We start from the raw sequence: 133,557 nt of genomic DNA, 5'->3' as shown, positions 1-133,557 counted from the left end.
TGGCTCTGAATCATTATAAATCTCAGAAGAGCCCACTAAATGACTCACTGGGTCTTCGCTGACTTAGTGGAAGAATATTTCTCTTCTTCACAATATAAAGTGCCCAAAATGATGGTGCTTCTACCACAAAAGCAGGCCAGAAGATGTGTGATGCACATGCTCAGTATTTACATTGAATGTTGTTATTGAGGACTACACAGCTCCCATAAAATCAGGTTGGGTCATTCTGATCTACTCACTGGGCAACAGATTTCTTTTTGGTAATTTTTGACTTGGCCCACCCTGCCATCAGTACTGCCAGAGAGGATTAAACAGGTACTGAGGGCTCAGAGTTATTAGCCAAAAGACTTTCAATCAATGTTGTCTGTGTCCTTTTTCAACACTGGCAGGATCCTCAGGTGAAGTAACACTGGCTGCTCCTGCAAGAGGAGACCACGAGAAGCATGCGTTTGATTGCAGCCAGAGTCCAAAGGCGGAAATTTTACAGAACTGATATATAACACCAATATGAAGATAAAACATGATTAACAGGTTCCAAGATGAACAGATAAACAAAGAAAGGAGGGAAGAAGTCAAGCTGGGCATGGTGACCTTGCAGATTTCAAGGAGGCCAGATGAATAAAACAGAAAGCTGTGTACAGATGTGTCATAATGAAAGTGAAAAACAGGAAAAAAACAAAACAAAAAGACAAGTACAGCCTGTCCACCTGAGACAGGAGGACCTCAAGTTTGTATCCAAACTTGGCAATTTAGTAAGACCCTGTCTCAAAACTAATTAAGATGAAGAGGGCTAGGGATGTAACTCAGTGCAAAAGCCCTCGGTTCACTCTCCAGTGCTGGCAAAAACAAAAAGAAAGAAATAAAAACAAAGTTAAATACAAGCTTCCAGGAGGTAATCAGCAGCCCTGGAACTTTTCCTTGGAGTGAGAGGCACTTACTCTGACAGTGGTAAAGAAATCCAAGAGACAGAATAACATCCTCAAGGACTAATGAAAGACCTGCCAACTCAAAATTCTATTATTCAGTGAAAACATCTTTTTAGAAATAAAAAAATCAAGACATTTTCACACAAGTAAAAGCACTGTTTGAAACCAGGGAACATGTTCCTCTACATGGACAGAAAACAGATGATCTCACATCAGAGACAGAACACACAAGAGGGAGGCAGAACAAATATGATGTGGATCATTAATGCAAACAAATGCAAATATAAATAAGCACCGTTTGCATACACTAGTGATTACAGCCTCTAGCAAACCTTTAAAAAACTATGAAAGTAAAATACAAGACAAAAGTCACATAGAGGTCAGGTGAAGGTAAAGATCTCTATACACTACCAGGTTTTATTAAATTCAAATATACAGTTTTCAATTTCTAAGGCAAACTCTTAGAACAAAAACAGATTATAATTCATCTGAAGTATAAGATAGAAACGTTGAGTTATTCTAAAAGAAAAGCAAGCAAAAAAAGAAATATAGATCATTGGGCTTGGCAGCACGTTGCTGTTATTCCAGCTGGTGGGAGGTAAAAGGATTAAAGCCCTTCGAGAATTTAGTGAGCTACACTTGCTCTAAGTAGGACATCAGAAAGGAGGGGCTCTAAGTAGGATGTCTCACAGGAGGGGTGAGGGGTATTGTGTAAGGCCCTTCCATGTCTCTCAGTTGGATGTTCTGTAAGTCACCTGGACCTCTTTATCAGATGCCCATCAAAGCAAAGCCTTTTTTAAGTATGAGGATTTAGCTCTGTCAAAACTGCAACTGTAAAAAGCATTTTAAATTATGCTGAAAGACTGGATCTACAAGGTGGCATGGCTGGGGAGCCGCCTGCCCCTTATTCCATTTCTTCAAACCTCCAGTGTCTAAACCCCAACTGTACCGCTCCTTTCTTGGAAACTTACCCCTTGTTCCAGGATTTCCTGGTCTAAATCAACTTTGCCTTTTCTGCATCCCTCATCTAGTGGTAAAATTCTTTTTACCAACTGTGTCACTGATGGCCCAGGAGGCTAAGGTGGGAGGAGTGCAAATTCAAGTCAGCCTGGGCAATTTAGCAAGACTTGGCCTCAAAATAAAATAAAAGGGGCTAGAGATGTACCTCAGTGGCAGAACATGGGGGAACAAGTGGTGAGAGAAAAAGCAAGAAAGACAGGCCAGGGATTTAGCTCAGTGGCATAAGCACCTGCCTGGCAAGTGCAAGGCCACAAGTTTGATCCCCGGCACCAAAAAGGAGGGAGAGAGAGAAAGAGAGAGAAAGGAAATAGGAGAAAGGCCCTGAATGTTCAGTAACACCCAGCCTCAGCATGGGCAGCTGGCCCCAGGGAGCTGGGAGGCTGCAGACGTGGAGGGAGAGGGAGCCGGGGATCACACAAAGCTTAGTTTATTGGGGATTTCCTAACAGGGATCTGAACCCAGAAGTGCCTCTGGATGAGTGGAGATCTGTAATTTAGGTCAGTAAGAAGGAGTTCAGAACACAGAACAAGCCAGACCCAGTGTCGTACACCTGGAATCTCAGCACACTGAAAGGCTGAGGCAGGAGGAGAGCAAGTTCAAGACCTGCTTGGGCAACTTAGTGGGATTCTGTCTCAAAATTAAAAAATGAAAAATGATTGGGAAGTAGTTTGGTGTGAAGGCTCTGGATTCAATCCATAGTTCTAAACAAAACTGTGGGCCAAGACAACTGTGGCTTTATCCAAGACAAAGTATCCCTGGTTTGTCTAATGCTGATTTGTAAGATAGAAGCACATTGCTGCCACAGGAAGCTCCAGGACACTGTTATAAAGGTTCACATAGTGTTCCATATACCACTTGAACTGCTTTGCTGGAGCATGGGTAGGAATCTGGACAGAGCTCCCAAGAGCAGTCCCTGTGTGAGGACTCCAGCTGGCTGAAGTCATGTCACCTGGCTCAGTTTGAGGTCCCACAGGGACCTGGAATGGAGTAATTTCAAGGAGTTTGGAACTCAGAAGGAGGAGACTCCACCTACAGCTAAAATGCTAGAGCCGGGCATGGTGGCACACTTCTCTAGTCCCAGCACTCGGAAGGTTGAGACAGGAGGATCATTGTGAGTTTGAGGCCAGCCTGGGCTACACAATGAGGGTAAGCCCAAACTGAACTATATATCAAGACTCTTTCTCAAATACATAAATAAATAAAAGCTTTTTTTTAAAAAAAAAAAAGCTAGATTGAGCCAGGCATGGTAGTACGTGCCTATAATCCCAGCCCTTGGGAGGCTAAAGCAGGAGGATCAGTGCAAATTTGAGACTTTGTAACCTGGGCTACAAAGTGAGGTCAAGGCCAGTTTTAACTACAGAGCAAGACCGTATCTCAAAAAAGAAAAAAAAAATAGTAGAGAAATAGCTCAGTATGAAAGCCTTGAATTCAATCCCCAGTAATACACATATAGACACACACAGAGGCTTTTAATATGCTCAGCCTGGTGTAGTCATAATATTGGCACATGTAGGCAGTGAGCATGCCCAGCAGGAGAGCCTGAGTAGGCTGCCCCATGCTTCCTAAAGGGCTCCCAACTGCAATTGGCAGGGTTGAGGTTGTACCTGTGTTCATCAAGAACAGTGATGCTTCTCAGGGTTTTGGATTTTTTGTTTTTGTTTTTGAATCATCATCTGATTTGGTATTAGGACAAACTTGTTTTTTGGAATGAGTTGGAAGCATTTCTTCCTTTTCAACTGGGTGGAAGGTTTGAAGCGTATTGGCCTTAGTTTGTATCTAAATTCTCATGAAATCTATAGCCATTCCATTGGATCCAGAGCCTTTTTGTTGTTAGCATTTTTATTTCTGCATTAGTTTCATTGACTGTCTTTGATCTGTTCAGGGTTTTTATACCATTTTGGTTCAATTTTATGAAGTCATATGTGTAGCAATTTATCCCTTTTTTTTTGGATCTTAGGCTTACAAGAATTTAGGTTTTCATAATAAATGCCAAGAATCATCTGGATTTTTGTGGTGTCTGTTATTTTTCACCTTTTGCTTCTGGTTTTATGATATAAATCTTCTCTTCCTTTTAATAAGGTTAGTAAGGGTGTATTAAGCTTATTTGTCATTTAAAAGAACCAACTATTTGATTCTTAGATTCTTTATATTTTCAATTTTGTTCATTTCCGCTCTGATCTTTATCATTTCTTTTCTTCTGCTACATTTGGGTTTGGACTGCTCTTATTTTTCTAGGACCTTGTGATGCATACTAGGTTGCTTATTTAGGATCACTGTTTTCTAATGCAGGCACTCATGTCAATAAGTGTCCTTTTAGAACTGCCTTCTTTGTATCTCACAGATTCTGGCAGGTTGTATTTCCATTATTTGAGTCTAGACATGTTCAAATTTCTTCCCTGATTCTTCTATGACCCAATGATTGTTCAAGAGTATATCATTTATTCTCTACATGTTTGTCTGCTTTCTGTAGTTTCCTGTTTTGAGATGGGAGTTCACAATGCGGTTCAGGTTGGCCTTGAACTCACTATGTAGTCCAGGCTGACCTCAAACTTGCAGTGATCCTCTTGCCTCAACTTGAGTGCTGGGATTATAGGCATGTGCCACTACTTTGGATTCTGTGATTTCTTTTTTTCTTCTTTTTGAAAATCAAAACAAAACAAACAAAAAAAGGCACAGCAATGATACAGAATTTTAAAAATAGTAGGAAATTAACACGAGTTAATATATTGCATATTATTATCTTGGAAGTAGTTGCTCAGGTTACAAGATTTAGGCATGAAAAAATGATCAAACAATCAAACAATGAAAGCACAAACTTTCCTTTTTAAGAGATTAGTAGTATACTCATCTATTGTGTGTGTGTGTGTATATATATATACCGGTATACATATATACTTATATACATACAATTTTTCTCTTCTTTTTCTCCTTTCCCCTATCCCAGTTGTTCTTTCCTTTTGAGCACTTTCTTTCCTTTTCACTTTCGTAATATCCATTGTACATTTTGGATCTTATTACTCATTCAGGTTTTTTTTTATTCCAGAGAGATTATACAATGTTTACAAATGTGAGTTTGATTTATTTCACTTATGAGTGTGGTCTCAAATTGCTTTCATTTACCTATAAAACCTCAAGTTTTATCCTTTTTATAGCTGAGTAGTACTCCATTGTATAAAAATACCACATCTTTTTTATCCATTCCCCCATTGATAGGCAATTGAGTTGTTTCCAAGATTTAGCTATTACAAATCATGCTACTGTAAACATGGGTGTACATATATCACTGCAGCATGACATTTTTAATTTTTCTGGGAAAATACCCAAAAGAGGGATAGCTAGATTGAATGGGACCTCCAATCCTAGTTTTTTGAGGAATTTCCACACTAATTTCCACAGTGGTTGTACCAGTGTACCAGTGTACACTCCCACCAATAATGTAGAATTCCTTTTCCCCTACAGTCCTGCCAGCATTTGTTACTGATTGATATTTGCCATTAATTTCCAAGTTCAGTGCACTGTGGTCAGATAATAAGCATGAGATAATTTCAATTCCTTTGTATTTACTTAAACATTTTCTATGGGCTAATATATGTTCTATTTTAGAGAAGGTCCCATATGCAGCTGAGAAGAATGTGTAGTCTTATGTTGTTGGGTGGAATATCCTGTAAACATCTAACAAGTCATTTGCTCATGGGTTTGATTTAGTTCTGTTATTTCATTGCTGACTTTTTGTCTAGTTCATCTATCTCTTTGTAACAATGGGGTTATTAATGTTCCCCATTACAACTGTGTTATTGCATATTTAATTTTTATTGTCTATTAGTATTTATCTTGTATAAATACAGGAGTTGGGTCCTCTTGTATTTCAGTGCTTATTTATGATTGTTATCTCTTTCTCTTGAAATTTTCCCCTAACAAGTATGTAATAACTAACTTTATCTCTTTTGATCATTTTTGCTTTGAGTTCACATTGTGTGCAAACAGAATAGCTTCCCATGTATTTTTCTGGGATCCAGTTGCATGGAATATTGTTTTTCATCCTTTGACTTTCAGTTTACGAGTTTTCTTTTGAGTCAGATGTGTTTCCTGTATACAACATATTGTTGGATTCTGTTTCTTGATCCACTATACCTACCTATTTCTTTTAATTGGTTAACTGAGGCCATTTACATTAATAGTTATAACCGATATGTACTGGCTTAACTTTGTCATGTTATTTTCCTGTTGTTGGTTCCCTGCTTTTTTCTATTGCTTAATTTCTTGCCCTGCCTAGTGGTTTCCTTCTGTTGTCATTTTAGGAATTGTGGTCATTTTTATCTCTATCTAGTTTGTCTTTCAGTACTCTTTCTAGAGTTGGTTTGGGGGACATCAATTTCTTTAGTTGTTCTTTGTCATGGAAGTATCTTATTTCTCCATTAATTTTGGGAGATAGTTTTTCAAGGTACATCAATCTGGGTTGAAAGTTGTTTTTTCTTTTAGAGCTTCAAATAATTCACTCCAAGCTCATCTTGACTTGAGGGTTTGTGTTGGGAAATCAGCCATGCTTCTAAGGGGCTTTCCTTGATAGATGAATTGTGTCTTTTTTCCTAAGACCTTTTTTTTTTTGGGGGGGGGGGACCGGGGATCAAACTCACAACTGTGCACTTGCAAGGCAGGAACTTATGCCGCTGGCTAAATCCCCAGCCCCCTAAGAGCATTTAGTGTTCTATTTTTATGCTAAATTTCTGCAAACTTGATTATTATGTGTTTGGGTATAGATCTATTTTGGTTATGATTGTTTGGAGTTCTATATGATTCATTTATCTGTATATCAGATTATTTTCCCATTCTTGGGAAATTTTCTGCTATTACTTCTGTGAATAGTTTTTTGTGTCATTTATGTTAACTTCTGCATTTTCATCAATGCCTATCAGTATTATATTGCTTCTCTTTGCATCATCATGAAGTTATTGAATTATTATTTCATGCTCCCTTGTTATTTTTAGAAGTTCTTTGCTTTCATGATTGCTAGCTGTGATCCTGTCTTTAAGGTCTAAAAGTCTATAGTCAGCTTTATTCAAACAGTTTTGCCAGATCTCAGTAGAAGTTTTTACTTCCTGAATATCTCTTTGAATTGTTTCATGCATTCTATTTCTTTCTATATTGTTCGTTGAAGGTTTCCATCATTTTCCTATGCTCCTGTATTTTTAAAAAATCTGTATCTTTTCTAGCTATGCTGAGAAATTCATTTATTAATGTTTCATTTCTTTTTTTACCGAAGAGATTATTTCTTAATCTGATTTCCTCTATAGCTTCATGGATTTGTTTCTTTATTTCACTTGCTATATTTTCAGAAATTTCACATACAACTTCTGTTGTAGATAGGGGTTGTAAGGAGAACAATTAGAATCATGACACGGAATTTATAATATTATTTTATGATGGTCACACAAAGTTTGACACAAGAAAGTGCAGGAAATCTATCCACAACACTAAAGACACAGAATATTCAGCCAAGGGCCTAAATCCCATAGCAATGTCCCACATGAGTCCCAGTGAAATCCTAGAGCCCTTGACAATGCCTCCCATGAGTCCACCTGAAGGTCTAGAGCCCATGAGAAGGATTCCCACCAGTCTGTTTTATAGATCCATGCTGGGAATGCCCAAAGGTCACTGGTGGAAGGTGGAAGTCTATACCCAGAGGGGTGAAGGAGCTGTGCTGGTAGCTTGAGCGTTCTACACTGGAGCCAAGAAGTCACACTCAGAATAAGAACCAGGGCTGCCCTGAAAAGCACCACAGCCATCCTCAGCAACAGGAAGGTCCTGAGCTCCTCTGATAAGTACAGTTGAATACATGCCAGGAATTCAGTGTGGTGAGTTTCTCCTGGAGATTAAATGGCACATGTCTTCCCCTCTGGAGTCAGGAAGCAATACTCAATATAAGGACCAGAGCTCCCCAAGTGAACCATAGCCACTCTCACCAACATGGTCCCAAGCTCCTCTGATGACAATAGTCAAACTCACACTGGAGAAGCTGGTCATGACAAGCTCCTCCAGAACTAATTGCTAAAACAGTAACACTTAGAGAAATCCACAATGCCTAGCTTCTCCTTCTCCACGTCTCTATTTACACCGGCAACTTTCCTCAGGTGAAACATCTATGCTCAGCACTGTGCTGATTTAACTCAGCTGGTGTTAAGTTGACCAACAGTTTTTAATCCATAACAACTTCTAATGTCCTTTACTTCAATGTCTCTTTTACTTGTTCCTGATTGACTGAGCATTTGAAATTCCATTTTGCTTTTTTGCTTTGTCATTTTCACCTCTTGGGTTAATATTTTGGTCTTTTCTTTTTTTTTTTTTTTCTTCTACCATTACACTACATTCTATATTTTAGCCTTTTCAATCCAGCTACTCTCACTCGTCCATCATGTGTGTCTTAGGGTCCTCCTGTGTGGCTGATGTTCACCAAGTTGCAGAGTCCTACAATGTAGGAGGAGGGCCAGTCACCTAAATCCTTCTGTGGGGCCTGTTGGGTAACTCATATTTTTTCTAGGTTGATTAGCCTAGAGATATTGATGTAAGTCAACCTTTAGCTCCTGTTGTTACTGCAACTTCAGGCAGTTCTTGGCTGCCAGATTCACCTGTCTAGAGTGTGTGCCCCACTGGCACCCTACTGTGTCACTGGGGTTCTTTAGGCCTTTGTGGGTTCCTCTAGGTTGGGGGAGGTCTTGCCAGAGCTCTCAGAAACCCACCCTGCACTCTCTGTATGAAAGAAGAACTCAAGCATGCTCTTGCCAGCTTGTTAAGGTCCTCCAGATAGGGGTAGGGTTTGCTGCAGCTCACGTTGATCCACTGAAGTCCTCCACTTGAGAGGAGAACTCACCACACTGCCACATGCCCAGTGAGATCCTCTGTGTGGGTGGATGGGTTGCCGAGGCTTGCACCAGGCCACCAAGGTACTCCAAGTGATGAAAGGGGTTGCTGATGGTCTGCTGAGGCCTTTTGGGTGTTGGGGAAGAACAGCCAAGGCTTCCCTCAACTGCTGAGGTCATCTGGATGCAGAGGAAAGGTGGCCAACAATCCCTGCTGAGGTGTTCCAGGTGCAGGGGAAGGGCAGCTGAGGCTCTCCTTAGCTGCTGAAGCCATCCAGGTGTGGAAGAAGAGCCTCTGTGATTTCTTTTATTGTTTATTATTAGTTTCATTTCATTGGGATTTGATAGGATTCTTGAGACTATTTTAATTGTTTTGCTTTAAAGTTTCTTTTGTACTTCAATTTGTTTGTCCATGCATTATGACTTAAAATGTGGTATATTTTGAAGAGTTCCATGGACTGCTGAAAACAATACATATTCTGCTGTTTGGGGACAGAACATCAATATATATGAAATCCATTTTTTCTATGATGCAGTTTAACCTGTTGTTTCTTTGTTGATTTTTTTTTTGCCAGATTGACCTGTTCATGAGAATGGATTGAAGTCCCTCATAATGACTGTATTAGTCTCTCTTTTTTTTTCAAATCCATTTTATACAAAGATAAAAAGAAAGAAAAGAGTCAGAGATTTAGCTCAGCGGGACAATCACCTGCCTGAAAAATACAAGGTCATGAGTTTGATCCTGATACCAAAAAGAAATAAAAACTTTAAAAAAGAAGAGGAAAACAAACTACAACAAAATTTCAAAGCATGTCAATCAGGGGCAACAATGGTACATACATTGCACATCGTGCAATCCTCAAATCATTTACCCAGAGCACAAGACGTCTATATTCAGTTGTCCAGACAATACCAGTACAAATCTTTCCCTCCAGTGATTTCAGAGAAGTCAGTAGTATAACTATCTTAACTATTTTTATATACATATACATACACATATATGTATGTTTTTTCTTTTGGCTTATCATACTAATGAAACAATATGATGTTTACACATGTGTGTCTTATTTCACAAATGAATATGTTCTTAAGGTGCACCCATCTATTTATAAAAGTCTCCAGTTTATCATCCTTTATGGCTGAGTAGTACTCCATTTATAAACATACCACCTCTTTTTTATCCATTCCTCAGTTGATGGGCATTTAGGTTGTTTATAAACTGCTGCTATATATATGGTTGAACATGTATCACTGATATGATGTTCTTAATTCTTTTGGAAAGATACTCAAAAAGGAAATAGCTGGGTTGAATGGGACGTCCAATCCTAGTTTTTTGAGGAATCTCTATACTGATTTTCACAATGATTGCATCAGTCTGCATTCCCACCAACAGTGGAGAAAGGTTCTTTTTTCCTCACAGCACCTCCAACATTTGTTATTGGTTGATTTCTTGAAACTAGCCATTCTTTCTGGGGTGAGGTGAAATCTAAGGGTTATTTTAATTTGCATCTCTGAAATGACCAGTCATATTGAGCATTTTTTCATGTACTTATTTGTGTTTGTATTTTTTCATCTGAGAAATGTATATTCATCTCAAATGTCTATTTTTCAATTGGGTCTTTAAATCTAGGAGGACTAAATTTTTTGAGTTCTTTATATGTTCTTGATAGTAATCCTTTATCTGAGGAACAGATGGAAAACGTTTTCTCCCACATTGTAGGTTGCTTTTTTCACTCTGTTGGTTTCTCTTGCTGTGCAAAGCTTTTCAGTATAGTGAGATCCCAGTTGTTGATTCTTTGTAATAGTTCCTGTGCAACCTGGGTTTTTTCCATAAAGTCTTGCCTATACCAGTGTCTTCAAGAGTTTTACCTACTCTGTCTTCCAACATATTCAATGTTTCTGTTTTAATATTAATATCTTTGATCCATTCTAATTTTAGCTTAGCTATGGTGAAAGATATGGGTCCAGTTTTAATCCTTGGCAGGTGTAGAACCAGTTTTTCTGGCACCATTTATTAAAGAGGCTATCTTTCTTCCAGTGAATATGTTTGGAACTTTTGTCAAAGATAAGGTGACTTAGTGTGTCTGCAGATGTTTCTGAATCTTCTAATCTGTTCCATTTATCTTTGGGTTTGTTTTTTGTCAATATCACATTGTTTTTATTACAATTGCATAAATACAGTTTAATCCTAGAGTATATATTTTATTTGAATCTTTTAGTGTCCTTCACATAAAAAGTTAAATGTTAAAAATTTAGATACCTGGGGGGCTGGGGATTTAGCTCAGCGGCATAATTGCCTGCCTTGTAAGCAGGCAGTCGTGAGTTTGATCCCTGGTACTGATAAAAAAGAAAAGAGACAAAAAAAATTTAGATACCTGGACCTGGTCTTTAGTACTCCACACCTTTTCTTTCATAAGTTTTGATAACACAGAGGAAAAGATAGGTTCCTAGAAACATGTGAATTACCAAAGCTGGATCAAGAAGATGTAAAACTGTTGAATAACCCAATTTCAGTTAATGAAACTGCAAATGTAATTAGAACCTTACCAACAAAGAAAAGCACAGGTCCTGATGAGTTCACTGGGGAATCCTACAAGAAATTTATAGAGGACTGAATGACAACACTCCTCAAACTGTTCAATGGACTTGAAAGGGAAGTAAGTCTCCCTAACTCAATTCTGGAAGCAAGTATTACCCTAATACCAAGACCAGAGAGAGACCCAACCAAAAAAAGAGAATTACAGGGCAATCTCCATAATGAACATAAATACAAAAATCCTCAATAAAATACTGGCAACCAGAATGCAACAGATCATCAAGAGTATACACCATGATCAAGTGGTGCCTGAGTTTGTCCAATCTGAGGTTTCCAGTGTGGTGGACTGGTGCAGTTGGCCACTCATCATCATTCTTCCAATGATGGCAGAACCCCAGAATGTGGCATCCTCTCCTCTGGTCTATGTTGGTAAGCTCACCAAAGGATGTGGCCTTTTATACTCCAGGCCTGTGGCCTTGGGATCACAGAGAATGTGCATTCATCTTCTTCGGGCCTGAGGCAGGGAGTGAGTTATTTTTTTTCTAATGCATTTACCATTACATTTCCATGATCATATTACAAAATTATAGCTTTAAAACAACCTCCACCAACATATGATCAACTTTTTCACAAAAATATAAAACAGTCTCCACAGATAACCTCCCAGGATCTGGGAACTCCAGTCAGAGGCACACATGGGGCCAGGCTAGACCCAGGCCCCTCCTGTGACTCCCACCATATCTCAGATGATTGTGCGGGACCTGGGAACTCAGCCAGTGGTGTACACAAGGCCAGGCCAGAACTTGATGTTTCCTGTGTCCTGCAGTCCTGGCCACACACATCAGGACCTAAGACCTCCAACCTGTGAGCATGTGCTCCCATAGTCCCACCGCTGCCAACGGGACCCCCACCCCAACCTACTGGACATAGTATTGCTGTTGCTTTTTGACTCCCACAGCTCCCCCCAGAACCTTGGACTGCAGTGAATTAACTATGCAGTATAGAGGGGAGACTCAGTAAGAAGAACTCAGCAGGCTTCCATCAGTGAGGTGAGCTTGCTCCTAAAATAGGAATAGAGTTTGTCACCATCAGTGGGTAAATAGGAGCAATAGAAAATTGCCTTCCAGAAGTAGGACATAGGCGAACTTGGCAAGTGGATGGGTAAGTCCCTCCTCAATACAGAGAAAGTCAGGTAGGTTGACGAGGGTGCCAACAAAACTTTCCCCAACCTGGAGAAAATTAAGAGGGCCTGTGGGACACCTAGAGACACAGTAGGGTCCCAGATGAGACAAATACCATAAACAGGGAGATCTGGTGACTCTGAACAACCTGAAGACATAATAACAGCAGGAACTAGGGGTTGATTTCCAGCAGTACTCCTAGGTTGTAAGCCTAGGAAGAACATAGGACTCATCCAACAGATCCTGCAGGGGAAATTCAAGTGATTGGCCAACCTCTTCAGTGTAGGACCCAGCAATTGGACAAACATCAACCTTACAGTAGGATCCCCAGATACACACTATCAAAAGTTGGCACTAGTGGGAGTTAAGGACCAAATATTAACCTGAAAGGGGAAACTGGCAAAACAAAACAGCAAAATGCAATCTCAAACATCTAGTGCATCAGAATAAAGTACAGGAGACAGTGAGACAGAGGACTTCAAAAGTAACACACTGGAAATCTCTGTAAAGATAGCAAGTGAAATAAAAAAACAACTCCAAGAGATTATAGAGGAAATCAAATTAGAAGTAATCTCTTATGTAAAAAAACAAACAAAAAAAAGAAATAACAGCCTTAGTAAAGGAATTGCTTAGCACAGCTAAAGAAGAAATAGATTTTTAAAAAAATCTATAGGAGCATGGGAAACTGATTGAAACCTTGACGAACAATAGAAAAAACAAGCAGAATTCATGAAACAAACTCAAAGAGACATTGAAGAAACAAAAAATTCTATTGAAAGTGGGCAAAACCATTTAAATGAAGCTGAGGATAGAATTTCGTACCTTGAGGACAGGATTGCAAATAGCAATTATGAAAAGATAGAACTTTTGGGGGCTGGGGATTTAGCTCAGCAGCATAAGCACCTGCCTTGCAAGCAGGCAGTCATGAGTTAGATCCCTGGTACTGATAAAAAGGAAAAAGACAAAAAAAAAAAAAAGATAGAACTTTAAAAAATAACAAAGCGTCATGAAATGACAATCCAGCAGCTTCAACATGATGCCAAGAGAAATAATATAAGACTAATAGGCACCAATGAAGATGAAGGAGTCAATGTGAATGACATAACTAAAATATTCACAGAAGTAAAAGCACAAAATTTCCCAAACATGGAGAAAAATTCTGATATGCACATAAGTGAAGTATATAGAACACCAAGCAATCACAACCAACATAAATCTACACCCAGACATATAAAAATTAAGATCCTAGACATGCAGCATAAAAACAGAATACTACAAGCTGTTAGAGAAAAGACACAACTCACCTATCAAGGAAAGCCCTTTAGAATCACAGCAGACTTTTCAGCACAAACCCTCAAGTCAAGATGAGCTTGGAGTGAGGTATTTCAAGTCCTAAAAGAAAACAACTTTCAACCCAGACTTATGTACCCAGAAAAACTTTCATTCAAATTTAATGAATAAACAAGATACTTCCATGACAAAGAACAACTGAAGAAATTCACATCCACCAAACCAACACTATAAAGAGCATTGAAGGACATACTAGATAGAGATAAAAATAACCACAATCCCAGAACAAAAACACAAAGAAACCACCAGGTAGGACAAGCAATTAAACAAAGGGGAAAAGCAGAAAGCAAACAACTGGAACATAACATGGCAAAGTCAAACCAGTACATATCAGTGATTTCTATAAATGTAAATGGCCTCATTTCACCTATAAAATGAAATAGGTTGACAGAATGGATCAAGAAACATAATTTCACGATATGCTGTGATATACAAGAAACACATCTGATCCAAAAAGAAACTCATAAAATAAATGTCAAAGGATGGAAAACAATATTCCATGCAACAGGAACCCAGAAAAAACCAGGGGTAATTATTCTAATTGCAGACAGTGTGAACTTCAAATCTATAATGATTAAAAGAGATAAAGAAGGTCACTACATACTGGTTGGTGGAAAAATTCAAGAGGAAGAACTAACAATTATAAATATGTATGCACCAAGTACAAGAGCACCCAACTATATAAGACAAATACTAAGAGACATGAAAAACCAAATATACAACACAGTTATAACAGGGGACCTTAACAGCTCATTGTCACAAAGAGATAGATCAATTAGACAAACAGTCAGCAAGGAAATAATAGAACTGAATCATACCTGCGAACAATTGGACTTAGTAGATGTTTACAGAGTGTTCTACTCAATCATATCAGAATACACATTCTTCTTAGCAGCACATGGGTCATTCTTCAAATTAGACCATATATTATCCCATACAACATTCTTAAGTAAATACAAAGGTATTGAAATTATCCCATGCATAGTATCTGACCACAGTACACTGAAATTGGAAATTAATGGCAAAAGAAATTGTAAAACCTGCATGAATACATGGAAAATTAAATACCAATCTTCTGAACAAACAGTGGGCTATAGATGAAATTAAAGAAGAAATAAAGCAACACCTACAATTCAATGAAAATACAGAAACAACATACTGCAATCTGTAGGATGCAATGAAAGCAGTCTTAAGAGGGAAATACATAGCAATAAATTGTCATATCAAAAAACAGAATGAGCACAAATAAACAACCTAATGCTTCATCTCAAGCATCTAGAAAAAGAAGAGCAAGTTAAACCCAAAGCTCATGGAAGAGAGGAAATTGTGAAGATTAGAGTAGAAATCAATGCAATTGAAACTTAAAAAACAATACAAAGAATTAATGAATCAAAAAGCTGGTTTTTTGAGAGAGAATAAACAAAATTGATAAACCTCTAGCTAACCTTATAAAGAAATAGAGAAAAAAAACAAAATTCATGCATTTGGGGAAAATGGGGAAATTAATACAGATACCACAGAAATTCAAAAGATCATGAATACCTACATTGAAAATCTTTACTTATATAGAGTGGAAAACACAGAGAAAATGGACAGATTTCTAGAAACATAGGAACTACCAAAGCTCAACCAAGAAGATATAGCAATTTTGAATAACCCAATATCAGCTATTGAAATTGAAAATGTAATTAAAACTTACCAACAAAGAAAAGCCCAGGTCCTGATAGATTCACGGCTGAATTCTACAAGATATTTAGAGATCTGGTGCCAATATTCCTTAAACTCTTCAATGAAATTGCAAAGGAAGCAATCCTCCCTAAATCATTCCTGGAAGCAAGTATTACTCTGATACCAAAACCAGAGAAAAACCCAACCAGTAAAATGAACTATAGGGAAGTCTCACTAATGAATATTGATGCAAAGATTCTCAATAAAGTACTGGCAAATAGAATGCAGCAAACCATAAGGAAGATTATACATCACAACCAAGTAGGATTCATCCCAGGAATGCAGGGATGGTTTAACATATGCAAATCAATAAATATAATAGAGCAAATCTACAGAGCAAAAAAAACAAAAACACATGATCATCTCAATAGATGCAGGAAAAGCTTTCAATAAAATCCAACACCTGTGCATGATAAAAACCCTTCAGAAACTCAGAATACACGATGTCTACCTCAATCTCATAAAGGCCATCTATGACAAAAACCAGCCAGCATTATACTAAATGGACAAAACCTGAAAGCTTTCACATGAAAATCAGGAACAAGACAAAGATATCCACTATCACCATTCCTATCAATATAGTTCTGCAAATACTAGCCAGGGCAATCAGACGAGAGAGAGAAATAAAAGGAATAAAGATAGGAAAGGAAGAAGTTAAACTATCACTATTTGCAGATGACATGGTACTCTATATTGAAGACCCCAAAAAACTCCATTAAAAGACTACTAGAGGTAATAAACAAATTCAGCAGTGTAGCTGGATACAAAGTCAGTGATCAAAAATCAATAGTGTTCCCATACACACAAAAAAACCTCACTGAGCAAGAAATTATGGAAATATCAACTTTCACAATAGCATCTAAAAAATGAAATATTTAGGAATCAATCTAACTAAGAATGTAAAAGATCTATATGCTGAAAATTATGCTACGCTAAAAAAGGAGATTGAAGAGGATATTAGAAAATGCAAGGTATTCCTTGCTCTTGGCTAGGAAAAACCAACATTGTGAAAGTGGCCATACTCCCAAAACTGCTATACAGATTTATTGCAATCCCAATCAAAATATCATTGACATATTCATAGATCTAGAGAAAACACTCCTAAAATTCATTTGGAAATATAAGAAACCTAGAATAGCTAAGGCAATTCTGGACAACAAAGGCAAGACAGGAGGACTCTCAATTCCTTACTTGAAACTCTACTACGAAGCCACAGTGATAAAATCAGCATGGTACTGGCAAAGAAATAGACCTGAGGACCAATGGAACAGATTAGAAGATGCAAACACAACTACAAAGACACTCAGCCACCTGACATTTGACAAAGGTGCTAAACATGTTCACTGGAAGGAGGATAGCCTCTTTAATCAATGGTGTTGGAAACATTGGCTTTCCACATGCCAAAGACTGAAACTAGACCCATGCATATCACCATGCACAAAATTAAAGTCTAAATAGATCAAAGATCTAAATATTGAGACAGAAACACTAAATCTACTGGAAGACAAGGTAGGTAGAAGTCTTTGGAGACCTAGGGTTAGGCATAGATTTCATGAACAAAATGCAAACTGCACAGGAAACACTTCAAAGAATCAACTGGGATCTCATATTATTGAAAAATTTCTGCACTTCAAAAGAAGTCACCAACAGAGTGAAAAAAAACCCACAGAATGGGAAAGAATTATAGCCATCAACCTGTCAGACAAAGGACTTGTATCCAGAATATCAAGCACCCCAAATTCAAAGACTCTCTCCAAAAATGGGCATCTGAGATGAACACACGTTTCTCAGATGAAGATATATAAATAGCAAATAAATACATGAAGAAATGTTCATCATCACTGTTCATTTGAGAAATGCAAATTAAAATAGCATTGAGATTTCATGTCACTCCAGAAAGAATAGCTGCCATGAAGAAAACAACTGATAACAACTGTTGATGAGGCTGCAGGGAAAAAGGAACACTGCTCCATTGTTGATGGGAGTGTAGACTGGTGCAGCCACTATGGAAATCAGTACAGAGAATTCTCAGAAGACTAGGATTGGAAGTTCCATTCAACCCAGCTATTCCCCTCCTGGGTATTTTCCCAGAAAACCTGAAAAGGTCATATCACAATGATATATGTGCACCTATGTTCATAGCAGCACAATTTGTAATAGCTAAATCTTGGAAACAACCAAAGTGCCCATCAACTACAGAATGGATGAAAAAGATGTGGTACTTTTATACAATGGAATATTACTCAGCTATAAAAAAGATGATCTTGAAGCCTTTATAGGTAAATGGAGGCAACTTGAGACTATCCTCATAAGTGAAATAGATAAGAATCATATTTATAAATGTCACATTATGTCTCTAGTGTAGGAATGTAGTAAAAACTGTAGGAGTAATAAAACCCAAAATGTGTAATTGCTATTGTAACAAAGAGAAGGAAATGAAGTGCTCTAAGGGATATAACTACATGCAGTTTAAGTGTGTAATATAGATGAACATATTACTAAGTTTTAGTTGGACCACTCAGCAGAACTGTTGTAGTCTCACTGTTTGAATGTCCACTTTGTATGCTTTAATTTTGTAACTTGAACAACTATATCTAAGAAGACAGTACGTAATTTATCAGCTAGTGATTTCTTTGTTTTTTTTTTAATTCAGTACTATTACTACCCTTTTTTCTGTTTAAATAAAAGTAAAAAAGAAAACACAATTCTGAAGTGTACAACAGAAGATCTAAGCCTTTCCAACCCAGCCCTAAGCAGAACCTGATTGTACATGCTAACCAGAACACTAACCCTAACCCAAACCCCAGCCCTATTGTGAAACATACCCCAAATATAACCTTAAATTGAAACCAAAACATAACCCTAATAAAACTAAACTGAACCCTAACAATAATGCTAAAGGGAACCCTAACACTAAGCTTAAACCTAATCTTAGGCTTAATTATAACCCAACAGTAAACTTAAAGCAAGCCCTAAAACTAACCATAAACCCAAAGCTAACCCTATGCTTAACTCTAGCCTTGACTCTAACTCCAACCCTAATGCTAAACCTAAATGTAAACCTAAATCTAGGGCGAATCCAAACCCAAAATATAACTCTAACCGTGACATGAAATCAAATGCTAACACAAACCCTAAACCTAACTCTGAAATGAAACCTAACACCTGAACCTAATCCTAATCTTAACACTTAGTATAAACCTAAAATCAACCATAATAATGAATCTAACCCTCAAACATTTTCTAATCCAAACTGCTTAATTAACCAAAATCAAAAACTACACTGAACACCAATCTGATTCCTAAAACTAATCACAAGCAATAACAAGCCCTAACATGAAACCTAAAGCTAAAACTAACCCTAATCCTAACTCAAAACCTGATTGTAAACCAAACAGGAACCTTAAACTTAATACCAACACTAACACTAACACTAACACTAAACCTAACCATGAACCTAAAAACCTAAAGCTTAACCTAACCATGAACCTAAAAACCTAAAGCTTAACCTAACTCTAATCATAACACTTACTCTAACCCTATTATGATTCATTTCTAGATGCCCAAAGCCTCATACCATCATGGAGGGCAGGATTTTCAGAGCTGGTTGAATCAGAGAAGGCAGGATTATCGATGATGTGATTGATTCATAATGCAATGCTGGGGTTAAGTGCCCTGGGATTAAGGGCACTTAGACTAAGTAGCCTGTAAAAATATAAAGAACACAAAGAGCTAGTTCTCTCTCTCTCTCTCTCTCTCTCTCTCTCTCTCTCTCTCTCTCTCTCTCTCTCTCTCTCTCTCTCTCTCTCCCTCTCCCTGCTTTTGCTGTCTTCTGCAGCCATGAACTTCTTCTCCACTGAGATGCCCCTCTACCAAGCCACTCTATTGTGACACAACCAATTATGGGCTAAAACCTCCACAAACTGTGAGCTAAATAAAGCTTTCCATTTTAACTTTGGATATCAAGTATTTTGTATAAGCAATGAAAGAAGGGTAATGAAACAAATATTAATCCTAAATTTCAACTTAATCCTAAACTGAACCCAAACCCTAACCCTAACCTTAACCAGAATACTAACACTAATCCTAATCTGAACCATAAACCAAATCCAAACAAGCAAGCTAAACATAAATCTATACTTATCTAAACCTTAGCCATGACCTTAACCTTCACTCTAACCAAACTCTAACCTAACCCCAACCCCTAAACCTAACATTAACTCTAACCTGAAATCTAACCCTAACCTGAATGGGAAAAACTAATCCTAACCCTAACCTAACCCTAACCTGAACGCAAGCCCTAATTCTAACCCTAACTTAAAGGTGAAACCAAACCCCAAACCCAATCTACACTGCAACCGTTTTCTGAAAACTAATCTTAACCTAACACCAACAGTAACTCTAACCTGATACAAACTTTAACCACAACTTATAACTGAATCTGATCTGAGTCCAAAGACTAACATTAGCAAAATGAGAACCTCACGATCAAACTAAGTCTTAATATAAATTTAAGTCTAACACTAATTCACACACTAATTCAAAATGAAACCCTAACCATAACAGTAATGCTAACTCTAATACTATTCCATAATCACTTTAATACTTACACTAACACTAAATATTTCATTAACCCTAACCCTAAACCTAAAGCTAGTTGAAACTGGAACTCAAAGATAAACTCTAATACTGAAAGTAACCCCAACTCAAACCATAACCCTAACCTTAACCCTAAACCAAAGTCTAGTGCTAATATAACCCTAATCCTAACCAAAAACCTAATCCTAACACTAATCTACATTTTAATCCTGATCTTATCCCTAAAATAATCTAAACCCAAAACCTAATCACAACTCTGTATCTGAACCTAACCTAAAACTGAATGCTTACAGTAACCAGAACCCAAACTTAACATAACCCTAATTTTAAACCTAAACTCTAACCCTAACATGAAACCTAATGCACGAGCCTTGTCTGTAAAACTAACCTTAACCCTAAAAATAACCCAAGCCTTAACAAAAAACTTGACCTTTACTATAAAATTGATTTAAACCCTAACCCTAAACCTCATCATCACTTGAACTCTAATGCTAATACTAACACAAAACCTAATGCTAACACTAAACATAGCCCTGACCTGAAAGCCTAACCTGAAACCTAAAACCTACTCTAACCATAACCCTAACCCCAACCCTCACCCTAAACCTAAAAATAATCCTAACCCTAAGTGTAAACATTACCCTACCCCCTAATCCACCCTAACACTAATAATAAAGTTAACTCTAACTCTAACCTTGACCCAAACCAAACAAGAATCTGTTACCTATTTTCAGGTGGTCACACAACTAGTGTATTTATAGAAAACCGAGAGGATGCACCCTTCACTGTTTTAAAAAAGATTATTCGAAGTTTCTGGTAATGAGAAATGGTGTTGTATCTCCCAAGAGCTGTTTACTGGATTTCCAGAGCTGACCAACCATTAGTTGCAATCCACACATTTTGCTCTTAGAAAACAGGATAGAATGCTGACTTATAGTTTGGTGGTTTATTATTATTTTTTGCCTGTTGCAGCAGTAGCAGTTTCCAGCTATACTAAAATGTAATTCAACTTTTCTTTTGAGCACCAAAAAAAGAATTAGAAGGAAAGGTGCATTTTCTTACCCTAATGATGGCTGATAGTAATGTCAGGTGATCTCCAGCAGCTAATTTTTGTGACTGGGATAAATTACATTTTTGGGTACTGGTTCTATGCCAGTAAGTCTCAGGAAAACTAAGAACATGCTTATGAATTATTCCTGCAGTTAGAGTGCATTCTACTTACTGAGGAGCAATTGCTTGTTATCCCTTTATCCAGGGATTCCTCAACTCTCTAGTGGCCAAATATCATTTTTAATTATTAGAATTTTCCAACTTAAGACTTTGAAGCACACTTCTTTTACATGTATTCAGTTATTAATACAGCTTTGCTCTTGGCTGCCTCAATTAAATTCTATTCATTGTTTTGTATAAAATGTCACTAGGTACTTTGTGTATGTGGGAACCTACTTCCCTAGAAGTGTTGAAGAAAAGGGAATGATAGTTTACATTTTCTTTTGAAATACTCTTTTTAAGTCCCAGATCCACACTATTACCTGTAGCTAGTCCCCCAGTGCCGTCTCTGTGTCTTTAAAGGGAATTAGCACTTCCAGATTCCCAGGGTCTAGAAAGATGGTCTCATGCAACCTGACTGAACAGATCTCCACAGACTATCATAGTCCAGTGTACCGCTTTCACGTTGAGTCAAAGACAGACACCTAAAAGAAGATGCCTAGCTGTTTCACTACATGTCTTCTATGCATAGCAGTTCCTTATCTACCTCTGCCTACAAAGGCTGAGGTCACGAAACAATAAAGCTGAATCGTAATTCAAGTTCAGAAAAAAGGTCTTTTTTGGTCAAAACTTTGTCTGCAGGACACCAGCCCTCCCTGTAAGACAAAGGAAGGAAGGGAATGCAGCTCTGCTCTGGCAATTTGCAACTCTGAACGGAGCTCATTCTTGCTCCCAGAAAGCCACCAAAGCCACACTAACCAGTTTGTTTCCATGCTGGCACCCAGGAGGAGGTAAAGTGTTAGTGGGCCAGGAACAAGGCTCTGGTCACTTATGTACCGCCTGCCCTTGGTCACTTAAATATGCCATGGAATGCACACTCGAACATGTAGTAACATTAAATGAAGGTGAGGGTTGGAATTGACCAATTTCTGATATTGTGTTGTGTAAGTTCTGGGTTTGCTAAGATACAGACGTTACCCTCACCTTCTTTTTTTTTTTTTTTTTATTTTATTTTATTTAAGGAGAAAAAAGAAAAAAAAACAGAAAAAGGGTACAAGTTATACAGAATTTCAGAAAAAATAAACAGTAGGAAATCACCAGTTAATTACATATTGTCATCTTAGAAATAGTTGTTCAAGTGACAAAATTAAAGCATATAGAGGGGACTTTCAAACAGTGAGACTGCAAACAGTTTTGTTCAATGCTCCAACAAAACTCAGTAATATGGTTATCTATCTTATACACTTCAATATATATGCAGTTATATCTTTTAGAGGACTTTTTTTTCCTTTCTTTTGTACAATGACAATTACACATTTTGGGTTTTATTACTCCCACAGTTCTTATTGAAGGAAGTTCTTTTGAAGAAAGTAAAACCAAATGTGACAACAGGACAGAGTCAGTCAAATCAAAAGGATGGACATAATACATAATGTAAAAACAAAATACAAGGTGATCAACAATGGTTACCATAATGCCTCTTGTTATCTTAAAAAGAATTGCCTATATCATCAATTATAATAAAATTGAACAAAACAGTAAAGAATAAGACCAATAAAACCAAAACACTGGAGACATTAGAGGACTTCAAAAGAAGATAATAGTCAAGCAGAATGGGCATCATAATGAATCTTATTGTCTTAGTTGTTGCCTATACTTTCAAACTTGGTACTATCAAGCATGACAGAATAGAGGAAAATCAGTCAAAACAAGATGGTGAGAGCAATACAGGGTTTCAAATCAAGTGAATAGAAAATCAAAGTGGGTTACTATAATATATCCTGCTATTTTTTATTTATTTTTCCCTTAATTAAAAGGATAAAAATGAAAAAGTAGATAATAAAAAGGAAATTGAGATAAAAAAGAGGGCATAACAACAAAACAGCGCAGGTCAAAACATAGCCATTTAAGCAAAATAGTGTTTCCAGTCAATTATGCATTGTAAAATCAAACCAAAAATAGAACATTGTAAAATCAATTGAGAATACTGAATAGAGCAAAAGAAATATAACAAAAAGTGAAAAAAACCTATGCCTTCAAACAGAAGATAGAAGGAAATCCCCCATATTTGCTACACTGCATATGGTCATCCTCCCAAGAGATGTTGAAATATCTATCCCAAGTAGATAAGGGGGGAGGGGGCACGTGGGAGAAGGGTGCTTGATTTTCAGCTCACGTACAGGTTGGCTCACAGGTAATGGTTCTCCTCCAGGCCCAAGCTGCAGGTGCTTATCAAGAGGGCAGGTGAATATGCTGCCTGAATCCCACCATGGCTGGAATTCTGGAACTCTGGAACTCTGTTCTCCTCCTGGCCCACTTTGCAGAAGCTTACCAAGAGGGTGGGTGAATAAGCTGCCTGAATCCCTCCATGGCTGGAACTCTGGAGCTCTGTTCTCTTCCTGGCCGGCGTTGCAGATGCTTCACCCTCACCTTCTTCACGCAGCACTTAATCATAAAATTTTTCAGACATTCAGGAAAGTTTAAAACTTAGTGGATATCCACCACCTAGAATTTACAATAACATTTTGCTGTGTTTGCTGTCTAGTAGATGCTAGTTTTAATTAGACTTCAAACTTTAGTTTCTCTTCTTTGGGGTAACTTGTTATTTGTAAATGGAATTGTAGTCCTCACTTTAATTTTAAACTTTTGTGTAAATGTTAGGCTGAATTTTTATACTATTTATTTTGCCGGAGGTGATATTTTTATAATGCATTTATTTGAAAGTTCTTGATTGGTTGTGCAGAATATTCTGATATTATTTTCACACTTGATAAGTTATCCAATTAAATTTCTTTGGTGAGAATGTAATATTGGGCCTGATAGGATTATTTCCAAAAGATGAAAAATATTTCCAAGAGATGAGAAGTATAAAACAAAAGAGGCCTTTATTCTGAAAACACACAGAGAGATGACTGGCACGCCGGTCGCTGAAGTCTGGCGATCTCTCTCACGGACATGTGGTGTGGGGGAATATAAGTAGCCCAAGCTTAGGGCAGTGCCCTAAGGCCATTAGAGATGCACAGGTATTTCATTGGCACACGTTTGGCACCAGGGGCAGATTCTGAAGGGTGGGGGATATAGAATTACAGGTAAATCTCTAGGGGCGGGGGAGACAGGAGCTCTCTGATTCTTGCTGAAGTCTTTTCTGGCTACAGTGTCTGGTCTCGGCCAATAACCCTTTCATATCCTGTCTTATGATTATTATGAAAAGGAGCAAAGATTTTTCTCTTTAACTACTTCCTGCTGGCAGGGGGCGCTGTACTGGAGCCTAGGGCAGTCCACGGGATGAAGGTTGATGCCTAGGTAGACGCTGACGCCAGGTGTTTTAGCCAGGACAACTTCACTGGTGAATGCACGTATGTCAGACTGGAAAAACAAAGAGACATGATGTTATGAGGAGACATGGCACTGTCACCCATGGACTTGGGATTTAGCTCAGTGGCATAAGCGCCTGCCTTGCAAGCAGACAGTCGTGAGTTCGATCCCTGGTATCGATAAAAAGGAAAAAGACATATTTAAGGACCCAGGTGAGGTAGAAGGAAAGGTGCCTTTGATTTAGACATGTTATTCTATCAGGACGACGTTGAGGTAGGATTATTATCATGGTGAGGTAAAATTCTGAAAAATAAGTGTGCGGTTAGAAGGAGTGAAATTATGAGAGGTGATTACTCCCCCATCTGAAAGCATAAAAGTTAGGAGGGTAGGTGTGTAAAACTTGCCTCCAGTCCAGGATTTGAGCTGGAAAAAATAGGGGGAGTAGGGGAGACGGTGGCTGTACCAGTATAAGGAAGGTAAGGGCTTAGGCTTTCAGGGCTGTCACATTTAACCAGAAAGCTGAGGGTAGAAAGAACCACAACAGTTATCACACAGAATATTATGAAGATGATCTTATGCATGATGTGGGAGTCTCTCGGAAAGACTCTCAAGAGTCCTGCTGTAAAAATGATCATTAATAGAACGTAAGAGATTAGGAACCAAATTGGATAACAAAACATGACTTAGCCTGTTAACTGTGGCTGTGCAGCCTTCGTGAAACAGAGATGGGTGGGTGACAGAAGATGAGATGACCACTCAGAATGATCAGATTTAGGGCTGGGAGGGCACCTCTTAGCCTGAGTGATGTGAAACCAGGATGGGAGTCCAGCAACTTTGACCACTGTTAGAGTAGCCAAGTAGACCAGGAAGGGCCACTCCACCTTGTTGTAGTCCTGTGGATTTAGAACATTTGAGATAAATTAGATTTCCTGGGGATATGGGAGGATCTGGTTTGGCCTCTCCAGAGGGTTGTGGAAGGCAGAGATCAGCATGTTGCTGCAACAGGTGTCAGAGAAAGGAGAGGACTAGGACATAGTCATCTAGGGGAGGGAGATTTTAGGGAGTAGGAAGATTGTGGAGTAAGAATGGCCTGCCATACATAAGTTCAAAAGGACTTAAGAAAGTAGGAGCCCAGGGAAGTGCCCTGAAATTGGCTAAGGCTAAGGGCAAAAGTTGAGGCCAAGGTTGGTGTAGTTCCAAAGTGAGTTTTGTAAGGTGTGTCTTTATGAGGCCATTTGCCTTTTGTACTTTTCCTGAGGACTACAGATGGTATGGGATGTGTAGGTGCCAGGTGATATGTAAGCTCGAGGATACCTGTTGAGTAATCTGAGAAATAAAGTTGGGACCATTATCTGACTGAATACTCTGAGGTAGACCAAACCTTGGAATGCTTTCTTGTAATATGATTTTGGTAACTACATCAGCAATTTCCCTGGTTGTGGGAAAGGCTTCTATCCATCCTGAAAAGGTGCAAACAAAAGTGAGAAAATATATGAGAGTCTTGTGGCAGGGCATGTGTGTAAAATCTATCTGCCAGTCCTGACCAGGAGTGTGCTCTTGAAACTGATGGGTAGGAAAGGAAGGGGGGGGGGTGCCATGTGTCCCTGGGGAGAGGTCCTGGCACAGAGATCACAGGTGTGAGTAATCTTAAGAATGATAGCTTTTAGAGAAGGGTGTGTGACTATTGGGGCTAAGAGTTTATATGGGGCCTGTGATCCTACATGAAAACAGTTGTGTAAGTCAGTGATGATGTCTGAGGCCTGTTGATGTGGGAGAACAAGTTTAGATCTCTGAAAAACTATCCCTGAGTGTTTTGTGTGAAACCTGGTTTTTGAAGTAGCTGTAACTGCTCTGGTGAATAATCGGGCTGAGGTAGACTGTTTGGGACTAACGGGAGAAGATGAGAAGGGCAGGGCCCTTGTGCAGCTATCTTGGCTTGTGAATCTGCAAAGGCATTGCCTTGAGCAATAGGATCTGTAGAGTTTTGGTGTCCTCTGCAATGAATAACTGCTGCCTGCTTTGGAAGTTGGGCTGCCTCTAGAAGTTTAAGGATAAGGGGAGCATTAGTAATGGGGGTTCCCTGAGTGGAAATAAAACCCCGTTCTTGCCAGATAGAGGCATGAGAGTGTAAAATGCTAAATGTTTACTTTGAGTCAATATATTTATAATCTTGTCTTTTGCTAGTGTAAGAGCCCTTGTAAAGGCAATAAGTTCTGCCCTCTGGGAAGAGGTCCCAGGTGGCAGTGGATTTGCCTCTATAACTTTTGACTGATTAACTATTGCATATCCTGCCTTCTTTTGGTTGTCTGTGTTTGTCGAACTGCCATCTATGAACCACATGTCAAAGGCCAAGGAGAGGGGTGTGCTACTGATGTGAGGGAAAGGGGTGGGTGTCATCTGTAAAAACTCTATACAGTCATGGTGAGGAGGGCCTTCTGAGGTGGGAAGTAAGGTCGCTATATTAAGAGGTCCACTAGTTGCAATAGAAATGCAATGGTCTTGTGAAAGAGCTAAGTGTACCTGTTGAAGGTGAGAAGGGGTCATTAGGGCAGGGAGCACCTTCTGTGAGATAAGGTCACATGGGTGATGAGGTGAGTGTACTGTAATAGATTGTCCTAATGTAAACTTTTTAGCTTCCTGTGTCAGGAGGGTTGCAGCTGCAAGAGCTTGGAAACAAGGAGCCCATCCTTTTACTGTGTGATCTAACTGTTTTGACAAGTAAGCTACTGCTTGAAAAAAAGGTCCCTTTTTGTGTCCTAGTACACCTATAGTATTGTGGCCCTGACAAGTAGTATATAGGATGAAAGGTTGGGTGGGTTCAGGAAGGGTAAGAGCTGGAGCTTTTAGGAGAGCCTCTTTAAATTTTTGAAAGGAGGCATGTATGGGCCTAGTAGGGTCCAGGGGTTCTGATAAGGAACCCTTAGCGGCCTTGTAGAGGGGTTGAGCTAGGGCTGCAAAGTTAGGAATCCAGAGATGAAAGAAATTAGCTAAACCTAGGAAAGATGTAACTTGCTGTTTAGTTGTGGGCACCTGGAGATCACAAAGAATTGCCTTACAATCTGAGGTGATGGAGCGAGTGGTGGGGGTGAGAGTGAGACCTAGGTATTTGACTTTTGGGGAGGCTATCAGGGTTTTGGCAGAAGACAGCCTGTATCCACGACTAGCAAGGGAATTAAGAAGACTGGCTGAGTGGTGTACACCTAACATATGGGATGGAGAACATAATAGGAGGTCGTTTATGTATTGAAGAAGAACACTAGGTTTGAGATCAAGTTCTGTGAGGTCAGTAGCAAGAGCCTGACTAAAGAAGTGGGGACTATCCCTGAACCCCTGGAGGAGCACTGTCCAAGTAAATTGTTGAGACCTGAGAGTGTCTGGGTCAGTCCATGTAAGTGCAAAGAGGTTCTGGCAATCAGGGTGTAGGGGGATAGTGAAGAAGGCATCTTTAAGATCTATAACTGTAAAGTGAGTAGTGGAGGGAGGGATATGAGAGAGCATGGTATAAGGATTTGGCACCACTGGGTAAGTTGGGGTAACAGCACTGTTAATTACCCTAAGGTCCTATACCAGGTGATAGGACCCATCAGGCTTGAGTACTGGGAGAATGGGAGTATTGTGGGGTGAATGGGTAGGTTTAAGAAAACCATTGTCTAAAAGCTGCTTAATTATGTGTTTAAGTCCCCTTAAATGTTGGGGAGATATGGGGTATTGGGGAATGCAGGGAAAAATTGAGGGATCCTTGAGACGGATTAAAACAGGCATGGCATGTGTAGCCAGAGTGGGATTGGATGTGTCCCAGACCGTGGGGTCAACCAGAGAAGGAGGAAGAGGGGGAATGGCTTTGCGACACATTGTGAGGCTGTTTGGAGGATTTGGGCTGTGGGGAGAGAGAAAGTGAAGGAAAAATTAAGCTTTTGAAGAAGGTCTCTACCTAAAAGGGGTTTGGGACATGTTGGGATTACTAGGAATCTATGGGTAAAGAAAAGAGTCTGGAATCTACATGGGATAGGCCCAGTTTGCAAAGGTTGATTTGGCTGGCCGTCAATGCCCACAACAGAAATCAGAGACTTACTACAGGGTCCTGAAAATTCAGGAAGTACACTATAAGTCGCCCCCATATCCACAAGCAGAGATATTATTTTGCCTGAGACTTCCAGTGAGACTCGGGGCTCCGACAAGATGACCAGAGTGGAGGCTGTGAGCCCCAAGCCCCATCAATCTTCCGCAGCAAGTCCGAGCATGTCAGTCAGCAATGAATCTGGCATTGACGAAGTCTCCTGTGAGGGCGAGGGATTAGAGGATGGCCTAGTTCCTCGCTGGCGTTTACGACAATTGCTCTTCCAGTGCCCTTTAATGTTGCAGTATGGGCAGGGCCCAGGAGAAATGCCAGCGTTAGGGGAGTCTCTTGCCCAATGTCCTTGTTTGCTGCATTTGAAGCATGGTCCGGGCGGGACTCGGACAGCCACACCTTGTTGTGGATTTTTTGACTTGGGAGCTCCGAGAGCCACTGCTAAGAGGTCAGACTGATATTTAGCAAACTAATTTTTGAGCTTGCTTTTCCTCTTTTTGAAGCTTATCTCTATTGTTGAAGATACGGAAGGCTAATTTAAGTAGATCTCCTTGTGGAGTTTGAGGGCCATGTTCAACCTTTTGTAATTTTGCACGAATATCAAAAGCAGACTGTGAAATAAAATAAGAGTTAACAACAATCATCCCTTCATGAGAGTCTGGGTTTACATTAGTATATTTAATTAAGATTTCCCAAAGCCAATTAAGAAACACAGCCAGGTTTTCGTTAGCCTCCTGGACCTGTTCTAAAAGCTTGTTATAATTAGTGTGTTTGTGAGCAATCTTATTAAGGTCCACAATTGGACACTCAATCATCTTATGTAATTTTGTTGAACCTTGCCCATTTTGATAGTTCCAGTTAGGATCTTGGTCTGGCACAGCTACAGGTCCAGGGTCGTTGTCAGTGGTATTTCCCCTATGCCTGAGATCAGCTTCTTTTCAAGCTGCCTGCCACAGCTGATTTCCCTCTTGCGAGCTAAGTTTTTACTTTAATCATGTCACAGTCATTGCAAAGATATGATCACAACAGTGTTTCTGGAATGACACTTTTGAATGTAAATTTAGAAGAAAATATGCCAGACCAATGTACCTTCCCCCTTCTGTGTGTTATTCCCTCATCAGACAATACGTTGCAAGTGTATCTTTACGAAAAGAGTACTTACTCTTGATTAAAGTGAAATAGCAGCTAAAATATAAGCAATATTTCAAGTGGTGCTTAATAAAATAAACACACTGCTTGAAAAAAAAACTAACCAAAACCAAGCACTAGCCTAGTCCTAATCTGAACCATGCAATTAATTCTAACCAAAGCATAAATGTAACCCTAACACTAACGCTAATGCTAGAGCAAAACTGAAATCTAACCTTCATTCAGTTCCATCTCCCCTTCCCATTTATCAAAGCTTAGTTTCTGTGTTTTCCTCTTTTTCTCATTTTTTAAATTTTTTCTTTAAAAAATTGCTTTTCTTCCTTTTCTGTCTCTTTTTTCCTCCTCATTTGAATATTTTTTAATATTTCACAATACCTTTTATATATTTTGGTCCTTATTTACACTTTTGGCTCTCACATCATAGGAAAAATGCAGTATTTACATGTGTCCAATTTATTTCACTTAAGAGTATGGACCCAATTTCCTAGAAATGTCTCAAGCATATCCTTTTTAATGGCAAAATAGTACTCCAGTGCATTAAAAAATCACATTTCTTTATCCATTCACCAGTTGATGGGTGTTTGGATTGTTTCCAAGACTTGGCTATTATGAACTGTGCTGCTATAAACATAGATGTGCTATATAACTGTGGTATGATTTTTGGGGTGGGGGAGATACCCAGGAGGGGAATGGCTAGGTCACATGGAACCGCTAGTTCTAGTTTTTTGAGGAATCTCCATACTGATTTCCAGAGTGATTGCACCAGTCTGCATTCCCACCAACAGTGGAAAAGGGTTCCTTTTTCCCTATATCCCCTCTAGAGTTTGTCATTGGTTGATTTCTTGCTAATAGCCAGTCTTTCCAGGGTGAGGTGGAATCTCAGGGTTGTTGTAATTTGCATCTTTAGAATGACTAGTGATACTGAACATTTTTTCATGTATTTATTTGCTATCTGAATTTGTTCATCTGAGAAGTGTGTATTTATCTCAGATACCCATTTTTGGATTAGGTCTTTAAATCTGGGAGGACTGACTTTTTTGAGTTCTTTATATGTTCTCAATAGTAATCCTTTGAGGAACAGCAAACATTTCTCCCCCATTGTGGGTTGTCTTTTCACTCTGTTGGTGGTTTCTCTTACTATGCAAAAGTTTATCAGTAGTGGGAGATTCCAGTTGTTGATTCTTTGTGATCATCCCTTTGTGATTATCTATGTTTTGTTCATAAGCTCTTTATCTACACTAGTATCTTCAAGAGCTTTACCTACTGTATCTTCCAGCAGAATGTTTCTGTTTTGATTTGATTAATATCTGTAATCCATTCTGATTTTAGCTTAGTGCGTGGTGAAAGATATGGGTCCATTTTTAATGTTTGGCTTGTGTAGAGCCAGTTTTTCCAACACTGTTTATTAAAGAGGCTGTCTTTCTTCCAGTGAATGTGTTTGGCACCTTCATCAAAGATAAGGTGGCTTAGTGTGTCTCCAGTTGTTTCTGCATCTTCTAACATATTCAGTTGGTCTCTGAGTCTCTATTTTTGCCAGTACCACCTTGTTTTTGTCACAGTAACTTTATAGTATAATTCAAGTCAGAAATTGTGATGCCCCCTTCTTGTCTTTGTTGCCCAGGAAAGCCTTTGCTATTCTAGGTCTCTTCTGGTTCCAGATGAATATTTGGATTGTTTTCTCTAATTCTGTGAGATGACTCTTGGAATTTTGATTGGGATTGCATTGAATCTGTATAACAGTTTTGGAAGTATGGCCATTTTCACTATATTGGTTCTTCCTACCCAAGAGCATGAGATATCTCTCCACTTTGTAATATCCTCTTCAATATCCTTTTCGAGAACTGCAGTTTTCAATGTAAAGGTTTTTTACTTCCTGTATTAGATTGATTCCTAGGTATTTCATTTTTTGGGATGCTATTGTAAACGGTATTGTTTTCCTAATTTCTCTCTTAGTGAGTTTTTATTCATGTTCACTAGGGCTACTGCTTTTTGAGTATTGACTCTGTAACCAGCTAAGTTACTGAATTTGCTAATTAAATCTAGAAGTCTTTTGGTGGAGTTTTTTGAGTCTTCTAAGTAGAGTATCATGTCATGTGCAAATAATGATAGTTTAACTTCTTAGTTTCCTATATTTATTCTTTTTATTTCTTTCTCTTATGTAATTGCTGCAGCTAAAGGACTATGCTGAATAAGAGTAGAGATAGTGGATATCCTTGTCTTGTTTCTGATTCTAGAGTAAAAACTTTCAAGCTTTGCCCATTTAATATGATGTTAGGTGTTGATTTGTCATAGATGGCCTTTATCAGACTGAGGTAAAAACCATGTATCCCAATTTTCTGTAGAGTTTTTATCATGAATGGATACTGGACTTTGTTGAAAGCTTTTTCTGCATCTATTGAGATGATCATGTGATTTTTGTCCTCAGATTTGTTAATATGGTATATTATATTTATAGATTTACATATGTTGAACCATCCCTGTATCCCTGGGATGAATTCCACATGATCATAGTGCACAATCTTTTTGATTTGCTGCAGTCTGTTTGTCAGAATCTTATTGAGAATTTTTGCATCCATGTACATTAAGGCAATTGTCCTGTAATTCTCTTTCTTAGTTGGATTTTTCTCTGGCTTTGGTATCAAGGTAATGCTTGTTTCCAGGAATGAATTTGGGAATATTGCTTCCCTTTCAATTTCATTAAATAGTTTGAGAAGTAGTGGTGTTAGTTCTTCATTAAATCTCTTGTAGAAATCAGCAGTGACTTCATCATAGCCTTTGTTTGTACTGGTATCTTGCAATCCTTTCATGTCAAATAGTTTTTGTTTTATGAAATTATACATACCATTGTGCACTTCATATATAATTGTTATACTTTCTTGGTGAATTTTTTTTGTCTCTCCCAAGTAGTTATTCTTTACCATGCCTTGTAAATATTGCTGTTCTCTTCATCTCTGTTTAGGATTCCCTTAAGTGCAGTACTAGCTTGGTGGTCATGGATGTCTAGTTTAACCTTATTGTGGAGGTCTTGATTTGTGCTTTGATTTTGTAGAAAATCTTTGCAGGATATAGTAATTCGAGTTGGCAATTCTCTTCTTTTAGAGCTTGAAAAGCTTCACCAATTTCTCTCAGTCTTTAACATTTGTATTGAGAAATTGTCTGTAATATTTGATTCTGCTCTCTAACAGTTTGAATTTTATCTTGAATATTATCTCTTTATCCTGAATTTCTGACATTTTGATTATAAGGTGTCATGGAAAGTTGGGTTTTGTTTTGTTTTGTTTTGTTTGTTTGTTTGTTTGTTTGTTTTGTCATGCCCTTTGAGCATGACAAAAGTGTCTCCTTCACCAAAGTAGCCATTTCATTCCCAGGTCTTAGGGAATTTTCAGCATTAATTTCATGAACTTTTTTCTATCATTAGCTTATGCCTCAGCCCCTTCCTCAACAACAAGAATTCTTCAGTTTGTTCTTCTAGAGACTGACAGTGTTTTGGCCCAGACCGGACACTGTAGCCAGAAAAAGCCTCAGCTGGAACCAGGGAGCTCCTACCTCCCCTGCCCCTAGAGATTTACCTGTAACTCTATCTCCCCCCACCCTTAGGGACCTACTCCAGGCGCCAAACATGTGTCAATGAAATGCCTGTGCATCCCTAATGGCCCTAGGGCACTACCCTAAGCTTAGGCTACTTATATACCCCCATGCCATGTGTCCCCCGGAGAGATCCCTGGACTGGGGGGGGGTCCTGTCATCTCTCTCTGTGTTCTCAGAATAAAGGCCTCTTTTGTTTTATACTTTACATCTTTTGGAAATAATCCTATCATTTGGAAACCTATCAGAGACATCTAGCAGCTCTTGGATAATCTTTTGATTGTCTCTTGTTTTTTCATTATTATCAACTAGATATTCTAGTCACCTTGTGTTCAGATCCTGATATTCTTTCTTCTGACTGATCTTGCCTTCTGCCAAGTCTTTCAACTGAGTTTCTCATTTCCAATATTTCTGCTTGATTCCTTTTCATAATTTCTAACTCTTTACTGAAGCAATGTTTTATATCCTGCATTGTCTTCTTTAATTCATTGACTAAGATGCTTATTTGTATCTTCTTTACAGTCATTGACTGAAGTCTTGATTGTCTTGATTCATCAGTTATTTGTCTCTTCTTTGATCTCTTTAATTATTTTAACTATTACTTGTTTTAATTCTTTGGAATTTGATCCGCTTCAGTGTCTGTGGGATTGACTTTTGAAAGCTATGAATTTTTGGATGCCTCTTTTTTTATTTTGTCATGATTCTTGTGTTTTTGTGTCAAAGGCTGTAGATCAGTTGGGACAGAAAGTTTTGCCTCTAGATACAGAGCTCTATAGTAAGCCGATTTAGCCCTGTGATGTGCCCTTGAGTTAAGAAATGAGTCATTATGCAGGCACCCACACAACTTGCTCAAGTACTAGGTTCACTCTCTTGCATTTCATTACAAAGGGAGAACAATATTGATAACATCAAAGAGTCAGCTGTATAGTAACATATAGTTCAAACCTTGCTTTAAAAGTTGTTATTTCTTTCAGTAACTCAGGAAGGCAAAGAAATAATAATAACAAAATATACATTGGAAAACAGGAGAAGAAAAAAGAAAATAGACAAAAAAAGGAAAACAACACATTTTTGTTATAACTTGGGCCCCAGTATAAAATCCAAGGAGGCAAGAGACCAAAAATTTAGGTGGCAAAGGCTTTATTTCCAGGCCTGGCGACCAGTCTCCGGGAGTCAATTTGAAGACTGTATCCCAGAGACTGAAGGGAGGACTTTAAAAAGAGGCTGGAGGAAAAGGCGGGGGGGGGGGGCGGGACAAAGAAACCTGCAGAGCCATCAAACTTGTTGACCCGAGTCTGGAAACTGTATTGCTGTCCACTTAGCTCTGACAATCTTGGGAGTTCCTGGTGTTTCTCAAATTACTCCCATCCTACAGACTGACATTATCTCGGAGTGGTACATCTGCAGCAATATTTGGGGAAGAAAGTGGACAGTTAATTATCCCAGGACAGCTCATTTTCGCCAGCAGGTGCGAGGGGGTCGAGAGTTACAAGAAGCTGAAACTTAAGTTTTACAAAGATCTGATGTCTAACTCATTTGATGCATACAGAACAAAAGGAAAGCACCGATTGGAGTTTGGGCCATAGTATTTCCCGGTAATTTCTTTGAAGCTAAACAGTTCTTAAAATTGGGGCAGGCTCATTTTATGACAGATCATCACTGGGTCGGGAAGAGGTCACCAGAAACCCAAATTCTTTATGGCCTAGATAGATAGGTGAGGGGAGAGGGAGGCAATAAGGTGCGATACAGAACAGAAAACGGCGGTTATGTGTCAAGGTCAGGGTAAAGGGTTAAACTCATATGCAAATCTCTCTGCACACAAGCAGGTTACTTTAAACAAGTATAAATTAATGAGCCATTCTAGTTTTCTTTAGCTCTTTAGCAGAGAATAGAGGCGCCTAACAGTGATTAACAACCCTTGTTAGCTTGTTTTAGCACAACTTCTGTAGTTTGTAGAGGGCAACAATGGTTAACATTTCAATTAGGTGAGATTCTTGCAATTCTTTACAGAGGAGAGTATTGCTCAACATATCAATTAGGTCACTTAACATATCAGTTAGGGAAAAAGGATAAAAAAACCACATTTAGTAAGCCACTTTACAGGTTTGCTATAATACACATATAACGGAGCTATTTTCTTAGAGTACAACAATTTTGATGAGATTTTTACATCTGGCAAGAAAAGGTATGGGAAGAGATTTTCAAGGCTCTGTGAGGGGACAGAATGAAACATGAAAAAGAATGAAGATACAAGGAGAAAGTGAGAGGAGATACCAATTATTAAACTAGCAGAAAAGCTATGCTGGAAGACCTAAGAAATAATCCTTATCAAGAACCTGACAAGTGAAGATACAATACCTGGGAACAAAAGCAGTGACCAGCAGCATACACAGTTGCATACATGTGCCCCACACACATACACTGTGAAGGAGAAGGAAAGAGAAACAAGTATGAATGATAGAACTTATACACCAGAAAAGGAAGAGGAGGTAGAAAAGACTTGAATGATAAGAGAGGAGGGAAAGAAAGTGGACATGAGCCACTCGGTTCTCGATGTTGCCAGAATGAGGATGATGAGAGGATGGAGACACGAGGGTGGGAGTCTGGATGCAGAAAGCTGAGGCCACATGGAGCCCTCTTTCCTAATGGGAAGGAAGAAGAGGAAAGGAAGGAGAGTGATCCAAAGGCTGCAATATTTTTATTTATAGACTTGGGAGGTTAAATCCTTCTGCCTAATAGTTTATCTACATGACTTGCCTCAAGCATTCTGTGTTCTTGAAACTGGAGCAATTGTGTGACTTGCCTCCAGGGCTCCGGATTCTTGAGGCCACCTTTGCTCCACCCCGAATGTGATCAATCTCCAGCTTCAGCCGCATGCAGAGAGATTTGCGTATGAGTTTAACCCTTTAACTGACCTTGACACATAACCGCCGTTTTCTGTTCTGTATCGCACCTTATTGCCTTCCTCTCCCCTCACCTATCTATCTAGGCCATAAAGAATTTGGGTTTCTGGTGACCTCTTCCCGACCTGGTGATGATCTGTCATAAAATGAGCCTGCCCCAATTTTAAGAACTGTTAAGCTTCAAAGAAATTACCGGGAAATACTATGGCCCAAACCCCAATCGGTGCTTTCCTTTTGTTCTGTATGCATCAAATGAGTTAGACATCAGATCCTTGTAAAACTTAAGTTTCAGCTTCTTGTAACTCTCGACCCCCTCGCACCTGCTGGCGAAAATGAGCTGTGCTGGGATAATTAACTTTCCACTTTCTTCTCCAAATGTTGTTGCAGATGTGCTCTTCCAAGATAATGTTTACCTGCAGGATGGCAGTAACTTGAAAGACACCAGAAACTCCTGAGGTTGTCAGAACTAAGTGGACAGCTATACAGTTTCCATATTCGGATCAACAATTTTAACAGCTTCGCGGGTTTCTTTTGTTCTTCTCCCCCCCCCCCTGCTTTTAAAAACCCCTTTTCCCAGTCTTGGGGCACGCAGTCTTTGGGTTGATCTGGGAGAGACTGTGCCACCAGGCCTGCCTAAATAAAGCCTTTGCTCCCCAAATTTAATTTCTTGCTTCCTTGGATTTTATTCCAGGGTCTGAATTATTACAATTAGAACACCTTGTGTGAACCCTGGTTTCCCCAGGACTGGTGGTAGATGTCAAACAGAGACTGCGGTGGGTCTAGGATTGGTGCAGGAAAGTGAAGGCTCAGTGTAGACTCAAGTGAGCCTGGCCACTGAGTATAGACTCAAACTAGACCATTATTGAAAGAGTTTTGGCCCAGGCTAGACACTGTAGCTGGTAAAGCCAAGGAGCTCCTATCTCCCCCACCCCTAGGAATTTACCTCTGGTGCCAAACAAAGACCAATGGGCTACCTGTGCATCCCTAGTGCCCCCTTAGGTTCCACCCCAAACCGAGGCTACTTATATGCCTCCACTCCACGTGTTCCATGGAAAGATCACGGACCCCAGGGGGAGATGCCGCGCCCTGCAGCCGCCACCAGTCCCCCACAGTTCTATCAATTATCTCTGTGTGTCCAATTTTCAGACTCCCAGTGGCAACTCAGCTGTGCTCAGGCTCAAGTACTAAAGACTACCAGCCCCACAGTGGCTGCTTGTTTGTCTGCTCAGAGTCTGAGAATGAGTTGGTCAGGGGAGGGAGCAGCAATCTGGTCACTCATCCCTGGTGTGTGTCCACACTGCAATGTCCTTTGCTCGGAGAGGGGACAATGAGATGAGGGACTCATATACCTGAAATCTACCATGCTACTTAGATCCCACCAGGTATTTGGGAACATCTCAAATAGTGGTTCCTGAGCTGGGCGCAGGCTGAATTCTATCAGACTTTTTTGCCTAGTTGAAACTGTATGTTTTGTTTGATCTACATTCTCTCCTTTCAAATTGACTTTTTTACATCAGGGTATTTGTCCCCTCTTTCTTCCAGTGACCTGCACTTTCAATTTATCTTTTCTGAGTCCCTTGTGCTGTACACTAGCAAAAAGAGCTTTGTTATGTTTGTATTATACCTAAGTTATATGACCAAAGTACCTGTAACTCCCATAGTACTGTTCTGTATGCGTTTTTTTTTGGGGGGGGGGGAGTGACCTAATTGATATGTTAATCAATGCTCCCCTCTGTAAAGAATTGCAAATCCCTGGGAACCTGACCTAACTGATATGTTAACCATTGCTGCCCTCTATAAATAACAGATGGTGTTGTCTAAAATTGAGTGCTTAGATAAGTTGACAAAGGATTGTTAATTCCGGCTAGACTTCTCTGTCCTCTGCAAAGGGAAACAAAGGTCTTCCTCATTTCTTAGCAGATTTCCTGAACCACGCCCATAACCCCTTACTTTGTAAACTGTGTTTTCTACAAAAAGTCTGGAAAGTTTCGAGGGAGACACACAGTTTTTGCAAACTCCAACTGCACTGTGTCACTGGGCCCAGTATAAAATAAATCAGTGCTGCTTTTTAAAAAAACATGTCTTGCCCCATTTTTTTTGACTCAAGGTTGGGGGTTCTGGGGAGCTCATTTGTGGATTACAAGACCTTGAGTGTGATTCTTTCTCTACTCAGTCATGTTGGATCCTTCACTTTATGCTCACTCTTTCTTTCTTCCTTTCTTTTTAGTTAGTTAGTTTTTTTAAGACAAGGTCTTGCTGTGTAGTCCAGGCTGGCCTTGAACTTACTATGCAGCCTTGTGGTAGAAATGCTCAAACCCTAACAAACAAGCAGACTGGTACCAGACTGAGACAAACATGCTAACCCAATCTGCCATCAAGCTAGACCCTAAGACTATGTTTGTTCTGACTGCATCCAGCTGCTGTTCCATAGAAAGCCTGACCCATGTCAGTTTGACCACATTCCTGCTGCACAGTCTATGTTTTTCCACCTAAAAATATATTCTATTTTTCTAGAATATTTCAAGGACTTTCTACCCAGCAACAGGGCAACATAGATAACCTAACTCAATAAAAACCCATCATGATTTTAAGCTTCTGTACTTTCTGCTATGTAAACCAAACTGGAACTGACTCATGGCTGGTGATTTGGAACTGATTCCCACCAGTCTGCTTTCTAACTCCTTGGTGCAGAGCATCTTTCTTTCTGTTTAGTACAAGTCCTGTAACAGCCTAAGCTGGCCTTGAACTTGTGGCTGTCCTCCTGCCTCAGCCTCCTGAGTGCTGAGGATTACAAGCATGTAGCACTATACCCAGTGCTTTATGCTTTTTAAAAATAAAAATCAGCCAGGTGGGTGGCACACACATGTAATCCCAGAACTCGGGAGGCTGAGGCAGGAGGGTGCTGCAAGTTTGAGGCTAGGCAGGACTTGGTAGCAAGATCATGTCTCAAACAAATAAATAAATAAGCAAATAATGCCTATGTTTCACCTCCAGAGATTTTATTTAATTGAAATGAAACAGGAAGAAGGCATCAGTATTCTTTAACATTTCCCTGTGAGATTCTACCCTGCAGCAAGTTTTGAGAGTCACAGATGAGGGAATGTGTGGTTAATGAGCAACCAGCAGCTTCTTAACCAATTCATTATGTGCAATATAATGACAAAAAGTTTGGCAATTTCTGAGCCCTGAGAAAGAGAAGCTCTCCAACAGTATTTGCTCATAGCTGGATGACAGATTAAAGCTTGACAGCTGGCCCTGTTACTGCTTCAGTCCACCACCTGGAACAGGCAACTATGTGGTCCCTGGGAGTCATAATGTCTATGAATGAGGTTCAGCACCTGCGTGTAGCCTGGGCAATTCTCTCAGTAGGGAAACTGTCACCATAATAAGCCTATGGCTCTAGCCCATACCTTCCTGATAGTCTGGATGTCTGGAGTAGCTGGATCAGCCCTCTGTTGCTGGCGTATAATAACTCACATGCACCACTAAAGAGGAGGAAGGTTTAATTTGGGTCACATTTTCTAGGGAGTCAGTCCATAATCAGCAGGCTCCAAAGCAAGAACATCATGGTTGAAGGTATGATAGAGCAAAGCTGCTTAGTTCATGGCTGTGAGGGCACAGAGCAGGGAACAGCACCAGGAAGGAAGGGGCAAAGGATCAGATGTTATCCCCAAGATCACCCTCTATTGCTCACCCAGACACACCTGGGTGTGTGTCACACTAATCAGGTCAGTCAAGTTGACACAAGTTCAGCCACACAAAAAAAGAAAGGAAGGAAAGAAGAAAGAAAAGAAAGAAAAAAAGATTGGCATGATATGGGGGAGGAGAATGGAAAAAAGAAGTTATATCATTTACAGGTACAAATTCTCTATGATGCATGTGATTATTATATATATCTAAAATGTACCAATAAAATCTGATTGGAAGAAAAAAAATAGTGTCTATCACAGGACATGCTGGGAAAATGCTAGTCACAAAGACCTAGGGAACCAAAATGGTATGTGACAATCTCAAAGGCCGTTTTTCTGAGCTGAGTCTTGCTACAGAAAGATGAAATGGCATTGATAACACCCGAGTTAGTTCCTGAGACTGCTCCAGGCAAAACCACTTCACCACCTACGTCAGCATAGCTCTGATCTGTGACACAATGTGTTCTGTGTCCAAAAAGGGGCAGAGTGCAACTACGATCAAAGCTATGTTGACTTCAAGACTGTGAATAGTTATTTGCTTAATCTTTTTTGTTTAAATATGTTTTCTATTGCTTCTCTAATAAAGTAGCACAACTGAGTTTATTGGAAATAAACACAAGTTTATCCTTTTACAATTCTGGAGATCAGAAGTCTGAAACCAATCACATTTGGTAAAAATAAGGTATTTTCTTTTTGGAGACTCTAAAAGGAGAATCTTTCCCTTTTCCAGCTCCAAGAGGCTATATGTTTTCTTTGGCTCATGGCTCCGTCCTTGTATCCCACAGAATCTTCCAATATTATGTCCCCTTCTGTAACTCTTATCAGCTGGTACCCTCTAAAAAGGACCCTTGTGATTCAACCCACAATCCTCTATACTTTTTCCCATTTCAAGCTCTGCAGTTTCTTTTTGTCATATTGTTGTAACCTAGTTCTAACCAATGCGCCTCCTTTCTGTTCTGTATGTGCCGTTTCAATAGAGATTAAAATTCCATCTCCAGTAAAGACTTAAGTTTCAGCTCCTTGTAAATCCCCCTCCCCTCCCTATTCTTTTTAGGTTAAGTCTCCATTTCCCATAAAAGCTTTAACTTTCAGCTTCTTATAATCCCCCCCCGACCCCCTTCAGCCTATCTGTAATACAATATGCTGTCCTTAAGAAACTACAAGGAAGTTACAGGAGATACCAAGAAGCCCAGATGCTATCAAACTGGGTCAAAGTTTGCAACATTTCTGTGGTTTTTCGGCTTTAAAACCCAACCCTTTTAGCTGTAAGGCACCCAGTCTCCATATTGGCTCCTGGAGGCTGTGTCGCCAGGCCTGGCCTAAAATAAAGCCTTTGCTCCCCAAATTTTAATTTCTTGCTTCCTTGGATTTTATTCCGGGGTCCGGAATAAAAGCTATCACAATATCTGTCAGATAACGTATTTGTAGTTCCTAAAGCCATGGACAACTTTGGGTGCAATTATTCCACCTAGCATAGAAGGTTCTCTGGGGAAACAACACTATTAGATTGAGACAACCACTCTTGCTCAGCACCTACAGGTCCATCAGACCTGAAAGCAGATGATAAGAATCATAAATGCCGGTACAGAAAAATGACTTGAAAAAAAAAATGACCCAAGACAAGCAGTAGATAAGATGATCACAGGTGACACTGGGAAAGACATAAAAGTGGCTTGCTGGTCTGTTTACCATTTCTACAATGTACTTGTGAGGATGAACTGCCAAAGAGGCACAATTTTGAACTGGAGAAACTAATGAAGCTCCATGATGAGAACAACTACTCTGGGAAATAGGGGCTAAAATTAAATGAACTCAAAACTCTAAAGGTTAGAACTTATGAATGAAGGCCAAAAAATAAGTAAAATAAATAAAATATAAAATAACAGTGAAAAGATAACTTTGAAGGACATCTGGTTCACTTAGAGCATTTAGGCCTCTCTAAGTTTTGAGAACAGGACTTGTTAAGGCCTCAAGGTTGACAGTGCCTCTCACTCCTCAACACTTAGTCTGTTTCTGCAAAGATTCCAGGTGGCACAGGAACATTACTATTCTTGGGTGGAGAGACCCAGAGATTGGCTCTGGGCCCAAAATCTAAGTTATTCAGGAGAATGGGAGGCTGGCAAATGAAAGAAACCCAAGACACTGAATCCAGAAAGACACCAAGGCAGGAGATTAGGCTGTGGCAAAACTGGCTAGGGAGGGTGTGGCAAAGCTGACTGGGAAAGTAGGTCTGACTTCTAAATTACAAAATACTAGGACAAATGCAGAGGACAGTTCCTAACGCATGTGGACCTCTCTGGAGCAGGTTTTCAATAGGATGGTCTAGATCTGACATCAGCTGAGGGATGGATGATAGAACATGACAGTTGTTTTTGTCATTGTGTTCCCTTTCATGTGGGCCACTCTCATGCTGTAGGATGTACTTTTGTACTTGCCCCAAACTTGCTCTGTAGATTCTGGGTTGTTTCTTTTTTTTTCTTTTTTTTTTTTTTTTTGGTCTTTTCTCATTGCTGAGACAAAATACTCAACACCCAAAGTTAAAGGCAAAAAGGTTTATTTGGCTCACAATTTGTAGAGGTTTCAGTTCATAGCTGGCAGGCTCCAGGGCAGGGTGTGATGGCAGAGAAACATCACAGAGGAGAACAGTTCACAGCAGGCAGGAGGCAGATGTCGGCATGGCAGGCTACAAGTAATGAACTAGCAGTACTCTTTCTGTCTCTTATATTTTATCCAGGCCATCCACGTTTAATCCTAGCACCACACCAGGAATCACTCCCAGCCTCACATTCTTCATCCAACAGCACACTAGATCCAAAAAGGCCCACCTACGGCCACTTCAGGCTTTGTGGGGACATTTAGATACAAGTCATAATACTTCTCCTATCTTTAATAACAATTCACTACTGTTTGTGCTTGTCTTGACTAATTCTTTGCTCAGGACAGAAAGAACCTGTAAACCACCTCCAGAAGGAGACTCCAGCACTCCTGAACTTGGTCACAATCCTACAAGAGTGGCCAAGGTCTCAGTCCTATGGGGACCCACTGAGAGCCAGTGGGAAACACATGCGTCAGACCCACTCCTGAGCTAGCAGGGTGTAGGGGATATGGCCACCCACTCCATGGTAAAGCCACAGAGACAGTCACCCCTCTAGCATTAGCAGTCTGTGTAGCCAAAGACAAAGGACTCTAGAGTCAAGAGAAAGCCTTCATACCACAAAATGCAGATTTAACAGTTGAAATGATGTTCTAATGAAGAGGTAAAGTAAGGACAGGGATGAGGGGGGCTCTAATCCGCTATAGGAAAATACATCACCATCAATGGTGTTCCACCACAGAGAAAGATAGTATTCTGCCACCAAGCATGGTGGTCACACCTACAATTCAGAAGGCTGGGCAGCAGGAGTGCAAACTTGAGGCCAGTCTGGCAAACTATGAGACTGTGTCTAAAAATAAAAAAAGAGGCTGAGGCAGGAGGATTGCTGTGAGTTCAAGGCCAGCCTGGGCTACAAAGTAAGTTCAAGGCTAGCCTGAACGGCATAGTGAGACCCTGTCTCAGAGAGAGACGGAGACACAGACAGAGACAGACAGAAAAAGAGTGAGAGAAAGATGGGGAGGTAGAATAGTGCTAGAGGACTTGCTGAGCATGTGTGAAGCCCAGGAGTTCAATCCCCAGCATGAAAAAAAAAGAAAGTAAAAAAGCAGGATCAAGAAAGTTACAACTTTTAATACTTCTGCAACTATATTTTAGATGGGACAGGATGACAAGATGATTAGTAGTCACCAAGTTTCATGGTTTTTGATTTCAAAACATTACAACGAAGGTTGCATTTTGAATCATTTTGTAAAATGACAAACATTTGCGTGATACAGAATGGAAAGAATGAATTCTTAAAATATAATTGCCAAGTAACATGAAGGAGGAAGGCTTAGTAAGCGTAGACCTTCACTTTGTGGACTTCCTTGTCATCACACTCCCTTTGTTTGTTGTAGTAATAAAAGGTGTTGTCCCTCCTCTGGAGTTTCTTCACATAGCCTGTCTCTGGCCAACGATCTACCTGCACAAGCAAAAACCGGAATATAAATGTGGGAATGTCAGTCGTATTTTATCTCATATTTACTACCAAACAGTTAAAAGTACAACTTGCTGCCTCTCAAATTGAAGTTTACAATTAAATTAAAAAGTGCTCTAACTCGAGTATTATACATCTAAAACACATCTTATGTTGCTACTTTTCAGGGTTTTTTCTTTGTCCTGGGGAAAGGCAGGTTTGTTTGCTTGTTTGTTTTTGTTCTTTTTTTCTGAGCCAGGGTCTTGCTATGTAGCTCAGGCTGGCCTCAAACTCACTCCAGCCCTCCTGCCTCAGCCTTCCAAGTGCTGAGATAACAGCACTTGTACCACCACGCCAGGCTCACGGCACTTTCTATACTGTAATAGAATAATTAATTCAGCTCTTTTCCCTCTACAGCCCACTTTGTAGATTTAAATGCCTACAGCGTCTCTAAGACCATGGAAACATTTGAAGTAATCTCAGCTTCATCTTTCTCACATTTATACATGATGCCAAGCATTGTAACTTCTAAAAGTCACACCCCAGGGAGAAATGGGCTGCCTGCTTTGGATGTCACGTAGGGACTAAGTGAATCAAGCAGGCTTGGAATTGCTTGGCCTAATGTGAGGCCACGTCTGTCATCCCAGCTCAAAGGAGACCTGTCTCAATGCCCCTGCTCAAGAAAATAAAAAAGAAAGAAACTGGCATTGCTAGAGGTGGAGAGGTGATAGGTGTTTCTCTCACCTTAACTTTCAAATTCACCCTGAAGTCCTTTTTATTGTAGTAATGGGGACTGAACTCAGGCTTCGTGCATCCTATATGCTAGCTGTAACCCTAACCCTTTTTGTTTTGAAGCAAGATCATGGTTAAGCCTCCTGCGTAGCTGAGGTTGTAGGTGTGTGCCACTGAGCCTTGACTGAAGTCCAATGGACTGGAGATGTCCAAGGTCCGGAATGTGGTCCCCAGAAATGCTCTTTCCTCACTGATCTCCCTGCTCTGCCATATTGGTTTGCTGACGGATCCAATTTGAACATTTTTTCTCCCCTTTCCCTCAAAATTCAATAGTATGCCTTCTTGATCAGGCTAATGTGTTTCCACTGCTTTGTGTGTGTCTCTGGATTTTGTGAGAGGTGCTTTATCATGCTCCATAGCTCATTGTCCAGGTTTTAGAAAATCAAGGATGGCTCTTCCACATCCTCAGCAGCCCCTCCCTTCCATGCTCCCTGTGTACAAAAACAGAGTTTTTAACTGAAAGAAAAGTTGAAGACACCATTTAGGTCAGATCTTTCATTTTCTATAGTGCATTTTTTTCTGTTGTCTTTAGTTATCAATTAGCAAAAATAGACAGCTACATATCTGATGACCCATGGCAGGTTCCCATGACATTTAACACCGGACACAGCCACCTTTTTGCCCTGGCTTTGTAGCATCAGCAGGAAAAGGAGGCAATCTCAGGACGTTACTGTGGACTCCTGTTTCCCTACTAGAACACTCAGGGCCAGCTGACAGATCTTCCTTTACACAGGCGGCTGGGCTTCTGCTCATCAGCCTCTAGATATCTGTCTTTAAATCTACTGACATCTCTTTTTCTTGGCTTTGACTGTGATCCTTCCCATTTGATCTGGGCCAGGTTTCTGGTGGCCAAATGGAATGATGTAATCCTTGAGCACCATTGTCTTCTGCTCCAGCAGGGAAGTCGACAGTGTGCAGGTGCGTGCTTCAAGGAAGGAAAGGACTCCACTCCACCCCCAGCCCACAGCACACGTGTGGAGACATCCCCATGGCAAGTCTTCAGCTGCCTTCCTATCCATCTTCCTCCTCTGCAAATTCCACGAGGCGCCTACTACCTTTTCTGAGGATTGTCCCCACTAAGAAGTTGTTTTTCCTTTCTCTAAATTCCCATGATACTTTTTCTGAAGGTACATTTACTTTGACTTGAATGCGATTTCATTATTTCTATTATTAATTATTTCTACTCTAAGATAAGGAGAATAATAAAAGCTATCATTCATTAATACGAGTTTATTATGCAACATTTAATCTTTACTCACTCGGCCAGGAGCACTATAATGTCAGGCACTTTAGACATAGATTTCATTTAACTCCTGTAACAGCTGCCTCAGGCAGGCACTGAATGGTGAAGGAAACAGCCAGGTGTCCTTTAGAGCCATGTTCAGGGTCACCTGGCCAGCAGATGCAAACCCTAAATGGCACCTCCAATCCTGCATGCTTCCCATGGTCTCCTGGGGTTTCCTGGGCTCAGGCAGTCTTTTACCTATATGAGCCTCCTAACACGCTTGGTACAGAAACCTGCATGTGGGAACTACCCAATAAACATAAATTGGACTAAGGACAAGGCATTTACTTTTTGGAGTTTCCTTGTAAAAGATGTACTCTGTCTTATATCTGATTTAACCCCAATAGTATGTTACTAGGAATTTTGATGTAGCTGCAGGAGTGAGCCTGTTTCACGCTTCCTATACAATTCTGGGTCATATGTGTCTTTAAGGGCATCCCAATCCTTTGTTTTAGTGTTGGTGTCAACCCCAGGGCATTACACTTGCTAAGCAAGTGCTCCACCACTGATCTATACCCAGCCCTGGCATCCGACCCTAAGGTAAGATATGATGCGTATTTTTGAATAGCATTGAAGTGATAATGCCTATGTTTTCCCTATTCCAAAGCCATAGATGGAAACAGGAACAAAACCTGTCTTTTGATAATGAAACCAGTGTAAAATGTAGTAGATATCAGAAGACAGATATATAAAAATCATGCTAACCAAACCTTCATTTGATCAGTTTTTGGTTTTGTTTCTTTGTTTGGGTTTTTTAGTACCAGGGATAGAACTCATGACCTTATGCTTGCCAGACAGGCACTGTACTGCTGAGCTACATCCCGGACCTGATCAGCATTTTTAACTCTTATCAACTAAATACTATCTGTTAAATTAATGTCTATTAAAGAGTCAATTACATTTTAGTTCTAATATTCCTCCTTTTTTATTTATTATTTGATACAAGTTCTCACTGCATAGTTCAGGTTAGCCTTGAACTCACTATATAGCCTAGAACGGCCTCAAACTCTTGGTGATACTCCCGCCTCAGCCTCTGAAATGCTGGGATTACAGGCATAAGCCACCACACCTGGTTTACATGTTAGTTCTGTAGTTCTTTTATTTTTGTGCAGCCACTTTTTCAGAAAGGATTGAGTAGAGACCAAAATGATCTGAAAAATTCACACATTAACTAGTCTCTGACAAATGGTAAATTAAGTTTTAAAACAGATAGGAATACTTAGCTGTATCCCTGGATATAAATATTATATATATTTATGAATACTACAACAGATTCTACCATAGTTTTAAATACTGTATCTTTTAATAGTAGATTACATGAACAAAAGAGAACCTCTATGCTTGTACCTAGTCTACATTTTGTTCTAATTTTTGTAAAGCAAAGCTATGTCTCTGCTCTCAGGAAAGCCTGCAAAGTACAAAAAGTCAGGAGATATTCTTTAACAATTTTCGTTACATGTAATCTTTATTAAGAAGTAAATTAACCCCTAATTCCCTGTTAAAATAAGCAAAAGAGGAAAGTAATTGTTATGCAACAAACTGAATATCTGATAATAGGTTTCCTGAGTAGGAAACAAAGACCACTTTAGGGTCCACCTACTATAAGAGACTCATTTAGCAGAACACAGTTGCTAGATAAAAATTCTGCATTAGCCAGCTGTTCAGTCACCCACTTTCCCGATTTGCCTTTCAAAGCATCTTTTTGGGCCCTAGTTTCCTCCTCTATAAAATGAGTTTGGAGTAGAATTTTCTTCAGTTATTTTTTGGTTGTCTTTAAAATCCTTTTTTATCATCTAACAAATTCATTTTGTGCTCAAGTGTGTATTGGCATAAATCTTACCATGGAGACTTGTTTCACTTGTTTATATTCAATTTCATCACGATATCCTGCTTGTTGAAATCTGTACAGATTTTCTATCTCTTCTGACCATTTTTTGGCACGACTTATTGATTTGGGTTTCACGTCAGAACTAGCCATGGCTACAGAGGCCTCAATTACCAATTATTTCTGAAAGATTTTAAAGCAACAGTAATAGATAACTTAAGTGACAATTTTCAAAGTCCCTTTAGAATGAACAAAACTAAGACAAAATCATATAGAGTTAAGGCTCTCAGTAAATATATCACACTTTACTCAAAAATTTTTTTCAAAATTCATGTTCTATCTTGGAAAACATCCCTCTTCCCTAAACCCAAAAAACCTCTGATGAATACACATCAAAAAATTGTACTTGTAATTATGGGATAATATCTTAAAAGTTGTATACCAGTTCTGGTGTTCCAGGCAATAGCTTGCACATTTCTGAAAATATACTCTAGGTACTTTATTTCCGCTAATAAATAATAAATGATATTAAAATATCATTGATAATAAAATTAGTTGAACAAAGCAAGTATTACATTCTACCCTTGTAACTCCTCAGTAGATGCCACAATATGCCACCAGTATCTTATGTAACTGTATTTAAAAAACTGTCTCTTGTTCCTTAAAAACAGAATGTACAATCAGTCTCTTCCCTTTTTTATGGCTGGGAAGCAATGGTTTCTTCTACTTGCTAGCCGAGTGGAGACATCCCAGGCACTGCCCTCCATGTGTCCAGTTACCATGGCACCGGATCCTGTGACAGACTAATGTCAGCTGTATGGCTGTCATGACATCGAGGGCATGGATTATGAAACAGTGCAGGTCACCAAGGGTCTAGGAAACGCAAACCTCTCTCTCTAGTGTACATGCCTGTCTACTCGCTGACCTCAGCACTTAGGTGTAGCTTAGCTGTGTGCAAGTGCCTGGCATATACAAGAAGCCTGGGCTCGCTTATAAATCCACTCACCAAACTCCTATGGCCAGTTATTTTGTTTGCTTGCTTTTTTAACACTGGTGATCAAGTTCAGGACCTCAGGCCTGCCATGCACCCAGCCCTGTACCTCTAAGACTGTTTCTCAAGGATACAGTTTTGCTCAACTACTTATTTTATTATGAAACATCATTGGCTGAAATAAAGTGCCTAGATACTACATACTTCCTTGAATGCCTTTTCCTATTAAAGTATCTTTCAGTTGGCTGAAACATTTTAAAGTCAGATTTTCCATGCATCAGTTGTTTTTAAATTTTTTCAATCACAATACCAAATCTCCCTTAGGTTCAAAAGATCAAGAACTACACTGAAGTATTAAAAAAAGGTAAAATAATCACATCAGTTAGAAACACAGCCTTGATATTGTGTGTGAACACTGTTCCAAATTAATGAGGAATCATGAAAGACAAGAGAATTTTTATTTAAAAAAAGAGTCCTATAATAAGTAGTAGTTAATTCAATTTTACCTGGATTTAACAGCAGATTAAAAAGAGGGAATTGAAAAGACAATAGATTTGTTGAATGTCAGGTAAATGTATCTTGATTATAAACATTGCACCTAAAACAGCCTCCATGGTTAATTAAAAAAAAGGTAATGATTTTGAGTTTGTTTATTTCAGCGGCATGTATCAATCATACACAAGCACTGGGGGACTGTTTTTTATGAAAAATATTAACTTTCTCTCCTTTTATTTCCTCTAGATTGTTGTTGAATTACTTATTTAACATTACAAAAAGTATAGCATTTATGTTCTATTCTGAAACCATAATTCGCACAGTTAGCTAGGCATGGTGGTGCATGCCTGTAATGCCAGCACTCTGGAGGCTGAGGCAAAAGGATTGCCATGAGTTTGAGGCCAGCCTGGTGTTCACAGTGAATTCAAGGCCAGCCTGAAGAAACCCTGTCTCAAAAATAATAACAATTCCCACAGTTATTTGGACTTAGTTCTAGAGTTCCAGATATAAATTAAACTAAACTGTTGAGTGGTTCTTATCCTGAAGAAAGTAGCAGCCACATAAAAGAATATATCATTAGTACTGATGTTTATATTTTTTCCAGTGTGAATATCAACTTGTATGCTGACTTGACCAGAGAAAACTAGGGGTTTTTTTCTAGTAGGTAAGCTTTAAAAAACTTTTGATCTTCAGTTAGTGATTTAGATTCATGCTCATGTTGAAATTTAAGACAATTCAAAAGAAATCTCTAGCATACTGAAAAGAAAACCTACAAACTGGGAAAAAATCTTAGCGAACTGTCCCTCAGACAAAGGACTTCTGTCTAAAGCATATAAAGAATTAAAAAAAATCACACCTCCAAAATTCAAAGATCCAATCCAAAAATGGGCATCTGAGATGAATACTCAATTCTCAGATGAAGAAATACAAATGGCAAATAAATACATGAAAAAATGTTCATCATCATTACTCATTGGAGAAATGCAAATTAAAACCACACTGAGATTCCATCTCACTCCTGAAAGAATGGCCAGGATCAAGAAAACCAACAACAAATGCTGGAGAGGCTGTGGGGAAAAAAGAACTCTCCTGCACTGTTGGTGGGAGTGTAGACTGGTACAGCCATTGTGGAGATCAGTCTGGAGATTTCTCAGAAAGCTGGGATTGGAAGTCCCATTTGTTCCAGCTATTCCACTTCTAGGCATATTCCCAGAAGAACTGAAAACATCATACCACAGTGATATATGTGCACCCATGTTTATAGCAGCACAATTTCTAATAGCCAGATCTTGGAAACAACCTAAGTGTCCATCAACTGAGGAATGGATAAAAAATTTGTGATATTTTTATACAATAGAGTACTACTCAGCTATAAAGAATGATCACATTGAGATATTTATAAATAAATGGGTGCAGCTTGAGACCATACTCATAAGTGAAATAAATCAAACTCACATGTATAAATACTGAATAGTTTCCCTAGCATAAGAAATGGTAAGAATAAAAAAAAAAAGAAATGGTAAGAATACATAAAAGTATGTGATAATCATGATTCCCCATTATGTTGCTTTGAAGCTTTATAATGTTTTTATTCATTAATTGGGATGGCTTTATTCTGGGTTGTTTGATTTTATTGTCTGTGATGGTATGAACAGCTTCTTTGAAGAAAACAAGACATTATAATAACTAGTGATGATTTAATATCATCTTGTTTTGTAATCCCACCAAGCTTTTGTTCTTCTGTCTCCATTGGTTTTATCATGTTGTATCTTATTGGGTTTTATTATATGTGATAGTATAAACAAAAATTTTTGTAGACAAAGGAGATAATATAGAAACCACTGTTTGTTTTTTGTTAGTTGGTTCTGAATACCCTATAATACTTTCATTCTCTTAAACGGTTTTATACTGTCTTTTTATGTTTGATACTATAGTATATGAAGGTATACTCAAATATTTCAAGGAAAGAGACACTATGGTAGCTACTGTTATGTCGGGTTGTCTTGTGGTGAAACACTATGTTGCTTAAATTGTTCTGTTCTGACCTGTGTTGTTATGTCCTCTTTTAATCTTTTTTTAAAATAAAAAAATTTTAAGACAATTTATTATTATCTTATTGGATGCCATAAAATTTGGACTATCTGGCAAGATAATAAATTAGCCATGTTTCAATTAAAATCTTTACCCTTTAATTCCATTCACTTTAATAGGAAGTTCATCATATCACTGATGCATGGAATACTATACCAAGTGTGTTGACCTATGTGGTGTAGTTTGATCATCCATATATATATATATATATATATGTTACATTTAGAATAGCTATATAATAGAAAATATGATGCTAAGATACATGAAAGAAGAAAGCATGAATTCACAGTGTTAAAAATACTTTCAAGTTGGGCATGGTGGTACACATCTGTAATCCCAGCACTTGGGAGGCTGAAGCAGGAGAACTGCCTCGAATTCAGCCTGAGCTACACAGTGAGTTCAAGGCTAGCCTGAGCTATATAGTGAGACTCTGTCTTAATTTTTAAAAAATCCTTCAAAATGAGTCATGTTTTTATATGAACTTATAGGTTGAATTACTTACATTGTTTTTACAAACGATGTGTATTTTCTAAAAGTTGTGGTACAATCTTTGATTTTTATTTTTCCCAAAGGCATTTTTGCTTTAGGCTTGGCTTTTTGACAATTAATACTTCTTTGCTCATGTTCATTCAAAAACTATAGACCTGAATGCCAGCTGAATAACCTTTTGGCATTTTTCCGTCATACAGTTAAACTACACATGTAAAAATGTGACATCTACCAGAACAAAATCTGCCGAATTCAATTGGACTTCTGGGGATATCATTACTTTTCTCAGGAGAAAGATACATCTTGTACTATTATTAGGCATTTCCAAGGTTGTTTTCTCACAATATCTAAAGGAAACATGAATGTCATTTTCTCTATAATGGGATCCTCTGTGTCTACTGTAATCGTGCTTTGTACAGCTGGTGTAAACTGCATTTTTTTCATTTCTCAGTTTTTTTTCTTTTTTTGAGACAGAGTCTTGCTACGTCAGTCCAGCCTCATATTGAGCCCATTATGTAGCCCAGGCTGGCCTCAAAATCACGGTGATCATCCATTTTCAGTCTCCCGAGCCTGGGATTACAGGTGTGCAACATACCACATCACTTTACTTTCAATTTATCAAAAACAGAATCAAACTAAAGTTAGGAAGGATTGACTTAACTACATCAGTGATTTGGGGAGAGTCAGTGGCCCTACTAGTTCCATTAGTAACATTCAGGACTCCCAGAATCAGTGGTTTCTTCCTGGAAAGTTGTGGCCAAAAAATTGACAAAAATACATTTAATCTGCATAATATTAAACTGTTTCTACCCAAAGGGGAAATGGCAATATCTGAGTCACTAATTTGTGGAAAGTGGACTTTATTAAACACTATTTGGATTTATAAGGGTACTGTAAAAACAAGTGTCAAGTCACCGACAATCTCGAGTTACAGTCTAACAGGGACCACCTCAGATCCCTCTCCTCTTTCGCCCTGAGGCATCTTTTGCTGTTACTGGGTATTAAACCCCCAGGATCATCACCCTTCCTAATTGCCCAGGTCCTTCCCATTTCATTATTACTATAAAAAACACTTAGAATTTGTGCCTGTGGATGCCCAAGGGGTAACTGAAATCAAGATAAACTTTAGTATCCTGGTGTCATGGTATATGTCTCCCTTGGGTCCTGATCACTTATATAACGTTTCTTAATCCTAAATTTACTGAACCTATCTCATCACCCTTCAAAGTTGAGGCATCAAGCTATTTCAGGATTTTCAGCGTCGTTCAACTGTGTTTTCATAGTGTTCTTTTCCAGACCCTTGGGACACTTTTCCACACATGATGGGACCTCCTCATGATGAGATCGCCTGTCACCTCCCGCAACCCATCCCAAGCAGAAGCAACCAACTCGCGGGAACCCAGCCACCCTTTCAAGTCATAAGCACTTCTCTGAGTAAGAAGCAGAACCAACCCCTAGATTCTCATCAAGAGAACCACCTGACCAGACCCACCTATCCTGCGGGCTGCTGGATTCCTAGGCCCACCGCCCCTGCTGTAGCCATCAGCTCCTTCCCTCCCCTGCACCGCCAGTTTTACTGGTACTTTTGTGACTGAGCCTGGCCTGTAAGGACCCCAGATTTGGAGTTTTCACAGGAGGCAGGAATGGCAAAGGCGCTCTTTAACTAGCATGCAGCCTTGGCCGGGACAGCGAGCGTCGTAGGCCCCGATTCCCAGCCGGCTCGGGGGTTTCCCGCAAGGCGCCTGCGCTCCCGGTCCGGTGCGCAGCGGAGAAAGGCACCCCTAGCGCGCCGCTGGCCTTCGGGAGCGAGGGCGTCCGAGGCGTGACCGACTAGAAGGAGCTGGGGAGCAGATAGCACTCTCCGCATTCGAATGCAGTGCTGCAGGAGCCTCACCGCTGCGCCTCCGGAGCATAAGGAGCCTGAAATCCAGCAGAGGCCAAACAAAAACACAGCCCGCTAGAGAGGGTACCGCGGGGGTCTCGAGCGGCGAGGAGCTCGGGCAGGGGGACGGGCTGCGCGCCCTTTCTCCCACCCGGCCACCCAGTTACCCTCGCTCAGCAGGGCCGAGAGCGCGGTCCCGGGCAGAGGTCGCCAGCAGAGCGGCGCGGCTGGGCGGGCGGAGGCAAACTGCTGAGGCCCTCGTGTCTCCTAGCAACGAGGGGCGTGGGGCGTGACTTTTTCAGGCCCCGCCCATTTCCAAGTCCCGTCCTGCGAGGTGGGCTCTGCGTACCCGCAGTGAGTGGGCGTGGCGACGAGGCAGAGGATGCAGTGCGTCTGGAAGAGTGGGTCTTGGGGGGCAATCATCCAGCTCTTGAGCGCAAGTGGAGAGTAAGAAGTGCGGTTTGCCGCTTGTGAAACCTCAGACCAAATTCCCTGAGAAAATGAACAATATCGGAGACCTCTGGCCTTTGTGGAGCTGTTTGTAGTTTAGTGGGAATTATATCTATAGTTTTAGTTATTTTTCTAATATTATCTTCATTATTGTATTTAAGTGCAATCTGTTTTAATGAAAAACGACCAAATTCAAGACGCACATTTTGAGCGTAGTGATTTGGAGAGAGGAAGAGAAAAAGGCAGTGCTGGGCTGGAGCAAGCTCCATAGAGCTCCTGAGAACCGATAGTTAAGTTTAAAAATTACGTGAACTAATTAAACACAAGTTATATTATTACAAACTAAGTTATATAAATGCAGTAAACCTTTAAAAACTAAACTAAAAAAACGACTTTCACATGTATTTCCTCAGTCTGACCTTTCTCTGAGCTGTAGATTGCATACAGAATGAGTTATTGATTGCACAGCTCCTTACTTGTCCAGAACAATTTGCCGCTCCACCAAACATGGAAAGCTGCTTCCTCCACACTGCACCTTCAGCAGAAGACGCTCAAAATCAGCTCTGGCCTACCTTCCATCCCCACCCCCAATTTTTTTGGTTTTTGAGACTGGATCTCGCTGTGTAGTCCAGGCTGACCTTGAATTAAAGCAATCGTCCTGCCTCAGCTTCCCAGGTTGTATGTATTACAGGGGCATGTCGTCACACCTGGCATCAGTCTCTGTGTCCTTGCAAAAAAATCAATCAAGATACAGACACATGTTGGGAAAGAGAAGCAGAATTTATCACAAAATGGAACAAACAGTTCAGGGTGAAAGAACACCTTCAGGGAAGAGGGCAGGAGAGTCAAGGTGGCAGCTGCACCAAATGAAAGTTTAAATTTTATTTCCACGATTTTGTTAGAAATTTCTGCTTTTTTAAAATTTTATTTTTTAGAATATTTTACCTTCATGGGCGTATTCAATTCTTGCTTGAGTCACTTCAAAGATCAGTAAGATAAGGGGACACTATACTGAATTGTGTCAAATGTGGTGAAACCTTCCCAGTGTTATTTGGTACTAGAGCTTGTCAGTTGGACCTTTTCTTCTTTTGGTGGTACTGGGGGTTGAACTTAAGTCTTCATATGTGCTAGGCAAGCATGTTACCACTGAGCCACATTCCTAGGCCATCACTTGGATACTTTAGATCAGGTCACCAGTAGGAATGTTCCTAAGGTCTTAGTCCAATCTGGTTACATCTTAAAATGATATTTTTCTTTTTGTTTTTGAAATCTGTAGGCCACACACACACTCCTGATCCCAGTAGTCAGGAGGCTGGGGCAGGTGGATTGACATGAGTCTGAGGCAAGCCTGGGCTGCAAAATGAGGTCAGGCCTTGCCTCAAAAAAAAAAAAAAAAAAAAAAAAAAAAAAAAAAAAAAATGGGGCACAGGCCATGGTACCAATGAATGCCGTAAGTCTTCTTTACAATTAAGTGGTTGTAAAGTTTTTGGTCAACTATATGGTGTATGAAGATATGTATTAAGATTTCATTGTGTGGTATAGGGCCGTTTTTGATCTGAAACCTGGTAGATAATTATAAATGTATTTAACATTGAGGTTTTTGATAAGAGTTTTGCCCTAGAATAAATTACAGGACATTATGGTGGTGGAAGGCCAAATTGGGGATGTTTACCCTGAGATCACTTCCTCCTTCCCCATTACAACTTCCTTTTGCCTTTCCCAGTGCACACAAAGAAAATTCCAATCAGCTCCTCGCATGTCATCAATGCCCACCCTAAGCACCACCCCAGTCAAAGGTTATATATATATCCCATACCCTATATGACGGTCAGACCTGTTGATTTTGAGCTCCTCTCTATGTCCTTAGAATAAAGGCCACTTTTACTTTTATATTTTGCTCCTTTATTGTGCTGAAAAATGCTAACATAATGGTGCCAACCCCCCTCCCCCATGGCAGAATGAGTGGCTCCTGGGGGTCACTCCCAGTTTGAGCTCCCCTGTTGATGTAGGGACCATTTCTAAGAAACATTTCTTGGACTAATTCCTCCTTTCAACGGAACCTGTTCAATTTGTCGCCATCAGCCTGCATACAACATTGACCTAGCTCATTTGTCACAGGTGAGTCATTTTCTTTCAGGGGTTTTCTGTTTCTGTGGGCTGGGCCCACACTGGATTACCCACTGCTGTCCCTGGACAAAGATGGCAGTTCTTACGTTCCTTGGACTGTCTGATGAAGGGCTGTTACTCTGGTCCTCTGGGATCCCAACTCGTGCTTTTTGGTGACAGCCAATGAGATTGGGTTGGAGCCTTTCTTATCACATTTCCAAAATAGGTGATGACTTCTTTTGATAAGTGTTATCTGGAACAACTTTCATGTTCCCTGGGCGGGAGCTAAAGCTCTTACATCCCGAGGCAAAGTTGTTCTTTTGGCTCACTTTTTTTTTTTTTTTTTTTGTCTTTTTCGTTTTGGCTCACTTTTAATTTGGTCATGGGGAATACTATTTCTGATCCCCCCAAAATCACACCTCTGGAGTGCCTGGTTCATAACCTTGGTGCTTTTGGCCTAAAGAAGACTATAAAAATAAAAAACTAAACTTATACTGCCAGGTGGCATGGCCAACCTACAAGCTTAACAGCAGCCCATGGCCTAAAGAGGAGATGTTTGACCCCTGCATTCTTCAAAATTTATGTAACTTTTGTTACACTGGCGACAAGTTGGCAGAAATCCCATATGTACAGGCCTTCCTTACCATAAGGACATGTTTTTCTCTAATTCAGTCATGTATGTCAGCCCAAATATTTCTAGCTAACTCTGCTGTACCAGAAACTCTCCCCTCTTCCCCACCAGACCCCTTAGATGATGTGTCTCCTGTCTTTACTCCCCCTCCTCCATATACCCAAGATCAAACCCCACAGCCTTCTCAGCCAAAGATTTCTGTGCTGTCCTTTCCTACTCCTTCATCCACAATAGCTTCTAATCCTTCCCTTAGTTTCTCTCCCCAGTCTCCAATTTCTCAATCCTGTCCACCTGAGCCATCTATTCAGGATGGTTCTTGGACCCCTTCCCCTGTGTCGCCATTTCCTCCACCAGCTCACCATATGCAGGCTCGTACATTCCAACCTTCCAGCAGGCCACTTGGTTCTCAGCAGCCATCTTGCTGCAGCTTGCATAGAGGACAGCCACCATCTTGTGGCCCTCTACCATGTGATAGTGTGCCACCATCTTGAGATGGGTCGCAGGGTCAATGGCCACCATCTTGTGGTCCCTCATCATGCGGCCAGAAGCAGCCATCTTGTTGTGGGTCACATGATGACCAGTTGCCATCTTGTGCCCCTCACTGTGTCACTGGCAGCAGCCATCCTGCTGTGGGTCACATGGTAATCAGTCGGCATCTTGTGTTTCCCCATTGCATGGTGATAAACGGCTGTTTTGTAGTCAATCATTGAGCAATTGCCCACACATGCCTGCTGGGCAGTTGGCTGTTTGGTGGCCCTCTACTCCACAGCTTTCTCAGCCTAATCTCTACACCCACTTTGGGAACAGGCTGGGCCCAAGGGATTAGTTCATATTCATGTTCCCTCTTCCCTCTCTGACCTATCTCAGATTAGCCATAAATTAGGTTGCTTCTCTGTTGACGCACAGAATTAAATTAGAGAACTTGAATTTATAGCTAATTGTTATGATTTACATTTCAAGGATATTTATGTGATTCTAAACACCACCCTCACCTCACAAGAGCAAGCTCAGCTGTGGCAAGCAGCTCAAGAAAAAGCCAATCACAAAAATAAGGCAAATACCACTGAGAATGACCCTAGGCCTACTGCAGTGCCTGAACAGGATCCTAATTGGAATTACCAAAATGGAGAATTATAAAATACATAAGATGATTGCATGTATAATTGTGGGCCTTAATAAAATAGCTCACAAACAAACTAACTATAACAAACTTTTAGAACAGGTCCAAGAGGCTAATGAAAATGCACCTGTGTTCCTGAATTGGCTTAGGGACATCTTAATTAAGTTTACTAATGTAAACCCAGACTTCCATAAAGGGAAAATTGTTATTAACTCTTATTTTATTTCTCAGTCTGCTCCTGATATTTGTGCAAAATTATAAAAGGCTGAACTTGACCCTCAAACCTCACAGGAAGAGCTTCTTAATATAGCTTTCCATGTTTTAAACAACAGAGAAAACACTCAAAAAGAGGCGCACACACAAAAAACTTGCTAAATAGCAATCTGATCTTTTAGCAGTGCTGCCTGAGACCCTCCTGGACTATGCTTCAAGTGCAACAAAGAAGGACATTGGGCAAGAGAGTGTCCCAACCTCAGCGTTCCTCTGCGGCCTTGCCCCTACTGCAATCTTAAGTGCAACTGAAAGAGCGACTGTCCTAGCCACCAAAGAGTGAGTAAGCCATCCTCTCAACTCCTTTCCCTCCCAGGAGCTCTTGTCACCACCAGATTCATCTCTGACTGATCTACTTGGACTTGCTGCTGAAGATTGATGGGGCTCAGGGGCCACAATCCCCATTAAGGTATCCTTCTTGGAGCCCCAAGTCTCACTGGATGTCTCAGGTAAGACACTATCTGTACTTATGGACACGGGGGTGACTTATAGTGTATGTCCTGAGTTTTCAGGTCCTTGTATTAAGTCCTCAGTCTCTGTAGTGGGTGTTGATGGCCAGCCTATTCCAGCCTTTACATACAGATCCTATTCCATTCAGGTTCCAGACTCTCTTCTTTACCCATAGCTTCCTAGTCTTTCCAACATGTCCCACATCCCTTTTAGGTAGAAATCTTCAAAAGCTTAGCTTAACCTTTACCTACTCCCTCCCCACAGCTCTCATCCTCCAGACATAGTATGCTGCAAAGTCATCCCCTCCTCTTTCTTCTTCTCTGGTCGATCCCATAGTTTGGGATACCTCCAATCCCACTTGCACTATCCATGCCACACCTATTTTGATTTATCTCAGGGATCTTTCAATTTTTCTTTGTGTTCCCCAATATCCCATAGCTCCCAAACATTTACAGGGACTTAAACCTATAATTAAGTGCCTTTTAGACAATGGTTTTCTTAAACCTACCCATTCACCCTATAATACTCCCATTCTCTCTGTACTCAAGCCTAATGGGTCTTACTGTCTTGTACAGGACCTTGGGATAATCAATAATGCTGTTACTCCGATTCCACACCATGGTGCCAAACTCTTATAGCATGCTCTTTCATATCCCTCCCTACACTACTCACTTTATGGTCATAGATCTTAAAAGTACTTTTTGTTATCATCCTCCTGCACCCTGACTGTCAGGATTTCTTTGCATTTTCATGGAGTGATCCAGACACTCTCAGGTCTCAACAACTTACTTAGACAGTGCTCCCCAAGGGTTCAGGGATAGTCCTCACTTCTTTAGCCAAGCTCTTGCTGCTGACCTTGCAGCACTTGACCTCAAACTTAGCACTCTCCTTCAATACATTGATGATCTTCTCTTACACTCTCCATTAGAACATTCAGCCAGTCTCCTTAATTTTCTCACCAGTCATGGGTACAGGATTTCTCCTGCTAAATCCCAAATAGCTTCCCCAGAAGTCAAGTATCTAGGTCTCTCTATCACTTCTACCACTCGTTCCGTCACTACAGATTATAAGGCAGTTCTTCAGGATCTCCAGGTGCCCACAACCAACAACAGGTTATATGTTTCCTAGGTTTAGCTAAATTCGTTTGTCTCTAGATTCCTAACTTTGAAGTTTTAGCCCAATCCCTCTACAAAGCTTCTAAAGTCTCCTTATCAGAACCCCTAGACCCCACTATGCCCATTCATGCCTCCTTTCATAAATTGGAAGAGGCTCTCCTAAGGGTTCCAGCCCTTACCCTTCCTGACCCCACCCGACCTACCTCTCAGGGCCACAATGCTGTAGGTGTACTAGGACACAAAAAGGGACCTTCTTTTCAAGCAGTAGCCTACTTGTCAAAGTAGTTAGACAACACAGTAAAAGGATGGGCACCTTGCCTCTGAGCCCTTGCAGCTGCAGCCTTCCTGACACAAGAAGCTAATACGTTTACAGTAGGGCCATCAATTACAGTATACTCACCTCATCATCTAAATGAGCTTATCTCACATAAGACACTCCTTGCCTTGCTGATTCCCTCTCGCCTTCAACAGGTACATCAGGATCCTTCTATCTAATAGTCCTATTAATCTGGCAACTTTGCTTCCCACCTAAGGCCACCCCACCATGACTGTATTGAGGTCTTCCAGATGACTCCCACCCCTTTCCCTCACATCAGTAGCACACCTCTCTCTTTAACCTTTGACACATGGTTCATAGATGGCAATTTAACAAACACAGACAATCAAAAGAGAGCAGGATATGCAATAGTTAACCAATCAAAAGTCATAGAGGCTAATCCCCTGCCACTTGGGACATCTTCCCAGAGGACAGAACTTTTGCTCTTACAAGGGCTCTTACACTAGCAAAGGACAAAGTCATAAACATATACTCATTCAAAGTATACATTTAGCATTTTACACTCCCATGCCATTATCTGGCAAGAAAGGGGTTTTATCAACTCTCAGGGAACCCCCATCATTAATGTGCCTCTTATCCTTAAACTCCTAGAAGCAGCATAACTCCTAAAGCAAGCAGCAGTTATTCATTGTCAGGGACACCAGAATTCTGAAGATCCCATTGCTCAAGGCAATGCTTTTGCAGATTCACAAGCCAAGTTAGCTGTACAAAGGCCTTACCCTTCTCATCCTCTCCTGTTAGTCCCAAACAGTCTACCTCAGCCTAATTATTCACCATGGCAGCTACAATTACTTCATAAATCATGTTACACACAAAACACTCAGGGATGAATTTTCCAGAGATCAAAACTTGCTCTCCCTGATCAACAGGCCTTAAACATCATCGCTGACTTACATAACTGTTTCCATATAGGATCGCAGGCCCTATACAGACTCTTAGCCCCAGTAGTTACACATCCTTCTCTAAGGGCTATCATTCTTCAGATTACTCACACCTGTCATCTCTGTGCAAGGATCTCTCCTCAGGAACACATAGCATCTTCTTCCTTTCCTATTCATCCATTTCATGAACACATAATTTCAGGACCAGCAGGTAGATTTTACACACATGCCCCACCACAAAACTCTCCAATATCTTCTCACCTTTGTTTGTACTTTTTCAGGATGTACCTTTTCCCACAACCAGGGAGACTGCTGATGTAGTTACTAAAGTTCTATTACAGGAAATCATCCCAAATTTTGGTCTACCTCAGAGTATTCAGATAACGGTCCAGCCTTTATTTCTCAAATCACTCAACAGGTATCCTCATGCTTACACATCACCTGGTGCCTACCCATTCCATACTAGCCACAGTCCTCAGGAAAAGTAGAAAACGTAAATGGCCTCATAAAAACACACCTGACAAAACTCATTTTAGAACTACACCAAGGATGGCCTCAATTTCTGTCCCTAGCTTTAGCCAAGCTCAGGGCACTTCCCTCAGCTCCTACATTTTTAAGCCCCTTTGGACTCATGTATGGCTGACTGTTCCTACTCCACAATCTTCCTACCCCCAAAGTCTCCCTCCTTTTGCTGACTACATCCCAATCCTCTCCTTCCTCTTACACTTGTTACAACAACATGCTGATCTCTGCATTTCCAACCCTCAGACAGGACCAAACCAGGTCTTCCCATATCCCCAGGAGATCTAATTTATCTCAAATGTTCTAAATCCATAGGACTACAATCAAGGTGGAATGGCCCCTATCTGGTCTTCTTGGTAACCCAGACAGCAGTCAAAGTTACTGGACTGCCATCCTGGTTCCACATCACTCAAGCTAAGCAGTGCCCTCCCAACCCTGAATCTAACCATCCTGAGTGGTCATCTCATCTTCTATCTCCCACCCGTCTCTGTCTCACCAAGGCCTCACAGCCACAACTCTCAGGCTAAGACATGTTTTGTTATCCAACTTAAGTTACTATCCCTTACATTCTATTTTTTTTTTTTACAGTAGGACTCTTGACAGTCTTTCCTAAAGACTCCCACATCATGCATAAAATTGTCTTCACGTTGTTCTACATAACAACTGTCTTAGTACTCTCTACCCTCAGCTGTTTAAACATGAGATCCCTGTGGGTCTAGGCTCTCATCTCCCTTATAGTGACACAGCCACAGCCCTCCCCACCCCTATGGTATAATTTCCTAAACATGATTCAGTCATCAGGCCTTATATTTCATGTGCTTCTTATTCTTTCCAGCTCAACTCCTGGACCAAAGACAACACCTACCTACCTACACTTGTAACTTTTACCCTTTCAGATGGGGGAGTAATTACCTCTCATAACTTCATTCCTCTTAACCCCACACTTATTTTTCAGATTCTGCTTCACCATGGCCCTGATGGAACGGCATATTTAGATCAAAGACACCTTTCCTTCTACCTCTCCTGGGTCCTTAAATATGATAGTGGCCTGCCTCCTCATAGCACCTTGTATTTTTGTTTTTACAATCTAGGATGTGAGCATTCACCAATGATAAAGTTGTCCTGGCTGAAACACCTGGTACCAGCTTCTGCATGTCAAGTGTCATCCCATCAACCTTCCTGAACTCCAATATGGCATCCCCTTTCAGCAGGAAATAGTAAGAGAGACATTTTGCCCTTTTCCTAACAATACAAAGACAGAAATGAGTTTTGCCCTAGAATAAGTTACAGGACACTATGGTAGTGGAAGGCCAAATTGAGGATGTTTACCCTGAGGTCACTTCCTCCTTCCCCATTACAACTTCCTTTTTCCTTTTGTGATAACTCGGAGCCCGGTATAAAATCCAAGGAAGCAAGAAATTAAAATTTGGGAAGCAAAGGCTTTATTAGGTAAAATCCAGGCCTGGTGACAAGTCTCCGGGAGCCAATTTGGAGACTGCACACCTCACAGCTAAAAGTCAGGTCTTTTTATCTTGTAAATCCACAAACAGCTGCTGGTCACACAATGTAAGGAGGGGGATGGGGGTGTGAAACGGCAGAAACGGCAATTGCAAGCCTCCCTGCATACTAGCTGTTGTACTTTACTTAAAAAACAAGACCCCATGGTGAAAAGCGGGGCAAGATCCCAAGATGACAAACGGGGCAATACGTCTTTTTTAAAAGAAGCGCTTTTATTTTAGCTGGCCCAGTGACACAGTGCAGATGGAATTCGCAAAGCTGTGCAACTGAGTTAGAGTTTTGACTGATTTTTATAGTTCATTTATGGTTAGCTCATTGATCATTAAGTACATAGTGATGAGAAACAGAAATAAGGTGGGCCTTGTTCCCGTTTGCTTGAGGTAACAAGCATTTCACAGTGGGTGGTTAGCCAATTCATAGCCCTTGGTCTGCCAATTCTGGGAACATTTGTCTCTCATAAAAGGAACAATGGTTGACATAGCATCATTTGTCTCTTACAAGGGGAACAAAAGTTGACATTGCACACAGGTCACTAAGGTAGGGAGGATGACGCATTACAGAACAGCAGAAAGATGCGGTCAGTTAATTTATAACTATGTGGTTGGTGCTTGGTTACTAGGGTAACGAGCTCAGTACAGAATGACAATATTACTAATAACTATCTTTTTAAGTAACTATTTTTGTTTATTATCTTTTAATCAATTATCTTAATTTTTAGCATCTTAGTATAACACTAGCAAGTTTAGATAAGAAGAAATCTTGTTTTTCTTAGCAAAGAATAGAAAAGTCTAACAGCAATTAACAACCTTAGTTACCTTACTTTAGCACCACAACTGTTCTATTTGTAGAGGGCAACAATGGTTAACATATCAATTAGGTAAGATTTTTACAATTCTTTACACAGGAGAGCATTGATTAACATATCAATCCTTTGCCCAGAGGGAAAGGAAAACACACATTTACAGTAAGGCCAAGTTACAGGTATTGCTATGATACAAACGAAGCTATTTTTGTGAAGAATGTACAATTTAATACAATCTAATGCAATTAACACAATTTGTGACGGGCTACCGGGTAGGGAAGACCCGGGTTGTCAGGAGCTATTACCTCAGGCCTTTGTTTTATGGCCTTTAAGAAGTTAAAACTTAACCTAGTTAGATTTGAAGGGAGAAGGGGAGGGGAAGCAGCAGGTTGACTTATACAGAACAGATCTTATGGCGCGATAGTTAGGGGGCCTTAGGTTATAACACCTTTCTGGGTGCACACACAGAAAATTCCAATCAGTTCCTCACACATCATCAATGCCCACCCTAAGTACCACCGCAGTCAAAGAAAAGCCAGACCTCTGTTGGTTTTGAGCTCCTCTCCATGTCCTTAGAATAAAGGCCACTTTTACTTTTATATTTTGCTCCTTTATTACACCAAAAAATGCTAACAGGTTTTTTGTTTGTTTTTGAGACAGCGTCTTACCATCTAACTCCGATCAGCCTCCAAGCTGAGGGGATCCTCTTGGCTGGATGCTCTTGTTTCTGGCAAAGTGTATTTCTTTGATCCCCTTTGTGTCTCAGGCCCATTTATATCTAATGACCAGAGTATAACTACAGCACCGTGACTATAACTGTGCTGTCTAAGAATATAGCAGCCTGTGTGTATTTGAGTCTGGATTGTTCTGTGATTTATTGAATCTCAGTTGCCTCCACTATAAAGTAAGACAAACATGGTGCCTATCTGATAGGTTGTTGTGAGTATGAAATAACAAGAATAAATACTTCTAGCAATTGGAACATATGAATGATAGTAATTTTTTCCATGAGACTGTGGACTCGAGGGTAGGGATTTTCAGGTGCCTTGTTCATTATTGTATGTTCAGAGTGTGGAGGATCAGAGACTACTTGTTGAAAAAATAAAGCAATCTCTTGACCATCAATTTTCTGGAGTATTGCAGCAGCTTCTCACTTTGATCCTTTTCCCTAGACATGAATATTCCCAGGCCATCGTATCTATCAGGTACCTGGTGGATGTGTTGAAACCCAGCTACCTGGAAGGTATGTGGAAACTGGGATTCCCATCCTCAGAGTTTCTGATTGCTAGCTCTGGCTGAAGAAGTTCTTGGTTATTATGGGTGACGTTATTCCAGGTAATAGACTTTGAGAAATGCTGTTCGAATCACACCTGTCCCAACCCGTGTGAAGTCACCCAGACTTCCCCCTGCTGATGAAGTTAACACCCTTGGCTCAATGTCTGAGGTCTCTTATAGTCTTAGCTTATTCAAGCCTGACTTACCTTTTCAGTCCCCATTATTTCTTTTTAAGTACAACACTTAGTTCAAAAGGGACGGACTCAGGTCTCTGGCTGAATAAAACCTCATTCTGGGATCTTCTGCTGTTCTTGGACTTGGAAACTGACCTCAGATTCACTTTCTTAAGATTTTTTTCTTTTTTTTCCCTTCTATTGGTGATACTAGAGATTAAACCTAGGGCCTTCCACATGCTAGGCAAATGTTCCATCACTGAGTTAGATCCCTAGCCCCCCTTTAAAATTTTTAGTGTTGGTTGATCATGCATTTATGGTGTTCCTCTTTCAGTCTCCTACCTAGCTTGGGCTGCAGATGTTTTTCTGATGGCCGTTTTCTTTGCAAAACTGAGGTCTCTACTTGCCTGTCTACCCTCTCCTCCCCATCCCAGGCACACTGCCTCTTAAAAGTCCCTGTAGAACCCCTGCATTTATCTGTTTTGGTTTTTCCTGCTGTACTGTGAGCTTTTGCTAGGCTATGGCTAATCCTTCAAGTGTGTCCTGTCCAAGCTCTGTGCCAGCCCTTAGGGGATACCAAGTAAATAAAGATACCTGATATTTCTTGAGCACTTGGCATTGGACAGAATTTGTTACAACGTACTTTTGTTTATTGCTTTGGGTAGACTTTATTACTCTATTTTATAGATGAGAAAACCAAGTTTAAGAGGGGTGCAGCTGTCACAATATGGGGCCCAAAGGGATCCCTCAAAACAGGAGGAGATGGGGGCCTATCAGCCTAGTATATTCTTGGCTCTCTTCAAGGAAGAAGAGTTAGGATATGTCAGTATGAGGACCAGGTAGGGTTATTAGGCAGTTAGAGACCAAGGGCTAGGATGAAGACAAAAGCTTGAGCCAGTGGAAGGTGGCACTCACATGTCTTTTAGAACACTGTTCTCCCAGGAGACAGCGGCCAATCTCAGGGCTATCTGAGGTGGGCCAGTCGAGCATCATCTTGGTTCTGGCAAGGGGATTCTTAGGGCTGGAGGGACCCATGGTTGTCACCATGAGTCTGTTCTTGCTGGACAGGGTGACTGTCCATCGTGGGGAGACTGCGCCTGCTCCTTGGTGGGGAACGTGCCATTGTCCTTACAGGTTTGGAACCTTACTTTCCCGGTCATCCCCCACCCCCCCACCCCCGCCCCAGATCTTTCTAACTTCCTTAAAGTACAGCTCAAAAGGGGGCGAGGAAGCTGGCAGATCCTTACTTTTTTGCCCTTTGAGCATGCATCTGAGTTCGATCATCGGAGAGCTCATTCGCTGTTTGCAGGCTATGTAGATATGTGTAAGAGCGTACACAGCTACCTCGCGTCCCGTGAGATTTCCGTACACAATCCTGGGTATCCCAAAGACAGGCACAGGAAGGAGAAGTGAGGAGACAAGCTAGGGCGCTCCTTCTTGCTGAAGCGCGCCGCGGTGCGATTTCAGGGCGCAGGTCCAAGCACTCCACGACGTCCGTCGCCCCCGGGTTGCAGAGGCTGAAACACAGCGAGCCCGCGCATGCTCCACTCCCAACGGGACCGGACTTCCGGCGCGCTGACTCCGCCCCAGGTCTGGGATGGGGCGGCTCCGGGATGAGCTTCTAATCAACCCGCAGCCGGCCCTGCCCCAGACTCCTTGGCACCGTCCTGGACCGCAGCTTTCTCTGATTGGATATGGCTGCGCTCAGCCGGCCAATGGAAAGACGGCGTTAGGTTCCCGGAAGTGGAGGCGCTTTTGGAGCGGTGCTTGCTTGAGTTTGGGGGGCTGATTTGGGGTCCAGTCCTCGCGGTTACAATGAGCTCCTTCCAGGGACAGATGGCCGAATACCCAACCATCTCCATAGATCGGTTCGACAGGGAGAACCTGAGAGCCCGTGCCTACTTCCTGTCGCACTGCCACAAGGGTGAGTACGCCTTCCTCGGCTCCTCACCCCCTGCGCAGGGCTGGCGAGGGGGTTAAGCAAAGGCGTCGGCCGGGAGCCCACGAGACCCGCGGCCGTGGCCAGGCCTGTGCGGCCCGCCTGGCGTAGACGCCGGCAGCACCCCAACTCTGGCTAGTGTAACCAGGCTCTGTTCCCAGACTTTGCGGTAGGGCCTCTAGGTGGGGCCAGTCGGAGGCTGGTGAGGGTTAGATCAATCTTCCGCATATTCCTCTGTTCCCGTTACAAGTGTGAAAAAACAGGTCTCAGATCAATCTCAGACTTCTGTTTAGGAAGTGCACGCGCACATGCGCACCCATGCAGTCAAATTAGACAGCGTGAACTTGACCTAGTGCCGTTTCCCTGCCCTTAGATCGTCTGTCTGTGGCCAACACGAAATGTCTCTTTTGCTTTAGGACAGTGGGATGCAGGTGTACCTCGTCGATGGGGCCAGGCAAGCAGAACACGGTACTACAGTTTCAAAGGTGGACACATTTAGGGTTGTTTAAGGGTTAAGTCCCATCCTAGTGAGACATGTTTGGGGCTAGGTGCTCAGTCCAGGAAGTAGCCAATGCTCAGAGCTTGAAGAACAATTTCACAACCGATGCCTATTTTGGAAATCGATAATGCCAACAAATCACCACCTTTACCGACAAAAGTTTTGTAGTTCATTGTGCTAATCAGTGCCACCGTGGGCACGCAGCAGAGGTAAACCAAAGCACCCTAACAGCCCCAACTTCTGGTGTCCTCCAGAATAGCTGGGGTAAAGTGTTCCCAATCCTTAGGAAGGCTGACTCATGTAATAAGTCCACGTGCACACTCACGTAACAAACTCCACATGCATACTTGTATGTGGAGAATATTTTAAAGTAAATGATGGATACCAGAGTACTGCTTGTTCTTACAGGTGGGTGTGAGGATCAGTTATTGTCTTGCATATGGAGTCACTTTAAACTGGTGTGGATTTTTGATGCTGCTCCTTCTGGAAAATTTTGTTTTTTTTTTTAGTTACTGCCAGTGAGGAAAAACCTGAACTTCTCTTTATATCAGCCAGAGAGCACTTTGAGCCTCTTTGATAGTCTGTTTATTCTTTTCGTTTCGTTTTTTTATTTTTAAAAATTAATTAAATAATTAATCATTTGTGGAAGTCTGGCTTTGTAATCCACTCTGGCCTTGAACTCATTATGTAGCCTAAGTTGACCTCACATGGTGATCTTTCTGCCTAGTTTCTCAAGTGCTGGAATTACCTGTGTGTGCCACTTTGCCCTCTCTGCTTATTTAATTTTTGGTTTTTGGAGACAGGGTCTCACTATGTAGTTGAGGCTGGCCTATGCAGCCTGAGCTGACTTTAAATTTGCTGTGATCCTCTTGCCTCAGCCTCCTCAGTGCTGGGATTACAGGCTTGTGCTGCCATAACTGGCTTTATTTTTGAAAGTAGCATGTTTGGCTTGGTTTGGTTTTTATTAGGAAGCCACTTCTGAATGAGAGTGCCTCTGCTTTTACTTTGCTGTGTTGAGCGTCTGCACTCAAAATGTAATAGCTATGCTTGGTTACTTTTCCCTCGTTGTTGAGACAAAATACCTGACACTCAAAATTAGGGAACAAAAAGTTTATCTTACAGTTTTTTTTGAGGCTTCAGTCCATATTCAGCTGGTTCCAAGGCAGGGTGGCATGGCTGAGGGGCAACCATTTATGGCAGCTGCGAACAGGGCAAAAGAGGAAAAAACAGGCCTCCTTCCCTCCTTTATATGGTACACTGGCTCCACCCCTGGGCAGGTGCAGCACTCACACTGCTGATTTCAGTGCTAGACAACGGAATCAATCACAAATGCTATATTCAGCCACCTGTATGACTGCATGAGGTTTGGGGGGCTGCCTAGATTCAAACCATAACCAGATGTTAAAAAGCACATTCTTGGACACATCTGTAATGATAGCCTTCAGAAGGCTGAGGCAGGAGAATTGAGTGAGTTTGAGGCTAACCTGGGCTACATAATTGAGTTCAAGATCAGCCTGCACTGTCTGAACTGTCTGGAAACCACCACCACCAGACAAACAAGAAAACACTCAAAAAGAACATTCCTTAGACAAATTAAACTTAGAATTTCAGCTAAGAGAAACAAAATACAGTTTGTAAATCAGGCAGGTTCTGAGAACTCCAAGTAACTGATCTGTCAGTATTTATAGAAAAGCAGAAATAACATGAGGAAACAGCTTACTTGGTTGCAGCTTACTCAATGGCCCAGTCAGTGGATTACAGCATAATTAGATGATTATCGGGTCTTCTGTGTCCAACAAAGCTCAATTACTGTGATGAAACTTATTTTCTTGAGACAGGTCTTGCTATGTAGTACAGTCTGGCCTTGAACTCAACAGAAGTCTTCCTGCCTCAGCCTCCCAGGTGCTGGGATTACAGGTGTGCACCAGGCCTCACTTACTGTGATTAAACTTCATATTTCTTTGGTTTGTTGTCACTTATTGAATCAATAGCCGCCTGTGAAATTCATTTAACATAGCAATGATGGTATAGTTTAGGAGCTTGCCCTTCCTCTTTGGGATTAGTGAGTCTGGAGAAGGAATTCATCCAAAGGAATTTGTGAAATCACCGTGTGTACATTAAATGAGAAATTGATTCTTCCTGCTGAGGAGCTTTATATAAGAACTTTTCGGGCTTTCTGATCATGTGTATTCAGCCAGGATGTAAACACAGCGGGGCAAGAGCTCATCTTCTGCTTTTGGAGGTGTCTCGCATTGCTTCTTATGGTTTTGGGGACATAAGTGTTCTTGAACTGTGCTGTGTTCAAGCCCTAGTCTCTGTATGACTGTGTTTGGAAGTGAGGCTTGGGTGATTAGGGAGTCTTAAGAGACAGAGCTGTGCTGAGCACCAGTGCTCCAGAAGAGCATCCTGCCTTGGCCTGATCTCAGGCATCCCAGCTGTGAGAGAGAATTTCTGTGTTTGTGGCCATCCAGCTTCAGGTATTTCATCATGGCTGAACTCACTAATGCAGAGTACTTGACAGCTTAAGGATTCTTCTGCTAGGGAAGAAGGCACATAAACATGTCAGCATCACTTTTAAACATAACCTTGAGGGGGCCATGGACTGCTTGGACCCAACACTGAATGGGCCACTCGGATGGGCCTCACTGAATGTTAGTGGATGCAAAGAGAGAGGGTGTCCTGGGTGTGAGACGGGGCCTGGCATTGATGAAGACCCTTTGGAGGATAGTGGAAGATGATTTCTTTTAGTCCAAAGGAAAATGCCCTGCAAAGCAAGCTCCGGATGCAGTTAGCTGAACTTGGCTGCGCCCTCCTGTCCTCCAGCTAGGAAGGCATTGAGGGTGTAGGGGCGGGTTCCAGTGCCACAGGCACAGGGGCAGCTGCTTAGGTGGCCTGGGGCATGAGCAGAGAGCTGACGCAGCCTCCTTTCAACCCCAGTGAAGACTCTAGAAACTGCACCTGGGAGAGCTGTGCTCTGGGACACTCCCATAATCACTCAAGCCTGGACCAGCGATGACCTGAGGGGAAGTGATCCCCGGTGGGGCAGGGAAGGGGTGTATGTGGTCAGGGGCTGCCAGGTAAGGTATGGCTGCCTTGTTTTCTCTTGTTTAAAGATTTCCAATTATAAGCAGGGTCTGCTGGCATACACCTGTGATCTCAGCACACTGGGAGACTGAGGTAAGAGTATTATTGAAAGTTTGAACCCAGCTGGAGCAGCTTAATGACTTCGTGAGATCCTTTCTCAAAATTTCAAAAAGAGATGTGACAGCTGGGGATTGAGCTCAGTGTGAAGGCCCTGTGTATTTAGGTCCCCTCACCCCATCCCATAGGACTCCCCAGTTACAAACTGAAGAAGGTGCACTTGTGCCTGGTGTGTGGTGTGTAGTATGTGTGTGTGGTGGTAGCGGTAATGGAATGACTGGAATTGGTTTAATTTAGAAGTATTTGCTCACTGATGCTCAGGCCTGTACATGTGAAGGGTCTGGAATGGACGTGCATACCTGTATGCTGATGGATCTCAAGTCTCACTGTTAGCATCTGTTCACTCAGAGGACTGTGGAATGGGTGTGACTAGTGACCCCCCACCTTTCTGGCCCACAGCCATGGCAGGTTGAGGAGGTGATGAGACACTGATGGAGTCCACTCAAATGGTGTCCAGCAGGCTCCATGGAAATAAGCTTCGAAGCTCTGGACAACTCACTTGGGAGGGCAGGTATAGGTGGATCAACGCAGCCTTGGAGAAGAGTGGGCAGCCAGCTGGCAGTGGCTGTGCCCCCACAGTGGTACTGAGCAGGTTAGGCTCCTCATGGGGCCGCTTTGTAAATTGCTTTTGGGGGCTCAGGCCCAGGCTCTTGTCCTGTGCTCAGAAGAGCTCTGCTTACAGGAGAAGGAGCTGGAAGCCCCGTGTGTCAGCTTTCCTGGATGTGGACCTCATGTATTTCTCCCAATTGGAACCTAAAGTTTTTAAGAGACACCTCAGTTTCTTTAGACTAAGGAATTTTCTGGAAAAACAAAAAATGTTTATGATTTTCAATTCTTTCGTTTTTAGATCACATGAAAGGATTACGGGCCCCGACTTTGAAAAGAAGGTTGGAGTGCAGGTAATTATTTTACTACTTACTGTATGGGGGGTCCATGTGCTGATACAGACATTTAAATTGAGAGAACAGAAAGCAAAATGCACACATACCACAGGCAGGGGATGGCAGTGAGGGAGCCCAGCGGGTGGCTGGACAGACTGAGCAGGACTCTGTTCTGACTGTGGTCATCCTGCAGTAGCTGACTTGGAACTTCACAGGAGTAGATTCAGACCAAATGGGTGCTCTTACATTGGCTTTCACTCAACATTGTATTTGTGGGATTTACCCATGATTTTGGCTGCAGCAATAACTTGTATGTTTTCATCCTGCCAGAGGGTGTGTGTAAGTAGCTTTCCCATTATTAAGGGAATGTAGTATCTTTGCATCTTTTCTTAAAGCTCAACTATTGAGTTCTTTTTCTTTAGCTATTGCCTAATTCTAAATTTTCAATTCTCTGGATATTCATTTGGAAAGGCCCCTGTGGTTTTTGAACCAGAAGCAATTGAGTGTCTTGGCTAATCAATAGCAGATAATGATAACCAGATAATGAACTCTTACATTACAAGGCACTGTGAATTTCATTCTTTCTTTTCTTTTTTATTTTAAAGATAGTAAAATCAATCAAAACAAAGCAGCAAAATTGGTACAGAACTTCAAAGCAGGATACTAGAAAAATAACCACAGCTACCATAGTCTATCTTGTTATCTTCACAATAGTTGTTCATTCCATCAGGTCTAGCAAAATTGAACCAAAAACAAAACAGTAAAACCAATCAAAACAGAATACTGAATAAAGCACAATAATCAGAACAAAGCAAAACAGCAAAAACAATATTGGATTTCAAAGACAAGATAGAAGGAAATCCCCCATATTTGTATATTACACTGTCATCCTCTCAAGAGATGCTCAGACTGCTGTCTCCAGGCCTGCAAAATCAACCCAACAACATAAGCATTTAGTTGCTTTACGTACCTTAGTTGCTATCATCTCAGCCTGTCCTCCAAACCAGCAGTTGCTTATGGTAGGGGTGTTTGATTCTCAGCCTGTGTACTGGTAGGCTCCTGGGAGGTGCTGAATTTTCTCTTCCTGGGAGTGACATAGCTTGCACCGCAGACCAGAAAAGCTGGCTGGTTGGCCTCTTGTTGGAGCCTCCCAGTCCCAGCATGGCCAATTCTCAGGCCGTGCTTACTTTTCTTGGCATTGTGAGTTTCTTAGTGCAGGTGTTTTGCTGAGTGCCTATAATGGCTGTGGTAGGACCTGATGTTCTCATTAGAGCCTCTTAATAACTGTCAAAGGGATCCTGTTATTTCTGTTTTACAGATGAGGAAACTGGGGAGCCAGAGTGGTTAAATAAGTTGCCCAGTGTTATGTAGCCCATCATGGCAGGGTCAGGGTTTTAGCCAGATCTGTCTGATTTCAGAGCTCTGTGCCAGCTGTCCATTGCTGCGTATCGAATCACCTCAAAGAAAGCACCTTAAAATAAAACAGTATTAATCATGTGAGATCCCTCAGTTCCTGTGAGTGAGAGATTGTGACAGATGGTTGCTTCCTGCCTGCCTAATGGCCGAGGGGGCTGCAGTTATCTGAAGAGCCACTGTGTTCCTGATACCTACCGAGGCCAGGACAGGTTTACTCTCTGGGCTTGCCTCTGTCTCGAAAGTCTCTTAGGGTTAGTAGTTTGAGATAGTGGACTTTTTGAATTTATTACTCCATGTTTGCATGTATGATGTTTATATCCTTGTGTGGACTTGGTACATGCAAACTGCACATCTTAATTCCTTTTATCATCCCTCCATCTCTTGATCTCTTTCCTATTTGAGAAAGATCTATATCCTTTCTTCATACTACCTTTTTCTTTTTTCTTGCCTTTTGTTTTTAATAATTTGAGTTTCTCATGTAAGAAGCTATGTGATATGTAAGTGCCTCTGCGTTAACAAGTGTAAACCCCACGAGGGCCAGGGCAGGTGGGCTTGGTAGAGGGCAGCCCCAGAAGGTCCTGGAGCTGCTGCTACTACAAGGATCACTGGGTACCGGTGGGGAGCCTGTGTCCCCTCCTCTCTTTGGCAGATTGGAGTGCTGTTTGTGAAGACCTGCATAGCTGAAATGTGTGGCAGTGTGACTAGCTTTGGAAAGCATGATCAGCCACACTAGCCTCTAAAGCTGCACTATTGAATCTTATGTTTATTATGAAATTAATTTTTGTTCACTAAAAATATATATGTAGGAGGTGAGAGTGTAGCTCAGAGGTGGACACTTTCTTAGCATGTGCAAGGGCATGGGTTCAGTCCCCAGTACTGCAAAAAATAAATATAAATACAGTGGTTTCACATAAAGCAGAAGTTTCTGTTGCCAACATACCTTTTTCTGTTGTTCATTAGTAGCTTAATATGTGGTAGTCTCCGTCTACCAAGTGGTGTACTCTATGTGTGCATGTGTATTTGCTGGGGATAGAACCCAGGACCTCACATGAGAGATGAGCTCTGCCACTTGGCTTCAACCCAGGCACTGATGTATGTTTTTAACATAAGAATGAATCTCTTAGGGGTCTGAAGACATGGAGACACCCCCCGTGCCCTGAAAGGTACTGAATGGTGGGGATCAGTATCTGGGTGTGATTATCACACATTTTTGTACCAGCAGTTTTAGAGTCATTGTGGAAAGCTGTTGGTGAAACGCCTTTCTCTGTCACCACCAAGCTCATCTTGAGTTGCACTGAAACTTGTTTTTTGTCTTTTCCTTTTAGCTTGAAGGTCCAGCTGTACTGTTCTGCTGTTACTAAGGAGTTGTTGTTAACTAGCCCGAAATACAGATTCTGGGAGAAACGAATTGTAAGTTTTATTTTTTACATAACATTAATTCTTTGTATAGGTGGGAAGTATTTTTGGAAGGAGATCGAAAGAAGCACTGCAGTGTTCTCAGGCCAGCCCCTCATATCCGTCCCACATGGCATCGTGTAGAATAGCAACATTTAGTCTTCTGCAGTTCAGCTACGTGCGTAAGGTCAGTGTTTGTTGCTAATTTCTTTTTCTTGTCTCTCAGAAGTTTGATCTAGGTCTTTAGTTCTGTTCTGTTTTTGAGACAGGGTCTTGCTGAGCAGTTCATGCTGGCCTTGAACACACTTTATTGCTCAGGCTGGCCTCAAACTTCTGGCGATCTTCCTGACTCAGCCTCTGCGGTGCTGGGATTACAAGCATGCACCTTGCTAGTTCTGGTCATTTAATCTCACGGACTCCAGCAAAGATACATTCTGATATTTTAAAGTGTGAATGGCACCAGCATCACTGCTTAGTCTTTTTATTTAGATCATGGGCTGAATCAGGAAAAGTAAATGTAATTTGCTGATAAGAAATGGCAACAAACAGAATAATAAAAACTGAGTAGGTAACTTCCAATTAAACCAAAGAAAATGGATCTCTCCAGTACAAGGTAGTAAAGGGGAGGATATGGAACAGAAATCTAGTGTATAGGAAATGCACCAGACTTGCAGAAAAACCCTATTATTGAATAGACTTAATTTCTGAAATAAAAATAAGATAAGAAAACCACAAATAAACAGGAAAAGGGGAAGACACACCAAATGGAAACCCAAGGGAGAAGTAGACATGAAGGCGAAAACAAAATAACACCACAGATAGAGGAGGATGCAGTTCGCTGTCGGGGAGTAGAGTGGAGATGATGGTAGCTCTGCAGCTGACAGAAGAATACTCCTGCACACATGGAGCAACAGTGGCCATGCCGCCTGGCCAGCACACACGGGAATGCTCCGTGTCCTCAGCGGGCATGTCCAGCCAGACAGCCTACCCCTGTGCATCTCTAGCTGGGTTCTACAGACCAGAACCTGCTCCCCAGTTGTGTGGACCCAGAAACAATGCTTCAAGTTCAGACCAGTCTGAACTGCATAGCAAGACCATTTCAAAAAAAACCAACACAGTTATCAGAGATTTCATCGCTAAAGTAAGCTTCACATCCCAGTGGTTTTATATATGCTTTATACCAAGTGTTTAGAGAATAAACAATCACTGTGCTATACAAGTTGTTGTAGGAAAAACAGTACAGTAAATTGCCCAGCTGTGGCTGCAAAATAGATCATGTTAGTACATGGGGGAATTGCCATTTCATATATGAACACAGGGAAAATCCTAATTAAGGATTAAGGTTAGTCTTACTGAGTGGAACAGTGTTAAATGCTGCATCATGAATACACGGTTTTATTCTGGAAATGCACCGAGGCACTGTGAGTTATAATACCCTGGAAGGTTGAAATGTGCAAAACTCTTCCTTCATGAGTCACTTGTGGAATGCCTGTCATGGCTCAGGTAACAGACCAGCCTTGGGAGAAGGCATGTCCTGTATGAGGGGCTGACCTGGGCTCATTCTGCAGCTCCAGACAAGCACAGAACACAGGGCAGGGTGTTGTCATGGAGGGAGTGGGTGAAGGAGGAGACAGGAATTCAGAGAGGTAGAACAGCTGTGGTCAAGGGCAGATACATGGGTAAAGCATTTAATACAGGTTGCCAGATCCTCTTTCACAGATGTGTTGGTTTTGATTTATCATGTTTCCAAACTTAAAACACTTAGTACAGCAGACTCAGAAGTTGTTCCATACAGGTCCTGTGATTTCTGCACTTAGTCCCCTTGGGTCGTCCCCTTTCAGTGTTTGTAATGAGAAGCTATGCAGAACTGATCCCTGCGTGATCTCTCATCTTCACAGGTAGCCATTGAGATTGAAACTCCTACTCAGATATCTTTAATTGATGAAGCATCAGGCGAGGTAAGCGCTAAATATAATCTTACAGTGCTGAAATGATTGGTCTTCCTTCTCCTTGACCGTGTGCACTCGTGTAACTGAGTGTCTTGGTGTTGTGTGTTGCCTCACCTGGCTCTGGTCACAGGAGCACCATGGTGGGGGTGTTTGTCTCCCACACTTCTGGACACTCAAGGCCAGGCCCCAGGCCTGACAGGTCCTTTGCCGTTGGTTCGTGGATGTTTGTGTCTTTTCCTCCGTGTCCTCCCTTGGTGGAAGGGGCAGAAGGTCCCCTTCATAGGACACTGAGGCCACTTGTGAGGGCTCCACCTTCAAGAACTAATTATGCCAAGTGGCCTCTCAGGGCAGGGGTTTCAGCTTACATTTTCATGGAGCACATTCAGTCCCTAACAGTGATATATTCGTTTCCCATACCAAAATGACTGAATGGCACATTTTGTCAAAATTGCTCCCTTTTAGCATTATATGTAATGAAGGGAATGCCACTTATTGGTGGTATCACATGATACTGTCATCACATTTCAGTTATTATAATGCCCAGGATATAAACTGGTGCTTTTTGGGTTTTGTTTTTGGCTGAGACAGGATTTTGCTATGTAGCTCAGGCTGACCTTAAACTCAAGGTGATCCTTCTGCCTCAGCCTTCGAGGGTTTTTTTGTTTTGTGTTGTTTTTTGACAGTCTCACTGTAGTCCCTGTGAGTTACTGTGTAGCCTAGTTTGGCCTCAAACTTGCAGCATTTCTCCTGCCTCTGCCTCTCTAGTGCTGGGATGACATGTGTATGCCATCATGCCTGGCCTTTTTTTTTTTTTTTTTTGAGACAGGGTCTTGCTACAAAGCCCAGGCTGACCTCAAACTCACAGTGATTGCCCTGCCTTAGCCACCTAGTGATGGGATTATAGGCATATACCACTGTGCCTGCTGCTGGTACTTAATATTTTTGAAGCCATTTCATGCATATTATCATTTTTTTCTGAATTCTTTTCTTTATTTTAAAGAAGGTAGAATTAAACAGAACAGAACAGATCATAAGGAAACAATTTTAAGAAACACAGATTTCAAAGCAAGACCACTGAAGATCTTCACTGTCTATAATATTGTCTCTTGTTTTCTTCCAAATAGTTGTCCACATCTTCACACACAGTGAATACATACTGAACAATATAGTATTAAACTAATCAGAACAGGATGATGAAGGCTTTTTAGGTCTTCAGACCAGACAATATGGAAGTCAACGATGGCTGCCATAATGACTTTCGTTCTCTACGAAATAGCTGTCCATATCTTTACATATACTGAAATTAAACATAAGAGACTAGACTAATATCACTCTGAATAGTGATTAATAGTATTGCTAGATTTTCTCTCATAATGCTACAGAATTAGCACTGGGTTTCTTAGTGTCTCCTTCTGAGTATCTGTTCATTATATCGTGTATTATATAATCTGTTTTCGTAAACTGTTTAGAAATTCTATGCATGTGTGAATATATACATTTATGCATCCTTTCTTTATTATAGGGAAAAACATCAAAACAAGACAACAAAACAAATTCCTAGAAAAACATGAAAAAGACACATAAAACCACAATACTAGATGATCTACGGTAGTTACTATGCTGTCTCTTGTTATTTTCAATAGAATTGTCTATATCATCAGGCATAATATAATTGAACGTAGTATTACATAATAATTTTAATAAAAACACAACATTGGAGACATTGTAGGACTTCAAAAACAATAAACTGGAATGGGTATCTTATTGCATCTTGTCATCTTCAGAGTAGTTGCCTCTACTCTTAGACTTGATACTATCAAGCATACCAAATTCAAATAAAATCAGTCAAGACAAAACAGTGGTCTAACAAACCAGATTCAAATAAGATCAGTCACAGTAAGATAATCTAAGTAATACCAGGTTTCAGTTTAAGTTAATAGGAAATTAAGGATAGTTACCGTAGTATATCCTGCTATTTTTGGGATAGCTGTCTGTGCCCTAAAATCTAGTATGAGCAGACAGACTGAAACAGAGTAAAATCAAACTAAACAGAGCAATAAGACTGGCTTTTAAATCCATATACATTATTAGCAATGTCTTCTGCATTTTTTTAGACAATTCCTCCCCTTTCCCTTTCTCAGGGTGCGTTGTATATTTTGTGTCCCACTAACTCCTTTAGTTTTTAGATTAGAGGCACGACCCGTTATCTAAGTGGTGCTGAACCTTTTTATCCCTGAGCTTGTTCTTGAGCTGTATTCCTTTACCTATTAAAGCCTCAAGGTTTTCCTTCCTTATAGCTGAGTACTTCTCCACTGCACAAAGTGTCATGACTTTCTAACCTATCTGCAGCTGCTAGACGAGTTGTCCCTGTTTATCTCTGGTTCCCTGTCACATAGAGCATCATTTTCTCATCTTTGACTTTAGGTTTATTAACCCTGTTTCAGGTTGAGTATATTTCCTATTCAGAACATCTTGATGGATCCTATCTCCTGATCTACTCTGCCTGTGTTTCTTTTTGTTAGTGTATCAAGGTGATCTGTGTTAGAGATTATAGCCCACCTTCTCTGCCTCATCTCTGCTATTCTATTTTTCTGCTATTATTTGTCCACTTTTCTCCTTCATTCCACTGTCTGCCCTGTTCATTGAGGCCTCTCTGCCACTGTTGCTGGAATCCTGGTATTTTTTTCTATCTCTCTCTAGAATGTCCTTCAGTATTTTTTGTAGGGTTGGATTGGTGGTCACGAACTCCCGCAGTTCCTCTTTGTCATGGAAACATCTTGTTTCTTCATTAATTTTGAGAGAGATTTTTTTCAGGGTACATCAATCTGGGTTGGAGGTTATTTTCTTTCAGGGCTTGGACTACTTCACTCCAAGCTCTTCTTGATTTGATAGTTTGTATTGAGAAGTCTGTTGTGATTTTGATGGATTTTCCTTTATAGGTCATCTGTTTCTTTTCTCTGACCACTTTTAATCTGTTCTTGTGGTGAATTTCTGGAATCTTGATTATTATATGTCTGGATGTAGATCTGTTTTGGTTGTAATTGGCTGGAGTTGTGTATGCCTCATTTATCCAGATATCATTTTCTTTTCCTGTGCTTGGAAAGTTTTCCATAATTATTTCTGTGAATTATTTCTTTGTAATTCATTTGTGTTTACTCCTGCTTCTTTGCTCACGTTTTTATTCTTAAGTTATAGATTGTCTTCTAGCCTTTGTATTGTTACTTCCTGGTTCCTTGTTATTTTTAAGAGGTCTTTTCTTTCACGATTACACATTACAAATCTATCTATCTTTAAATTTTTTTGAAAGGCTAACTTTAGTTTCTGTTACGGCATTTTGCCAGCTTTCAGTGGAGTTAATTTCCTGGTAATCTCTTTGGGTCTGTTTCATGTATTCTAGATTTTGTTTATATTCTTCATCAAGGGTTTCTCTTCTTTTTCTGGGTTCCTCCATTCTTCCATCTGTGTCTTCTTGAGAGGGGCTTAGCATTTCTTTTATTAATATTTTATATCTTGCCTCACTTGGATTAGAATTTCAGTTTTAAGCTTGTCGATTTCCTTATGTCCGCTGATGCTGTGGCTGATATTGCATGATTGCTGCCCTGGATCTCTTCTGTATTTACCTCTCTTGGACTTATTTTCCCAGGCTGGAGGCTTTTTCTTATTTCTTTTTCTTGTTATGTTTCTGGTTTCTTTCAGACAGGTGTGTGCTGGAGGTCTCAGGCCCTCTCTGTATTTCTTGCAGTTTTTCTGAAGTGTGCTGTCTGGGGGCTTGCTGCCTTTTCCAGTTTGTTATCTGAGGTGCATGCAGGGATGATGTGGGCTAGCCCTTCTTCCCTGAGCCAGTCACCCGGTGAGTGCCTTCAGCACCTTAGTCTGTGCTGTGCGGATGTCACAGGTTCCATACAGTTTTGTCCCTGGCTATTGGGTCCCTACCCGGGGCGTGATCCAGCCCAGGCAGATCCCACCAGTTGTCTCTGGGCCAGGGGCGGCTGACTGATGCCTCTGCGGTTCCAGGTTCAGGCCTGCCCTGTCCAACTCCAATATGTCCTCCAGCTGGTCCCACCTGCTGTGGGACCCAATTTCCAGCACTCACTGCAAATTAATGCAGCCTTCCACCTTGGCTCCACTCTACGCTGTGCTGCTTCCTCCCACCAAGGGCCCTGGACTCACCAACTCTTGATTTTGGAGGCTGTGGCTTCAGTGCGACTTTGAATCGTCCCAACTTCACGGCCCCCCAGCACAGCATAGGACTGGTCTCAGTGAACATGTCTGGTTCCAGCCTTTCATCTGCGTTTTTCCTTCCTTTCTTTCTTTTTCTTTTTCCTCAGTTTCTTCCTGGGTTGTGAGAATCCCTCTCCATTCGTCTGGTCTTCTCTATGTTGTTAAATTCTAGCGTCTGAGTTGTTTTTCTCAGAGAGGCTCTCTACCCAGCTACCTATCAAGCCACCTTCTTTAGAACCTCTCCTGAATTATTTTCTTAAAAATAAAATGGCTCCTGAAGTACATAAAACTTATTTTTCATCCTTAAATTTAGAATTACTTGGTGAATATATTGTTTTGGTAGAAAATAGGACTGTAGATTAACTTTTTTAAGATGAAAAGCAAAACAAAACAGGGAACATAGTGGCTTATACCTATAATCTCAGCACACAGAAGCTGAGGCAGGAGAATCACTGAGTTCAAGGCCAACCTAGGATACACAGCCAAACTCTCAAAAAACAAAACAAAACAAAACAAAAAAACCCCCAAAACCTCTAGGACGCTTAAGAGGAGGAATTCTGCTGTTTCTGACAAGTCTGGCTCACCTTTGCTCTGTGGTCTGGTTGTGACATGGCTTTGATGCATTTAGGTCTGAGGCTGTGTCAGGTTGTATAAACATGATCAGCATAGAGATGACTTTCTCACGTATTTCTTCTTGGAAGATCAGACAATTGAATTATTCCTCTCATCAGATTTGTATCCCTAAGTGAAACTACAGAGCCAGTTTAGAGTGGGCTAGAAAGGAAGGAAAGGAACAGGTTGGAGGTGGCCTGAGGTCTTCTTGAGGGCTGTTCCAGAGTATTCCAGTGCAGGTATACTGTGGGGTTTTCTTGGAGCCAGCGGTGGGCAGTCTCACACACACGCATGCTCACACACACACACACACACACACACCTGCTTCAGTTTTGTGGCTTCTGTGCATCTTTTGTCCAGCCTTGGCCAAGTGGAGAGAGACCCATTTGAAAGGAGCCTTTGGAAGGAGTAATGCTGGCCTGGTGGCCAAGCGCCTGCCAGGCATGCGCAGGCCCTGGCTTCTGCCCCTAGTACTGTGGAGGAAGCTGAGAGTAGCCAACACTCCGAGTAGCTGGGGTCCCCTGCTTGAGGGTTGGGCTACACAGAGGTGTTTTTGTAACAAAAACTTCATAGGCCATTGGAAACAAGAACTCAATGGCTTTTGGTGTCTCTCTCAGGTGTGTATCTGTCTCCACAACCAGTGTTAGAATGCTCTTGCCACCTGAAGGAGAAACCCAGTAGAGTTTCCCTCAGCCCTGCTGTGCCCAACTCCTGTTTTTCCCGTGTGCCTCGCCTGTTCTGCTTCCTTCCTTTTCGTGGTGCATATAGCCCAGGGGCCTGCACCTGGCCCCCACCTGCTGAGCACGTGTTCTCAGGGCCCAGTCACAGGGTGCCACAGTGCTGTGTGTGTCATGCGGCTCGGTTTCTCATTCCTTCCTGTGGCCCTTTGCCTGCTGCGGTCTGCAGACTGCATGTTTATCCACTCATCCGCGGGTAGATGTTTGGATTGTTTCCACTTTGGGGCTGCTGTGAATAATTATCTTATGAACATTCATGTACAAAGTTTTGGGTGAACATATTTTCACAAGTAGAAGGGTCATTGCTGATTCCTGTGGCCACTCTGTTGTAGAGTGGACAAGGGTTCTGTTTGTGTCCAGTGTTTGGAGATGAAGGAAATGGGAAGAAAAGACAAGGTCCTAATGATAACTTGTTACTTTTTTTTTTATTTTCTTTTTAGAAGGAAGAGATTGTTGTGACTCTCTTACCAGCTGGTCACTGCCCAGGATCAGTTATGTAAGGGGCCTTGTGTATTTTGCTGTTTTATTATATGTAAATGTGCGTTATATTTGTAGAAATAAATTTTTAGGGGCTGGAAAATGATATGTGTGGGGAGATTTGACTCTTTCTGACATCGTCTTTAATTTTTGTTTGCAAGTTGAACGTGGGCACTGAGTTGAGGATCAGATTCTTGTAGTGGAGTCTTCATAGCTGGTTCTTCATGACTTCGCACTGTCTGGTCATGTGAATTTCTATCTCCATGAGCAGAAATGAGCTCAATAGATGATTCTGAGTGCTCGTGTATTCTGGGACACATGTATACAGACTCACCATGGCAGCTTTTTGTTATTTCTTTCTATCTCAGGGAAAAGGTGGCAGTTAGGTGCTAGGGATGGACTTAGAGCTGGTGAAATTTCTTTAACGCTGTGTTGTGATGGGTATGTTTGGCAAGATGTACTTGCTGTGCATTTAGCAAGCATTTTCTTCTTTAGGACTGATCTGAGACTTAACAGTCACTGAGGTTTATTTTCTTTCCAGGTTTTTATTTCAGGGTAATAATGGAACTGTCTTGTACACAGGAGACTTCAGATTGGCCAAAGGAGAAGCCGCCAGAATGGAGCTTCTGCACTCTGGAGGAAGGTACTAGGCTTTACGCGGTTCCAGAATCATATAAAGTAGGGCCACTTGGTGTATGAAGTGTTATTGGAGCCAGGTGTGAGGACACATACCTGCGATCCCACTTCTCTAGGAAGCTGAGGCAGGAGGATAATGAGTTTGAGTATAAATTGGGCAACTTCATTGGGCAACTTCATGGTGAGAATCTTAAAAAAAAAAATACAAAAAGAGGTGGGGAAGTATCTTAGTGTGAAGGTCCTGAGTTTAATCCCTAATACTGATGTTGTAGTCAGGGGTTGTACACAGAACAATTCAGATCAGGACATGGAGTTCATAATATTTTTATAATGGTCACCGGAAGTTAACGCAGGAAATCTATCCACAACACCAAAGACATAGATTATTTATTCAAGAGCCTAAACCCCACGGCAGTGTCCCACATGAGTCCAGATAAAAACCCAGAGCTCAGGACAGTGCCTCCCACGAGTCCAACTGGAGGTCCAGAGCCCACAAGAAGGACTCACACCAGTCTGTTTTACGGATCTGTGCCGGGAAAGCCCAGAGTCAGTGGTGGAAGCCAGAAAGTCTATGCCAGCAGGATGAAGGAGCTGTGCTAGTGGGATGAGGGTTCTTTTTTTTTTTTGGCCTTTTTCCTTTTTATTGGTACCGGGGATCGAATGCACGACTGCCTGCTTGCAAAGCAGGCGCTTGTGCCACTGAGCTAAATCCCCAGCCCCTGGGATGAGGGTTCTAGCTGGAACCGAGAAGTGACACTAACAACAAAGACTAGGGCTATCCTGAAAGGCACCACAGCTGTCCTTACTGACATGGAGGCCCCGAGCTCCTCTGACAACAAGCACAGTCGGGTACGTGCCAGGAAGCAGCATGACGAGTTCATCCTAAAGACCAAGCAGCATGTGTCTTCCCCTCCGGAGCCAGGAAGCAATACTCGATGTGAGGACCAGAGCTTCTCCAGGAGAACCAACAGCTCAGACAGTAACTCGTAGGAGAACCCACAATGCCTCCTTAACGCCTCAACCCTCTACACCTCCCTTCTTCTCCACCTGTTTATCTTGGCAACCCTCCTCAGGTGGAGCATCTTCGCTCAATGCATGCTGATGTAATCCAGCTGGTGTTAAGTTGACCACCAGTTCTTAACCCATAACAACTGAAAAAAAGATGCTGTTGCTCTTTTCCCACTGAATGCAAAAAGGAAGCCTTTGTTTCTAATAGAAATCAAACCTGATTACAATAATTCTGACATACTTTTTTTTGCTCCTCCAAGTCGAGTAATGGAAAGTTCTGTGTGTTGATTTGGGTAGTAGATCCAGAGTCATTGGGTCATTCTTGTGTGCTGTCTGTTGTGTGGAAATCATTTCTCAAGAAAGCTGATGAACAAAACATCAGGTGGAAGGCTGCAAAGTAATCGAGAGTTTACACTGCACATGTACTCGATGTTACTGTGGATGCTTAACACTTACTTTTTCTTTTAGAGTAAGAGACATCCAGAGTGTGTATTTAGATACCACTTTCTGTGACCCAAGATTTTATCAGATTCCTAGTCGGGTAGGTCTGCTGGGGAAGTGGGGACCATGGGGATGGCCAGTGCCTGGCTAGAGACACCTTGGTCATTGCTGTCATCCCTGATTGGAAGCCCACAAAGGCTTGGGAGTGAAGGGTGAGGGAGGGCTCATAAATGTTAAAGGTCTTGGAAAATCTCGTGCAGGAGGAGTGTTTAAGAGGCATTTTAGAGCTGGTTCGGAGCTGGATCACGCGGAGTCCGTATCATGTGGTATGGCTGAACTGCAAAGCTGCTTACGGCTATGAGTATTTATTCACCAACCTGAGCGAGGAGCTGGGGGTCCAGGTACAGTGCAGCAGTCTGGCTTCTGCTGTCCCTTCCACCCATACACACCTTTTCCCTCCTCTCTGCAGCCCACAGAGTTTGGTATCTCCTGCTTTCATGTCATCTCTCTTTTGAAGTTTTGTTGTCCTGAAACTATGGATTTTTATCATTTCATATTTATAAGTGACTGGATTTCATTATGGCATTTTTGTATATACCTGTAACATTTTTTGGAGAAGATGGAGTTTCTTTTTATTTGTTTTATGGTACTGGGCATTGAATCTCTGGCCTTTGCATTGATCCCAAACCCTTTTAAAATTTTCAATTTGTGATAGTCTCTCTTAAAGTCACTAAGTCGTCCAGCCTGGCCTCAAACTTGCAGTCTTCCTGCCTCAGCTTCCCAGAGTGTTGATATTACAGATACAAACCACTGTGTGCTGCTGAGAAGATGAAGTTTTGATAATGATGCTTAATCAAGTGACATCCTAGGACTAGCTGGATATTTACATTCTATTTAATTTTGTGCTCTTTAGATCCTCCAGCCCACAAACTTGTGCCAGGAACTATAGTTGTAGATAAGGTATTTTAGTAAAGTTAAAAGGATTTAGTTTTTCTGCAGTTTCAAAAGTTCCTCCTCTGTTTTCCCTCTCTCCTGTTTTATGTTATTTTGTAGGTCCCTCTTTCCTTGGCTTCTTGTTTATAACCTTCTGTATAAATGTGCTAGCATCAAGTTGTCCTTTCTCCACTTTAGGAAGGACTTGTCTTTACTTGAGATTGACTTTTCTATATTTTTGAGGTTAAAATTGCCTTTTAAATTAAAATCACCTTGGTGGTGGGTTATGTCCACACACTTATGCGTATGTAGATACATACACCATTTGGCTTTTCTGCTATGCCTGCCCTGTGGAAGTACAAAGCTAGCGATGACTGTCAGTCCCAAGCTGTTGGTGTACTTTGTGGCTTGTGGAGTAGAGTGTGCTGGGTGTTGTGCTTCAGAGCCCTCTTGGAGGGTGCCTGACTGGAGGGGGCCAGGAGCAGCTGCTTGGGGAGCCCTCTCTTAAGTCTAGGAACCCCTTTGGGAACAGTTTTGGATCAGTCATTTGTAAAACAGTGAGATCTCATTTGTAGAACAGTGAGATTTTTTGACTAAGGGACATAAGTAATCATTGGTAGCAACTTTTTCAGTCTTTACTTTTTTTTTTTTATAATGGGAATTGCCTTACCAGGCAAGTGCTTGAACCACTGAGCTAAATCTCCAGCCAGTCTTTAGTTTTTGATGAAACTAATTTTCTAGTCCTCTGTGTGTAATATCAGAAGTTACCCCTCTTCTTGAGAGGTCTCAGAAAATTAACTTCACTGTTGCTTCTAATTGATCATTAGTAAACAGCCAGCAGAATGGAACACAAGGAAGTAGCTATACTTGTATTTGTTTTTTAGATAGCCACCTTGGTTAACACTTATCATAGCAGCGAGGCATAGTGGCGTATTCCTGTAATCCCAGTACTAGGGAGAGTGAGGCAAGAGGATCACTACAGGTTTGAGGCCAGCCTGGGCTACATAGTGAACTCAAGGCCAGCTTGAACTACATAAGGGAGACGGTCTCAAACAACAACAACAAAAAAAATTAGCATAGCAATTTGACATTATTCTAACCTGTTACTCAGACATCAAAATGAGAATGCTTCCTTTTATTATATTTTAATCTTCATCTGAATTTAGTTACTTTTCATTTGCTTTGAATGGGTTTAAATGGATGGGTTTAATGCTTTAAAATGAGTCAGCCTGTAATCTAGGAGTGCCACAGATTGAGAAGTATTTGTGCCATCTGCTTAACCTAGTGATGAGAGTAGTGGTGGGGGCCCTGGGCCCCTGCTCCCAAGTACACTTTCTTCCCTGCTGCTCCTCTACGGTCCTTACACACCTTTGAGAAGAGGGAGGACTCGTAAGGCCAGGATTGAGAATAGAGCCTAACTGATACACAGAATGCGCACACTGAAGGTGCACACTGAAGGTGAATGGGACAACAGTCTTGGCCTAATTGGAGGAAGTCTGGGTCCATTGCCTCTTTGCAGCCTGGCAGGATATTAAGAAGCACTGAAGTGATGAAAACTGGGTCACAAGAAAGACAGGGTGTTAGCTCACTGCCTGTCCGCAGTGCCCGGGTTCTTAACCTTGGAAATCGCCTTCAGGTAACAGCATGCCTGCATTACCTTTACAGGTTCACGTGGACAAGCTGGACATGTTTCGAAACATGCCTGACATCCTCCACCACCTGACCACGCAGCGCAGCACCCAGATCCACGCCTGCCGCCATCCCAAGGTAGCTGCAAGATCACCATGCCTGTGGGCTTTCTGGGGTCTATGAAAGTCCAGTTTTAAGAAGAAACCTCAGAAATTCCACGTGGAGACATACCACTTTACAGACAAGAGCCCAGGCTGTGGTCAATCCAGAGTTAAAAGCTGAGTTCTATTAACATCTACCTCACTCACTTGTGTGGATACAAATCCTTAAAGTTTTAAAATCTGTTTCTATACATTTGAGAATGTAAATCTACTTGTAATGAAATTATGAGATGTAGCTTATAATTAAGTAAATTTACTCATAGATTACTGCTATTCATTTTTTAAAATTTTTATTAGTGCATATTTGCCGTACATAATGATCACATTCAGCATAGGGATTTTGTGCCTGTACATAGCATGTCTTAACTCCTCTTTTTTCCATTCCTTTCCTCTCCCTTTATGCTTCTCCCCTCCCCATTTACAAAAGGTTTGTTTTCATTTTTTCCTTCCATTCTCTTTTTTTTCACTTTTCCTCCCCTTCCTTTCCCTTCTTGTTTCCCTTCCCATTTGAATACCTTTCTACTTCTACTATCTGTCCTCCACAAGAGAAAGTGTGATATTTAAATTTGTGTGTGTCCAATTTATTTCACTTAAGATTGTGGTCTTGAGGTGCATTCATTTTCCTACAAATGATTCAAGTTTGTCTTCCTTTATGGCAGAGTAGTACTTCGTTGTACATAAATACCATTTTTTTTTTTTTTAAATCCATTCTTCTGTTGGTGGGCATCTGGGCTGTTTCCAAGACTCAGCTATTACAAATTGTGCAGATGTAAACCTGAGTGTGCATACATCACTGTAGTATAATACTTTTTACTCTTTTGGAAAGACATCAAGAAGAGGACTAGCTAGGTCAAATGAGAACTCTCATTTTAGTTTTTTGAGGAATCTGCACACTGATTCCATGGTGGGTATACCAGTTTGCACTCCCACCAATAGTGAGGAAGGGTTCCTATTTCCCTACCATCTCACCAGCATCTGTTACTGGTTGATTTTTTGAATATAGCCATTCTTTCTGGAGTGAGATGGAATCTCAGCATGGTTTTAATTTTCACTTTTTGAATGACAAGTGATAACCTTTTTTTGCATATGTATTTGCTGTTTATACTTCTTGAATTGAGAAGTGTCTGTGTGCATAGGATGCCCATTTTTGCATTGGGTCTTTAAATTTGGGGAGTCTTTTTTTTTTAATTCTTTTATATTCTAAATGTTAGACCTTTGAGGAAGATCTGGCAAAATTTTTTTTCCCACCCAGGGTTGTCTCTTCACTCTTTTGGGGGTTTATTTTGCTGTGCAAGATCTTTTTAATAATATGAGATCCCAGTTGTTTATTCTTTGTGGTATTTCCTTTGTGATTGGGGTTTTATTGATACAGTCTTTGCTTAACACCAGTGTCTTCCATCTTCCACCAGAATTAGTGTTTCTGTTTTAATAGTTAGATCTTCGAGGCATTTCGATTTTAATTTAGTGCATGGTAGGGCCTCGGTTGTCTTTGACATGTGGAAAGGTGGTTTCCTAGCACTATTAATTAAAGGGGCTATCTGTCTTCCAGTGAAGGTGTTCAGCCCCTTTGTCAAAGATAAGGCAGCTGAGTGTGGTTGGAGTTGTTTCTGCATCTTCTACTCTGTTCTACTGATCCTTAGATGTTTCTTTGCCAGTGTATTATGGATGTGTCTAGAGGTCTTCCCAAAATTTCATCTCGTCATAGGTGGGGTTTTTTAGAGGTGCTTGGATCTAGAATGATGCTGGGATTGACTCATGGTGCAGTGCTAGGTTTCAGAGCACAAGGATTAAGGGTGAGAGTGCTAACCACCCTAAGTAACCCGGAAAAGGTAAAAGGGACAGAAAGAGCTGTGGTCATACCTTGCTTGCTTTTGCTGTCTTCTGCTTGCCATGAACTGGTTCCGCTCTGTGATGCCCTTCTGCCAAGCCACCCTGCCTTGGAGCCAGCGAATTGTAGACTGAAACCTCTACATACTGAGCTAAATAAATCTGTTTTTAACTTTCAGTGTTGGATATTTTGTCTTATCAATAAGAGAAAAATAAGACACAATATTACACTTTTTATCGTGGTAGCTTTGTTGTATAACTTCAGGTTGGGGTTGTAATACCTTCCCTGCCTTGCCCTTGTTGGCCAGAATTGTTTTTGCTATTCTAATTCTCTTCGGGTTCCATATGAATTTTAGGATTGTTTTCTCTAGTTCTATGAGGTATGCTATTTGTATTTTGATTGGGATTGCATTAAAATCTGTGTAACAGTTTTTAAAGTATGACCATTTCACTATATTGGTTCTGCCCATCCAAGAACAGGGAATGGTTTCTGTTGTCTGATACCCTCTTTAATCTCCTTTTCCAGAGTACTATAGTTCACAATGCAAAGGTGTTTCACTTCTTTTGTGAGACTGATTCATGAGTGTTTAATTTTTCTTGATGTTATTGTGAAAGGTGTGGTTTCCCTAATTTCTCTCTCAGTGAGTTTATTTGTGTATAGGAATGCTACTGATTTTTGAGTGTTGAATCTTTTATCCAGCTATGCAACTGAACTGTTCAATCTATAAGTCTTCTGGTGGAAGTCTTTTTGGGTCTTCTATGTAGAATATCATGTCATCAGTAAATACAGATAATTTAACTTCTTCCTTTCCTGTCCATATCCCTTTTATTTTTCTCTCTTGTCTAATTGCTCTGGCTTATGTTTCCAGAACTGCATTAAGTAAGGAGTGGTAATAGTGAAGATCTTTGTCTTGCTTCTGATTTTAGAATGAAAGCTTTCAGTTTAGTATGATATTGGCTGTTGGTTTGTCATAGATGGCTTTTATCAGATTGAGATAATGACCCTGTATTCCAATTTTCTGTAGGGTTTTTTTTTTTTTATCATGAATGGTTGTTAGACTTTGTCAGTTAATTTTTCTGTATCAAGATGATCATGTGATTTTTTTTTTTTTTTTTTTTTTTTTTTTGTCTTTTTCATTGGTACCGGGGATCGAACTCACAACGGCCTGCTTTCAAGGCAGGTACTTATGCCACTGAGCTAAACCCCCAGCCCCGATCATGCGATTTTTGTCTTTGATTTTGTATATTATATTTATTGACTTGTATGTGTTATACCATTCCTGCATCCTTGGAATAAATCCTATTGGTCATAGTATGTAATCTTTGTGATGATTTTTTGGTATTCTATTTGCCAGTTGTTTGTTTGTTTGTTTGTTTTGTTTTTCCCTTTGGTACTGGGAATTGAACTCAGGACCTCACACTCGCCAGGCAGGCGCTGTGCCACTGAGCTATATTCCTGGCCCTATTTGCCAGTATTTATTGAGGATTTTTGTATCTGTATGAGATCAAACTCACAACCTCACACTTGCCAGGCAGGTGCTTGTGTTGCTGAGCTAAATCCCTGGCCCTGGGCTTGGGCTTTTCTTTGTTTGTAGTTTTTCTTTTTTTATAACTTCTCAATTTTATTGACTGAAACTAGATTATTTAGAATACTTATATCTTCTTTATTCACCTTTGGTAATTCATATGTATCTAGGAACCTGTCCATTTCGTCTCAGGTTTTCATCTTACAATCTAGGCTCTCAAAATAGATTGTGATGATCTTTTGCATTTTTGCAGAATCTGTTGTGATTTCACTGTTTTCATTCCCAATTGCATTGCATTTTCTTTCATTTTTTGGGATAAGGTTGGCTAGGAGTTTTCTGTTTTTACTTAATCTTTCAAAGAGCCAGGTTTTTGTTGTTGTTGTTGTCTATTGGTTTTGACACAGGGTTTCACTGTGCAGTTCAGGCTGGCCTTGAAATCACTTTGTAGCCCAGGCTGATTTGGAACTCACAGTGATCCTCCTGTCTCAGCCTTACAAGTGCTGGGATTACAGACAGGTACCACCACACCTAGTAGAACCAACTTTTTAATTCATTGATTCTTTGTGTTGTTTTCTTAGTCTCAATTGCATTGATTGCTGCTTTAATCTTTATAATTTCTTCCCTTGTATGAGCTTTGGGCTTGACTTGTTCTTGTTTTAGAGGTTTGAGCTCACTCCATTTTTTTCTAATGTAGGAATTCATCACTATAAACTTGTGTCATAGAACTGCTTTCATTTGTCCCATAAGATCTGGTATGTTCTAATGATGATCTTGTTTAATTGTGGAAACTTTAATTTTTTAATTTCATCTGTGGTTATTCAGGAGAGTATTGTTGAATTTCTATGTGTTTATTGATTTTTGTGGTTTCTTTTGCCATTAATTTCCAATTTCATTGCATTATAAGTTAGTAATATGCATGGGAGAATTTCAGTTTCTTTGCATTTACTTAAGCATGTTCTGTCAGCTAATATATGGTCTATTTTGAGCAAATCTCATGTGCTGCTGGAAGAATGTGTATTGTGATCTTGTGGGGGGAACACTGTATTATCTACTAAGTCCATTTGTTCAAAGGTTTGGTTCAGCTCTGATACTTCGTTGTTGATTTTTTAATCTAGTTAATCTGTTTGGAATGGAGTGTCAGGTGCTTATCTGAGTTTTCATAGCCACTAGTGTTTGTTTTATATAGCTGGGTGAGCCAGTTGGATTGTTCCTTTGACAAGTATATGGTGACTTTGATTCTTTTAATCAGTCTTGGCTTGAAATCCACTTTGTCTGCAATAGAATAGATACCCATGCTTTTTTTTCTCGACTCCCGTCACATGGGGTATTGTTTTCAATCCTTTGACTTAATCTATGAATTTCTTCTTAAATTAAATGTGTTTCTTGTATGCAACATATTGGTGGATCTTGTTTCTTGATCCGTTCTGCTAGTCTGTTTTCTTTGATTGTTGAATTCCAACCATGCACATTGATGGTTATAAGTGGTAGATATTGACTTATCCTTGTCATTATATTATTTTCTTGTTGGTTCCTTTCTTCCTGCTCTTGTATTTAGTTGCTTGCTGTGCTTCATAGATTAATTCTATTCAGAATCTTGGACATGTCTTTTTAAAGAATGTGCTTCAAAACTCTTTTGAGTGTTGATGTTCATGAATTTCTTTAGGTGTTCTTTATCATGGAAGTGTCTTATTTCTTTATCAATTTTGAAAGATAACTTTGCAGGATACATCAATCTGGCTTAGAGGTTGTTTTTGTTTAGGGTTTGAAATACTCTGCTCCTTGACTTAAGAATTTGTGTTGAGAAGTTGGCTGTGATTCTGTTGGGCTGGTCTTTATAGGTGATCTGTTTCTTTTCTCTAACAGCTTTTAATATTCTGTTCTTGTGTTGAATTTCTAGACTCTTGACTAGTGTATGCCTTAGAGTAGTTTTTTTCTAATGCTGCGTATTTGGGGTTCTGTATACATCAATGTTTTTGTTTTATTCATGTTTTATTACTTTTGCTACTACTACTTCAGAAAGTTGAGCTGGGTTGTTTTGGTTTCTACGACTTCAGTGACCCTTGGATTTGCCTTTGGTGAGTTGGGTAGTATGTTTCTTCTGTGCTTTTTAATTTTTTATTTATTTTTGTTTTGTTTTCTGTATTGAGAGATATAAATTACTTATGGAGGGTAACTTTATTACTAGTATCAACACTGGTTAGGGAAATGATTTTTTTCAGAGATTCACAGAATTCAAGTCGGACTTGGCCTCTGGTCATGTTGATGGGGCCTGCATCATTTAGCTTATAGTACTCTGGGTGTCTCTTGCCAGCCTGACCATGGCTCCCTGACCCTGGACATGTCCTGGGGTTGTCCCTCACCCAGTCACTGTGGTAGTTTAATGCCGGAAATGCTGAGATGAAGCCAACCCACAGGTATTCCCATTCCCAGGTCCAGTTGGCACCCCCCTACATGATGTCCAGCCAGGCACTCTCTGAAGGGTGCATGGCAGATGCTAGACTAGAGTCACTCACCAGCTTTTGCAGCGCACAGCATTTACTGCTCTGTGTGTATTTCTCTCAGAGGGACTTTTACTGTGTGTCTGTAGATTTGATCTTCCTTTCTCTTGCGATGAGCCAGGAGCTATGGAGAAACTGCAGCCTACCCTACTTTTTTCGGCGTTGTATCCCAAGTTATTTTCCAGTGTCTGGATTCAAGATCTTGGAGAGGCTAATTTATTGCCATTTACTGCTTTGTCATCATCTTTCTGGAAGTCTCAATTGTTACTCATTTGTGTACTTTGGGTATTTTTTGTTTTTTGTTTTGAGACAAGGTCATGCTGCAAAGTTCATACTGGCCTTGAACTCACTATGTAGCACAGGTGGGCCTGGAACTCAGCAATCCTTGTGCCTCAGTCTCCTGAGTGCTAGGACTATAGATATATGCCCCTACACCTGGCCCTACCGCCAGTTATTCTTTTTTTAATGATGCCACAAGTTAAGGAGTAAAGGACAACTCCAGAAGGAACATGGGCTGAACACAGAGAAGAAAGGACAAAAGCAAAAATAAAAGTGCTTCGTGAAGAGTGGTAATGGCAGGTACCTCACAGTGCCACAGTGTGACTGCCACAGCTCATGGGAACCCATGAGAAGTTCCACATACAGGCTCCTGAGAATTATCGGCCATTTATTCTTGAGATTCATGTGTACATTTATAAATTTTACTTTTTTTATATTCATTTAAAAAGTATTTAGATATAATTTCCTTCAGATTTTTGAGTTTTTTATGTTTTTATTGGTTTTTAATGACCCCAGAGACCTCTCCTTAGGAAATGCCAGAGTCCTGGCTTCCAGGTTGAATTTGCCTTTAACTCTTTTTTTCATCTTAATTAAGGCTAATTAGTTACCTTGAAATGCAATGGTATGAGTGATCATAAATTGTAGAATATCTTACTCTTCAAATTCTGAGTAATTTTTTTCAGTAAGTGTTGCATTTATAAATTTAGCTCCTCACTGTAATAGTAATATTAGTCCTGTTATCCAAAATCCTTTAGTTTGTTGGTCTTTATAATAAAGCATGATTTTATACAAAAACAGAATTCTTATCAACATGGAATGTTCTGCTTAAGGCCATTGCAGTAGATAGAGCTACATGTGAGAAATGACCTTTGAGGATTGGTAAAATACATATTTTAACTTAAGTGTGTAGATTTAGTCATTTTATGCATTTATATTTGTGTCTATATGTGTACTTGTCTTTCCTCATTATTGATAGCTTTGAAGAGTCTGAGCCAGTTGTTCTTTAGAATGTTTCTCAATTTGCAGTGATCCAGTTGGTTCCTCAAGTCTATGTGCTTTTCATGTCTGAAAACTGATCTATACTTGTTTTTGAGATACTGATTACAAAAAGATTTGTTGAAAATATATGTTTCTATATAAAATCTGTTCTAGGCAGAGGAGTACTATCAGTGGAATAAATTACCTTGTGGGATTACTTCCAAGAATAAAATTCCACTGCACACAATCAGCATTAAGCCATCTACCATGTGGTTTGGAGAAAGATCCAGGAAGACAAATGTGATTGTGAGGTAAGAGAACGCTATATGATCTTTCTGAGAGACTTTGGAGATAAAATGTTTAAGCTGGGCATGGTGGCACATATTTATAATCCTAGAAACTCAGGAGGCTAAAGTAGGAGGATCACAAGTGTAAGGCTAGCCTGAGCAATGTAGACCCTGTCTGGAAATAAAAACAAAAACCTGGAAATTCAGCTGAGCAGTAGAGTGTTCCTGGGTTTAATCCTTGTTACTGGAAAAAAAAAAGTTTGATGTAGTTTAATATAAGCACAGTCTAGCCTAAGCTCAAGAAGAAGATATATATACTATAAGCATGGGAAGTAATGTCTTTAATTGCGACATGATTTAAACTAAAGAGGTACTACTTAATAGCACAGTAGTCTGGAGGCCTCCGCTAGTGAGGAGATAGTCAAAGCCTGACGGCAACACAGTGCTTGACTGTGAGTTAAAATTGATGTCATAGAGATTAGAAGCCCTTGACAGAATGGAGGAGTTTCTGCACTCATCCTGCTATCTTAGCAATGTTCCCTGGCCCTGGGCTGTTTCATATGTCTACAATAGATTTCCCTTCCTGGAGAAAATTCAATTTTACCCCAAGAAGAAGTTCCTGATTGTAGGGTAGTTTCATACTGGACTAGCCTGACTGGGAAAGATCAGTTTAGAACTTAACTTACTTCTGTAGGTGACTTTGTATTTGTGTTTTCACTTCTCTTTAGGACTGGAGAGAGTTCATACAGAGCTTGTTTTTCCTTTCACTCATCCTACAGTGAGGTAAGAAGATCCTGTAAACTCAAATCAGTTGCTGATCCTTGGTTGGCCCAGAGCACACTTCACCATTTAAATCTCATTCCCTGTAAGTTTCACGTTAAGAGTTGGTTCTGATTTTGTGTAGATTCCACATTTTGGGGTTCGCTTACTTGCTGCAGTTTATCTGTAACTCCACGCCAGTGCTCCTGAGCTATAAGAGGCACTGCAGATACAAAGAGAACTGTGAAAGAATCTGGTCACCTGACGCAGTTCCCAGATGCAGGGACTCAGGCAGTGCTCTGCCACTCATGTCAGTCCTCATTCTGTACATGGGGCTTCTTTCCATGGTCTCTGGAATGCCATGTTTTTCTTGTGCCTTTGGTTGGCCATTTCCCCATATGCAATGATCCCGATGAAATGCTGAAGCACTGCGTAATGTGCTGAAGTGCACAAAGGCTGTGATGACTTGCAGAGGAGATACAGGATGTGGTCAAGAATGCAGTGAATGTTTAAATTAAAAATTACTACAGTTGGGCTGGGGATTTAGCTCAGTGGCATAAGCGCCTGCCTTGCAAGTGTGTGGTCGTGAGTTCGATCCCCGGTACCGATAAAAAAGAAAAAAACAAACAAAAAAAATTAATACAGTGAAAGCATTGCATTAAGGCCTCTGAAAAGATTCTCCTTTGCTTCCAACACATTTCTCCCATCATCCTTGCTCCTTCTAAAGCAGTTTGGAAGTGCTCTCTCCTGTGTGTCTTCAATTGCAATGTTCTGGCTGCCTCAATGTCCTAAATTGCTTCAGAACACATTTCATGTTTATTTTGGCTTTGGGGAAGTTACACGGCACCAGATCTGATGAAGAAGGTCGAGAAGGCTACACTGTAATGTTTTAAAGAGCCTGCCTTTCCATTAGATGATACTGGGCAGCAGCACTCACTGTACTGTACCATCTCATAAAGATCCTCATGAAAGACTTCCAGAAGTGCTTCAGAGAGTGGTAAGAATGAGGAGATGTGTGTTCTATTTTGAGGGGGATTAATAGCAATATTTCTGCTACTGTAATAAATTTAAGAATTTAAACCTCATTATTTTGATCAAATCACATGTTGTATAAACTTTCAGGCATGAGTTACATTGCTATTTGCTGTGAGCTCAATGTTGAATAAACAGTATGAAATGAGGTGTTTGTAAACAGAAACACACATAAAGCAAGATTATGTATTGACTGGCTGATGAAACTGGCTGATGTCCCCGTAGTTTTCAGGAATCTCACCCTGTCTTGCTTCCCCTGGCAGCAGTGGCTCAGTGTTTACTAATTTAGTGTTTGTGGTGACTTCATGGAACATAATTACTGAGAGTTGACAGTTACTTGTGTTAGGCTGGCAGTGACAGTCAACTTGCACGAAGAGAGGACAGTCCTCTGTTGGGTGTCTCTTGTCTCCTTGTGGCTACTTCCTATCTGAGAAGTAATGAATCTGGTAGGGTTCAACTTCATTTTCTGATCATTATTCCCTTCAAAAGCTTAGGTTTCTGTTAGCCTTGATATGGGGTTTGTTTGTTTTTTAGTACTGGAGATTGAACCCAGGACCCTTGCATTGAACTGCATCAGCCCCACCCCCCACCTTTTTTTTTTAAACAAAGTTTTGAGACAGGGTCTTGCTAAATTGCCCAGGCCGAGTTTGAACTTGTGATCCTCCTGCCTCAGCCTCCCAGAGTCTGGGGTTACAGGTTTGTGCCATGATGCCTGGCTTCAACTTCAATTAATTGTGGGAATCAAGTAGGTTGTAGGAAAGTCAGTGATGGTTTCTATTTGCACACCTCCTCTGAAGGTACAAAAAATATTATGAGAAATACGTAAAGGACAGATGATTTTTCCTTTTAATATGTGGTACAACAGTCATTTTAAAAACTAGAGTTACAGTGTTTGTTAATTCCTGGACTCTTACCTTTGGTGCTTTCGTTGGATGCTAATTGTGACCTTGTGTCCCAGTAATTTCAGTTACAGAAGGAATAACAATCTTGGTGTTTGCTTGCTGAACATTTACTCCAGGTACCAGTCAGGTGCTGAGCCAAACACTTCACATGTCCTGCCTGGTCAGTGCTTTAGGGAAAGAGTCTGAGACTTAGATGTTAGGTGGCTTTACTGAGCTCATGAGCTTGCCAAGACCTAGGAAGTGACAAAGTGGAGGTTCATTGTGGTCACAGAGCTGTTGTGAGGAGTCACAGAGCTCCTGTTCAGCACTTCAGACTTTGGCAGTAGTTGCATGTCACTGCTGTAGAGTAGAATTGCAGGAAAGGCAGCCCTCTGCATCACTCTTCAGCCCCGAGGAGGACTGGGTCCCAGCCTGGCACGCTTCCTGCTGGCATCCCGTGCTCACAGTCTGTCCTGTGAGCACCGCCTTCTCTGTGGGCCACATGCATTCTGCCTCAGCCTTGTGTCTCCAGACATCTAGACCCCACAGGCAACAGGAAGGGCTATGGTGGGGCGCCCTGAGCCAGCTGTGGGGAGACCCTCACAGCTGAGCCTGCTGGGTGGGCTCATGAGAAGTATTGTCCATCCAGGCTGACTGCGTTATGCTTTCCCTGGTGACTCCAGGACCCACATGTGATGACAGGATAGGTTAGAGTCCACCACCCCGTGCAAGGTCCATGACTAATGCAGTGTTCACAACAACAAGAATAAGCCACAGCAACAGAATGAGTAGCTTCCCAGATTCAATTCTAAGACTTTGTTTTCCTCTGTGTGTTAGTTATACACAACTATATTCTAGTTCTTGAAGGGAATTTGTTAAATGCAACTAACCTTTTGGAAGAAGGAAACTGATTTCAAATTTAAAATGTGAAATACGCTGGGTGTGGTGGTGCATGCTTGTAATCCCAGCATTTGGGAGGCTGAGGCAGGAGGATCTCTGAGTTAGAAGCCAGCCTGAACTACAAAGACACACGAAAATTTCAAAATGCCATTAATACTTAGCTAATTGGGAGGCTGAGTCAGGAGGATCCTAGTTTCAGGTCAGCCTTGGCAACTTGGTGTGATACTGTCTAAACCACATTTTAAAGGGGTAGGGTTAGCTGAGTGGCAGAGCATTTGCCTTCCATACCCGAGGCCCTGGTTCAATCCCTAGTACTCCATAAATACATAATAACTGCCTGTTTGAGTCCTATGAACTTCTACTGTAGAGTGGGGTCCCTGAGCGGAATTTAGATGCTAGGGCCTGTGGTAGTCCAGCAGGGTGAGGATTGGACAGTGAGCCCTGGGCATTGGCATTGCTTTTTCCCATGTGGACCCTATGGGTTGCAAGCCCAGAGAAGTAGAGTGGCAAAGTACTCTTCTCCTACCCCGCCCACCTTGGTCTTCTCTGACTGACATCATGTTCATCACAGTGGTAACTGAGGTATGTCATTCTCCTAGATTAAGGATTTCTTGAGCTACATTTGTCCTGTGAACGTGTATCCAAACGTCATTCCAGTAGGCACCACTCTGGATAAAGTCCAAGAAACGTGAGTAGTTTTGGCTTGTGGAACTTATGCTGCTTGCTCAGAGGCTCTTGGCTTGGATAATTTTGCCTGAAAGTTTATAAATCTAGAACCTGTTTCTGCTGTAATGTTTTTGGACTTATATTCATTTTTTTCCTTTCATTCATAATTGTGGCAGAATGTAGTTTGTCTTGAGTTGAATCCTGGCTCTGTTATTTATATTTAGTGTGATGTTGGCCAGATCATGTCTCCAAACTGGGCATTGATGTCTACTTATTTGGCTTCACAGGATTTGGCAATAATAATATGTGCCAAGTAGTTGGTCAGTAAAGGTATTTACTGAATGGACCCAGTACATTCACAATATCTTACTCTGTTCACCTCCTTTTTAAGTTTCGTGCACTCATGCATTATGTATTTTAGTGCCCACTCTCTGTGAGGCCCTGTGCTTGGGATGCATGCAAGATAACTAAGATATATCTTGCCCATAGAGTTCCTGGGTGTTTCAGAAAGGATGAGTGTCAAAGGAAGCATACCGTATTACACACTGCTATGGAGGAATCTGGCCTCATGTGAGGCATTCTGCCCAGATTTTGAGGAGGACATGCAAGAGCAGTATTTATGGAGTGAAATGTTCATAAGCTCCTAAGTCCTATCACAAGATTGGATGGGTAGCATAAGCAGTAACAGAAACCACAAGGACAGAGAAAGTTGCCAGGAGAGGAAAGGAGAAAAAGCCGAGGCCAGAACTCTGGGCATTGCCTGAAGAGGAGGGGCTGAAATGAGATGCAGGCAGAGTGGCCAAGACAGTGGAGGACCATGAACAGCCAAGTAAAGGGTGTCAGTGGGTATCATTTGAGAAGTTAAATTACATGGGGACTACAAGGTCTCCTCCTACCTTGATAACTAGGCCATTTGTGTACACTCAGAGCACTCTCAGTAGACATATGAGTTAGAGGCCACATTGCCATTGAGAAGTGGCTGAAAACAGAGGACATAGAGACTAATGAGATAGACTATTTAAAAAGTTTGGTATTATAGGAAGATTTTGATAAGATAGTAACCAGAGACATTAGAATTAAGAAACCTGATATTAACAAATAGCTGAGATAGGGGCTGGGGATTTAGCTCAGCGGCATAAGCGCCTGCCTTGCAAGCAGGCAGTCGTGAGATCAATCCCAGGTACCAATAAAAAGGAAAAAGACAAAAAAAAAAAAAAACCCTGAGACTTAAATATCTTGTGGAATTAAACTTGATTATACTGGGGTGCTTGTTCAAATACATACTTCCCATTCTTACATTTGTACCAGGCAATCTGTTTGTAGGTGGTTAGGTGGAGAATAACATGACTTTGAAGAAGTTACCAAGAGTGAGAATGACTGCAGAGAGTAGTCATAGAATGCATGAATCCAAGAACATTTGTTGACTCAAGAAAATGGATGATGCTGTGAAGTTGGGTGGCTGTGAATCAGTTACTATGGGGCGCTTCTATGTTCAAGTGGTATACTATATATAATCCTCCAGGCTGCTGACAGGCTTCTGCTGATGGCAGAAGGAAGTAGTTGGTGATCCAACTCTTCAAGTCTTGTTTCTGTGTCTTGACTTTGGCCTGCGGTTCAAGAATGAAGAGATCAAATTTGTGATTTTCTAGGACCTGGAAGATATAAGCAAACTCATTAAACAGGGAAGGGGAAGCAGTTAGCTGTACTGTAATTTGCTGAATGCCGAAAGGTGGCATTGTTAGTTAACAGTGTTTTAGATAGAGACCTACTATTCTGTATTGCATGAACAAAATTTTTCTTTGCTGAATATGTTGCCCTCAATCCTAACAGATAGGCTGTGTTGCATTTAAGTGCTTATACTCACTACTTTAATTAATTTGGTGCTAGGAATTGAACTCACGATCTCACGCTTGCCAGGCAGCCACTGTGCCCATGAGCTATATTGAGGGCCACTTTATTATACTGAAGTGATTTTAATTCTTAAACACTGCTTTTAGTTCTTGAAAGCAGTTGTATGATTTTCCCTATGGTCAGCGCTTTTGTAATCCTTACATGATGCTTACCTTCCAGCAGCTTTTCCAAAAAAGAGAAACTCAAATATTCTGTTTCATTTCAGCTTAAAGCCTTTATGTCGGTCTTCTCAAAATACTGAGCCGAAGTATAAACCCCTTGGAAAACTGAAGAAATCTAGAAGAATCCATCTAGATTCAGGTAAAATGGCCTTGGGTGCAGTGAGTGACTGCCTTTCGAGGTGTTATGGTCTGATGGACATGGTCTTTGGCAGGGTAGACGTGGCCCTGCTGTGCCCAGACTTGCCCTGTGATTTTCTTCCTGGGTCTCAGACTTCCTGAGAGAAGTTTGCTGTCCCTCGCAAGCATGCAACAAGGGTGAAACTCTCAGTTGCTGCAAATAGGCTGAATGTTTCCTTCATAATGCAAGTAAATGCTGAAAATGAAAACTTCGTTATTTCTCATCAGGTTAACCAGTAGTGTTACAGAAATGGATTTTCTCTATAATTTTTTGCCTTATTACTTTTGTTATTCAATGAAAAATAGAGGTAAGGCATGAAGCAGGAATCAGAACTTCAGATTCTGAGCAGAGCTGTGTGCTGCCCGAAAGCAGCGAGATTTAGAGGGTTGGATTCTGAATTTTCATCCCTTGTCATGAGGCGAGCAGGCAGTGACACGGTTTTCTGATGTGTGCTCTTAGTGCTGCAAGCTCCCTTCCTAAATAGCTTCACATAGATTGGCCATTTCATTTTGGAATATTTTGTATTTTTTTTCCCTTTGACACTGGGGCTATTTCGTTTACTTAGTTTCTGAATTTGGGGAAGCTTTTCTAAGATAATGCTGTTGTTCCTATATTCATTGTGGTCAGAGAATATTCTTTATGTGACTTTTATTGAGATTTATGGAATATGGTCCATCTTGGTAAATGTTTCATTTGTACTTGAAAGAAATACGTAATGCTGCTGTTGAGCAAAATGTTGCAGTTAGTTGATAACATTGTTCAAGGCTTCAGTATTCTGATTTGTTCCTGATTTATCTGTGCTGAATTTCCAATTACAGTTACTGAGTACATAATGAGTTTGTGTCCTCTTAAGGGGCTGACCCCTTTATCTTTAGAAAATGACTCTCCTGGTAGTATTCTTAGCTTTAAAATGCCCACCAAAACTCCATTTGCTTCTGACTACTATTAATAGCAGGATACATCTTTTCCATTTCTGTATTTTTAACTTGTCTTTAGAGGATTTTTGAAGACAGCATTTTAGTCAATCTGAAAATTTGTCTTTTCTCAATGCTTAGATCAACTAGGTTTCATGTAATTATTGATGGGATTAGGTTTAAATGTATTATTTTGCTATTCCATGTGTTCTTTATTCTTTTTCTGCCTTTTAGATAAAGTGAATACTGGTTCTCAATCTTGGTTCTCATATTGGTTGTAACTTTGTGTGTGGTTTATGTTTTTTGTTTAGGTCTGGAGACTGAATCCAGGGCTTCTGTACTGAACAATATTGCCGTTTTTTTTTTTTTTTTTTTTTTGTCTTTTTCATTTTTATCGGTACCGGGGATCTATTATGCTTGCAAGGCGGTACTTATGCTGCTGAGCTAAATCCCCAGCCCCTTGCCAGTTCTTTTTGAGATGGGGTCTTAACTGTTACTGAGTTGCCTAGGCGAGGCTCAAACCTTATAGAACTACAAAGATTTGCTGAGAAATGGGAAAAGGAATCTAGGTGTTTTACTTCCTGTGTGTCTGTGTGTTTAAATGGTTGAAGATGGAAATCATCCAGGCAGTGAACAGCCTTTTCTCTTTTCTATGTCTATCTTCAGCATTTACCCAGTACTCTGATCTTTCTGTGTCAAGCTCCCAGAATGCTGGGATTACAGGTGTGTACCATCATAGCCAGTTTATAGTATACATCTTTATGCAGTGAAAAGATAATTATACTACTACCAAGGATGGTATGCAACCCAGACATCAATATACTTCCATGTTTTTCTCTTCCAGTCTTTGGACTGTCATACATTGTACTATAAATCCACGTCACTTTCTGCTTTGAACTGTAACAACCTATGGTGTATAGAGATTTGCTTGTTCTGGACATTTCCTCTAAATGGAATTATACAACCTGTGGTTTTAATGCCTGGCTTTCATGTTTTCAAGGTTTCCCCTAGCTGTTACATGTATCAGTAAATTATTCCTTTAATTGCCAATCTATTCCCATTATGTGGGCATGCCACATTTTATCTATTCACTAATTGATAAGCATTTAGCATGACTTCCATCTTTTAGTTATAATTATGCTAAGAAAAGTACAAGTACCAGTCTTTATATAGATGTGTTTTTCTCTTGAATACAGTGATTGAATATGGGTCATGTAGTGTCTTACTCTGCTTGAGGTATTGTAATAAAATCTGGTTAATCTGGGGAGCTTAAATGGCACATCTGTTTCTAATAGTTTTAGAGACTGACACTCCAGGATGAAGGGTATGACAAAGTAGCTTTCATTGTGAAGTGTTTCATTTTGGCTTGTGTGGCTGCCCTCTCGTGCTTACACAGCAGTAGAAGAGGTGGAGTTCTCTGGTGTGTTACAGGAATTGATCCTCTTGATGAAGACCTCCCTTAAAGTTCCATTTATCTTTCTTTAGCTACTTCCTTGAGGCCCCATCTGCAGATTAATGGGAATACCATTAATGGGCATACCTTTTTATTCTTGAAAAAAAGAAAATAAAAAAAGGAATGTAACTTTTATGCATTCACCTCATCCACACTTGTTTTTGATGAGCAGTCTTTTTGGATCAGGCCACTAGCTTAAGACTCGTTGGCTCAATTTGTTCCTGACCCTCCTGCCTTTTATTAGCTTTGATTTTGTTCCTCCTAGATTCTTTATGCTTGTTCTTTTTTTGTTTGTTTGTTCTTTAATGGACAGTTTTTGCAATAACCTTTATAGCTTTTCTTACCCTTGTAGGGTATAGCTCTTTAAACATTAATGTTATTATTAGATGTTTTTAGAGGGCATTGTAATTATTGTTCTGAGGATGCTTCAATACTTCTGTCATCTCTAAAACTTTGTTGACACGTTTTTTAGGTACTTTACTACGTAGAATGTTCCAGTGATTCAAGCCAGTGTCAACTTACCTATCAAATCAGATTGTTATTGTCAACCATTCGTCTTAGCCTCTTTTAAAAAGCTGTGTTCTGTTTACCTCTATATAGTTTAATAGTTACCAGTATTATATTTAGCATTGTAGACCTTTTTATGAGTACTCTGCTTACAATACTGATACATACGATAATTTAAAAAAATAAAAGGTTACATAGAACGACACAGATTATTTTCATTAGCATTTTAATGTATTTCCTTTATGTTCAGTTACATATTGACAAAATTCAGTAATGATGTCCAGAATGTTTAAAAACTAATACCGCATAGGCTCCTACCAGTGAGAATAATAACTGTAGTGCTGGAGTAATGCCCTGATGTTCAGTTGCATATGACTCTCGAAGATGGACTGTGAAGAGGTTGAACCACAGCCTTTACGTAGAAACAAGGAAGTAGTAGACAGGAAGGATACTTGGGTGGGGTCTCAAGCTAAATACTATCTATAAAACTATAGGTGCACACATTCTGAAAAGCAACCTCTGTGTGTATGTCTATTTTTCACTGCAATCATTTTGTTGGGCAATTTTTGTGTTACTACTTCCCATGACCATCCAGTCTTTAAATTAAGAACATTTACTCTTTATCATACATTTTTGTACTTTATCATACATTTTGTACAGATAATTTTTGTACTTGTTTTACAAATAAGGTGATGAACAAACAAGTTTTGTAAGTCTGATATGCATCCCATACTAGGGTTGAACTGCAGCAGTGAAAATCCTTAATACATATTGCCAAACTGCTTTCTTGTATGATTTTACTAATTTTTCTTTTTTTTTTTTTTTTGGTACCGAGGATCCAATTCATGACCTCATGCTTGCCAGGCAGGCACTTAGGCTGCTGAGCTAAATCCCTAGCTCCAATTTTACTGACTTTTACAGACATCAGTATGATGGTAGAAACTGAGTTATGGCATCTATCCTTTTTTCATTGAGTCTCAGTGTTTTTATTCTTAGCATAATGACTCAGTAAACTTAAAAATATAGAAACTTTGTTTTTTAAGGTGTGTTCAAGTAAACAGATGTAAAAATGTTCTGATGAAGGATAACAACTGAAACATGACACTGGTATAGTCACAGACCCGAAAATAGAATTTTCTAACTTAAAAAGAATACAAAACCATTTTCTAAACAGATGACTTTGGTATACTAGTAGCAGAACTAAAACATAACCCATGGCTTAAGATAAAGCCTTATCTTGGAGATACTACAGTGATTCCAAATGCAGTAGCTAGACATTTTAGTCCCCTTAAATCCTTTAGCAATGAATGGTAAGATCAATTATAAACGCCAACAACAGTGGCCTTTCAGTTAGGTGTACTGGCATTCTATTTCTCTGGGCTTGTGTCTCCCCATAGTACAGTGGGAGCTGGATGACAGTCTCTAAGGTCCATTACAATGTAGTACTTAGTTTTAGGTCATTAGAATTTAACAGATTCAGTCGTAGAAGAGAAGTTCCCATTAAATTCATGGCATTAAATTTTCTTCAACACAAGTGTTAAAAGTGGAAAAATGCCTGGTCTCATCCTGATTCCTTGAGAATTTCACTTGCCAAATCAGGATTCCTCATTTTTCACAATTAAAGTGGACTGGGTTTATTGTATCCATAGTTAAGATGCAGGAAAAATTAATTTTATTGACTTAGTGCTTGACATTTAATGTGTCTTATTCATTATTTTGGTTAAAATTGATTATCTTGTGTGTGTTCCCCAAGTAATTGTCACAGCCTGTAATACAAAGTATCAATAAAATATCCACAAAGAGAAAACTTTTAGGAAAAAAGTAACTTATCTTTTTATTCAATCATCCAACTTACCCAGCACCTACTATTTGGAGAACATACAGGTTTTGGAAACCTGGTTGATGAGCAGAATACAAATCATGTGGTTCTCCAGAAACTAAATTTTTCACTGATCTACAATCTCCACTAATGGTGTGGCATTATAAAAATTCCAGAAGGATGAAGGTTATATTGTTCAGACTATCTTAAGAATGAAAGGCCTTTTAATTTCTAAGAGCAGCTTCCCTGCCTAGGGTTACTGTGCATTCCTATAATCCCAGTGTTCAGGAGGCTGAAGCAGGAAGATCATCATAGGTCCGAGGCTACATAGTAAAGTTCAAGGCCTGAACGTAGCAAGACCCTATCTCAAAGAACAAATAAACAAAAAAGGGGCCTCCCTAGTCTTTTCAATTCCAAGAATCAAAAATGTAAGTAAATCAAATGACTTCCTTTGCCTTGTTTCCAATAAAGTTTTGTTTGTCCCACAGAGGAGGAAGATGACCTTTTTGATGACCTGCTTCCAGTACCTTTAAAGCATAAGCTGCCATACCAGCTGACTCTGCATCCTGAGCTTGTCTTGCTGACTGCAGTGCCACAAAACCAGCCTGAAAAACTAGGACAAAGCACAGAATGCTCTGAAGTGGAAAGTGTGCAAAGCTCTCTTTTAGCCAACTTCATAGACTGTGAAGAATCTAACAGTGAAAGTGAAGAAGAATCAGAAATCTTAGCTTCACTGCAGGACCCTGTAATGCTTCCCCAGCAAAAGACTGATACAGATGTACCCCAATGGGAAGTGTTCTTCAAAAGAAACGACAATGTCACAGATGAGGGTTTGGAAAACTTTCCTTCCTCCACAGAAATGGGGAGATCTCAGTCACCCAAACTTTTCAGTGACTCTGATGGAGAATCAACCCACATCTCCTCCCAGAATTCTTCTCAGTCAACACACATCACAGAACAAGGAAGTCAAGGCTGGGATAGCCAGGCTGATACTGTTTTGCTGTCGTCAGAAGACAGAAATGGGGATACTGCCTTTTTAAACCAAAGTGCCCACAAAAAAGTCAAGGACAGTATACCTGCCTCTAAGATGGAAAAAGATGTTCTTTGCCTAAAGGATACTTCCAGTGATGTGCAAAGCAGAGATCAAGACATAAGCATAGCTCCTAGTGTTGGGAAACAAATACCTGAGGAAAAAAGGTTGCCAAATCATAGCACATACACAGATTCACAGAGCTCCTCTGATTTTGAAATTCCCTCAACTCCAGAAGCTGAGCTACCTAAACAAGAGCATTTACAATATTTATATGAGAAACTGGCAACAGGTGAGAGTATAGTAGTTGAAAAAAGAAAACACTCATGCTTGGATATTAAAGAAATAGAACACCCTGTTCTAAAGTAATGATTAAAAAACTTTTACAGGAAATTAAAGTCTACTATTTCAGTAGGTCAGGTACAGTAGAATTAAAGTTCAGATTGTTCAGGCACACTAGCACACACCTATAATACCAGAACTGAGGCAAGCTGAGGCAAGAGGATGGAAAGTCCTAGTCCTGCTTGGACAGCCTAATGAGATGCTGTCTCAAAAGAGCAGAGTTGAACCCAGTGCAAAGGTCATGGGTTCAATCCTCAAGACTAAAAATCCCAAAACTAAAGGCAGGCAATCACGAGGTAAATGGGGTGGGACAGCACATAGATGGCAGAACTAAATCTACATGTTGTCCAAAAGAAATTCAATTCCAATGCTATCTACAGATAAAAGGATGGGAACAAGATACAACATATACGCAATAATTAAAAGATGGAGTGGCTATATTAATGTCAGAACATTTCCTAATGATAAAAGGTCCAGTTCATTGAGCATAGACATACAATGTCTAAGCATTTAACAGCTTCAAAATACGTGAGACAAAAACAATGTTTTTAACATCCTTTTCTTAGATGATTTTGTTTATATACTATTTTCTTTTTACTAAGACTATAGAAGAACTGAACATTATCCACCTAACTAGATCTGACCGATGTAAGACAGCACCTAAACAACAGCAGAATACAGCAAGTGCATATGAGCATACAACAAAGACAGACTACACCGACACTTAAATTAGCATTAACTTGGACCTACTGCAATAAACTGATGGCTTTAGGGAAAACAGCACCGCATCCCAAAAGCTGTTGTATAGTTCTATCTCCAGCACCAAAAAAGGGGGAAAAAAAGCCATGGTATGAATACAGTAGTAAAATAATAATCCAAAAATTACAGTGTAAAAAGAAAATGCCTAATAATTAGATGGCTAAAGTATAGTATGTTCTGTGACTCCACATCTTTGAAGTTCACAGATGACTGTATGTGAGGATTTAATAAAATTTCATAATATATAAACACTTTGGTATGCTGACATTTCATGAATTAAGAAAAAAGCAAAAGCACTAATCCCTTATGCTCCTATGGAGTTTCACAAGTTGGAACCACAATTCACAGGTAAAAACAATGATACGGGGACTGGGGATTTAGCTCAGTGGCATAAGCACCTGCCTTGCAAGCAGGCAGTCGTGAGTTCGATCCCCAGTACCGAGAAAAAAGAAAAAAGGAAAAAAAAGTGTAAAAAACCCAAACAAACAATTATATGCACCATCTCCATGATGCACAGTAATTAGACCACAGTAATGAGTCACCCATAATACATTATTTCTAGATTGTGTACATTCACTAATACTTAAGACTTAGGGCTGGGGATATAGCACAGTGGCATAGCACCTGCCTGGCAAGTATGAGGTCCTGAGTTCAATTCCAAGTATCCAAAAAAAAAAAGACATTAATTTTATTTATTTTCTCGGAGATAGGGTCTTGCTCAGGCTGGCTTTTAACTCCCTATGTAGTCCAGGCTGGCCTCAAACTTTTAGTGATCCTTTTGCCTCAGCCTCCCAAGTACTGGGATATTGGTGTGTACCACCATACCTGGGGCAAGACAATTTTAATAGTATACCTTATGACCTAAGGTAGGTGTTCCAAAAATGCTTGTAATCATTTTTCTGGTGAATGCACATCTAGCATTTTACAGTTACACCATCATTTTTACTGTTTGTGTGGATCTACCACAATTCTGGACAAATGAAGGGCAACGAACACAAGAATATAATCAACATTCTTGTATTGATTATCAGACTTTAATGCAGAGGTTTAGAGCAGAGTAATAACTAACATTTTTATATACACTATCTATATCTGTACATATATATTCCTTTAGTCTTCACAACCCCTCCCCCCCCCCCTTTGAGGTAGACAGGAGATGAAGGCACACAGGTCAGTTCATGTAACTAGCAAAGGGGCAAGTCCAGGATTCAGATACAATCAACTTGACTTCAAAGTCTAGTAGCACAAGGCTGCAATGCCACTCAAAAACAGTATAAAAATGAGCAGTATTAATTGTAGTGGAGATCTGATTTTACCTAATGAATCAGAAGTGAAGAAGTGTTTCAAAATGCCAAGATACATAAGAAACCCAGTGTGTTTGCCAAAGAGTACCAAAATGTAAATGTTTAAATATAAACTTGATTTTTTTCAGTCTCCCTGAAGTTCAAGATAAAATATGTTAAAAAATAAGTAGTTTGTGGCCTTGGCATAGTTGGATAATCTTGGGCATGTTAATGTGCCCTAACCAGTCTAAGCCTGCTCAATAGGGATAGACCTATAGACCTGGACTACAGCACCAGCATTAGAGGTTCATGGAAGTACCCAAGCATAGATAAAGGACCTAAGCCATGTTCACCAAATAGGAGCTTTGAACTCTTAAAATTCCTTTGCATTTCCAGACAAACCCCACCATGGTACATTTCAGTACCTGGTGAGTAATGATGCTCAAATAATTTCAGTATAGGATCTATCCTGTGGAAATGTACTTTTATTATTCAAATGAATGGACTCTAAAAAGGAAAATAACCATTTAAAGGAGTTATATATAAAAACCTAATTTTGTCTAATTTTGTCAGTACTCAGGAATAGAATAATATCTTCGTTCTTTTAGAAATCCTTGAAAAATATTCAAAAGCTAAATGCCAAATTTATTTTGTTTGAGGAAAAACTACCAAGCTAAAAGAAGCACAGTTTAAATTCTACATATGTGGCCAGACATATGGCATCTGTATATAATCCCAGCACTCAGTAGGCTGAGGCAAGAGGATCACTGAGTTCAAGGCCAGTGTGGGCTACACAGTGAGACCCTGTCTCAAAACCCAAAGTAAAATGAAATTTGCATAATTCAAGGAGAATTTTGACAGTTCTAGTGTGTATCACAATCTTACATAGGTCCTGTGATGGCATTACAACTTGTGTAGTAGATTTACGTTTTAAACTTGCTTTGTTATTATTACCTTTGAAAATTTTTATATTGAGAACAAATTGTTATCTTTAGCAAATGCAGACATTCAAGTGTTGACTTCTAAATATTTAAGTCCCAAACAGCTTCCTTTAAAGAGTTTCTATTGCTTTACTGTGTAAGTTAAGCTTCGTATTTACCAAGAAGTATTATACATGGATGTATTTAAAATTTCAAAGGCCATGAAATCTCTAAGGGACAAAGCAGAACTACAGGTTTACTGAAAACAGTGTTCCCCTTTCTACCTCTAGTTTATTTTCAAAAACCTAGATAGTAGACAAGATAAAATAGATAGTAAAAGAGCAAGTTTAAAAAGTTACATCATAAACCCGTAAGAATAGTAATTCAAGTAAGCTTAGCCAATCGGGGGCAACTTGTAACTCTCTTTCTCACCACCAATACTGACTGACTCATTTTTCATAAAGAAAACACAAGAAATGCGATAAAAAAATATATTTTTTTTCTTGACACATCCTGCAATTTTTGGTTAGCAGACACAAGGCCAAAAACATGCAAACACTTTATCCCGTATTTTAAAAGAGCAAAGTCAGGTGATAGGAATATAATGAATAAAGTATAGCTTTCCTGAAAAACAGGTTATAAAAAGATCTTTGAAGTGTTGCATTCTTGAATTCAGTTTTACCCAAGCTTGCTTAAAACCTAGAATAGCTGGCTTAGGAAAACTTAATTAGGGACACTGAGTGCAATCTGCTGCATTTATCTTCATGTTGAATGCCATAAGAAATTCCAGCATGAGAGAGAGAAACTTCTCCTGATTGAGATTTTACTATAAAGGTGGAAAAAAATTTGTTTCAGTCTTTATACAGTAGGTCAACTAATAAAAGGTCTCAATTCACGCACACACTTTGGCCAACATTAGCTTTATCACATCTAGAAATTCATGTATAAAACAAGTTATTTCAAATATAGATGACTTTTAAAGAAGAACCTGGAGGAAATGTAAGAATAGTTTGGTGGAAACCTTAAAACTACTTGAAATGAGAGGATGTTAGTGAGCAAGACATTTACTTGGTACAGCTGCTCCCCAGGAGCTGGGGTCAGGTTAGATGGGATGTGCTCAACATGGGTCTCCTAATCCAGGTACCATGGCGCCCCTCAGAGTGCTTCACTTCCTTGGCAGGCCCTCCTGGCCCCACTGTCCTGTCCTTTTAAAGTGTAATGGCCAGGCTTTTGGAGATTTTTCTTCTGTAGAAATCTAAAAATATCTTGAAATACAGGTTTAGACATACAATCTTCATAATGGTTTAGATCCTTTCAAAATAAGAAATCAAGCTGCAATATTTTATACTTTAAATTTCTGTATCATTAAGATGACGGCAGTTTAATGAAAAAAAAAATAGTATAAATTCAGTATCACCTATGTGTCTCAAAAGCAAGAACAGTGAGTATTTAATAGGAATGACCAGACAGTAACAAAACCAGCACTTGTGTATTTGTCCAAAATGAATTAACTGTCTTTGAAATCAAAATGTATGGCAAGGTGAATGTTTCATTTCAGCAACTGTTACCTTTTCAGTTTAACACTTTTCAAACATAGAAGGGGACACACTTTTCTGCTCACAGAATTCTTAAGTGTGCACCTGCTGATCTGTATGGCAGTGTCTTCTTCATCTAGGATCTAACCACCAAGTAGGTCCATTTCAAATTAGCCTATGTGACCTTGTGTCTTCTTCATAGTAATAGTAATGTATTTGGCAGATGTCTTAAAAAAGGAACTGTAAACTAACGTAGTATAATCTTGATAATATGAGAGTCCAATACTTTTAAAAGTGTTAACATTAAGGAAAAGCCAAATTACCATGATCACTAGTTGTATTTCTCTAACAGTCAGTTGAGGTAACCTCTACATGTTACTGCTCCACATTTGCACACAGTTCTGACCCTCTTTTTTGCTGGGCTGTGGTCAATAGAGTCTGAAGATGTATCTCCAGAACCTGGAAATAAGAGAAATAGGAGAGAGGTAAGACAACTTAGAATGAATTTTAAATTTCTTGTTACTTTAAAAGTAGCAAACGTGAATACTGAGACAATCTGTTGCAGTTTTTCTTGAAGGATGGGGTGTGCTAAGGAGACATGCTACTTACATTTATACTTACAGTCCATATTTGTGAGAATGGACTCCCAAAGCAATGACATGACACTTACTGGGATAATCCAACACAGAATCATTCTTTTCACACATGCAGCACATACAGTGAGGCCAAGCAATCAATATGGAAATGACTTGATAAACATTCTCAGAAAAGCAAAATATTCATACTGTCACAATGACACAAATAGAATTAAACATTCTTTTTAAAAGATTCAAGAAGGAATGGAATAAGTTTGTGATTTAAATCATTTTCAGTTTTATAAACATGTCAATAAAATATTTTTGTGCATGTATGTGGTGCTAGGGATAGATCCTAGGGCCTCACACATGCTAGGTGAGCACTGTTCCACAATTCTTCTTTAATACAAGTAGTACAATATTGAGAAAAGATGTTAAGAGCAAATCAGCTTCCAAAATGAATGTCCTGAAAAAGTCAGGAGGCAAGATGATTTAGAAGGAAGACCATTCCTTGGCCAAGTCAGGCAGATACGGGTTTTAGCTTTAGCTATCAAATGAGCTTGAGACATCAAGTAAGATCACAAACTCTTACAGCTTCAATTCTTATCAGTCTGATGCAGATGGTCATTCCTAGTCTGATGTGATTCTTCACTGAAATATGAAACTGTACTTAAAAGCCATACCTTTCATTTGGTAATCAAAAGTTAGTTCTTCTCCAGCATATATGGTTCTTGTAGAAAATAATGCTATTCGAGGAAGACGAGTATCGAGGTTATCAATGAAAACATTGAACACCTGAAGATTTGGGTCACACTAAAAAGAAACATTAGAGCCCACTTAAGTGACATGAATGAGCTCTTTTACATGCCATATAAAAATCTTTTAATTTCCTAGAATATTCTTTTAAATTTAGTGGAAATTAAGTTGCATATTATGACACATACATACTTTAAAAAATACTGTTTTCACTTTTAAAAACATAGACATGAAAGTAGAGAAAACAATACATCTGCAAGTTTCTACTCCACAACTTCAACAATTATTAAAATGCTTGTCAATTTCCTTCCTATAGTATCAACTTAATTTTCTTAGAGGATTTGAATATAAATGCCCTATCACATAACTGTTTCAGTAAGGCATATACTTCAAAGAACTAGAATAATCATATTAAAAAATCAACACCATGAAACTCAAATTTTATATTGTATAGAGTTTCATTAAACTTTTCAGAATTGTTCAGTATTCTGAGAACTCTAAAGAAAAGGCAAGGAGTGAGATCTAGTAATCATACTTTGAAAAATGTTTTTGTTCTTGAAACAATCTACGTATTTTGGGAGTACAGTTGTGCCTTTAGAAAGGTTATGCATCCATGGACTGAGTCAACTGCAGATTCAACCAATCTCAAACTGAAAATATTTGGAGAGAAAAAAAGTGCTTCTGTGCTAAGCATACAGAGATTCTTGTTGTTTCCTAAACAATGTAACAACTATTTCCATTGCATTAGGTATTATAAGCAATCCAGAGAAGATGTAAACAGAGAACATGTATGAGAACATGTTTTTTAATTTTTTAGTTTTTGAGACAGGGTCTGACTGTGTAGTTCAGGCTGGCCTTGAAGTCACTACATAACCCAGGCTGGTGAGTGAGTCTCCTGAATGCTGGGATAACAAGGTATGTGCCACCACACCTGGAAATATGTCATTTTATAAAGGAATTTGAGCATTAAAGGAATTTACAGGAAATCTTTATAGGACCTATAGGAAATCTTGAACCAATATCCTAGGATACTACTGAAGGATGACTACTGGGGGGGTACAGAAGGACGACTGTTGTGCATTTATGACTAAGAATTCTTTTAAGCAAAATTTTAAGAAAATTACAAAACTAACAAGGGAGTCAGGATGTTTTTTATATTTTACTACTATCCACAGACGAGTTTTTCAGTATACAATTCATCAGTTTAGCAGAGCTCCATCCTATAAAAGTCAGCAATAGAACTTAATCTCTGAGAAACATTTTCCTTATTATCTGTAACATCTGTAAGATGGTGATATATTAATTGCATTAGCCTTATCTACCTGGCACTTAGTAGATACCCAATAATCATTAACTTTTTTTATTTTCTTTGCAGTATAAGAACTGAACCAGTACCTTACACATGCCAGACAAGCACTCTACTACCGAGTTAATACTCCTAACCCCCTTATTTTTGGAAATAGTTTTTATAGAGTATAAAATTCTGAGTTAAGACTATAGTTCTATTCTAACTTCTTTCAAACAAAATTAAAACTTTAGGAAAAATACTAATTTATAACTCAGACAATGAGTTCTAAATACTTCTAATACTCTATATAAATCCTTAAATTTTATCATATGCTAACATGCCTACATCTAAGAAACTATCTTTATTTGTACAATACTTCAGTAGCTATCTGAAGCCACAGATAGTATCAAACCTGACATAACTAGGTTTTTTTCCTACACTTGTCCACTTACAATAAACTTACAAATCAGGCACAGTTAGAGATTAACAATAACATTAACAATAACAAAAAAAAATTATATTACAACAACTACAGAATTATAATGCAATAAAAGTTACATGAATGTTCTTTCAAAATACACTTTTATCTTTTCACTTAAAGGAAGCACTTTGTGTTTTCTCTTTGCCACGTGTAAATGGCCAGCATCACTATTTTTGTGCTTTGGGGTAATTATTAAGTAAAACAAGGATTACCTGAACACAAGTGCTATGACACTGCAACAGTTCATCTGCCAAATAAAACACCTACTTAATGACAAGTATGTAGGTAGACTATACACTGTGACTATTTTGCACAAAGCAACTCATGTCCTGATCAGGATGGAGTGGGACAATTGAGATTTTTCTCATGTTAATGAGAATTCCTTGCAATTTAAAATTTACAAATTCTTTTTCTGAAATGTTCCACTGTTATTTTGGACTATAATTAATGGTAAATATTCAAACTATGTGGAAGAGGAAAAATGCGGGGAAGGGGAAACTGATGTACATTCTGGAATTTAGTTATATTAACTCTGTTAAGACATTTACGGAGTTGCATGTAATCCTTAAACATTTTACTTTTTAACTCCTCTGCTTATTATTTTCTCCTGGGATATGACGGTATTTTACCTACCTTGAAAAGTTACTGCCAAGTTTAAATGAAGTAACGTATGTATGGATTCTTGCAAAATACCCAGCACATTTGGTAAGCATATGACTGATTATCTTCCTAATAAAGCAATAATACAACAACTTAGCAGAAAAGGCCCACATTTAGAAATACTTGGGAAGAGTCCACAGTTCAAAGATTTTGGGAAATCATTAAAAACTATGAAGTTGAATTAATTATCTTATCTACAACGTAAGTATTTCTTCTTACACTATGATTCACAAAGTGAGACACATTTCCATATCGAGCTGCATCCACTGTAAATTCATCAGATTCATAGTCCAAATCAAAGAGATATGTAATTCCTTTGTTGTCATATAATTGGCCCCGTCTTTCTGCTTCTTCACTTGTAATTACCTAGAGAGAAATAAAACCACTACATATCTATTGAAGAACTGAAGAAACATTTACCCATAAACATACAGAATATGATCAAATATACAACTGAATGTTGAAATTTTATAAACCACAGTGAAAGACACATTGCCCTTCAAAATACAGCCCCCACTCTGCTCCCAGCTTCAAACATTCTTTCCCATCGCTTGTGCTATTTTTGGAAGTAGTTCTGGAAGTCCTTTCTTGTCTTTGGTCTTTTGAGATGGGGTCTTACTGTGTAGTCCAGACTAGCCCTGAACTCTCTGTTCAGCCTAGGATGGCCTTGAACTCACGGCAGTCCTCCTTAGCTTCCCAAGTGCTGGATCACAGATGTGTGCCACCATGCCTGGCATTTGTGTGCTTGTGAGGTATGATCAAAATACAGCATAGTGAATGCTGTTGCCTAGTAACATCCAATGGAAAGGCAGTCTCATAAAAAGTCTCTTCTACCTTATTCACAGGATTTGGCACAGTCTACACTTCTGACTCTTCCTCAAAAATCAAAACAACAATGAAAGATAAACATTTTTAACTGATTCAGGACATTGATGCAGCCACAAAAGTAACTAAGACTCAGAAAAGAGGACTCCAGAACTGCTTTGGAAACTGACAAGAAGGATGGGCTCAGTTTGAAACAAGGGGAGGGTTTTTTCTGTTTTGTTTCTGAAACAAGGTCTCATTATACAATTCAGGCTGGCCTTGAGCTCACTTTGTAGCCCAGGCTGGTCTCAAACTCACATTGATCCTCCTGCCTCAGTCTCCTGAGTGCTGGGATTACAGGCATGAGCAACCACACCTGACTAAAAGGGAGGGTTCTGAGAAGCAATGTGTCCTTTATTGTAATAAATTCTTTTATTTAAACCATTAGTTTTTAATCACACCCTGTATTAAATAATATATTGTTACATATTTTTTCTTTAAGTGTTTTCAAAACCAACACTTAAGAGCTAGATGAAAAGAAGTGGGAAAAAGGAAGGGAGGAAAAATAATACCAAAGTGACTTTTTATATAAAATTTGACACAACAAATTGAAACATGGTACTATTTTCATTATAATGAGGCTATTCAAAAAGCCTTACAATATTATGTGTGGTAGTACCTGCCTACAAATCCCAGCACTTGGGAGGCAGAGACAGAAGAATGGCCATGAGTTTGAGGCCAGTCTGGTCTACAGAGTGAGACCTTGTCTCAATAAATAAATAAATAAATAAATAAATTAATTAATTAATTAAAAAATGCTATTCAGCTCTAGGTCTGGACAAAGTGAATGCAAAGGACTACAATTTATGAAAAAGGAGAGGTCATGTTAAATTTGCTGTCATCTCCATGGAAATTATCCACAACAGGTATTTATAAAATTCTAAAGTTCAGAACAACCAAACCAAACTACCACCCAGGGGCTGGGATGTAATAGTGTCAAAGTGCTTGCAAGGCTTGCATTAAGGTCTGGGTTTGATACCCAGTATCACTGGCTGAAAGAATTGTGCAGGGCAGAGAAGGTACAAACACTACTCACAATTCTGCTCTTAACAGCTTTATCAAAAGATCAGCTCAAGAATCCAAAAATGTCTAAAGTGATCCATGCTATTACCATTTTGTTAAGCCAAAAGAAGAAATGTGACTAAACAAGATCTAGTTTTCCTTTTTCTTTTTGAGATGCACTCTCACTATATTGTTCAGGCCAATCTCAAATTCTTGGTCATTCCTGTCTCAGTCTTCTGAGCACTGCAATTGCATATGTGCCTTCACACTGCTAAAAATCTAGTCCTGAATGGCACTTTACAATAGTCTGCCACTGTCTAAAAATATAAGGATCAAAACAGAGATCTCACTTAATTTCAGAATATAAGTACTGTCAAGCAATTTTTAGTAACTTAAACCAGTTAGATCTGACAATCACAGACAAGCAGCCCATTCCTCTCTTTCCAGGCACAGCATAGTCGGAGGCAGTCTGGTATAGTGGGGAGTGTTTATTCTGGAGTTTTGATTCCTGGCTTTTCTTTCTACTGCTATGTATCTGTGTGACTCTGAGGAAGTTCCTCAAGTTTTCTCTACTTCAGTTTCTTCACCTATAATAATTGAGATGACGCTCTTTCAGAGTTTTGAGAATATCAGTGAGTTAATATATTGCTTGGAATAGTATCTAGTACATTGTAAATACTTTTAGTTTTATATGTGATATGTATAAAAATAAATGACTGCTCAGTATTTGGTAATTCAGAGAATGGTCGGCAGTTCAAAGTGGCTAAGTTACATTTCTGATTTTCTTATGACTCCAACAAATGCTTGTGTGTATATTCTATAACACATAAAGCATCCATATATATTTTACATGTTGACAGAAAGCAGACTTTTGTTAAACTTAACCATATTTGTACAAACAAAAGCCACTGCAACTTGCAAGTTTTTGTTTTTTTGTTTGTCTTTTTCCTTTTCATTGGTACCAGGGATCGAACTCATGACTGCCTGTTTGCAAGGCAGGTGCATATGCTGCTGAGCTAAATCCCCAGCCCCTACTTACAAGTTTTGAAGTCTGCATGTGTTTTGCTGATTTTCTTACTAGAATTTCTTTATAAAAACAACTGACAAAAACAGACAGACAAACACAAAACCAAAGCCAGGTGTGATGGTGCATGTCTTTGATCTCAACACTCTGGAGGCAGAGCCAGAAGTACTGTGAGTTTGAGGACAGCCTGGGCTCCACAGTGAATTCAAGGCCAGCCTGAACTACACAGCAAGACTCTGTCTCAAAAAGAAAAATGGTTGTATTTTAAAATTTATGCATACCATGTTCTGTAACTATGAATGGATCCTGGTTGAAAAATGATTATCAGTTTGTTGATATACATATTTTTTGTTCATACGGTATTTATATTTCTAACTGTGCCAGTGAAATCTACTCCTAAATCTGAAAATAAATTTCTATAATCTGCAAATATATAAATGTACCGAGTATTTATGTTACTGAGATAAAAAGATAACTTTTCAAAAATATAAACTTTATATGTGCCAGATGTAGTATAGCACACGCCTACAATCTTAGTACTTGGAAGGTTGAGGCAGAGTGCCATGAGTTCAAGGCCAACATGGACTACATAGTGAGAACCTGTTTCAGAAACAAAAACAAAACAAAAAAATTATACCCTACACAATACACTTACACGCATATGATTTGCTATGCGATAAACTCAACATACCTCTCCAACATATTCCATGACAAAACTCATTCTTTTAATCTTCACAAGGGTCTTCACACCCCAGCCACAGCCATTGCTAGTTCGAAAGATGCAAAGTGAATACTGTGTGCCTTTCTGTACAATCCTATTGGGACAATCAGGTCCACATTGGCATCTTGAATTGCATTCATAGATGGGAGTCCCAGGTGGGATTTTAATCTGTTGGTTTTTATTATAGGCCAACACAACGCCAGCTTCAGTGGGACAACATTTCTCCAAGAAGCAATCTGTACACGAACAACCAAAGGTCACTTCACTGACTAAGCTGATTCCAGGAGCTGGTTTGTATTCATTAATGTAGTAGAAGTCTGTAGGTGGGCCCTCTAAATCAACAGTATTTTCCACAAATATCATTCCTTTATGATTCTTTCTTCTGTTGAGTTCGTCTTGCCACTTTTGCAGAGCTATTCTTTGTTTAGCTTTCTTTACAATGTACCGAGCAATAGCAGGTCTCAAAGTTTTGTTATTGTCTTTTGGAATTATTGCTTTGCTTTTCTTTACCTGAGATAAATAATTATGCTTGTCATTAGAGAATTGCTGAAGCAGTAATGGACACTTGAGATTTTGCAAAGGTTCCCAAGTATTTGTAGAATCTGGCCATCCTTTCCATTTTACAAGATAATATTCCATATCCTTAAAACACAAAGAAAATGTCAGATTATAACAGTTGCAATTAGAATAAATATTCTGAAGAATAAGCTACTCATTATCATTTTTCTTAACATGTAGAATGACACATTTTAATAGATGAGGTACAAGTCATAAAATGTCCAGAAAATATTTATCTGTGACCCAGGTTGTTGTTTTACTTGGCCAGAATTTAAGGCCCACAATTTAATACTATCCACTGGACATGAGGGAACTTAACTTCTCAGTGTTATGGGCATATATTTTTTCACTATTCTGAAGATGCACTGTTCAATACAGTCACTGCTAGCCACAAGAAAGTGAAATATAGCTCATCAAAAGAAAGATGTGCTTTAAGTATAATGCACACTAGAGACTCTACAAAAAAGTAAAACAACTCTAAAGTTTTAATTTTTTTTTTTTTGAGGGTGGTACTGGGGACTAAACTCAACTGTCACTTGCAAGTTAAGTACTATTTTGCTGAGCTACACACAGCCCCACTTTAGTATCTAACTTTTAAAAAATATCAATTAAATGCTGACATACTTTGCATAGATTGGATTAAACAATTATACCTGTTTCATTTTACTTTAATGTGGTTGCCAGGAAAATCGCAAATGACATTTGTGACTCATCTTATATTTCTATGGACAGTACTATTGTGGAGAATGCTGACTTTTAGACTAAGTCATGACTGGGGCAGGCAGCAGTCAACTCAAGCCACCAGAAAGCAAGTATTTCATCACTCGGACTGCTGCTGGGCATCAGCAGCCTACAATCCTGTCTTTTTCCCCTACTGACTCAACCTTCTTTCCTCATAGTCAGGCAATGCCTTGTACAACACTAAGTTTCTCTTAAACAGACAGTGAGGGTTGGTCATGGTGGTATATGCCTGTAATTTCAGCACTCTAGAAGGCTGAGACAGGAGGATTGCAAATTGAAGCCCAGCTTGGGCTATTTATCAACTTGGTGAGACCATGTCTACAAAACAAAACAAAACAATGGGCTGGCGACACAGCCCAAAGGAAAGACCCTAGGTTCAATCCTCAGTCCTGCAAAACACCAAGAAACCAGCAGGTAGGTATAATACATACATTCTTCCATTCAGTTTTTTTTCTTTTTTCTTTCTTTCTTTCTTTTTTTTTTTTTCTGTCTTTTTCCTTTTTTATCGGTACCAGGGATCGAACTCATGACTGCCTGCTTGCAAGGCAGGCGCTTATGCCTCTGAGCTAAATCTCCAGCCCCTACTTTTTTTTCTTCACCCTCTAGAATATCCACTTATCCATGTGTCCTAGGGTAAAACAGGCTCATAAAATGCTTCTGAAACTTAAAAGTGATTAACTCTATTTGACCGATTTTAATTATTTTAACTCATGAATATTGAAAAATTTAGGGATAAATCTGCTTTTCTCTAAAAATTTAAAGAAGATTTTTATATAAAAGATATATAGGACAACTTTAATATCCATTTTTTTTTTCTTGGTGCTGAGACTGAACTCAAGGCCTCAAGCATGCTAATAATCTAATAATTTGTTAATGATGAGTGACGTGGAAGGTATAGCCACATAGTTTTCAGCATAATGCTGAGACATAAATTGGGCTAAGGATCACTGTGACTCATCCATGATGAATTTATCCCTGCTGTTTGTACCTTTGTATTAAGGATTTTTTCTTTTCTTTTTCAATACTGGAGATCCAACCCAGGGCTTTATGAATGTTAAACAAGCACTTTACCATTAAGCTACATGCCCAGTCCAAGTATGTATATGCATTCCAATATTTATTATATTCTATTGAACAGGCAGTAATTCTTATGAATTAAAAGAACTTTGCTTCTTTTTTGAAAACTGGTCAAAATATGGAGGTTTATTACAAATGTTTTAAATTGTTGAGTGTAGCAGCACACTCCCCTAAAATACTAGGTATATGAGGCTGAGGTGGGAGGATTGCAAGTTTGAGGTTAGCCTGGGCAAGTTAATGAGCCTCTTTCCAAAAATAAATAAAAAATAAAATAAAATCAACAACAAAAAAAAGATGTGCAACTCACTGTAGGATGGATGAGGCATTGGGTTCAATCCCTACCAATGTCAAAACAAAGAATTATGGTCTGAGAATATGCACAAAAACTGTTATTTCTATGAAATACACATCATGGTCCCCCTGCAAACACATAGAAAAGCCTAGATATATATTGAAATATGTGTAAACCAAGCACAAAGGTTGACAGATTTCTCCCTCCTGTCAGGAAAAAGCTTCAGACTGTTGTTAGCATGTACCTGTTTACACTGAAGCAGATATGAGATCTCCTTGGCAGTTATCTACCATATCTAGTTCCCTCAATTCTAATTTCTGATGCCGTAATAAAGCAATGCAATCTGTCCTTTTCCCCCCTACTACAGTGAGTGCTTCCTATTATAGGCCTGAATTATGCCAAATATTTCCAGAAGTGGAAAAAACCCAGAAACACTGGCTTTAGTTAAATGATTAAATTGTCACCAGCACAACTAAAGCGTGACGTGTCACTGAATTTAATTTAAAACAATTTACTGTGTTAATTTCAGATGACTCAACTGTGTTTTAAGGGACTAGGTTTTATACGTTAATCACATTGGTTCCTCCTTAATTCATGGATTAATATCCATGCGTAGGGGAAAAAAAGAATGCTTTTGGTAAAAATCTATATGAATATCAGCAATATTTTATTTCTTGCCTTTTATAATCATATTTTATTTGACATTCAAAAGTATTTTTTGTTTTAAAAAGCATGTTTATACACACACACATGCAGGCATACACAGAATCACTGACTTATATAATCAATTTAATTCAATAAACCTAAAATTTCAACCAGGTGTGATGGTGAATGCCTGTAATCCCAGCACTAAGGAGGTGAAGACAGAAGAATTGCTGCAAGTTCAAGGCCACTGTGGACTACACAGTGAGTTTACAGCGAGCTGGAACTTCACAGCAAGACCCTGTCTCAAAAAAAAAAAATAAATGCTAAAACCATCCCCCCAAAACAAAAATAAAAACTCTTAAGCTCATACTTATGTATTACTACCTGTATTCTGACATGTAATCAACTCTTGATTACCTACAGAAATGGAATAGAGTGGTAAAAATGGTTTATAAATTACTCCTAAGTAGGTTGGAATGTATTTATATGAATTTCTTAAAAGACATTCTCCTTTACTGTATCTGCCATCAGTTAAATTCATTAAGATATTTTAATATCTTAGTAAGTATATGAATGGTCACTGGAAGGTATTACAAGCCGTCAGGAATAAAACTCTGGGAATAATGTGAAATAAATAGCAAGGCAAGGCAATATAATTTTACATGCTGAAATAAGACAATATCACTAGAATATAAAGAGAGATACCAATATAGGTCAGATAATCAGAAATGGAACAGAGAAAGTAGAATTCTGAAAGAATGAATCTGTTGGGAAGGGAAGACGGCAGGCAGGATGAGAAACACAAGCAAAAGCTTGAAGCTAAGATTGCACAAAGTATCCAGAAACAGCTAAGAGATGGATTTATCTAGTTTTAAGTTTAGATTGCTGAAACAAGATAAAATGGTAATGTTAAGGCAAGAGCAAATTTCAGATACCCTTGAACACTTGCCTGAGGTATCTGAACTTTATTGCAGGCCAATGATTCTTATAATTCTTGGAATCTATGTGTTTCTGGGGGAGCTTCCTTCAGTAAAATACATTAAACTGCACTCTGCTAATCAGGAATAATTTTACTAATCTTTTTACTGCCCAACCAATGAATTCTTCTGATTTTCATTTAATCTGACCTCTTGGTTATAGCATCATTGTTTGACCAGTCCTCATACTATGATTTTCTCTTTCTTTTTGTTCCTTTTCTATTTTCTGTGCTGAGTGCTTCTCCTATCATTTAAACAATGCAGATACTAAAGGGACTCTGTCCCCTTCCCCTTTTCAGACTAAACAAACATTTATTTATTCTTTTAGAGAATCTGATGGAAGTTAAGAACTTTCCCATAACAAAAATTACTTATGTAACATTTTGAGTTACTTCAGAACATTTGGGTTTCAAGTTAAGAATCCTGCTCTAAAGGGCTCCTTCTGGGCAACCAGATGTTTCCCAAAGCTTTATCTGCAGCCCTACATATACATCCAGGCGCTTACTTGATGTCCAATAGGTTCCTAAAGCAATCTAACCTTCCTGAAAATACCACTGCCCTTCCCAAACTTATTTTCTGTATGCCTCACTATGTAAGTTTGTAGATCTTACCTGTTTACCTATTCACAGAAGGTTGCAGATCAAGAAAACAATCTCAATTTCTTCTCCTAAAGCTAACCCATCAGGTTTCTTTAGAGATGGATTTCTTGTCTAATATTCCAATCTGCCCTTCTTGACTAAAGTGTAATTCTTATATTAATTCACAGAACTACTGATTGTTTTTCTCAAAAATTAATTCTCCAACAGCATATGGAATAAAGCCCAAGTTTGCTATTGTAACAAAAGAATGTCACTCTTAAATTGGTCATTTATGCATCTCTGGCTCAACTTCCCCTCGCAGCCCCAGTCATACATTACCCTCCCACCACACTGAATTATCTTTCACCAATACTGGAATACATCACTGTAATCTTTTGGTGCTTTGTTCTCAATGATTTCCCTACTTAGAATCATCTAATTTGCCTATTGAACACTTAACTTCAGTCTCATTTTTTTACATAGAAGAGAAAAACTACTCATTCATTATTTTTTTCTACTCACTTTTACCTCTTCTACATAACATCTTTTGCCCAAGATGAAGTGATCACTGCCAATTTCCTTTTGTTCCAATTTCTAATTTAAACTATAAGATATTTGTGAGAAGGTATGGAATTTTATTCTTTATAGCTCCAGAATAAGTACAACTGCCCATCATCTCAGACTCTGACTAAATGTTTATGAATATACCGCCAAAAATATTAACTACCAGCATGTGTGTGGTACAAAAGGCATATAATAGTAACTACATAAATTCTGAAAAGAATACAACCTGTTAATCTTAAACTGGAGATTACAATTCAGTTTCAATACTTGTTTTGTTATCTATTTACTGTCTATAGCCCACATATGGCAGCAAACATCTAAGCTTTACAAATTATGTTATCTATTAGGAAAAAAAGGCAAAAAATTTCCTATCTTTCCATTAGCTATTTTTTTTTCTGCCAATTATGAAGTACTATTCAAAATTGGTGGTAGAACAGCCTGATCCCAATTGTGACACACCAGTGGGCCTATGTGAGTACAGTTGAAACTACTATGGTCAGCAGGAAGTCACTGGATTTATATGAGTGATTGACAGACAGACCTGGGGTTAGAGATCCTGCCCTGAAAGAAATGACTCATGTGACCTTAGGGAAGTCCTTTTTAATTCTGTTTTCATGATTTCTCAAATTTAACTTGTAATTTAATGATTTCAATGTTATTCTAGGTTCTTCAAAAACCTACAGAAGCTACACACTATCAGCCTCTGAAACCTATGGATTATTCTGTTTGTCAGGATCAGGCCATATGTATACATAGGAGATCTTACATTCTCTAAGTCAGAGCTGAAGAGAGTGTTCCTCAGCTTAACATACTGATGGACAAATATCATCCATGTGCACAGGACCCTGATTCTTCACTGCTAAGTACATCACTATTCACAATATTATCAGAAATTACTCCATATGAAGAAATCAACACTGATACAGAAATACCACACAGCACTGAGAGTAACACAACTATACTTTACATGCATTAAGTTCAACTAGACCCCAGACATGAGTTCAAAACATTAACAACCTATTCCCCTAGATAGCATTCTTTGCATTTCCCAAATTGCTTATTTCAGAACTCTTCTACTTTGCACAATGTCTCCCTCCCACTACCTCTTTCCAGCATTTTCATTTGCATGTTTGTTCCCAATGTCCAGCTTTCCAGGGATGCAGAACAGGTAAGATGGGTTAGACACATAGGAGAGATGAACTTCCTCCATCACTTTTCTCCCATTTCTTCAATTTCTCCCATACAACTGGTTCTGAGACACATGTAAAATTTTTTTAAAAAGCAAAATAAAATGAAATCTCCTTTGAGATATATATGCTTATATATACAAGAAATTTCTAAGACGTTAAGAGATAGAAAGTGGGTCACAGAGTGGAAGACTTCCATATATAGCTTTTTATAGCATTCAGTATTTAAAATCACATGCATCTATTACTCATATAACTTTTTAAAAAAAATATAACATTAAGATATAACCCTGGTATCCTATCTTGTCTTTTTCTTCTTCAATGCTAAGATTCTTACAAAAACGTTGACATTACTTGACTCTACTTTCTTACAATCTTCAATTTGTTCTTTAATTCTTTTGGCCTGTCTATCCATGTTACAGAAACTAACTAAGAACAATGGCCCCTTGGACTACTAACTTTAATGGACTCTTACAGTTTTTAACCCACTGTTGAATACTGTTTTGTTGAGAGACTATGTTAGGCTTCCATGATTTACTCTTCTGGTTTTCTTAGTATCTTTCCTTAGTTTGTTCTGCACTCTCTCACTAAAAGATCTACCCCACACTATCAGGGACTATACACTTCCACGTTCTTCAGTGCTTCTTCAGATGTCTAGTGCAAAACATAGAAGAGGGCCAATGATTACCTTCAGTTAATGAACAGGTAACTCTACTCATTCTGAAGAATTTAATCACTATCTTTTTCTCATTACTGATTTGGAGCCACATTTCTACCTCCATTTTCTTTCACAAACCCAATCTTGTTCCTTTTCCTATATTCTCAAATCCTTGTGGATAGCACTGTCTACATCATTTCTGCCCAAGTCAGAAACTTTCATTTCCTGTATATGGCTCCCTCACAGACCTTACCTCCCTCTGACACAAAGCACAGGCCTGTGTATTTTACAATTTTACTAAAAACAAAACAAACCCGTTTCTCATTCTTTCAGTTCAAATGTCATCATTTCTTACCTAGGTTTCTCCAACAGTCTTCAGAACATATGGCTGTGGATGTAATAATTGCTTCCTACCAAATTGACTTTTTCAATGCAAGACAAAGACTCTGAATTTCAAGTCTGATGGGTCACCCTGTTTAGAATTTTTCAGTGGGCTTCCCTATGGCCTTTCCCACTCTTCCTGTTACTTCACACTTTAGACAGATGCCACACTGAATTATAACATTTGTCCTTGTGGACATTAACTGGCTTTTTCTGGGAAGCTTTCTGTGATGTAACCTATATTTACACACATATTCCTACAATTTTTTTTTTTTTTTTTTTTTTTTGGTAATGGGGCTTGAACAGAGGACCTTTACACTGAGCTACAGCCCCATTCTTTTTAAAACATTTATTTTGTAATAGGGTCTCACTGAGTCACCCAAGATGGCTTTCGATTCCCCTGCTTCAGCCTCCCTAGAATGCTGAAATTACAGGTTTACAGTACTATGCTCAGCCTCTTATAATTCTTATAATGATGTTTGCCATAGTACCTAATACAATGATCATTTGTTGATCATTCTGACTAGGCTGTAAGTTCTTTAAATGAAAAAACTTATTATTAATCTTAATATTTCCAATGACTAATGAAATACCTGCCAACTAGAAGAAACTCAAACATGTTAAGTAAGTCCACACATAAAACAAACAGGAGACAGCATTAAATACAGTGAAGGACTGATCTAATAGTGATAGTAGAGACTGGGGAAATGAATCAAAAGATGTTTCAACTCATTAACTACTAACTAAAGCACAAAAGTGCATGACATGTTTAAGGAAAAAACACAAACTGTGTTTTAAAGCTATGGTTCCAACAGAACATAGGAGGTGCTCTTTAAATCTTACCTAAAAGAAAGGACCTAAATGTCTGTCTCAGTCAGGTAAACAAGGAATTATTAAAAGGTCTAGCAAAACCAGAGTGCAATCAGAGCTGGGTTTAAGAAATAACTATAATGGCTGTGTGGAATACAGTACTAAGACTATCATTTCATGAACTAAGTGGAAAAGGACACACAGGAAAAAGAAAAATAGGACTATCTGCTTTTTCACCTATCCTGATATATATGAAAGGAAATGTGTTGAAATGATAGGGCATGCGTACTTCTATAATCCCAGCACTTGAATTCAAGGTTGAGGCAGGAGACTGTAGAGAGTTTAAGACCAGCCTGGGCTACATGGAAAGATCCTGTCCTGAAAACTGAACCAAACCAAACCAAAACAGCAGTAATGCTTATAGATTAAACATCTGTGCTAGGTAGATAAATAGGGTGTTAAGGATATCACAAAGTAAAGTTACTGATTCCAAATCAAGAAAGTTTAGAAAGCTGAGTATGGTGGCAGACATCTGTAAACCCAGCACTCAGAGGGCACCACAACTGGAGGCTAGTCTGGACCACACAGTGAGTTTAAAGCCCCATGAATTGCACAGCAAAACCTTGTATCAAGAAAGGATTAAAAAAAAAAAAAAGAAGAGGAAGAAACCTGAGAAAGACAGACACAAAACAACAATAATTTATTTGATTTCACACAAGAATGAATCCTCATAGCCTGGGTAGTGCCTATAATGGAAGCACAAACCTTTAAAGACAAAAAATGTGACACAAATAACACAATCTGATCATGTATTAGATTTAAAGGGTAAGAAAGAATTTAACTATGAAATTAAGGTTGGGAACCTTGAAGTATTGTGGTTATGTTAATGAAGAAAGAGACCATTATTAGCATAGGGTGCAGATTTGAAGGAGGAAAATAAATGTGCTAAAGTTGGTACCTTTAGGGTATCTAGCTTGAATGAAGCCCACAAAGAGGTCAAGGCCTCAGAAAAGCTTTATAAGTCATGCCACACAGGTCTAAGTACCACTGGAAAAGAGGTCACTTAGAGAGCAACTATAAGGAAAGAGCCAGGGACAACACCGTGGAGATTACCTATGTTGCAGGGGAAGATGGGTAAGAGATATTGGAGGAGATTCCTAAAACATATTTTAAAAAATATGTGCATAAAGCAGCAGGAATAGAGGTACTGACAAGAACAGTTAACTTTGATACAGGATTATTACCAGTGTCAGCCTCTGTTTAGACTATATTAATCCATTTAATTATGGCCTATGACAGTGGTGGTAAACCTATGGCATGAGTGCTGCAGTGGGCTGTTTATTACCACTGAAAGCTCAAAAGGTTTGCTATCATTGTTCTAGAAGATGCATACTATAACTATTACCATTTCATAGATGAAACTGAACAAGAGATTCAGCATCTTGCTAACAATTATACATAAGTTATAAGGGTCAGAATTTTAACCAAGACATTACCTCTACAGAGAAGAAGGTGGCCAATGGTATTAAATGTGACAAAGTAGTATAGTAAAATTTGAGACCCTCAAACTTGACAATTAGAAAATCAGTTTTAATTGGGCATGTTAATACACTCCTTTAATCCTGGCACTCTGGGAAGCTGAGGCAGGAGAATGGAAGTGCAAGCCCAATATGAGCAGTTTAGTGATTTGGTGAGATACTGTCTCAAAACAGAAAAATTCTAAAAAGGGCTGAAAAATGAAAGGCTCTGTGTTCAATCTTCAATATTCGGGGTCACTTGTAAGGGCACAAATCAGAACAAAGTGGAAAACCAATTAAAAGTTAATGGAAAGTGAATTCACAACCCACAGGATGGCAGAAAAACTTTGTACTTCAGTAAAAAAAAAAAGACAATCCAATTTTTAAAAAGGATTTGAATAGTTTCTCAAACATATACAAATGGCTAGTAAGAGCATGATGAAAAGTTGCTCAGCAGAGAAATGCAAATCAAAGCTTCAATGAGATGAACTTCAAATCCACCAGGATAGCTATAACAAAATGTCAGGCAGTAATAAACACTGGCCAGGATGTGGAGAAGCTAAAAATCTCACATACTATTAGAGGAAAAGTCAAAAGTGGCAAAGAGCTTTGGAAAAAGTTAAACATAGAAATAAATATCAAATGAAGCAAGATAAATGAAAACTTATGCCCACACAGAAATTTACATATAAACATTTATAGCATGATTACTTATAATAGCTCCCAAATGGAAACAAACCAAATGTCCTTTAAGGGATAAATGGATATGTAGTACATTCATGTAATCAACTGTTATTTCGCAATTAAAAAAAAAAAAGATGTACTGATACATGCTATAACACATTTAAGACTTAAAAACATGGTAATTGAGAGAAGGTGATCTCAGAAGCCCACATACTGTGTGGTTAGAAAGCAGAGTTAGTGGTAGTCCAGGGCTCAGTATGGAAGAGTATCTGGGAGGTGACTGTGAAGGAGTCTGGTATCTTTTTAGGTTAATGAATAATATTTTAAAACTGACTCTGAGTACACTTGAAGATCTGAGTTGTATACTTTAAACAGGTGAACAGAATGATGGCATGTGAACTGTCTCAACAGAGCTGATTAAAAAAAAAAAAAAAAAAAAAAAACAAGGGGAAGTGACTCTGAAGGAAAATACGGTACAAAAAATACCTGAGTGGAGAGGCAAAGTCAAAGAAAAATTTCTGAAGGTTGAAAGATAAAAGTATGTTTACTGACTTAAGACAAATCATCGACAACAGAGCTTGATATAAAAAAGACACCACAGATTAGGAAAGGCCTAGGAGGATGTTAAATAGAAAATGGTGGTAAAGGGACAGATAAACTGATGGTAAAGAGTGCATACTTGAAGATCTTTTCACTGATGTTTAAGAGGTCCTCAACTGTGAGCTTCTAAGTAGAGGAAGAAGTCCATAAAAGTAACAAAAATTAGAGTAACTGCTGACATGAGTAAGAAAAACAGATTAAAAAATCTTATCAAGAACTGAGCAATATGAGAATAAAACTATGTTTTAGTGGAGCCAGCATGCATAATACCTTATTCTCAGCCAGACTGCTCAATCCAGAACTTATAAACTGAGGTAGCAGATAACTGGGCTGTTTCATGAGTTGAAGAAAGCAATGTACAGGGCCAGGGATTTAGCTCAGCCACGTAAGTGCCAGCCCTGCAAGCACATGGTCGTGAGTTCGATCCCCAGTACAAAAGAAAAAAAAAAAAAAAGAATACAACATACAGGTGAAAATGCCCAACAGGATGCTATTGAGAAAGGAAGGTAATAATACCAAAGGAAGACGGACATTTCAAAGAATTGGATTTAAGAGACTGATTCAACAAAGATGAAGATGGAAAACAAAGAATTAAAGCCAAATCCTGACTCACTTATCTGAAAAAACAGATTATTGACCAAAACGGAATTCTTCAGAGGGAGGCTAAAAATAAAAAAAATATTCAAAAATGAGGTTTAAATCAAAAGCTTCTTAAAACAACTTACAAGGATTAAAGAAAAGCCCAGAGAACTTAAATGAGTCTACTCATATGGCACTAAACAAAGACCAGAAATGATTTTTTTGAAATGCAGGCTATTCTATTATAGCATAGACACTCATGTATCTTGGGTTTGACATGATGGCAGAAAACACAAATGGTGACAGGTCTTGAGATTCAGTAATACTAACATTGATTCAAATTCTGGTCCATTTCAGGTGACAGTGGAGAAATATAATTCAGGAACAGAATGAATGATAGGAGGATCCAACCTGAGATCAAACATCTGCCCTGGTAAACCACATGGAGATAATCAAGAGTTGGATGTATAATGATAAAAACACCTTAATATATTTTAATGCAAGAACACTTTGTATTTCAAAATCTTTTCAGTTATCTGACAATGTAGATAGGACATATAAATTTATCATTTTTGAATTTTAAACATTAAGAAGATCTTTATTTATTGTTAAAGTTCTTTTTATATTACAGAAATATGAAATACTAACGTGTGATTAGGTCTCTTTTAAGGGGCTAGATATTTGCCTTACCTTTACTACCTTGTAGTCACACAAGTATTCCACCTCATAATTGTTTAGATTCCTTTTGGTGATTCCAATCGATTTACATGTGAGCTTTTCTTTTCTACATAATTCCTGAAGAGTATCAAGTGAAACTAGGCAAGGCACACACCAAGCTACAATAAGAAAATACAATTCTTTACTAGTGAAACCGCTACTCAATTAAAACAAAAAAGAGAAATTTAAACTTCTATATCCCCAACCCCTCAACTGGCAATTTTATAGTCTAAAAGTCCATATAGTAAGAGACCATTTGTATGTTTAAGAAAAATCATGCATTAAAGAACTATTTTGGTATATTGACTTTCTTGGATTTTCTGTTTCTATCCTACCATGTTTAACTAACATAAATTAATTTCTACTAATCCAAGACAGCAAAATACTTCATGTCTGTAGGCTTTCTGAAGATTACACACAGACGCAAAAGACAGTATTGGTAACAGTCTCGGTTTTTTCATTCCTCTATATCCCACATAGAACATATGCGCTGCTGTAACAAAGCACAGATCTTTAGGTCGTACTAGGTACTTTTTAAAAGAATTTGTAAAAGGTAACTTTTTCATCTCTTGAACATAAGAACTAAAATCTAACTGAAATATAGTTCTATAATCACAAACTCCTATACTCTAGTTTTCTCTTTGCAATGTTGCATGAAAGTTTATCTCAACTCATTATTTTGTCCATGGTGTAATGTAGGGTCAAGATGTATACACTGAACAATTGTTTTAAAATGGACATTATATGATAAGATTTTTGTACTGCTCGTTTACTGTGTTTTTAAAGCTAAAAGTTACAAAGTATTCAAGTTATACATCCACATACCACATGGGAGTATCAGCAAACGCATAACCTTACAGAAGACAGAAACTAACTGGATTGTAAATTTTACCTTCAAAGTTTTGCTAACACACTGAATTTAAGACACAGTTACGTGAACTGGCGATTAGAGATGTGTAACAACTTGGTTTTATTGCTATGGTCATGGGAAGCAGCAGATCAAGAGTTTTTGGTGGGTGACCTGATCATGTCAGTTCAGCGAGATCTCAATCCTTCTGGGGGTCAGCTTCACTGGAAAAATGTGAGGGCTGGAGAAAACTGGTTAGCAAAAAAAAAAAAACGTTGCCATGAATTCGAGCTGTCCTTGTAGCTCTCCAATGTGTGGCAATAACCCGTTTTAGAGGTAATTTCCAAAGAACAGAGAACACAGCTGCTCTAACTGTACACTCGAGCCCTTCCCTATCCTCCAGCTGCTTTAACTGTACTTACTAGAGCCCTTCCCTATCCTCTGTAAGTCACAGAGACTTCACTGTTGAGCGCAACACAATTGCCACTACCCTAACTCGTTGCAAGCCAAAGTTTTTCCTCAAAAAAATTTA

General features: G+C 39.7%; 2 protein-coding genes and 1 non-coding gene across 14 annotated transcripts; 1 reads left to right on the top strand and 2 right to left on the bottom strand.

Annotated features, from left to right (window-relative positions):
* Positions 1-42,650: 42,650 nt before the first annotated feature.
* Positions 42,651-54,290, bottom strand: Meig1 (meiosis/spermiogenesis associated 1). The gene is made up of 3 exons (XM_003468655.5): positions 54,180-54,290; positions 48,080-48,247; positions 42,651-44,168 (listed from the first exon to the last, which is right to left on the bottom strand). The coding sequence occupies exons 2-3, from the start codon at positions 48,215-48,217 to the stop codon at positions 44,040-44,042; spliced, it is 267 nt and encodes an 88-aa protein (XP_003468703.1). The 5' UTR covers positions 48,218-48,247; positions 54,180-54,290; the 3' UTR covers positions 42,651-44,039.
* A 12,962-nt stretch (positions 54,291-67,252) lies between these two features.
* Positions 67,253-132,104, top strand: Dclre1c (DNA cross-link repair 1C). Of its 12 annotated transcripts, none has more exons than XM_063253794.1 (17): positions 67,255-67,586; positions 72,149-72,200; positions 75,049-75,180; positions 76,892-76,951; positions 82,953-83,008; positions 83,531-83,632; positions 85,102-85,174; positions 85,335-85,475; positions 87,673-87,774; positions 95,080-95,216; positions 95,921-95,975; positions 96,865-96,948; positions 99,364-99,452; positions 101,547-101,641; positions 106,862-107,695; positions 119,801-119,903; positions 131,819-132,104. In XM_063253794.1, the coding sequence occupies exons 3-16, from the start codon at positions 75,124-75,126 to the stop codon at positions 119,884-119,886; spliced, it is 1,971 nt and encodes a 656-aa protein (XP_063109864.1). In that variant the 5' UTR covers positions 67,255-67,586; positions 72,149-72,200; positions 75,049-75,123; the 3' UTR covers positions 119,887-119,903; positions 131,819-132,104. The 12 variants fall into 12 exon arrangements, 11 of the variants coding, with proteins under 11 accessions (XP_063109864.1, XP_063109859.1, XP_063109861.1 ...); XM_063253789.1 differs by lacking the exon at positions 75,049-75,180 and adding an exon at positions 74,924-75,008 and having other exon boundaries at positions 67,257-67,586; XM_063253791.1 differs by lacking the exons at positions 75,049-75,180; positions 131,819-132,104 and adding exons at positions 74,924-75,008; positions 123,101-130,728 and having other exon boundaries at positions 67,257-67,586.
* LOC100728513 (SUV39H2 histone lysine methyltransferase) lies at positions 112,648-116,114 on the bottom strand. Its single transcript, XR_010048909.1, has 3 exons — positions 115,976-116,114; positions 113,501-113,630; positions 112,648-112,701 (listed from the first exon to the last, which is right to left on the bottom strand). It is a non-coding gene; the product is annotated as an SUV39H2 histone lysine methyltransferase (transcript).
* Positions 132,105-133,557: the final 1,453 nt, after the last annotated feature.

The sequence above is a fragment of the Cavia porcellus genome, unplaced genomic scaffold, assembly GCF_034190915.1.
Source record: "Cavia porcellus strain 051 isolate PalLab524CR breed Dunkin Hartley unplaced genomic scaffold, mCavPor4.1 scaffold_7, whole genome shotgun sequence".
NCBI classification, from domain to species: domain Eukaryota; kingdom Metazoa; phylum Chordata; class Mammalia; order Rodentia; family Caviidae; genus Cavia; species Cavia porcellus.
Note: the sequence above shows the minus strand (reverse complement) of the source record. Positions and strands in the feature narration are given on the sequence as shown.

Excerpts from the sequence above, each read along its gene's own strand:
- Dclre1c (XM_063253789.1), top strand. The coding sequence starts at position 67,478 with ATGAGCTCCTTCCAGGGACAGATGGCCGAATACCCAACCATCTCCATA. Across the intron at positions 85,476-87,672 it reads GCGAGGAGCTGGGGGTCCAG|GTTCACGTGGACAAGCTGGA; the intron begins GTACAGTGCAGC and ends TTACCTTTACAG. Across the intron at positions 95,976-96,864 it reads TTCACTCATCCTACAGTGAG|ATGATACTGGGCAGCAGCAC; the intron begins GTAAGAAGATCC and ends CCTTTCCATTAG.
- Meig1 (XM_003468655.5), bottom strand. The coding sequence starts at position 48,217 with ATGGCTAGTTCTGACGTGAAACCCAAATCAATAAGTCGTGCCAAAAAA. Across the intron at positions 44,169-48,079 it reads AAGTGAAACAAGTCTCCATG|GTAGATCGTTGGCCAGAGAC; the intron begins GTAAGATTTATG and ends TTGCTTGTGCAG.